At 39.8% G+C, this 144,179-nt stretch overlaps 4 protein-coding genes, 2 long non-coding RNA genes and 1 pseudogene across 9 annotated transcripts; 4 read left to right on the top strand and 3 right to left on the bottom strand.

Moving 5' to 3' along the window:
* Positions 1–3,337: 3,337 nt before the first annotated feature.
* Positions 3,338–8,571, bottom strand: LOC103543208 (mamu class II histocompatibility antigen, DR alpha chain). The gene is made up of 5 exons (XM_008510101.2): positions 7,884–8,571; positions 5,606–5,851; positions 4,885–5,166; positions 4,422–4,587; positions 3,338–3,726 (listed from the first exon to the last, which is right to left on the bottom strand). Exons 1-4 carry the CDS (start codon positions 7,963–7,965, stop codon positions 4,433–4,435), a joined length of 765 nt encoding a protein of 254 aa, XP_008508323.2. The 5' UTR covers positions 7,966–8,571; the 3' UTR covers positions 3,338–3,726; positions 4,422–4,432.
* An 18,897-nt stretch (positions 8,572–27,468) lies between these two features.
* BTNL2 (butyrophilin like 2) lies at positions 27,469–81,670 on the top strand. Of its 4 annotated transcripts, none has more exons than XM_070585820.1 (11): positions 27,469–27,638; positions 58,658–58,874; positions 61,949–62,032; positions 63,684–64,031; positions 65,759–66,040; positions 67,248–67,268; positions 71,118–71,465; positions 72,818–73,099; positions 73,769–73,864; positions 74,456–74,611; positions 78,624–81,453. In XM_070585820.1, exons 3-11 carry the CDS (start codon positions 61,954–61,956, stop codon positions 78,677–78,679), a joined length of 1,668 nt encoding a protein of 555 aa, XP_070441921.1. In that variant the 5' UTR covers positions 27,469–27,638; positions 58,658–58,874; positions 61,949–61,953; the 3' UTR covers positions 78,680–81,453. The 4 variants fall into 4 exon arrangements, with proteins under 4 accessions (XP_070441921.1, XP_070441919.1, XP_070441922.1 ...); XM_070585818.1 differs by lacking the exon at positions 78,624–81,453 and adding an exon at positions 60,764–60,857 and having other exon boundaries at positions 27,556–27,638; positions 74,456–76,231; XM_070585821.1 differs by lacking the exon at positions 27,469–27,638 and adding an exon at positions 52,310–52,887 and having other exon boundaries at positions 58,785–58,874; positions 78,624–81,670.
* On the bottom strand, positions 31,003–33,549 carry LOC139077483 (uncharacterized). Its single transcript, XR_011530048.1, has 2 exons — positions 33,500–33,549; positions 31,003–31,142 (listed from the first exon to the last, which is right to left on the bottom strand). It is a non-coding gene; the product is annotated as an uncharacterized lncRNA (long non-coding RNA).
* On the bottom strand, positions 79,167–89,071 carry LOC103544279 (butyrophilin subfamily 1 member A1-like). The gene is made up of 8 exons (XM_008511120.2): positions 88,730–89,071; positions 83,484–83,765; positions 83,199–83,366; positions 82,801–82,821; positions 82,680–82,706; positions 81,863–81,889; positions 81,629–81,655; positions 79,167–80,153 (listed from the first exon to the last, which is right to left on the bottom strand). Exons 1-8 carry the CDS (start codon positions 89,034–89,036, stop codon positions 79,495–79,497), a joined length of 1,518 nt encoding a protein of 505 aa, XP_008509342.2. The 5' UTR covers positions 89,037–89,071; the 3' UTR covers positions 79,167–79,494.
* Positions 89,072–91,793: 2,722 nt separating this feature from the next.
* On the top strand, positions 91,794–101,615 carry LOC103544280 (butyrophilin-like protein 1). Its single transcript, XM_070584306.1, has 10 exons — positions 91,794–91,931; positions 92,546–92,686; positions 94,724–95,074; positions 95,658–95,939; positions 96,081–96,281; positions 96,865–96,885; positions 96,975–97,001; positions 97,182–97,208; positions 99,533–99,559; positions 100,793–101,615. Exons 2-10 carry the CDS (start codon positions 92,611–92,613, stop codon positions 101,308–101,310), a joined length of 1,530 nt encoding a protein of 509 aa, XP_070440407.1. The 5' UTR covers positions 91,794–91,931; positions 92,546–92,610; the 3' UTR covers positions 101,311–101,615.
* Positions 101,616–129,675: 28,060 nt separating this feature from the next.
* Positions 129,676–130,694, top strand: LOC139077191 (class I histocompatibility antigen, Gogo-C*0203 alpha chain-like; annotated as a pseudogene).
* Positions 130,695–130,786: 92 nt separating this feature from the next.
* LOC139077482 (uncharacterized) lies at positions 130,787–143,883 on the top strand. Its single transcript, XR_011530047.1, has 5 exons — positions 130,787–130,826; positions 133,004–133,024; positions 135,337–135,354; positions 137,931–137,951; positions 143,774–143,883. It is a non-coding gene; the product is annotated as an uncharacterized lncRNA (long non-coding RNA).
* The last annotated feature ends 296 nt before the right edge of the window (positions 143,884–144,179 follow it).

Below are 144,179 nucleotides of genomic sequence, written 5' to 3'. Positions count from 1 at the left end.
AGATGTTAACTCAGGGAGAATCTTCCTCACCAAAAACATAAGCACACTGAGTGATATTCAAAATCACTAGCCGCTAAGGAAATGCAAATCAAGAGCATGATACTACCTATTAAGTTTAATATCTAGTAAAATAGCTAAAACATAAAATACTGACAATGCAAAATGCTAGTGAGAATGCAGACAAACTGGATCTCTCATACTCTGTGAAATGGTACTGAATCTCTGGAAAATAGTTTGGCAGTTTCTTTAAAAAATAAACATACACTTACCACATGATCCAGTAATCATATTTCCGGGCCTTATTGCCAGAGAAATGGAAACTCATGTTCACACAATAATCTTACACAAAAGTTCATGGAAGCTTTATTTGTAATAGTCCCAAACTAGAAAACCAAAATGCCCATCAATAGGTGAATAGTTGAACAAACTGTGGTACCTCCATACCATGGAATCTTACTCAGCAATAAAGAAAAGAACAAACTATTGATATACCCAACAACTTGGATGGATCTCAAGGGCATTATTCTGAGTAAAAAATGCCAATTTCAAAAAGTCACATACCATATGATTCCATATTACCTAACATTCCTGAAATGACAAAACTGTAAAGATGGAGAACAGATTAGTGGTTGTCAGGTGTAGGGTGATGGTGTCTGAAGGGAAATGGTGGTAACCATAAAGGGGAGCATGAAAGAGATCTCTGTAGTAATGGAATGGTTCTGTGCATGATTGTGGTGGTGATTACACAAATCTACAAATATGATCAAACATCGGTATAGAACTATACACACACGTACCAACGTCAGTTTCCTGGTTTTGATATTTTACTACAGTTTCTTAAGATATAAACATTTGGGGAAACTAGGTGAAGGGGTACACAGGATCTCTCTGTACCATCTTTGCAACTTCTTGTGAATCTATGATTACTTCAAAATAAAAATTTTTTAAAAATTGGCTTTCTAGCTATAACGCAGAACCCTCACAACACCAAATGCACAATGATGCAGTTCAATAGGGCTTCTCATTTGTTGCTGGTGGTAATGCAAAATGGTATAGTCACTTTGGAAGACACTCTGGTGGTTTCTTACAAAGCTAAACATACTCTTGCCATATGATCCAGCAATCATGCTCCCAGGTATTTACTCAAATGAGTTTAAAACTTATGTCCACAGAAAAACTTGCATAAGAATGTTTATAGTAGTTTTATTCATAATCGCCAAAATTTGGAAACAAGCAAGATATCCTTCAGGATGAATGGATAAACAAACTGTGATACATCCACACAATGGAGCATTATTCAGTGATAAAAAGAAATAAGCTATTAAGCTATGAAAAGACATAGAGAAAGCATAAAAGAGAAAAATCTTAAAAGCTAAGTGAAAGAATTATCTTAGGCTGAAAAAGCCACTTACTATATGGTTCCAATTATATGATATTCTGTAAAAGGTAAAACTATAAAGACAATAAGAAGATCAGAGGTTGTCAGGGATTCAGGGGGAGGAGCAGAGGGACGAATGAGGGAACACCCAGGGAATTTTTAGGTCAGTGAAATTATTTTGTGAGATACTGTAATGGTGGATACCCATAGAACTGTATGACACAAAGAATGAACCAAAATGTAAGCTATGGACAGTAGTTACTAATAATATATCAGTTGTCTGACATTTTTGAGAGGATAACCAAAAATTTGTTATTGACACCACTCTCAGTCACCATCACGGTTAAGTTGCTCTTATTTAGCTGTGAAACTTATTTATAGGTTATGATGTCGAGTTCATGGAAGGTTTTTGCCGTTCATCTCATGGTTCGTCTTCTTTTTGTTTCTCCAAGTGAGATCATCTAATGTACTGCTTTGGCTGTAAACACGACGCTTGGGAGAACACAGGCCACCAGGAAGACTACAATGATGACTATCAGGAGGATAATACCAAGAGACAAAAATATGCTTCTTAGCCAGGTTCCCCCTGAACCAAACCAGTTTGCAGTTGGCACTAAATAAATCAAAGAATGTACCTGAAGAGGCATCAATCTCTTTGAGTCAAGTGGCTTGTTTGTTAATTTCTTGTATGAAGAGTTAATGCAGTACCAGAAGTATTGATCCAGGCACAGTAGGAGCTATTTCCTATGGCACAGACTCCTCCTTGCTCAGCACAGAGGTAATCTAAAGCAATTCTATTATCTAACACCATCTCATCAGCTCAAAAGAATCCTTTTGCCCAAGAGGCATCTTTTGGGGTAGCACATGCTGCTACCCTTCAAGGTCATGCTGCCTTGGTTTGTGCTTGTTTTGTTTTGCTTCTCTCAGATTTTTTTCATCAGGCTACAGAAATTTTGAAGAAAAATAATGGAATTTATAATTTTTGCAATATTATTATCACTAAGTGTGGAACCTAATTACTTTGCTTGCATTTTTCTTTTAATTCTCATAATAACTCAATGTGCTAAAAATTAGCATCAGTATTTTCATAAGAATCAGGACAAACTGAGTTAAGATACCAGTGAATACATATCTAGTAAATTATAGAGCCAAGATGAAGCCCAGGTCTAATTCATTTCAACAGCATTATTTGCTAGTCTACCACACTGTCATGGATAATTAATCTTTATGGCTTGGGATAGGTTCTGGTAATCATTTTAGAAATAAATATCAAGTCATAGTCTCACAGATAAATGAGCAATAGCTCACCATGCTTCAAACATTCTTTCTTCCCATTTTAATGCCATATCCCACCCACCACCAATGCTTTACTCAGTATTTCCACTCAAGGACGCATCTCCAAAAACAAGAAGGCTCCAAGAATAAGCCAGACTCTTCTCCTGGTAATGAAACAGGCATCCAAGACTATATTAATGAAATAGGTAATGCCAATCCTTAGTGTCCAATCCCATTCCTCATTAAGTCTGGAATGGGTGATGTTGATATATAAATCCTGTAATGTATATGGATCCTGCTCTATTATTCTTCTCCCCGTCTGCTCCCTACCATCTGTCTCACCCATTATCAGATGCTGAACCCTAATGTTTGAGATTCACTCTACTGAAGATCAGGATATCTTGTTGACTTGGAGGCTTAAGAACCCAAACCAGATTCTGAATCCGTTGCTAAGTTGAAATCTCCCAACTAATAAACCCCACTATAGGATATTCCTGATGAGGACTGGACCACAGCAACCGGATTGCTTGCAGATCCTCTGAATGAAACCAAGCCCTAAGTAACATGGATATTTCTGATTAATCACAGAGCTTATAAGATACATTCAACATTGAGATATTTCAGGATGGAGGGATCACATATATTCCCCAGCCCCCATGAAGAACTGGCTCAGACATGAAAAACTCCTCCTAAGACCCATCTAGTAGTTTATTGTATTCAAAACAATCACAGTCACAGTTTGAAGAAACTCCAAGCAATAAGCATACAGAAGATTTCCCCATAGAATGTTCAAAAGGTTCCATAGCAGAGGAAGGATCCTGTGGGGTCTATTCCAGAGGTATTACATGGTGATAATAAAAAGATAGTGGGAAATGGAAGGAAAACAGATACAAGAAGGGGCAACAGACAGAGGAGAGAGCTGCATATGGAGGCATCAACACTCTTCAAGTAGCTAAAGGGCTGGAAGGCTGAAGAATGGTTGTCTTCACTGAAGTGAACAATTAGAGTATTGTCAGGTTATAAGGCTAGTAAAGCAGAAGTTTCTTCATTGATCTTCTCTCTAAGGCCATTACCTGTAGAAGGACACACATGGTTACTAAAGAATTTAAGATGAATATTTTGAGCTCTTTCCTTCGGATTCCTTCCTTTCCTCCCTTAAACCTTTGACTTTGGAAAGGTCTCTTAATATTCATCTGATCTCTGGTAAATATCGCCTTTTCAACATGAACTGATATACCCTACTCTCCAAGTGAGCATGAATGAGCAGACCATGCTTTACCTTCTCTTAGAACTCTGGCACCACTTTTCGGATTGGAGGAGCAAAAACAGGCATTGACCTCCAAGAGATTTCCATTTCATGCAATGAATCTACCCTAACCCAAAAAGAGTCAAGCTCTGGAAATTCTTCTGAACTGATGGTCTGCCTCAGGAAATATAAGCCAGGAAGTGCCCAAATCTTGAAGCTGACTTTCCTAGATCACTGGACTCAGTATTTTAATGTAAAACAATGATCTTAGGTACTGGAGATAATTTCCAAGACTGAAGATGTGGTCTAGGTACACATGTATGGAAAAGGATGGATGAGGGACCTGGAAGCTTTGGAATACTAGAAAATGTTAACGTCTGATTCTGTCCTAGAAAAGATAAATCAAGAGCCATGAATTTTCCTATCTTTTTCCCTTAAAGGCATCACATATCCCTTTCCCCGCTCTGTTTCTTTCCCTTGGATAACTCCATATGTGTCTTCCTTTGACCACATCAAACCCACCTGCAGATGCCTCACAGAGGCCCTCGGCGTTCAACAGCATTGCCTTTGCGCACACCCTTGATGATGAAGATGGTCCCAACAATGATTCCTACCAGACCCACAACCAGGCCCAGGCCACACACCACATTCTCTGTTGTCTCTGAGAGGGGAGTTGGCGCTTCAAACTCTGGGTAAGAAGAAAACAATACAGAAGTAACAAATGTGGTAGGGAATAGCACTTAGGACCAAATGTAGGGTACTTAGATAAAAGAATAGTTATTAGTCAATTAAATAAGAGGGAGACAGAATGATGAAGTAAGAGAATTACAGATTAGAGAGTAGAGGAAGCTGGTTAATGAGAGAAGACAAGGAATAGGAATTGCAGCCATTGTTATGAAACAGGGGACTTAGAGTTCCAAAGGACCAGACATGTGTTTCAAAGGAGGAAACCATAAAAGAAAGGAGATTGAAGATTGGTCCATACCCCAGTGCTTGAGAAGAGGCTCATCCAAACCCCAATGCTCCACCTTGCAGTCATAAACATCCTCAGTTGAGGGCAAGAAGGGGAGATAGTGGAACTTGCGGAAAAGTTGGTCATCCCTGGGCAGGAAGACTGTCTCTGACACTCCCATGGTGACAGGTTTTCCATTTTTAAGCCACGTGACATCGATCACTGGTGGGGAGAACTTGTCGACGAAACAGATGAGAACGTTAGGCTCTCCCAGTTCCACAGGCTTGTTTGGGAGCACAGTCACCTCTGGAGGTACTGGGGGACACAGGACAGAAATTAGCCTTCCCTGCTTAGGCTTGCCCCTTTCCCTCCCACTAAAGCTGAAAAAGCAGTTGAAATTGTGCCCTGAGAATCTATGCCACAGTCTTAGATATGTATCTCTGATACCCTCCCCCATGAACTGGAACCAGTATTGAGATATAGGATATCCAAGGACCTCATTCCTGGCTCTGCCAGCACGGATTCAGGGCAATGACTTTGGGAGTGACTGTGGATGGCAAAGACAGGATGTGAGTACATCAAGAAGGGAACAAACTCATTAAGTTCCTGGGCCTGTAGCATGAGAATCTGGGACTTGCTTATGGCAAAGTTAGGCTCCAGGAGGGAAAGTTAGTCACAATAACATAACACAAGGAGCTGAAGTATCTATCTGAATGCTGTGATTCCCATGCCTAGGAGTGCAGCAGAGAGGTACCATTGGTGTTTGGAGTGTTGTTGGAGCGCTTCATCATGATCTCCAGGTTGGCTTTGTCCACAGCTATATTGGCCAAAGCACCCTGAGCCTCAAAGCTGGTAAAACGTCCAAATTCTTCAAGCCGCCAGACCGTCTCCTTCTTGTCCATATCCACGTGAAAAATCTCATCACCATCAAAGTCAAACATAAACTCTCCTGAGTCGCCAGGCTTCAGATAGAACTCAGCCTGGATGATTACGTGATCCTCTGAAAAGGCAGGAAAGGGAACTAGGATGAGAAGCAGGAGAAGGAGATGAAGAAGAACCCAGGATGTGAGGCACAAACATGTGGGCAGAGGACAGTGGAAACTGATAGTACCAAGTGGAATGGAGGAGTAATGGAGAGTAGGGATGAGTGGGAAGGTGAGGCCTGGGTAAAGGACACCTGTGCTAAACAGAGCTGGGAGGGGAGAGGCAAAGGGGCAGTGTTGGAGAGGGTGGGTTGAAAGGAATGGTGGCTAAAAAAACCAGAGTCTTGTAAAACTGCTTTTAGCTCCATGATACTAGCTGAGAAATGATTCCTTCTTGAGAAATCTAGCAGCAGCTCCTGAAAGAGAAAGGTCTCTCACTCTCTTTGACCAGGCATTGAATACACTTCAGCCAGAACCCCAGGGCATCTCTCAGAGCATTGTAACTCTAAGAAGAGGGAAACTATTTAAAAGACTGGGTTCTGAACTCTAGAATCAAATTAAATATTGAATTCTTACTTGGCTACTCACTTACCTAGTGATTTTGAGTAGATTATTTTACCTAGATTAGTAGATTATAAGCAGTTATCCTATTATAATTCTTCTATGGTTTTGCTTCCATTCTGGATTTGTTTTTAAGATTAAATGAGACAAAGTAAGTAATTTCTTGGTATATCATTAGGCTTATAACAAGTATTTTAGGGTCAGAAATTGCTTTGCATTTAAGGACTAGACCCATGGAAAATATAACTAGGACCTGAGGTCTCCAGAAAATTAAGATTGTGACCTTGCAGTGTGGTAGAGCACCCACTTTCCTGGATCCACACCCCCACCACGGATACCTCTGTGAGAAGGATTGTATTTGGATTTATCTCAGCAAAGTGCCCTTGTATCTTAACACACCTTAAATTGAGACTGTCATCATGGGACATATTCTATTATGGTTGATACTAAGAATAATCTATACTAAGAGAATAATTAACTTGAAAAAAGAAAGCTACAATTGGAGAGCATTCAGTCTCTGTGGTGTATGTAGATGGGAGAAGAATTTTAAAGTCTGACTGTATATTGATAAAGCCAGGGATTTATTTAGCATTTGCAATTATGCACGTGCACACACACACACACACACACACATTCTGGCTGCTCCTTTCCATTCCATGGGAATAGCCTCTGTCTTTCCCGGTATGCATCCCCATATATAGCTCTTTCCAGGCAATAGAAACCTACAGTCACCATCATGGGTCTTGAAGCTGGGTTATTACTTTCTTTATTTCCAGTCTACCTGCCACCCTCTGTAGGGATCACTCTGAGTGAAGAATATTTTTTCACAACAGTTTGCTCTGGAGATTGCAGAATAGCAGACTCTCCACTTTACCCATTTTTCTACTCTCGTGGGGATATCACTTAGTAATAGTAACCAAAGATCATGGTAAGATCCACTGTAGTGGGGACTATCACTGTCCCAAGAGGCAGTAAATTAAGTGCAATTCATATCAGCGTACCCGTCCTTCCCCCTCCCTTGGGTAGATTATTGCTTTTTGGTGACTTTCGTTCCTAGTGATCTTCAATAAAATGTCTGTGCTCAAAATATGCTGACAGGATTCTCACACCAAAAAAATAACTACCATGTCTTCAGCTAAGAATAGGTGCCAAGAACTCCTCATGCTTTTTCTCATTTAATCCTCACAAAATTATGTGAGGTTTTTAATTTTCCTAATTTTCCAGAAAAAAAAAAAATTAAAGCCTGGAGAGGTAGCTTGTTAATGCCTGTCAGAAAATATTTCCCCCTCAAGTCTGACTTATCTCAAAGTCAGTGGTAGTAATCAACATACATCTCAGTTTTGCTCCTCTAAAGTAAATTAGACTTACTTCAATCTGTGGTGAGGAGAAAGCTCTTCGAACTACAATTTATTGTACTTTTAGATTTAGACCCACATAATACCTGTCGCACTTTTCTTCACTCTAAAGATTGTCTTGCAAGTGTCGACAGTTCATTCTCCACTCCTCTCAGACCTTGTTGTCCCTAGTTTTGATTCTCTCAGCACTTACCTTTAACAGCCCGTGATTCCTGAAAGCTCATCAGGACAGCTGTGATGAAAAGTCCCAGCATAGGGACTCCACTTATGGCCATTTTCTTCTTGGGTGCTTTGATGGGGGTCAGCAGAGGTTAAGAATGAGACAGCACAGACAAGAATAAAAGAAAAGAGAGTGTAGGGTGTGATAGCGTCTGACTGACTAGAATTCAAATCAGTTGAGCTTCAGCCAATCAGAAAAATTCTTGGAGATGACACATCTGTTGCTAAGGGAAGGACTCTTGTAAAGGGCTCAGGAAAGGAAACACTTCATTCATTAGATAAAAAAGTAAAGTTTAGTTTCCTTTGCCAATATGACCTCAATAAACTAATTTTTTTAAAAAAAAGTAAAGTTCTTAATCAAATAATCACACAGCCAAATAAAAACAAGAAAAAATCGAGTTGAGAATGTTGGGCAATCACTCCCAGACTCTACCATCCCAATCCAAGCTCTAAAAAGGGGTATACCTGAAACACATTAGTGAGAATAGTATCAGTCCCAACTCCCTAAAGTGAGAGTTAATGACAGACATGCCTCTGTGCTGTGACAGCTGGGGAGTTTATTTAAGGGACAACAAATCATCTAAAGAGAAGGTAAATTGTCAGGCTATGGAGAATGCCTGAGTCTTGGCAGGATTGAGTGACAGAGCTTCACTTAAGAAGCTTCCTTGCTTCAGGTTTCTCTAGTGTCCTAGACTCCCATATGGCCACTCAGCCCAAGAGCTGGGGATCCCCGGCATTGCACTATATTTAGAGAACATCAGAGTAGAAACTCTGGATTTCAACACTCCCAATGCTGGAGAGGGATGGAAAGCTACACCTTGGAACATGGCTAGTGGTTCCTGGAAACAGTGGACTGTAAGGGGGGGTACAGCTTCCTAGTCCCTACCATCTCAAATATGACCAGAGATTGGACACTGTTGGGACTCACCTCATTGGAAGACTCAGGTCAATGAACATGGTGGAGTAAATTGGGCAGAGCTTATTTCACTGGGAACGCTAGAGACAATAACTTGCAGGAGGGTTTTACCTTTACTTCCCTCATGTCATAAGACTATGAAAGTTCTCCTCGTGTCATACAATTTTTGAAGTTCTGATCCGAAGAATTAATTTTGACACTCATTATTGAGAATACTGGGGGGCGGCCCCATGCCCGAGTGGTTAAGTTCACACACTCCACTTTGGCAGCCCAGAATGTCACCAGTTCAGATCCTAGACGCAGACCTAGTGCCACTCATCAAGCCATGCTGAGGCGGCATCGGACATGGCAGGACTAGAAGGACCTACAACTGGAATACACAACTATGTACTGGGGGGCTTTGGGGAGAAAAAAAAAACGGAATACCTAAAGTTGCGACATTCTGACCCTCATGTTTCTGAAAATGCAGTGCAATAGAAAGGAAAATTAAACTACGTAAACACTTCCAAGGAAGAGCCACCTGGCAGTGAGGCAGCCCATCAGATGGTGAGTTCACTACTCAATGTCAGTCATGACACACATACTCAATGTGGATTTTCCACACTGTTATGTTGAGGTCTTAATCTGCCGTGACAAATCCTGAGGGCAAACATCCTGAGGGCTTTGAACATCCTCTGACACTGACTTCTAGGTCACTTGGAGGAGACCCACGGCATGGTTCTGCCCTAAAATTGTTAAGGAACACATTTCCTGGAAGCGGGGGCTTAGACCAGGTGAAAGCTCTATCATATCTGTCTCTGCTAAGAGTCTGATCCTGTGATTCAGGCTTGTCATCTCCTCTTTCCAAGGCAAAACCAAGTATAATTTTCCTATGCCTGCCCTTTGCTGGGTGCCATAATGCCTCATTCTTACGAGGTGCTCAAGAAATATATGGTAAGGTCAGAGGTATTTTACAGAAAAATACTTTACATGTCATAATAGCACCTTCAACCTGAAGTGTTGCTCAGCAACTTATGATATTGTTGTGTCCTGAAGCACTGATTGGTCCTCCTCATGAGATTACTAAATTTGGGAGACTTTAAAAAAGACTTTCAGTTCCCTTTGTCTGTGATAGGAGAGAAGTTCCTATTCGGACGCTGCTCATGGTTCCCTGTTCTCTTCCTAAACTTTAGCTTCCTGTGTGTTTGAGGGGATTTCTGAGGGCACCTGAATGAGGTCTTTTTGGTAACATTAAATGGTGACGAGTCACTGCACTAGTCAGAGTTCAGTGAGCAAATAGAAATCTCTGTAGACACTCTAAACAGAATTGTTCATTAGAATTCTTCCCTATTATAGGGAATTATACCTTAAAACTGTTAGGAAGTCAGTGCAGACCCCTAACTTTAAGAGATCAGGAACCTGTAGGAAATCACTCCTGACATCACAGCTCCTTTAGAGCCGTGAGGGGGTGGAACGTCTTGGGAACACAAGGCTGCTGCCAAGGCTCCTGTCTGTGAAACTCTTGTATCCACTCCACGAGATGGCTTCAGCCTACCTGCCACCTCCCAAATCTCATAACATGAAGTTTCACTACAGAATGTAGGCCACGTTCAGAAACCTGGGGATGGAGAGCCTGGGAAATGTAATATTCTTACTTCTATTCCCTATGGTATGGACAGACCATAGAAGTGGATGGGAATTTTTTAAAAAATTACTAAATGTGAATATATATATAGGTCACTGGTTCTCCCTATAGTATCAAACTTAAACCCAGAGAAAATATAATTTGGGGGTAACAGATTAGGGTTTGGAAATGAGACAGCTTTCACATTGGACCCAGGTCAAGTCTGGGACCTCGCTACTTCGTGTTTGTGTGATTTGAGTTCTGAGAATCTCCAGCCCCTTTTTCAGCTTCTCTTCTACCTTTCCCCCTTCAACACTCAGAGTCTTCATGATATTTCTCCTACTGAGGACTTCCTGCCAGAGTTGCTGAGGGAAGATTGATCTAGGCATTTCCTTCCCAAACCCCCAAGTAGGAAACTTTTCTTGCTCTGTATTATTTCTCCTCCCCATCCTGAGAGGGGGCAGAAGCTAGCTATGCCAAAATAAGTCTCCATCAGAGTGAAAACTGCCAATTGTTGATATCAACAAGTGTACTAAAATGGTGGGTTAAGGGGCCTTCCTATCATGTTCTGTGTGAATGAAAGTTTCTATGGTGTTTGGGCTCATCTCTAATCTGAGACGATGACAGTTTGAGAGTTTGATTAATTCTCTCTTCACCTCCACCTGAAATCTAATGTTTTAAAGACCAGAGTACTCTTCGTGCTGGCCCCCAGTGGTGTGAAATCATCCTTCTTTGTGTGAGTAGTCTTTGCAAATAAGTAAATTCATATCCATCTATTTGTCTATCTATCTATCTACCTATCTATCTATCTGCATTTCCTTACATATAATATATGATATATATATACATGTGTATACATACATATACGTATATATGCACACACTTGTATTTGTGTGTGGGGGGGCAGTTTTGGAAACTTCAAATCCATATCTCAGAATATTTCTCTGCCAGCCAACCACAGGTTCCATTACTATAACTTGAGCATCTATAGTCTGATTGTTCTATGACTCCCAATTTTCTTGTCTGTTCTAAAAGGCACAAGCTGAACTTGCTAATTGAGAGACTGGAAAAGATTAGTTTAAAAAATCATCAAAGAAGCCTAAGAGTGGTTGCCTTCAAGGCAGCCCTTTTATGGCCAATCAACAGTTTGATTGACTCTCTCAGCACCTCCTCCTGTTCTTTAGACATTCTAGCAACTTATTTTCAGAGCCACTTCCAACTCCATCTATCATCTTTGCCACCCCAGAGCCAGCACAATTCCTGGGCATATAGGACACTTCTCATGCAAAGTTGTTTCCATCTTCTCCTTAGAATGAACACTTAAGTATACAGTTGTAACGGCTAGGTTGGATAAGTGCTAAATGAAACTTTTAATTAAACTGAAATTGCTTGGGTCTGCTGTTGTCCCTTTACATATTCTCCTTAGAGGAGCATTCTCTTGCTATTGTATAGGAATTGTAGCAAACTACATGAATTATTTCCTCAATTTTAATTGACAGACCATCTTATAATTCATTTCAGTTTCACAAACATGCCTTAATCCAGCGATTAGATTGTTTGGTACTATAATAATCAAAAGTCCCAATTTGATTTAAGTTAGCTCCTTTCCTATCTTGTGCTGGAAATTTTTGCAGGCAGGAAAGAGCTTGGTTCTCCTTCTTCCTCGTGCTCTAACTGAGGCCGGTTCACGGAGAGGGATGAAGAGGAACAGGCAAGAATTGTCTTAGTGAAAATAAAATGTTTGTTCTCTGTGTCTGGATGATGTTCACAGCACCGCTTTTCTCTTGTGGGAGCTTTAGTAGGCTCTTCAGATTCCTTCACGGTCTGTGTGTGGTGTGTAGGAAACACTGAAACATCCTTTGTGTCTACAACTCTAGGAGTGCAGACTATTCCCAGCACAGCCACCCTTTCCAGGATCTGCCACCAGCTTGTCCTTCTACCCCACCCTCTAGGTTTCCTGGGTGGGGCCAGGGACAGATTCCATTGTCCTCAACCACCCAGCTTCCTGGCAGGTAAAGCAAACTCTTGGGTCCCCTAGAAAACAATTTTGCTAAATGCCAGGCAAGTAAGTTATTCCCTTTCCCACATGCTTTAGGGGTAGAGAATAGAGTTAATAGTAAAGAGGTGATCTATACAAAGGTATAGCGAATATGCTCCCTTCTATACTTTCTGACCATCTTTGGTCAATGGACAGAGAATATTAGAAACATGTTTTTCCCATTTGGAAATCTTCAAAAGAGGTAAGGAATAGCTTACATGTCCATAGCTATATCTGCACTAATGACCCATTAGGTGAAACCAAGGAAGGAACATACACAAACAAACAAATAAACATGCTATATGGAGAAGTGTAAATAGCAGTCAATGTCCGACATTAGTCACGTAGACATAACTGTAATACAATGAAATAAATGAACATGGAATTAGCAACATAAGGTATGTTTTTTAGTCTAGTTTCCTCCAGGGTGATAGAGAAGAGTAGGCATATAAAACAGTTTTTCTTAGATTAAGCATTACACAGGAGTTTCTCTAAGGAATACATCTGAGTTTCTTTCGATCTCTTGTAAGTCTCCTGCTCTTTGTTCCAAGCATAAAATTGGTATTTGAGGCTTCACGCAGTTACGTGCTCTATCAAATTATTCAGCATTACAGCATTAGAGTACTTCGAAGTTATTAAAAGATATTTGCTCTTGGAGCATGTACCACATAGAACTGCTTAGCACTGAAGAGTATTCTTTCAGAGGAAAGCAGCAGGCTTTCTATACGGGCCCTTTTCTTTAGTCAGGAGGGAATTAAGGGGCTGGAGTTTTAAGAACTGACTCTATCCTCACAATAGTGCAGTCATTCCTGCCAGCATTTCTTTGGGCATATGTAGCGTTATTTGGAAATGTTTATCCACTGAGCATGATGTCTGCTCGTTCTGAAGATTGTTTAGAGTGTCTGTATAACAGCCTTCTTCTAAATCTACCCGTTTCTAAAGGGTATAGTTGAGGGTAAGAAGCTGAAAACTTCAAGATGATTGTTTAATCTATGTGGTCAGCAATCACAGCCAAGGAGCTGGGTTTCAAACATGCTAAACATTCATTGTAGAGAACTTAAGAAAACAAGTGCAAAGATGAAAAGTTAAGAAATGTGAAGAATGAATCACTAGGCCTGCTGACTGGCTGGAATAGGATGAGGAAAGTGGTAGAAAATGATCAAAAAAGTACTTAAGTAGTTAAAGTTTTAAGTCTAAATGTCATAAATGAAGGAAGGCAATTTTCACATAAAAATTGAAATCATGAGGAGAAGGTGGCTCTTATTCACACTGAGTGTAGCATGGGCCAAGCACAGAGTGTCAGAAGGAAACTTAATCTCACATATTTTGGATTTCTGAAGTTACTTTGAACTTTTAAACTTTTTTTTTTTTGCAGAGGAAGATTAGCCATGAGCTCACATCTATTGCCAATCTTTCTCTTTTTTTGCTTGAGGAAGATTAGCCCTGAGCTAACGTCTTGCCAGTCTTCCTCTATTTTGTATGTGGGTCACCACCGCAGCATGGCTGATGAGTGGTGTAGGTCCATGCTTGGGATCTGAAGCCACAAACCCAGGCCGCTGAAGCAGAGAGTGCTGAACTTAACTGCTAGGCCACAGGGCTGGCCCCTGAATTTTGAAATTTTTGAGGTGGAAAGGAAGATGAGAAATAGGCCAGAGGATTGTTATTGGTTTTACTGAAATTCCTTTTTTTGATACACACTTTATCTCTCACCAATTAAAAATACTACTAATAATATATAACACTAAATCTTAGCATTTCATTCATCAGATAACAATTGTATTTCAATTTATTCTGAGAAAACTGGGTTATAAAGGACTCTGGTATCTTGGTCAAGGCTAGAAAGTGGGAACAGTGGTATTCTAAATCAAGTCTCTAACTCTGTAGCCAGTAATATGTGGGGTCCAAGAATAAGTCCATTCAAAACACTAAAAGCACTCCCACCACAGATGCCACCTCAGGTGGGGGTGACAGTTGTTTTGTCTTGTACACTGAGTTTGTAGGTGAATATTTCAAAAGTTCTCAGGAAATCTCTCTCCTGTTTTTCTAATGCATTGTAAAAGTGGAACTAGGCTTCCCTCTTGTGGCCAGTAGTATTTCATTCTTCGTAAATGCTTTTGACGTTGAGTATTCAGACGACCTATGAAAGATCAAAGATTTCTTAATTCAAGTGCTTTAACTAAGTTTTTCCTTATATACACACTCAAAAATTCCCGGGTATGTTTGATCTAATTAGGTTGCTTAAATGATTTGCAATTTAAAAACCTTTAAAGTCTTTTTATACTGAGTAGTCACCATGCCTTTTTTGATAAGAACACAAAATATGGAATGTTTCCTTTAAATAATTTCAAAAACGAAATGATGCTTAAAAAAGGAAAAAATTAACTGTAAATCACTTTGATTCTTGTGGATAGATGTTTAACACTCTTTCTACTTCCCCACAACAAATATAATCTTAGGCTAATTTTCTAGTGGCTTTCTGGAAACTTGATACAAAAGAAATGTCAGCTAGATTCCTAAACAAACCTTTGCTTGGTAAATTGTATCTTGTGTGAGAGAAAGATTTGATGAACTATAACAACAAACTCATAGTTTGAGCATCTCTGAATGCAGGGACCCTTATAAGTAGGTGTACCCTTACAAAGAGTCTGGAAGCTCTGCCCACGGAGTTGTTGCTAGAGGTACTGGTTTCAAGGGGGATGATGATTCTAAGTCAGCGTGGAGTCAACCCCCAGAGGTGTAAACTCGTCTTCTTGTACCTAAGCTGTCACTTGAGGGTGGCTGGGCAGGGAGACTAGCATCTGAACTGCATTATGGACTGTTTCAAGAACTTCTCTCACTGATGAGAAACATCTGATGCTGTCCCGTTGGCATGCTTTGATTGCTGTCTGATATCCTTCTAAGTGAATCTGAGAGTGAAGCGTGGCCTATGGTAATCATGTTAGTCTCCATATTTGATTAAGTCTAGGAAGACCCCCTGAGTCTTGATACATGGACAGTTTCCATTTTATTTTTGTACAAATATGTGTGTATGTGACACGGTGTGTGTGTGTGCATGGGAAATATACATATATGCAATTTCCTATGAAATTTTTGAAAAAATCTGTACTTTTTTTGCTTAACAAAATTAATCTCACACCCGTTGTTTTAGTTTAGTTTTCTTTTTCTTACCAAATTTAATTGATATTAAATAAAGATGGTATAATTATCTAAGGATAGTGCACAATATTTTAATGTATGTCAAAAAGATATTAAAAATTTGTGGTGAGAGACTTCTCATTCCAGGACAAGATCGAGTAGATACAATTCTCCCTATTCCTCCTGCTAAGTACAGCTACAGACAAATATAAGACTCTGAACGGTGGAGAGAAGAACGCAGATGGGCTACGGGCCTTGGGACTAAGCAATGACAAAGTGGTGAGTTCCCTGGGTTTTCTTTTTGCCTAGCATATTCAGAAGTGGGTTTTGGAGAAACTGGAAACTGGGAAACACCAATAAGCACAGACAAAAGTATCCTAAGGAAAGCATGCTTTCTCGACCCAAGGGAACAGGAAAGGGCAGCACAGCTACACAGAACAGGTGAGTAATAACCACACTACTCAAGTCAAACACCACAGAAGAATTCTGTGCCGCTACCCCTATGTCAGGCTGCAAAGGCTGAGTGGGGAGACTATGCTACCACTCTTGCCTGGCTGCAATGAGGCACCCCTATACCCTTCAGAGCTGTGTCAGAGGAAGCCTACAGGGGAGCCAGGATTTTTACCACTGTCTATCAGTAATAAGCCACATACATATTGTGCTATTAGTGAAGTCTATATGGAGAGCCTGGACTTTCACCCCACCCAGTTGTAATGAGGCACCCCTCCCCTTCTCTGCCAGGGTATTACCGGAAGAAGAGGCTAAGAGGAATGCTGGGACTTTCACCGCTGCCCAGCTGTAATGAGGCACCCCTACCTTCCTGATGTCAGTGGAGGCCATGTGGGAACAGCGACAAGGTGCCTGTCCTCTCTCAGCCAGAGTTGTGCAAGCAGAGGCCTAGTGGGGAGCCTGAACTTTTTTATACCCCCAGTTTTATTGAGATATGATTGACATACGTCACTGTGTTAGTTTAAGGTGTACACACAATGGTTTAACTTACATATATTGTGAAATGATTACTACAGTAAGTTTAGTTAGCATCCATCATCTCACACAATATGATAATAAGAGCAAGCAAAAGAAAGAAAATAAAATTTTTTCCATGTGCTGAGAACTCTTAGAATTTACTCTTTTAAGAACTTACAAATATATTATACAGAATGTTAGCTATAGTCATCATGCTGTACATTACATCCCTAGTATTTATTGATCTTGTAACTGGAAGTGTTAGTGGCTACAAACATAGTTTCTTTACCTGCCACACCAGAAGGGCCAAATAAAAACTGGAACGCCAGGCTTATGGCAAGGAAAGGATTTTTATTTCAGATGATATCAGCTGGGAGACGAGAGTAAGCTCTCAAATTTGTCTCATTTCATCTCATCTCCCCAAAAGATGGGAGGTGAGGAGTTTTAAAGGTTGCAAGAAATGTTTTTGTTTGTAGGGATGGGGGGCAGTCTATGGCCTCGTGGGTCAGAGCTTTCCCACCAGCCTGCATTCCGCCTTGGGACGCTGTTTGCAGGGAGGTGGAGGAGATGATAAGGAATCCAGGTGGCTGTACTTGACCATGTCTGTCTCCCTGGCAGATAGTGGCTTCTGGACCCAGGGAGTAAGCAGGGAAAGAGTGGTTTGGTTTTAACCCCACATATGCTGGGTTTAATGTAGGGGAACTGATATCAGGGCCGGCATCAGAAATTTGTACATTTTAACCACCTTTCTCCAATTCCTCCCCTCTTCATCCTCTGCCTCACTCAGATAACCACAAATATGATCTTTCCTTCTATGAGTTTGTTTGTTTTAGATTCCACATATAAGTGGCATTGCACTCTATTTGTCTTTCTCTTTCTGACTTAATTCACTCAGCATAAGGCCCTAAAGGTCCATCCATGTTGTTGCAAATGGCAGGATTTCCATAATTTTTATGATTGAGTAATATTTCATTGTATGTACCACAATTTCTTTATCCATTCATCTATTGATGGACACTTCCAATGTTTCCATGTCTTGGTTATTGTAAATAATGCTGCAGTGGACATAGGGGTGCAGACGTCTTTTTGAGTTAGTGTTTTCATTTCCTTGGGATATATACCCAGAAGTGGAATAGCTGGATCAGATGATAGTTCTCTTTTTAATTTCTTGAAGAACCTCCATACTGTCTTCCATAGCAGCTGTACCAGTTTACATTCCCACCAACAGTTCGCCAGAGTCCCTTTTCTCTACATCCTTGCCAGCAGTTTTTATCTCTTGTCTTTTTGATGATAGCCCTTCTAACATGTATGAGGTGATATCTCATCTCATTGTGGTTTTGATTTGCATTTCCCTAATGGCTAGTGACGTTGAACATTTTTTCATTTACCTGTTGGCCATTTGTATATCTTCTTTGAAGAAATGTCTGTTTAGGTCCTTTGCCTACTTCTTAATTGGGTTATTTGGTTTTTTACTGTTGAGTTGTATGAATTCTTTATATATTTTGGATTTTAATCCCTTATCAGATATATGCATCACAAATGTTTTTCCCACTCCATAGGTTGTCTTTTCACTTTGTTGATGGTTTCTTTTGCTGGCAGAAGCTTTTAATTTTGACATAGTCCCACTTGTTTGTTTTTCATTTTGTTTCTTGTGCTTTAGGTGTCATATTCAAAAAAATCATTGCCAAGACTCATGTTGAGGAGCTTTTCTCCTGTTTTCTTCTAGGAGTTTCCTAGTTTCGTGTCTTACATGTAAGTCTTTAATCCATTTTGAGCTAATTTTTGTGAGTGGAGTAAGATAGGGGTCAAATTTCATTCTTTTACATGTGAGCATCCAATTTTCCCAGCACAATTTATTGAAAAGACTACATTTTCTCCATTTAATATTTTTGAGCCTGAATTTCTATACCTACCCTGAGATCACAAAGCACTCTTTCCCCCGTGTGACGTCAATGAAGCCAGGAAGAGAACCTGGAACTTCACACCCATCTGTCAGTAACAAGGTAGGATCCCCCTTCTCCTCCTGGCATGGTATTCAGGGAGTCAGGGCAAAACGATATTTAAATGAGATCTAGAGTCTCTTAGCATAATACCCCAAATGTCTAGTACACAATAAAAGAAATCATTCGTCACATCAAGAATCAGAAAAATCTCAACATTAATGAGAAAATACAACCAAAAGACACCAATGCCAAGATGACATAGGTGTCAGAATTATCTTACAAGGATTTTAAAGCCGTCATCTTAAAAATGTTTGGATGAGAAATTATGCACAAGCTTAAAACAAGTGGAAAAATTATAAAGTTAAACAAGGAATTAGAAGATATCAAGAAGGACTAAAAGGAAATTTTAGAAGTTAATGATCAAAATGAAAATCTCACTGGATGGGTTAAATGAGAATAACAGAGGAAGGAGTCAGTGAACTTAAAGACTGAACAACAGAAATTACCCAATCTGAACAACAGAGAGAAAATGGACTATCATGAATCTGTCAAATTAATACCTGTTAAGGAGAGCACGAGGTGCCCTGCTTGGAGTCTAGTTTAGGGGTTTGGTCTAGCTTAAATGAGACTCAAGATGTTTTGGAGGGAATTAGCACAAGGGGCTGATCATTCGGAACAGCTGCAGGATATTGACATGGGGCTGTAGGTCTGGCCCTGCATGACAACAGATCCAGCGTCATTTTACTTGCAAGTCCTGGGCTGCTATCTTGGAGGTTTGCAACAATATATTTGTCATGTTGGATCTGGTCCACTTGGTTGTGGTGTGGGGCAGGGTCATGGCATACAATAGGGAGGGGCCTATGGATAAGATGTAGAGAGGAGCGGAGGTGGGAATTTTGGGTACGGAGGAGGTGCTGGCGGCGGTGGTGGTGGTAATAACGAGGGGAGTAGGATCTGTTGTGGATGTTTCGGGTAGAAGGCAAAAGCTGCAATCTAGCCTACTGAGCAATGAACACAGCAGTGAGAGGTCCCTGACCGTGGGGTCTGCTATTGTGGTTCAGAATACATTGCTTGGCTTGCCATAAAGGTGAAATGTCTAGTGCTGCAGGCAGACAGCAGGGAACTGACTCAGTTTTGCAAGCATTTTGATAGAGGCAGAGCACTCAGCTATTTCAGAAAAATAGTATTCTATAGGGTACTCAGGGTTGACCAATTGTAGGCCTTTTTGCAACTCGGCCTCAGGGTTGACAATCAACACAGTCATTTCCCTCCTGGTGCGAGGCAATCTGTGGGGAGAAAACCTACTGTCCAGTGAGGTTGGGACACACGGTTTCCTTCATTATTCTCTGGGTTGTGGTATCACTGTCTGAGGCATGGTCATCTTCAATGGTGAGCTCTCAGAGGGTGGTGATGTTGTCTGTGGAACTGGTGTGCTTGGGGGTAGCAGAGGCCAGCCCAGGGGAGAGTGGCCTTCCCAGGTGGAGATCCAAGCAGGGTAGGAGTGGCTGGCTGGTGGTAAATTCTGAGGATATGTGCTAGAGGCCTGGCTCAGGATGGAACTACAAGTATGGGCTCTACTGCTAGTCAAGCGGATCTGAGTGAGCTCTATTGGATCATCGGGGTGCACCTTGCAAATGAGCATGAGATGTCCATGACCAAGCTTTGTGGGGCTCTATCCACAGTGCATTTAGATTCTGGGCACATTGATGCGCTAATTGCAGGGGCATTTTGTGGATGGCTGCTCTATAATCCAGAGATCACCCCATTAAAACTATAATAAGATCATTAGAGCACAAAACTTGACAGCCAGATGCTCTGATTTGGTTACAGTGGGAGGGCCATTCTGCCTGGAATGTGATTTGAGGTGTGGTACAATGAGGGAGTGACTTGTCTAAGCATCACTTCTATTGGTACCAATTAATGTAGAAGGAGATGAACTCTGGGTCAGAATCTATGCCCTGTGGCATACTGGAAGAAAACCTTCCAACAGGGCCTGCCAGCACCTGGCACTCAACCATCCCGTGGTGCAGTTGTGCACCTGGCTGATTTTGTTTCAGCACATCTCCTGAGGCAGGGTTAGGCCCAAGGGGTCTACTAGCAACCCTATTACCCAGGATCTGCTCAATAAGAGTAATAGCCACAACCAAGGAGAGCACTTGCATTTGACTAACTTATAGGGGCTCAGTGTGCAGTTGCTTTGGAGCAAAAAGTTGTTTACCTCTTCATCTAAGGTGCAGTAGGGCCCTGGCATGCATCTGCTGTCAGCAGCTGCTAGATCCTGGAGTTCTTTTTGGATTTCATTTCCTAATGCTACTGGCAACTACTAGGTAAAGGACCTCTTCTCCTCTTTCTGAGGTCCACAGAGTTCCACTAGTGGGTCCCGGAGCTACAATTGATACCGTCTCGACACAAGGTTGACAGCTATAATTGATACCAGCTCAACACTAGGTTGACATAGGGAAAGACATTTTGTAGAAAAGAAACCATTTTGTAATTTTAAATGACCTCTGATTAACCAGCCCAGACAAGCGCTGTAGATTTTGTGGCCCCTGCCAGCTGTTTTAAGATGATAACTTTGTTCTTTTGAGGTCTCTAAGAATGTGATGAACACCCCTCCTCCCCTGGCAGAGAGCCTATGCTGATAGCCATAGAGTGTTGCTCTATTCTCTGATGCATATCCAGTAAAACAGAGGACTGTCAGGAACTGGGACCAGATGTCTGCCCCCACCTAGAGACCAGAAGGAGGCCCCACCCAGAGACCAGCCACCTCTGCCACCTGGAGAGCAGCGCAGTGCATAACTGGCCTGTAGTCTTTGGTCTGTAAGATGGTTCTTTTGGACATGAGTCAGCCATCTTCCCTCTTGCTAGCAAGCTGTAATAAAAAGTCCTTTTTCTCCTAGCACCTTGCCTCTTGACTATTGGCATGTCTTGCGGTAAGCAGAGGACCCCCCCTTGGGCGGGAACATAATTTCAATCTTCTGCAAAATATTTAGCAAATTTAGTTTAATTAACCAGGCTTTATAACCCAAATAGTGAGGCAAAGCCAGTGGTCTTAGCTTTGAAGCTGGTACTGGGCCATTATTTGGGCCAATAAAATCTGTATAATCATGATCTCTAAACAATTTGGTAGAAGTTTGTCCCTTCGGTTTCTCTATTACAAGAGGGTCATATTGCACAATCCTCTCTTGATAGGTTGCCAGCATGTGGAAGATGACAAGATAATCAGAAAACCAAAATGGTAAGGAAAGCATTTCTCTGCTGAGCAAATGTGAATGACATCCTCTCTATTGTCAAAGGAGTGGGGGTTCGCTGTAGATACTTATACGGGAGTCTTTGGATGAGACTGGTAGTTGATGTGGCATGTTTGGAGAGCTGAGGGCTAGCAACTAAGCAGTGTTAGAGCCTGGGGTAAAATTTCTGTCCATTAGGGGATCATTTATTGTTTAAAAGCTTGAGGAGGATGTCTTTGAGTAGGCCGTTGTGGCTTTCTATATGTCCAACTGCTTGGGGCCTGTAAGCTAGGTGGAAATTCTACAAGATTCCACATTCTAGAGCCCATGACTGAACAACTTGGAAGGTGAAAAGAGTACCTTGATCTGAATCTGTGATATTTGGTAGGCCAAATGAATGAATGCATACCTGGTTAAGAAGGAGATTACATAATGGGAAGCAGCATTTCTGGAGAGAGCAGCCAGCAGGAGGCCAGTGACGGTATTGGTCATGGTGGTTGAATACCTACCAGCTCCAGCAAAAGGCAGCAGTGAGCCTGATAAAATCAGTTTGCCATAGTGAGTAAGGTCCATTGCCTTGGGACACTTATGCCCATGTGGGAACCTTCCAGAGTTTTGTTTGGGAGTAAAGGAGGCAACTATCTGCCCCCATTTTGGCAAAGGTGAGGGGGATGCTGTAACTGCCAAAAGGGGTGTTCTACTCCCAAAGACAAGACAACAGTCAAGAGGCAAGATGGTAGCAGAGAAAGGGTCTTTTTATTACAGCTTGCTAGGAAGGGGGAAGATGGTGGACCAGTGTCCTAAAGAACCATCTTAAAACTACAAAATCTTGAAGCAGTTCTACAGGGCAAATGGGCTGAAGTGGGAGGGGCTCGGAATGTTGACCGTCTGGTGTTGTAGTCCTTGAGACTTCAGATCATCCCTTTCTCTCGTCACCAGTGACAGATACCAGCAGAAGAGCTTTTTACCAAAGGTTGTTACATCCTGGGAAAACTGAAAGAACACAATTATTATCTTATCAAAACAGGGAGGTCTACGTATAAACCAAGGCTACAAAAATAGCACAGCATGCTTATTTCTCACAGGCAGGTGTGTACTTATCTAGGCTGCATGCAAACTAAAGCATTGCTGACAAGAAAAAGGGGGAGGTGTCTTGTAAATCAGGGTCATTTATAGTCCTAACATGGTTCCCCTCTATAAGATGGCTTCCCTTTTGCTAACCCATGTTAACCATTGGCTGTATTTATCTTAGCTATTCAGGCAGTGCTGACAATTTCCCCCATATCACTTGCACCCCCTGGAATAATCATATGCTGGTGTAGGGAACAGGACCATCATGTCCAGTCTGGCTACTTACTTGTTGAAGTTGGGTGGCATAAGGAGACCATGGCATGGAAGAGATTTACTCTCTTTTTAAAATGAGCCACGGGAAGTGCCTAAGTGGAACTGTTGCGCTATTGACTTGGAAGCCTGGGTGGTTAAGGTGGATATACTTTTTATTACAATTTTAATGGTTAAATATATTAGTAATCTATCAATATTTGTGTTAGGCCACCTTCTATGATACCCATAAGAACGGATTGAATTCCCACCGGTATCCAGGAGAAAAGGTTAGTAAACCAATAACCTGTTCCTGACAGGAAAGGAGTTTGATGATTTAAGGTCATTTGTATAAGGCAGCTTGTTCTCTTATTTTATTTATTTATTTATTTATTTATTTATTTATTTATTTATTTTTTGAGGAAGATCAGCCCTGAGCTAACATCTGCTACCAATCCTCCTCTTTTTGCTGAGGAAGACTGGCCCTGAGCTAACATCCGTGCCCATCTTCCTCCACTTTATATGTGGGATGCCTGCCACAGCATGGCTTGATGAGCGGTGACCATGTCCACACCCAGGATCCAAACCTGCAGACCCCAGGCCACCAAAGCGGAACGTGCGAACTTAACCACTGTACCACCAGGCTGGTCCCCTCTTATTTTATTAAACCTGGTTTCTATTTGGGAAGAAGTATTGATATAAATGCAGCAGGTGGTGTTAGCTACCATGCATACACCACCTTGTTCTGCAAGGATGTAATCTAGAGCTATTCTGTTATCCAGGACTACTTTAGCTAAAGAGTGAAGACAGGTTTGTAAATTAGCGAGAGAGGTAGCAGTTTCACTAGCTATAATTTCAAGAGTACGAGATAAGTTTCGAAGAACATGTTGGTGGGCTGCAACTCTCCACCAACATAAGAGACTATACCCAAAGAAATAAGCCTCTCCATCAGGAATTCCACTGGGCAAATCTCGGCTGACTCTAGTGAGCAGTTTTAGGAAGCTTGTCCAATGTTTAGTTTCTTCATTAGAACATAAGTTAGAAGATATTGTTAAGGTGCCCAGTAGACATTGTCTTGAGTCTGCTGGATTCCACAGACACTTGTGTGTCCAGGGTATTCCATTATGACTGCATATGAATATATATCCTTCGTGGGACAATACATATGGTCAGTGTCTCTGCTGATAGCCAGTGCAGACTTTTCCACCCAATTGTGACCTGGAAAATTTGAGTCTGTAGGTTCTCTAGGGGTGATTTGTATTACAGACAAGGATGGTTTGGTGTTTGTGAGTTGTGTACCTATGCCAGATTTCATCATAATATCTGGGTTGCCCTTTTGAAATTTTATACAGAAATAAAATCCAGCATCCAGGGAGGTGACATTGCTAACATGGATTGAAAAGTCCAAATTATTTCTTTTAGTGATATCTGCAACAGTTGTGACCCAGGGGAAATGGTGCCCATTAAAATGGAAGAACAGTTCTCAGCCTGTTTCAATTTCTCCAAACCAGATAACAGGGCTCACTGGAGAAGTAGAAGTTAAAGCACAATGTAGGGTAACATTGTTGCCAGAGGTTACATTGAGCACCCTTTTTGGTTGAATTATCTATGGAGCCTTAGTGTCTAATACTTGAGTCCATGGATGAGAGCTCTTGTTTGAAAACAAAGCAAGGAATTTCTTAATTCTTGCTGACAAAATCCATATGCAAGGATTTCAATTGGGGATGTTGCACACATGGGCAACATATTGCTTTCTGGAGAAGACATAACATATGCTATGTTTATGTTGTGTTGTTTTCTCTTTAAGGGTATAGTGAGGCAGAGAAGAGTCCCCTGTCTTTCAGTTGAGAACTGGGCTATTTTAACGTGGTATAGAACTCTTTTGGTTTTGGGCTTTTGGTCCAACCTGGAGGAAACTTGGGAAAAATTATATATGGGGTGGACCAATGGATCCCCATTATCAAAAATGGAAGCAGGCTTGGGATGGCAAATCCAACAGTTAGTGACATTAGTAGAGAATGCAATAGCCTGAGCGATACAGACTAAAAGCATTGTTTTTCCAGGCTATGGTAATGGTAGGAAGAGAAAACAAATATAAAAAGCTAAGCTTTTTTCTTGAATACATATTTTAACTCATTAAGCGGCTCAGCTTACCAAGTATCCCTTTTATTACGAGATATACTTTTCTGTGAGGTTGGAGCCACCTTTATCCGAAAGTGATGTACCCACAGTTTTATTATATCGAGCTTGAGAAATGCGTGTGTGGTCAGCAGTATGTCAACAGGGCCCATCCATCTGGCAGCTAGTAGATTTTCAGGTCCTTATTCCCTCCAGGTCTGCATCAGTACTTGATCAGCAGGAGGGAAGGGATGGAGCGGCACATCAGACGGGTGAGCTGACCTGTTAGAGGCAAACTCATGAATAGAAGTTAGCATAGCACTTAAAGATTTGACATAAGCTGCGAGTGTGTTGTCGTTTAGAGTCTCAGGTGATTCACCTGAAAAAGAAGAAACCTGAAAACGACAGCTATAAAAAATTTCAAAAGGGCTCAATTTAAGTCCACTTCAGGGAGCCACCCTAAGCCACAGGAGGGCAATAGGCAATGCTTTGTCCCTGGCAGAGGACTTTCTTGACAGATTTTAACAATGTTCTTTTTTAGAGTATGATTCATCTTTTCCATTTTTCCGGTGGATTGGAGTCTCCAAGCTGAATATGGGGTTCATTTAATATTTAATATTGTCTTGGAAACCTGCTGAGTGACTTGAGAAACAAAAGCAGGTCCATTGTCACTCTGTAAGGTGTTAGGCAGGCTGAATCTGGGAATGATCTCCTTTAATAGAACCCTGACAACTTCAGCTGCCTTCTCCAACCGGACGGGGAAAGCCTTCACCCACCCAGAAAAGGTATCCACAAATACCAGTAAATATCGGTAATTTCCAGCAGCTCAGGACAGTTGGGTGAAGTCCCTCTGCCAGTCTTCGGTCAGCCATTCCCCTGTGCGTAGGGCTCCTAACTGTGGAGGCCCTGGAGCAGTTTTGGGATTAGTGTTTTGCACAAATCATGCAATTTTTAGTTCCTTGCTGCACAGTCTTTTTTAAATTATGTTCCACAATATATTTTTGAACCCAGTGTAAAGTATTGTCTCTCCACAATGAGTGCTCTCATGTGTCTGATTTAGGAGCAGGTAGAGGAGTGCCTCAGGCACAAGAATTATTCCTTGGTCATTAGTCTTCCAGCCTGTCTGTGGGTCTGAGCTAAACAGCTAAACCCCCAGTCTTTTGCAAGCGCTAAGTCCCTTTCCGAGTAAGTTGGCCGATATTCAGACAAGTTTATCTGAGGAAGCAAAGGTCCAATCACGGCACAGCCTTTTGTTCTCACTGCTTTCTTGGCCGTTTGATCAGCCAGCTGGTTTCCTTTAGCAATAGGGGTTTCACCCTTTTGGTGACCAGGACAGTGTGTTATGGCCACTTGCGAGGGCTCATTAACTGTCTTTAATAACTGTAATATTTCTATAGCACGTTCAACTTCTTTTTTGTCAGAGGCTAGGAATCCCCTTTCTTTCCACATTGCCCCGTGGGCATGGACCACTGAAAATGCATGCCGGGAATCTGTATAAATATTCACCTTTCTTCCCAGAGATAGGTGTAAGGCTCAGTTAGGGCTATGATTTCTGCCTTTCGAGCTGAGCTTCCTGGAGGTAGGGCTTTGGCTTCTAAGGTCTCATGTAAAGTCACAGCTGCATATCTGGCACGTTTCTTAGCTCGATCCATGAAGCTCTTGCTGTCTGTGAACAGCTGCCAGTTCAGGGTCCTCAAATGGTTGATCTTTTAGGTCTCGTAGGCTGGAGTAAACCATTTCTACAACTTGTAAACAGTTATGGTCTGTCGCTTATGAAGTTTCATCGGGGAGTAAGGTGGCCAGACTCAGGGTTGAAGAGACTTGTGTAGGGAAGAGGGAGAATTCCCCCTTACCCCTTTCCCTTAAGGTTCCTATGGCTGGTCAAATAATTAGAAAGGCAGGTTAGCAGGAGAAAATCAAAGTTTAATGACATATGTACATGGGAGAAACTCAGCCAAGTCTGAGCGACCCACCACAATAGCCAAAGTTGCCCCCTTATATATCATCTCAACTAAAGACAAAGGAGGATGCTGGGGTAGTGGTTTGGGACTTCAAAGGGGAGGAGGGCAACTCATATGGAGATGGACAAGCAAACCTTTGTTAGACAACTGTTTACTGGGCCCCCTGTGGAGAGAGACAGGATTTCCATAAGGCAGGCTTGTTGGGGCCTTTCCTGTCACACCACTTTACATCATACTATGGTTATCTCGTGGCATTAGCTCCTTCCTGGATCAGGCCTTCTATCTTAAATTCTTTCAGGCAATTTGGGGGCAGACCAAATGTTCTTCCTGAGTCTTCTGAGCCTGTATTGTCTTCAGCTCGAAATAATCTACATACCAGCGTGGCACATTTTGGGGCGGCCTGCCCTGAACCCCATCACTTGAAATCTGACATTTGGGTTATCTAGCAGGATGACGTGATACCTACTCATTCCGCCTGAGGTGAGCCAGTTACAGCAAGGTGAGGACATGGTGGGGTACACAGACAGTGGTGGGTTGGCCTAGAGTGAATTTCTCAGCCTCTTGTAGGATGTCACAAGTAGCAGCCAGGGCTCTGAGACAGAGAGGCCTGCTTTTACCATTTGTTCTAATTGTTTGGAGAAATAGGCCACAGGTCTCGGAAGGGCCCCTAGCTGTTGGGTTAGCACCCCTAGGCTTATGCTCAGCCTTTCATGCACGTGAAGATTAAATAGTTTTTCTAGGTCTGGCAGACCCAAAGCCAGGGCTGTTACCAGTTTAGTTTTGATGGTGTCAAATGCCAATTGACATTATTTAGTACAGCCCAGAGGTTCTGAGTTTAAGCCTTTTAAGATCTCATATAGAGGTTTTACTTTAAGTCCACAGTTAGGGATCCATATGTGACAGAAGCCGACCATTCCCAGAAACCCTGGCAATTGTAGGCAGGTTTTGGGAGGGCCCAGGCAGGCAACTGCCTTTTTCCAGTCGAGCAATAATTCCCTTTGCCCCTTAGAAATAATTAACCCCAGATAAGTGACTTTTTGTTTGCAGATTTGAGCTTTGTTTTGAGAGACTTTATATTTGCATTTAGCCAGGTGATTTAGAGTTTTGATGGTATTTGTTAAACACGGTCCATAAGAGGGGCTCACTACTAGCAGGTCCTCCACATATTGTAACAGTGGTCCATCCTTTAGTTTTAAATGACTTAAATCCTTAGCCAGGGTTTATCTGAATAAAGTGGGGGAATTTTCAAACCCCTGGGGGAGGACAGTCCAATAATATTGTCGTGTTATTGTCTTAGTGTTCTGGATCATGCCATTCAGAAGCAAACAGCTGTTGGGCTTCCTCAGCCAATGGTACGCAGAAGAATGCATCCTTTAAGTATAAAATTGAAAACCAACCATATTCTCCAAGTATATTCGTCAATACAGTATAGGGACTAGGTACCACAGGGTGTAAGCCCTGAACCATTTCATTGATGGCCCATAGGTCTTGGACAAAGCAGTACTCATTGGAGTTAGGTTTTTCACTGGGAGAACAGGTATATTATATGGAGACTGGCAGGGCCTAGTCAGCCCTGCCTCCAGGAATTTCTTAAAAATGGGTTGTATGCCTCTTTGGGCTTCTTGTTTGAGCAGATACTGTTTTAAATTAGGCTTGACTGTCTTTTCCTTTAATGGTATTTGTATTGGCTGGGTATTCTTTGCTTTACCTGGAGTCCCATTTGCCCATAGATTGGGCCTTACCTCCTCGGAGATTTCAGGCGGTAATAGTTGTGGCTCCCGTTCTGAAATTCCCAGATTCTGTAATCTTAGAGATTGTTCTAGAGGGACTTGTATGTCTAGCTCTCCTGGAGCCAAAGTTACCTGTGAATTTAGTTTTCAAAGAAGAGCTCTGCCCCAAAGTGGGATGTAAAGGAAACTATGCTTTAGAATTCGGTCTCCCGCTTGGCATTCTAAAGGCTCTAAAAACGACCAATCTTAGACTTTGCCAGAAACCCCAGTTACAAGAGTTGACCTGGTTGACTTTTTGGTCAGTTTTGTATTTAAAACAGAATAGGTGGTAGAAGTGTCTACTACAAAATCAATCAGTCTGTTCCCCACTGATATTTTACCTGGGGCAAATATGAATAGGTTGTTTTAGGTTCAAAGGAGCCCCAGGGCGCCTTCAATCTTCATCGGAACAGAGATCCCTTCCACCATCCAGGGGGCTTTTTCCTCAGTTTTCTCACCTGGTGAGGAGGCTTTGTTCCTCAATCTGGTTCTACTAATGGGGCAGCCACATTAAAGGTGTTATTGGGCTCTTCCACATGAAGTCTGGTGGCTTCTTCTCTAGCTTTATCTAATACTGTTACTGCCTACAAACGTAGGTTCTTTACCTGCCACATAAGAGAAGCCAAATAAAAACTGGAATGCCAGGCTTATGGCAAGGAAAGGATTTTTATTTCGGGTGATACCAACTGGGAGATGACGGTGAGCCCTCAAATTTGCCGCATTTCATCTCATCTCCCCAAAAGAGAGGAGACAAGGGATTTTAAAGGTTTGTGAGGAATGTGGCTGCTTGTAGATAGGCAGGGGGGGGTCAGTGGCTTTGCTGGTTAGGGCTCTCCCACCAGCCTGCATTCAGCCTTGGGACATTGCTTGCAAGGAGGAGGAGATGATAAGGAATCCAGGTGGGTAACCTTGGCTGTTTTTCTCCATGGTGGATATTAGATTCTGGAGCCAGGTAGCCAGGGAGTAAGCAGGGAAAGAGTGCTTTGGTTTTAACTTCATATATGATTGGTTTATTGTAGGCAAAATGATATCAGGGTCATCATGAATTCCCCCCCATTTTATGTTCGTTCCTCAATCTTGAGGGATTTCGGGTGATGACTGATCCAGCTACTTCCTGCTGAATCAGGGCATAGGTTGTTCCATCTTGTTGAAGAAGTCTTTTAATAAGGCAGTGAGGTAGGTGGGCTCTCAAAGTTAGGCCTGTATCATGTAAGTAAGTAACCAGGTATTTAATAAGAAGCATAGAGAAACAAAAAGAAAAAATAAGGTTAATGGTTGGAGTAAATTATAAACTAGCTCCTGAGCCCAGGGGGCAGCCAATCAAGATTCCTAGAAGTCAGGGTCAAAGCATCTTCTGTAGTTTGAATGTCTCTGATAGTGTCATCGGGCACTCAGGTATCTTTCTGAGTGGCTTACACAGCGGTAGACATGAATCACTCTTAAGTTTATATCAAGTTGTCCAGCTCCAGTTTGTAAGGCTTCAGGAAAAAGGGAAGATTCAGTTTTTAATGATTTCAAGTGAAACTGATGGAAAAAAATGGAAAACGTTAGTTTGGAGATTTGTTATTTCAGATATTTCAGGAGACTAGAATAATTTAGGATCTAGTTGAGTTTACAGATATAAAACAAAAACCTCAAAGACAATTGACAGACCAAAATCCAATATTTATAAATGTGTACTATAATTTTTATTGAAACATAATTTTTTCTCTCTAAAATCACCCTCATTTTTACCAAAAATAGCCAAATTAAGACCCACTGGTTTACAAAATGTCTAGTTTTAATAAATTTGGCCCAATTATTTACATAAGTACAGTAAGATTAGCAATTGATCATATAGGCTCTTTTAAATATGCTTTGCTGAAACTTTTTATAAGGAATCTCAGATTGAACTTTAAAGGCCTCTTGAGGCCAGGAAAGTCAGACCAAGAACTTGTCATCAGATTCTGCCTGCAATACCTACAGATTTTGGTGAATTCCTCTTTTCATGAGGTCCCAAAAATATTGAGGTTGTTTGTACCCGCCAGAGGGAGTAACATTCTTTAGTCTACCTTACCAGGTTACTGGGAATTCATAATGAAGGTACCAGGCCAATATTTCCAAGTGGCTTTATTTCAGAGAGTTAACCTTTGTTCCTCAAAAGCTGTCTTGTTATGTCCGAGTCTGTATGTTTCTCTCAGATATGACATTCCAGTCAAAGCCTTGGTAATATAACCAGTGTTTCCAATTCTGTGCTGTTATAAGAAGAACAGATTCTTATTGAACTTATGCAAGCAACTATATAGCCATGAAAATAAGAATACTTACTCACTAAGAATTTCCAAATTCTGGAGGGATCAGGTAGAGAGAAAAAGATAAATGTTTCAATTTTGTTTATAAATGTATAATTTTATCAAATTACTGTAAGTCATAGCTGAGAGAAGAAAAGAAAAATTTCCTTAAATCTGAGAAAACAAAACATTTAAAAAATCAGCAGTATTTTAAACAAGAAGTCATAAAAATTATAATCATCTCTGTTAGTTCACTTAGTTTTATGTAACCAACTCTTGCTCTTCTGATGGCAGTTTCATGAGGCCATCAGGTTTTCTGTTACAGCTCTGTAATTTTTTGTCCAGCTCAGTTTTATAATCTGAAAGTTTATCAGAAACCTGCATTCTAGAGTAAGTGCTAGAGTCCTTTTCATGAATTTCTCTGAAGATGAAACATATTTGCAAAAACATCAGAGTAAAACAACTGTCTGTAAGTAATAAAATACTTAAAAATGGCAATTGACAAAGAAACGTGGCTATTTTTGGTGACACATAACATTCCAAAACAACAACCAGAATTATGGCTGACAATCAGGAGAGATCAAAATTTTAGTAACGTTATACAATTTTTAAACATTTATATTAATAACATTTACCCATATAATATTATATGTTCCCCTGAAGCAATGTTTAATTATCTCTTTAACCATGGTGACAGTTAAAGAACTTTAGGGGAATGTAGCAAATTAAATAGCTGTAAGAAAAACCTTAGCATCTGTGATTAAGGACCTGATAAAAACAATATAGGAAATCTATTTTGACAACATATAAAATCCTTATCCTTCTGGTAGACTACTCAAAGAAAAAAACTTTTATAATCTGTTTTACCAAGAGTAGATCAAAAGCTCAGGAAAATTATCTGTTTGTAAGAAAGAGAAGACCTAGTTTTAATTTTGTACTAATTTACTTTTGACATATAGATTTATTTATTTAATTAAATTTATTTTAATTTTAACCAACTTGACCATGTACAAAACTCCTCAGGGTTTTACTTTCATAAACCTTTTGTCACTTAATTTTTATATTTAGAATTTGTCCCAGCTTTCCTTTCTTCCCTTCTAGTACTTTAGGACAAATTTATCTTTTTTTTTTAACCCAACAAAGAAAAATACTTTTATTTTTTATACCTTCTTACTGAAAACATACATTTTCCTTTCCTTGAATACAAAGATTTTTTCCTTATTAATTTTTAGTAGTTTTAATTACATATATCAATTAGAATTTTTAACCCTTAGAAATCTTGATTTCTATGTAAAAACCAAGTAAACATTTACAAACTTTTCTTTACATTAGCATTCTGTGGCTTGACAAATTTACAAATACCTTTTATAACTTTTAGAAACATGTTACTTTATAGTAATAAAACACGTGTGTATATTAATAGACCCAAACACTTTCTAGTTTCTCTGTAATAAGAAGCCAAAGGTAGATAAACTTAGACATGTTCAGCAATAATGTTTGAGTGTTCTACCCTATCTGAAAATGACCCAGATATTCAACAGATGTTGTCATTTAACTTAGCAAAAGTTCTAAGTTCTAAGTTACCAAAAAGATTTTGGGAGTTGTTTTTTTAAGTACACAGACCATAAAACATAATTATTGTACTCAAAAACTTTTACCCATTTTTATCTACTTAAATTATTTGTTCCCAACAATTAGGTTTAGATTACTCACAAAAACTTTGTGTGACATTAAAGCAGTTAGCTATTATCTTAAGTTGTTTTAAGTACATACATCATAACACATAATTATTGTTCAAAAGTTTTTCTAAAAACCTTTATCTTTTTACATCTATTTAGTTTACATGTTCTCAACAATTATATTTATATCATCTATAACAATCTCATGAGACATTAAACAAAATCAGCTATTTTCTAAGTTATTACTCTTGCTGACAAATTTTGTAACAAATATGACATGAGCTCGTTTGACCAGTGAACCCAGGCTGTATGTCTGCATTATATTTAATGCTGATAACTGAGGACTTGCCTGTTTTAAATCAAACCAGCAAACTTAAACAGGCTTTTATTTACCAAAGATCATTTTATCTCATGTTAAATAACTTTGTCTTTTAGAAGTTTCTGTATATTAATCAGAGGTTGTATTCCATTGTGATGGATTTTGAATCCTCTCTTTTAAGCGTGACCCTTAAAGTGGACTTATCTGAAACAGAGGTTCCCCAGAATGGCCATTACAATGTCAAATGGTCTTAAAGGTTTACTTATTTTCACTTGTTTAATTTTAGATAAAAAATTTTGGGGGAGTTTAAGGGTGAATCTCACCGAGAGAAGAGAGAAGAGAGAGAAGCAGCAGATTTGGCTTTGGCCTCTGGAGTGTTTAATTATTTAATTATTTTCTCTTAAAGAGGCAGTAAAGTATTTCAGATTTTATTTAGAAACCTCAAAAGACTAAAATAGGCTTCCTGTTGTTGTAGTTGTCTTTTTCCATTTGCATACCTCAGTTTGGGTAAACTGAAATTGCCCCATTTTGGCCGTTTTAAAGTGAGATCTCTTTTAGCATGTTTAACTAACATCGCCTGAAGGGTGGATGTATATGCTCTTACAATATCAGGCAGGAGAAATATTCCCCAGTGAGACATAATGTTTATCCCCACAAAATAATCTATAATACAATTGGGCAAAAGAGATGTAATCATTTTACATAAGGGCAATTTACATATACCAATTTTTACAAACCTTTATCTTAATTTTTCCAACTTTTATACTTTTAATTGTAATTTATATTAGAATTTCATTAACAAGTTTTGTTATTACAATATTGGGTAGGGAAGCATTCCAAGCTAGACATAAAATTTATTCCAAAGAGAACTTCCAGGCAAAGTTGACATAACCTCTTTATATAATATTAGCTTAAACACTTTAATCTTTATAATCTTATCGGCCTGAGCAGCCTAACTGTTGCCCCAAACAATTGTTGGTAGGTATCTCACTCTGATTTTTGCCTCCTGATCTTTCAAAATTTTTCAAATTGGGCTGACTAGAACAGGTCTCTCTGATGTTCTTTAATGTTGGGGGGCCAATATATATATGCATATTATGTACATACTAAATGTATAGCTAAATATTTTTATCCCATTAGTTTTGTGACTCTTCCCTTTCTTATTTTTCTTTGTTTACTTACTGTTTTCATAAGCATCTGTAAGACCACAAGAAGAAGCCTAGACCCCAAGTTTGATTACATTTTTAAGACTAGTCATGGTACTTTCATTTTAATTTGGTGCTTTTGTAGGTACCAATAAAACAGCTGTTTATGATGAGAGCTCTCCAAAAATTTTCCAACTTAAGAACCCATTGTTTGGCCATTTTCTCTCCAGAGTTTAAAGAATATTGTGGTCAGGCAGTGTTACAAAAGAAAATCATCCCTTTTTAGACATTGGCTTATGACTATAATTAGGCCATCTACTCAGAATTAGCCCCAATGTGCTCTGCTTGAGGATAGACAGCATGTTTCCCATTCCAATACGCAGAGACAGACAGACACACAGATCCAGACACAGAAAAGCCAGACACCAGTGAATCAGTTCCCCAATTTGGGATAGAAAGTCTTACGATTCTTCCCACTTTGAAGGCACACCCACATGGCCCCTCTTGAGAACAGAAAGCACCCCTGATGGCCCCTCCATGAATGGAAAGGACCCCAGATGTTCTCATCATGAATGGAAGGGACCCCAGAGGAGGGGAAGGAAGTTCATGGGTGTCTCTGAGGTGACTCACCCTTTCAGATGGAGTCCGTTGACTCATTAGAATGAAGAACAAAGAAAAAAACACAAATCTAGAGCCTGTTTCCTTTCCATAAGAAAATGTGCCTAGGGTCAGTGGTGCTAGACCAGAAGGAAAGTACTGGGGACAGTCCTCAGGGCAAATCCCCTAGGCAGCTGCTGGACTTCTTCCCAAGAAATCCCAGTTGGCCTGTGGCCACGGAGCCACAGGCATGGGCCTCCTGGCTGGCTCACCAGATTGTTACTGCCTACCAACAAAGGTTCTTTACCTGCCACACAAGAAGGGCCAATTAAAAACTGGAATGCCAGGCTTATGGCAAGGAAAGGATTTTTATTTTGGGTGATACCAACTGGGGGATGAGAATGAGTCCTCAAATTTGTCTCATTTCCCCGAAAGAGGGGAAGCGAGGGGTTTTAAAGGTTTGTGAGGAATGTGTCTGCTTGTAGAGAGGCAGGGGAGTCATTGGCCTTGCTGGTCAGAGCTTTCCTACCAGCCTGCATTCAGCCTTGGGATGTTGCATGCAGGGAGGAAGAGGAGATAATAAGGAATCCAGGTGGGCGACCTTGGCTGTTTGTCACCATGGCAGATATTAGATTCTGGAGCCAGGGAGCCAGAGAGTAAGCAGGGAAAGAGTGGTTTGGTTTTAACCCCATGTATGCTGGGTTTAATGTAGGGGAAATGATATCAAGGCTGGCATCGATACCAACCTCCTTTCATCCCTAGTTAACAGCATGTTTATCAGAATATGACTGTCTGCCTATGACAGATGAAAGGTGGCAAAAATAGAAGAGAACATGTCAGTCATCTGTTGGAGGTCCTCCCAGTCGGGTGGGTTGTTATCTTTCTAGTTAACAGATCAGAGGTGGGGAAGGGATTATGTATCCATGTGAAATCTGCAGGTTGTCCTTCAGCATTAACTCCTTTTGGATATTGCCTTAAGGGAAATTGCCCAACCTGGGTGGTGGTCCCCTGGCCAAATTTTGTCCCCTGTCTGGTCTGGGAGGGTAAAACCCAGCTGGCTGGCCCTGTGTCCTTTTCAGCATTTCCTTCATAAGATGCTGGGGTCTCAGCTCCCATGGCTGAAGTTCCCTCTGGGGGCTGAGGTGCTGGAGGGGCAGTGGCATCTGCTTGTGCTTGTGCTATGGGGGTTTGAATGATTGTCATATCTTCTTTATCCTTTTGAGTTCCCTGTAAAACTGGTCCCTTTTCTCCTTTGGTTCTTTGTATCATAAGGAAATCTTTTCCCTCCCTTTTCTTATCCTGATATAACAGCATAAAAGTCTGGACATGTGGGATCTCATCATTTTTACCAGCTCATTTACAGAATAATTCTAGCTGTAAGATGGTCTAACAATTCCGTGAGCTGTTAATTGGTCACTCAGCTGACCCTAGGGAATATTGTGTCCAGGCGGTGTTGCAATAAAACATCATTTTTTCTTTAGTTATTGGCTCATGCTATAATCAGACCAATTATTCAAAATTTGCCCCAAGGGGCTTTTTTGGGGAACTGATGGTGTGCTTCCCATTGTTATTTCGCAAAGTTGATGCGTCCCACATGTACACAAAGACACAGAAATACAAACAAGCACCAGATAAACCAGACACCAGTGAACTAGTCCCCAGATTTCAGGTACAGTTCTACAACTATTCCCACTCCAAAAGTGTGCCCAGATGGCCCTACTGTAAATGGAAAGACCCCAGATGGAGGGGAAGGGAGTTCTCAGGTGTCCTTGAGGCAACTTACCTTATTCCTGATTGAGCCCATGGACTCACCAAATGTAGCCGTTTCCCTCTGTACCACAGTCAGGGCAAGGAGGAAGCCAGTGTTGGTATGGGAACAGGAAAGGCAAATCTCCGAGACAAAATGGCTTCAGCAGCTGCTAGGGACTTACTCATCAGCCTGCCCTTCCAAGATCCACTAGCTGCGAGTAGGACTTATAGTCCCATCTGGGCCACAAATCTGTAATTGCCAAAAGAGATCTTCTACTTGCTGCAAAGACAAGCCAACAGTCAAGAGACGAGGTGGTAGGAAAGAAAGTTTCTTTTTATTACAGCTTGCTAGCAAAGCAGGGAAGATGGTAGACTAAAGTCCTAAGGAATCATCTTAAAACTGCAAAATCTTGAAGCAGTTATAGAGAGCAAATGGCCTGAAGGGAGGGAGGGGCTCAGAATGTTGACCATCTAGTGTTGTAGTCCTTGAGACTTCAGAGCATCTCTTTCTCTCATCACCAGTGACAGATACCAGCAGAGAGCTTTTTCCCTGAAGGTCTCTACATCCCTGGGGAAACTGAAAGAACACAGTTATTGCCTTATCAGAGTAGGGAGGTCTACGTATAAGCCAAGGCTATGAAAATAGCAGAGCATGTGTATTTCTCACAAGCAGGTGTGTACTTATCGGGGCTATGTGCAAACTAAAGCATTGCTGACAAGGAAAAGCGGGGGATGTCTTGTGGATCAGGGTCATTTATAGTCCTAACATGGTTCCCCTTTATAAGATGACTTCCCTTATATGAACCTATGTTAACCATTGGCTGTATTTATCTTAGCTATTTAATTGGTGCTAACAATGCCACACCTGTGTGCCCAGTGAGTGCTGTCACTCTCCTATGGCCTGATGAAATTTGGGTCCGCTCTGCTAGTGGGTATGGAATCGCTGGAGGAATAGCTGTGTCCTGGACTGTGTCTGGTACTGTGGGAGGCGGTCCGTGGGGCCTTGGAGCAGGCATGTAATTTTGACAAGGAGTCTGCAATGTTGTTGTAATGTGCTTCTGGTATTTGTTGGTGCATGTGCAGAGATATGAGTGACCTATTGGCATGTGTCAATTGGCTTTTTCTTTCTAAATGGAGACACTCCAGATAGGCTTTCCTTGCATCATGAAATTATCCTTTTGTCCATACCAGACTGTGAGCCCATTGGCTACCGTGTAGGAGTCAGGAAAAATGTGTGTCCTTAGAAGTCTCATTTTTATGGCCTGCTTTTCGACCAGCTACACTGCCACCAATTCTGCCAGCTGAGCTGAACCAGGAGAGCTCTCCTGGATTAGGGATGATACACTGCAGCCTTCCTGCAGGCTTCAGTGTTCAACAGTCTGAGGAGTCTGAGGAGGCTTCTTGCCTCTTGACTGCTGTTGGCTTACTCATTGGATTCACCAAAGAGTGAGTGCTTGTGCTCTGGCTGCCACTGTGTCATGTTATGTCTCTCATGTGCTGCCATGACATTCTAACCTAAACTGTAAGAGGACCTTGAAGGCACAGGCCTGTATGCTGCACCTCATTTAGTCTTAGATTGACAGTTTCTGTAATTCCCTAGTTGGCACTTTACCTTGGACGGCTTGGTCCGCTGCGCCAAATCTGGCTTCCCTCATTCAGCACACCTAGATTCTCAGCAAATGACCCCAGGGATGATTAGGACAATTGACTAACTTACAAGGGAAATGTTTCATCTCAAAGGGAGCAAGGAGAGGATTCCTCCAATGAGACTGTGTTGGGGGCAAATCTGACCCAACAGAACCGAAGTCAGCAGTGAGCACTCAGACTCCCTGCTGGAGTCTCTCCTCCCCATAAGAGATTAAGTGATTAAGTCTAGAGGGCATCCTTGATGAAGGACCTAGGCTTTGGTCCCAGTGAGCTATAGGGATCTGCTGGTGATGCGGCTTGGGGAGCTCTTCTCCTTAAAATGTTCTTTCAAAGGCAAATCTTGTTGCTGCCTTGCTACTGTTGCAATTTGTTCCCCAGTTTAATGGGATCCCATCCTTGGAAACTAATGGCTTAATGTTTAATGAAAAAGGAAAAGGGGAATCTTATGGACTGAAGGTTTGTATCCCTCCAAATTCATATATTGAACCCTAACCCCCAATGTGATGGCATTTGGAGGTAGGATGTTTGGGAGGTTTAGGTTTAGATAAGGTTATGAGGGAGGGGCCCTCATGATGGGATTAGTGCCCCTATAAGAAGCAGAACTGACACCAGAGCTACTCTCTCTGACATGTGAGGACACAGTCAGAAAGTGGTCATCTTCAAGTCAGGAAGCTGGATCTCAACAGGAACCGAATCTGCCAGTACCTTGATCTTGGACTTCTCAGCCTCCAGAACCATGAGAAATAAACTTTCATGTCCCTGATAGATCCCAGATAACCGGGTTAGTTTAAAGACATAATGGTCTTCTCAAACAATTCCCTTTCAAATTTCAGACCAACAGACAAATCCCTAAATGAGTCTCTATCTTTCCCTAGGCCTTAACCCATCTTTATAAATTTTCTGTCTTATGTCTATCCCAGGAGGGCTGGAGGTGAGATCAAGAATGCATACTCTCCTGGAACCCATTAACCTTAGATTGCTCTGTCTGCCAGGCAGCTGCTCATCTGATTTAGAACCCATTTAAACCCAAACTCCACCAAAACCCAAAACCTGTCAAGTGTAGCTGCATATCATCCTGGTGACTGTTGATCCTATTATTACTGGTCTGGTTGCTTTCATTGGTTTACAATTCAGAGCCCCATACCCTCCAAATAAGTCATTGTTTCAGCCAAATATAGCAAATGCTAAGATCCACATCAACTTGAGCGCGTACACACTTAAAAAGGATATCCCAAGTCCCACATCTCAAAGACATTACCCTGGCCCAAAAGCTCACTTCTGGAGATGACATCACCTCAGAAAATGTCACCAAGTCAAGACTCACTGCCACGGGAAATCACTTCACCTCAGACACTAAAACCTCTGCCTAGCACTGTCCATGGTCTGCCTCTCTTAAGGCAAAATTGGATGAAGGACAATTTTGATTTTCTTCCTTTGATATTAGAGATTCTATTATGTTTCTGAGCTTGCTGTCTGCTTACACCATGATCCTAGTATATTTCTTGCTCTCTGCCCAAATAGACACCCCCACAGTCCCATGCCTAAAGGGAAATCTGGTAGCGGTTACTACTATCTGTGCCATTCTGAAATGAAGATTATTGCTTTGCCCAAGAGGTGCTTGCCTCGTATCAGTCAACCTCTTGTGCCCCTTGGAGAGAGGACCACCCAATCCTCAGTACATTCTACTACCTGCCCCCAGTTTTCCACCATTATCTCCCACCTTGCATCTCCGACCATGACCACCACAACCACTCCTTCCCCTTGATTACACACAAATACCACTAATCTTCACATAGACTTCTCAGCTCATATCCTCCAACAACATACCTGCCTGACCTGCCACCTTTACCTGAGCATATTTTTTAACACACTTCACAACTTCACCAAATATTGTTAGAGATCCTAGAAAATTTCAAATTTGTTTTCTTGGCTAATTTCATATAAATGGAAAACCTAGCTTTGATCTGGCCTACAAGGACTTCTTATATCTCTTCTTGTGTTCCTCCATTCTACTCTCATAATAATTAATGTTTTCTATGTTTTTTGGGGGCAACTTATGCCCTAATCCACTATCATTACTCCAAAGTTTCCTTAAAACAGTCACCACTATTTTCACAAACCCACATTACTGGGGGCTGCTGCCACTAGCTGCCAGAATTAAAATGCAGTTATTTTCACCTGCCTTCTAATGGCACGTGAATGCCTCTGGTAGCAAGGGACTGTGGAAAAAGTAGTGTCCAGGCTCTCAGCCCCCTGTGATACAGAAGAGAGCACAAAAAAGAGGAAAATGCATTTATTGCCAAAAAACAATGTCTCCAATCCAAAATCTCTTGAATAATTATTCAAAAGTATATTATTCTTTTCTAACACATTCTCTATAAATTTTCTTTATTTGAGCTTTGTCTATGTATCTGATAGATTTTTAAGGGTTTTAATAACTATCATTAATTCTATTTTCAATAGAAATATTAATCCTTTAACGTTGATTACACCAGGTATAACATTATCTGATATAGCAGTTCTTGAATGTTACTAGTCAAATATTAGCCTCTTGGGTTTTCATTTATATAAACCTCAGTAAGCAAAATTAAGAATCTTACTCTTATTTTCCTCTTCAGTGTAGAATGCATTAGGTCACAGCAGGACAATTCTCCCACTGGTAACAACTAGAAAAACAAGGATGAAATTTTAAATTCACGTTGTTTTGAAGGCATCACTTAGCTAAGAAAGCGTATAGGACCAGACGAACTAGAACTCCAAAGAAGAACCACATGTAAGCTGATGCCTGGCCGTCACTTGTCCTCTTGGTGGCATTTGCTGATTGTGAGTGTGGGCTGTGAATTAGTGCTTAGCTCAGGCAGGTGTTTACTGCTGGAGAAGTGAGAAACAAGGAAGGGTTATATGAGATGTAATTAGAAAACTGAAGTGCCTTAAACACTCTGGTTTAGATATTTGTTGAATTCTGATGCTATACTGGAAGGTAAAATAAACAAACAAGATACTAGACTGACAATTTCTGAAAAGCAGTACAAAATCTCTCACTATCCAGTGGTGTTTAGGAAACAAAGATTTACCTTTGGGAGGAGTCCTAAAACAAAACAGTCAAGAAAGAAAACCTTGGGAGGAAGCAAATTGGTGGTGAGTATCTACAGCCACTTATCACCTTAGTATACTTACCAATCTTGAGTGCTTGCTAGTAGCTAAAAACCCATATCTGGCTCTGAGAGTTGCCCCTCCCATGGATTAAGAAAATAGCAGATATTTTGTCACTCCTTGTGGTATTGAAATGCCATCATTTGAGAGGTGATGTTCTCAAACACATTGCAGTTTCCTCTTCAAAATATTTGCTAAATTTAGGAGACGTATGGAGTAGAAGACTAAGGAGCTAAACTGAAAATTTCTGAACTTCAGTCTAAATCTCCTTCAGCTTTTCAGAATTGAGAAGATGAAGACTGTTGGGTTCTTCACTGAAAGTCTTGGAGGATCCTGCTCCAGGAACAGGAACAAACACATGTAGTTTGAGTCACACCAAATCACACCTAGGACTAACACAGCTCCATCACTTACTGAATAGAAGGGGCCAATGGCTCACCTTCTCTGCCTCACAGAGGAAAGAAGAGAAACTCAGAGGGAGAAGAAAACATTATCTGGACTGTCTACAATTCATTTACCAAAAATATCCAGTATACAATAAAAAACTACAATACACGTGAAGAAACATAAGTATTTAGCTGATAATAAAATGAAAATAATAACAGAAAGAGATTCATAGATGATAATCCCTTTTATTGGAATTAGTATAAAAGGACTTTAAAATTATTATGATTAATATGTTCAAATAAAAAGTAAAATTGGGAAAACAGAATAGAAAGCTTCATGAGGCAATTATAATTTTAAAAATCAATAAATTGATACTTTGGAAAACACATCTTGAATAATGACCACAGTAGGAAGATTAGACATAAAGATAGGATTAGTGAACTAGGCAAACAAGACAAAAGTTTCTTTAAAAAGAAGGCTATCCTACGACATGTGACAGCATAGCTGAACCTGGAGGACATTATGCTAAGTGAAATGTCAGTCAAAGAAGAACTAATATTGCACGATTCCACTTATATAAAGAATCTAAAATAGTCAAACTCCTAGAAACAGAGAGTGGGGTGGTGGTTGCCAGGAGCAGGGAATGTGGGGAAATGGGGAGCTGCTGTTCAACGGGTAAAAGGTTCAGTTATGCAAGACGAAGAAGTTCTCGAGATCTGCTGTACAGCGTGGTGCCCATAGTGAACAGCACTGTATTGTACACTTAAACATTGCTTAAGAGAGTAGATCTCATGGCAAGTGTTCTTATCACAAGAATAAGAAAATAAAATTAACTGGAAAAAAATTTGTCCAGAATATACAACTAGTTACCAGCAAGAGGGCTATTTCAATGCAAGTTACTCCACCAATACCAGAGACCAGAACTCTCCTTCCAGACCTTTTGATTAAGACCTGGCTAGGTCTCTGTCCCTTCAAGCAGCAGTGAAAGATTCAGCTCTGAATTTTAGTGCTTGCTGGCTCCACTCTCCAGCCTCCTTCCACAGGTAGCTTCCAGATCTGGCATAGGTAGAAAGGGAAAGACCCACTATGTGCTTGAGACAGACCCAGGCCTCAGGCAGTTCTTTGTTTCCTGAGCATGGACTTCATAGTGGAGACTTCATTCTGTCTTTGGAAATTTGGGCCTGGCTCACAGTCCTGTGCTGCTTCAGAGTCAAGAAATATCCTGTGGGGGAATCTGGCCATGAATTTGAATCCACTAAAATTTCTACCTTCTCACTGAATCCCTGTGTCACTGCCAAAATCCTACTTGTTTCCTCTTTCTCCAGCAGATCCCCTTGACTTGGTCCAAGATATGTCCTCAGCCTGAATGATGAAGCAGGAAATACTCTCTGGGTGGTGGGGGAGCAGCTGAGTGTCAGCTCACCTTGACAGGATTATCCCTTCTCTGGAATTTTATTTCATTTAGTCTATGTTGTTTCCACAGCTCTCCTTTCCCTTTAAAGTATGAATTTTGTGGATTTTTAAAAAAATTCTTTCTGCTTTTTCTAGCTGTTGTAGTGAGAGCATTGGACTAATTTGACTATACCTTAGATGGGAGTTAAAGTTCTGTTATACTTATTTTCTACAACATTTTTTCCTAGCCTTTTTGTCACTTTTTGTCTTCTTATATGCTGTATTTTTAATGGAGGCCATTGCAGAATAAAAATGAGAGATAATTTGAGACTCCAGACAATGTCATATTTCTCCAGAGATATCTAGTTTTGCTTGTGTCAGGCAGTGAGGCTAAGTGCACGAACAGCCCCAAATTACCTGAATCCAATCTAGGATTTTGTTGAGTGGAATTTGGGCTTTAGTCCCTGTGAGGAATTATCTATTTCTAGTTCACTCTTTTCACATTAGACTTTCAATGTTCTTAGGGAAAGTCTGCTTTTATCTTAAGGGCCCTCTCCTTTTTTTTGTGAGCCATGAATTCCAAATTTGTCCCTTTAGCCCCAGGAACATGAAAATAACCAGATGATACATTTTGTGAGAGTCTTTGTGTAATGGGAGTTGAGCCAAATGAACAAAAAAACAAATAGTAAATGCCACATGAAAGCTGATGCAACTAAATATTGGACTAACTCTTGACCACGTTTTCTCTTCATATAACGAATAGCATTGTATTCTTCTCAAACAGGAGCTGGAATCCTGGGAAGCACCTTCTGCTTTGCCTTCACATTTTCTGGTCTTTTGCTGCTTATGAAAGTCATTTGTAGACATGATTGTCTCCCCTTGATCTTGGCCAATAGCTTAGTCCTCGTTCCTGGATGATTATGGATGTAAAGGTGTATTTGACCTCCACGGTGGAGACCTTAGCTGAGACTTTCCCTCCTCACTACCCGCCTAAGTAGTTTCCAGGCTGCCTGTATCAGACCAACAGCTCTAGGCAAGCAGATGAAGAACTCGAACATCCACATACGTTGTGCCCTCATGCCTGATTAGTGGGCTCTTCTATAACTTGGCAATATCAGGGTTTCTACATACATGACTAGTCTAAAGAAGTGAAAAATATCAAGGAGGTACAAAATTTGGGCTATCCATTTGCTTTCTTTGTTCCAAAGATGGAATTGGGCACTTCCTTTATGATTCTGCTTCATATGGCACAGGCCGTAGCTATATGGTGCTTGTGTTAGACGAGCATTGTCAGAAAGTTAAACACATTCAGATTTCCAGCTGTTACCAAAGATCCTCCCCTTTGAACAAAGCTGTAAAGATATTTTAATGCTCCTGAGCCACCCTCCCCCACCCCGCCCCTCCGCTTTTTTGTGTTTTTCTTTGCTTGGTTCCTTCTTTTTACTTTATACAAGTAGGTTTTTTTTACAGCATCATCAGTGGATAGTATCTACCTCTGCTTTTCTCTTTGTTTCCCAACTCTCAGTTCTTTTATGTTGATTAGCTGTGAAACTCACATTTGTCTTCTTTACAAAATATGAGGAGACAAATACCTGAATCTTGAGGTATTTCAGGGGCCATCCCATATGTCTCTTCTCTTGCAGACATGCTCTGTGACAGATCCCTCATTAAAAATTACTCCTGAGGACACCTCAAACTGAAAAATGAAATATGTTAGCCAACCTTTTTGGCTGCAAATGACGGTAAATAAAGAAGTTTCAGAAAAAATTATGTTATCTTTATTAACTCTCACATACAGGCATAAAATGGGTGCGCGCACAGTCTGAATTTCAAGAAAGACTGAAAATACATGTTTAGATGTGGCAGGTACACCCTCTCTATGGCTCCTTCCTCCATAAAGAGCTGAAACTTGTAATGTTGAGGAAAATGGCATGAGCATCTTGTTACTTCAGGAATATAATTGTAGAAAAGAGGGATTTCTTTAAAATGGTCATTTTGTTGAATGAGTGACCCTGAGAGCACTGGGAGGGCAGAAATTATCAGGAAGGAAATTAAGGAAGGAGGTGAATGTGTGCAGAGACACACCCCCCAGTGAGGATCAAACTAAGTCTGGAGCAGAACGTGGAATGACACGTGGGCTAAGCGCAGAGTGGGAACGGCCTGTGAGGAATGCTGTCCTTCAGGGAGGGATGGTGGGTTTCCACCAGCTCACCATGATGTGTCACTGTGGAGAGGCTGCGATGTGACCCAAGGGTGGGGGGTAGCCTGTCCCCAGCCAAGAATGGAAAGAATTGGTATAATTTTATATTGTGTCCAAAAATAGGTACCCTTATAAGAATTTTTTGGAAGTCATTAAACAATGAGAATTATTTTATTTTATTCTCCATTCCCTTTCTCCCTACTTCTGACTCTTTTCACTTTCCTTCCTTTTCTGCCACTCTCCTTCTCTCTCTCCCTCCTTCCCGCTCTCTCTCCTTCCTTACTGCTTCCCTCTCTCCCTTCGTGCCTTCTTTCTTTCATTCTATATATTCTTTTCTATCCCTGCTTAATTTTTTTCGTTAAAGGTCTTGTCTAGATGAGCATTATGAAAGGCAGGGGGCATGTAGATGATGAGCAGAAACCAGTCAGGGAGCAAAAAACTGAGAGAGCTGTGATCATGCATTGGTTCAGTATAAGAAGGAAAAGGGAAGCAACCAGCTTAAATCAGGAAAAACTTTCTATGAAAAGTGAACCTTCCCTCTGCAGGACAGTGACCTCTAAGAAAAGGGCAAAGGGCTCCCAACCCATGGCCTGCTCTTCCTTAAGCCTCCACCTCCCCCGTCACTATCTGTGAATAAATAGCAGAGGGGAAGTAATGTGAAGGACACTACAGGATGATTTTTTTTTTTTTTAAAAACTATACTTAGAACTCAATTATACAAATTAGAGTTCGTCATCATGGAATGGAAACTTTACTTTTTCTTCAGAAAAGGAGAGTTTGCCACTCACTTCCGAGGCAGGGCTCAGGTCCATCAGTGATGACTCTTCTCAGGAGCTCATGCATAGCAGCCTGGGGGTGGCACCAACTGTGGGCACAGACCACTCCCTGGACAGCTGTGGGACTGAGTGGGGTCACACCTGGGGATCTCCACAGGCTCCTCTCCCCGCCATCCTTATCCTGGCCACCAGAGAATTAAAATGGCCCAAGAGTGGATGGTGCTGAGAAGTACTGAGAAGCAAATCTCTTAGAGTAATGGAAGAGAGAGCAGGCTCGAACTCACCTTAGAATCAGAAAGAACACGGAAGGGCAGGAAGGAAGAGACATGCAGTAGGGTGTGGGACAAATGGAAACTTTAGCTAAGTGGAAAAGAAAAATGCTGATCTTGAACAAGTTTTAGGTTCATGGATTGAAGAAGAAATAGAAGAGGCCTCAGAAATTACAATGTTACTCTCATATTCTAGAGTGAAAATACCTGGTTTATTTTAAGGCTGTTCCAGAACCTATTTACTGCCTCAACAAACCATCCATGTCAGTTTCTACATCATCATCTAATCCTATCAGAAGCATTTATTCTTCATTCTTTGTTTCTAGACTGAGGCACTAAGTGACACTTACCAGGCAGTTCTCAGTTCCAGAAACCGATCACTGATCAATATGTGAGGGGAGCTACACTCAGAGTCTAACATAGCGGGACTTGTGGCCTGGAGCCCTGTGGACCCTGGAGCTGTGATGGTCATGTCAGCTGGAAGGACGTGACTCTGGACAGGGAATTAACTTTTGTTTCAGCTGTAAATCCCCATCCTGCCTTCCTCCCGCAACTTTAGCTAACTTGGATGTCTCCCCCTGCAAGCACTAGTAAAGGAAACTCGGTAACATCTGAGGCCAGTGGTGACCTTTAGTGGAGGAGCTGCAAGGGCCACGACATGGAGACCTGAAGAAACCAAGCCTCTGTCTCGGGCTCTAGCTCTCCCTGTGCTCTCTCTGAATGGATCATGACTCTGTCATTGATTGTGAATGACCACTCGTCTCACTCTCTAGATCATCAGTGTTATTAAAGGGCCCCCCAAAGTGTCAGCTTCTACACTGACACACATAAAGGGTTTACTAATGGTTCTTCCTGCTTTTATTGCTCTTCCCTCACTTTCTGATAGTCAGACCACTGTCCAAAACAAGTCTCCTTATCACCACCATTTTGCGATTCACCAAAGTGGCAGAAAGTTAGGCAGGTAGTTCCCTATATGTTCATGATTAAGTCTCATAATAAATGGATTTTTAACTACCCCATAACATTTAATATTTATATTTCTTTTGATTTGTCTCAACCTCCATCACACGGAAACACTAAATAAAACTATCGGTTTTTAAAAACAATATTTGAATGTCCTTAAGATACTATTTCTATTCTTTAGACTCTCTTATGAATTTATTTTTTTTGTAGAAAGTCACTCCTGCTGGGTATCAATGCTGCTTGTGGAATCAAGAAACTCTAACTCTTCTCTTTGCGAATTGCTTCACTTCTACCTGGATGGGTAATTTAGGTTTTCAATATGTGTGGATTTGCAGGAAACTGACTGTCTTGGAAAGCACTCATAGTGCCTGTTCTTCCAGAGCTACCCTGTCTGTGATTGTCCTGATGCTCAAGGCAGGCAGATGTGTCTTGCGGCCTCTTCCCCTAGCACAAAGCTGAGAGTTTCCTTAAAGGGCCCTCTAGACTTTCCTTAGCAAGGCTTGAGCAAAAGGGTCCTCCGTCCCTTACCTGGATTGATGCTTACCTGGGCTCTGCAGCTATCCCTGGGATTCTGGGGAAAGAGGTGGGGGATACAGCGAGCAGGGGTCTCCCGTGGAAAAGCGAGATGAGAGTTACCATCCTTAACCCTTTGGGTAGGTATGGTCCATCACCTGGAGGATCTAGTATTGGGTAGCAGCTTTCATAGCTCGTGGTGTGGGTCCCTGACAGTGACCCCACATGAATGGTGGAGGTACGTTCCATCCATGTCTGCAACACATGGATCATGCACCAGTGCACTGACCATGCATTATTAAACAACCAGGCACCAGACGACACTGTCTCCATGTGTCCCTCTACTTGGTTGGTTTCAATGAGACTTCTGTTACAGTTGGACAGAGTTTCTGTCAGGCTTCTGTGAAACCAGTGTCATATGTGGGAAAATAATTCAACTTATCCAGTTTCAGCGTGGGCCGTTTTGCCATGGACAAGGCAGCAAAGTAACTGATGGTCATGGTCAGCAGCTAGAGACCCACACCTGCTTATGCAGAGCCTTGTAGCTACCACTGGAGACCAGGAGGGAAAGCCAACAGTGATAATCAGGTACTTAAACTGTACAAAGAATCAGGGCTTCGCCTTCATGCTGGCTCCCACCTAGAGAAGCTGTAAGGGTAAGCTTTCAAGCAGGATGGATGTGCAGTGTGAGGTGGTGAGATAAGGAGTGGAGGGGAGGCGATAGGACTGCCAATGGCCCCCATCCCCACCCACCCCAAATCGGGAGTTATAAGGATGGTCCCACCAGAGGTCCAGTACACAATGCAAGAGATACTGCAGAAGAGGTAGGAACCCCAGACACATTTTCTTCTTTTGTCAAGGGTTTGGCACCTTATCGTGAGTTGCCCTGAGAGAGAGGCCTGTTCTTTGGACAGTATTCAATTTCTGGAGGCATCTCTCACCCTTGAAAATCTGAGAAGGAAGGCGGCACTACCCACAATCTCAGTAGGCCTCAAAGGGAATGGCTCTGGCAAGTTGGAGCAATATTGGTTCAAATTCAAGGTTCATAAATCTATAAAAGAGTTGACTCTAAGATTGGCTCCGACACACTAGGTGCACGTCAGGGTTGGAGGGGGCTGCAGTACTCTCCTGACAAAGTTTTCCGCCGTACCTCTTCCCTATTTAGTTTTATTGCTCCGCAGTCTGACCACAGTGAAAGTTGCCCAAGGGGCATGCAGGGCTATTCGTTACACAATTATATGTAATAGGAAAAGACTGGAAACGGTCCAGATGTCCGTTACAAGTGACCGGCCAAACAAATACAGCCACGCAATGCAGTGCAGTGCAGCCGTTAAAAGTAACAACGAAGGAAGAAAAGAGAAGCAGAGAGGCCCCAGAGTAAAGGAGTTTTGGCCTGAGCTTTACAGCTCCTGCTAAGTGGAGCAGCAGAAGCTTCCACTGCAGGACGAAGCTGGAACTGGTCCTAGAGAAAAACAACGTGACTGAACACTGGAACAAAACATATAACTTACCATAGAGAGCTGCCTTATCTCACCAACCATTCCTGGAACTTCCCCACTGTCATCCTTTGCTTATTTACATGTTTCTTCATGATGAAACCCTCGGAATTATTTTTCATCCCTGATTTATCTGGACCACAGAAAAATCTGGCCATCACAGCAGTCATAAATAATATTCTCCCCATGTGGACATGCCCCTCCTTGGTGTGATCTTTCCTGTTTCTATACCTTCTGATTATGCTGACTACATCATGTACCAGGAATTAACTTCAAATAAACGGATTTTATTTGGACAAGAAGTGAGAATTGTGGGGCTGCTGACTTCTTCTAGGGGCGGCCACTTCTATAATTATCAGAAAGTGACTGGTTACTGTATGAGTGCAGCTCTAATGGCCTACATAACAGGCAAGGGGAGAAAGCCAATTCAGAAATATGCGCCACTCAGAAAATCTAGGTGAAAGCCATTTCAACAGCTCTATAAAAATTATTCATGTTTGTAAATTTAGCTATAATTTATATGGAAATATGTAAAGTTATTCATCCATTCAATTGTTGATGGGTACTTGTTGTTTTTGATGTTTTGCTACCATGAATAAAGTTGTTATGAATTTGCAACAGTCCCTCTAGATGTACATTCAAGAGTAGGATGTTACTATGTAATGTTGACTTGTTTTGCAAAATGATTTGGCCAATTTATATTTCCCTCAGCAGTATATTGGTAGAAGCATTGTTCCATATCCTTGCCCATAACCGATATGTTTTGACATGTTTTATTGTTTTTCCAGTGTGGTCTTGACTTGCATTCCTCTGATTAGTAATGAGGAGGTTAAACAATCTGTCATGTATATGTGTCACTTTATATATCCTTGCTGCAGAATGTTTCTTTTTGCCTTTACCACTATTTTTTCCCTCAGATAAATATATTTCTTTACTAATTGATTTGTGTATATTCCTTTACTAATTGACTTGTAGGAGGTCTTTATATGATCTAGATACTAATCCTTTTTATGGTTTAATATGTTGCAACGATCTTTGCTCAATGTACTAAAAAGTTTTCCCTCTGTAGTGGGTGGTTCCAATCAGCATACAAACATGCCACAGTATTTCCCTCCCCTAATTCCAACTCTACTAGTAAATAGTCTTTTACTCCTAATTTGCTGGGAAATACTTTAAAATATTGGCTGCCTTTCTTATTTCCATTCCATCCCATTCTTCCTTGATCCTACGCAAATCAGGCTACAGTCTACATTTGTAGCTGAAATCCTTCTTGTCATTGTCATAAGTTAGTTCAATGTTGCCAAATCCAATGGTCATTTCTAAGGCATCCTCTTACTTATCATATTAGAATTATTTTTACATACTTAATCACTACTGCATAATTGACGTATTTTCTTGATTTGTCCCTAAATATCACTCTCTTGGGATTCTTGTCACACCGGAATGATTGTCACTTCTCAATCTCCTATGCCAAGTTGTCAAGTCCCCCTCATCTTCCCAACCTCTAAATGATTGGGGACTCAGGGCTCATCTCTCATTTGTTTCCTGTCTTCCTTTTCTAGAAGCTCTCATTCATGCCCATAACTAAGTACAATTTTTTGTTGAAATCTGTCTGACCTATAGCACTGGCCCTGACATGTTGCCTGTAGCGCTATAATCTGACTTGACACCAGATTTTGAATATTCTTTATGTTCTTCTTTTTCAAGATAGTTTTGGTTATTCTAGATCCTTCGCATTTTCAGATACATTTTAGAATTGCCTATTTCTGAAAAGAAATCCCAGTGGGAATATTGACCAAAATTGTGTCAAGGAGAATTGGTATTCAACAATATTAATTCTTTCAAAACCAAACACATTACATCTCTACATATTTTTGTCATTTCATTAGTTTCTCTTATCAGCACTTTGTAGTTTTTACCATAGAGACATCACACATATTTTGGTTAAATTCGTCTCTAAGTATTTAATGTTTTTATTGCAATTGTAATGGAATTACTTTTTACTTTTATATATACTATTCTGCTGCTAGTATATAGAAGTACAACTGTTTTATTGTATATTGCCATCATTAAATTCACACATTCTAGACGTTTTAATAGCTTTCTTAAGGTTTTCTATGTAAGCATATAAAATGCTTTCCAGGCTACAATGTTCACTTTGTGACAAAAGAAGTCTGAAATTGTGTGAAATCTGCTTGGCTCATATTAATTTTTTAAATAATATTATTTTGAGATATAAGGTCTGTTTAATTAAACAATTTAATGACTATTTTTAAAAACTGCCTTTCATATCTAATTTTCTGTTAAATTACAACCAGACAGTTAGTTAAATGTCTTATACGTGATCATGGAACTACACATGAACAATTGTTTCCATATTCCAGTTTAAATCATTATCAGTGGCCAGGATATCCTTTAGGGTGTGGGTTTCCTTTCTCTCTGCCAGCATCTGAAATACTCTTTGTTCTCATACGTGTCCACAAGTACATATTTCTCTGATATTGGAAAAGCCTTGCCCCTAATAGAAAGCGCTCCACCTCCTGCTGGCTCGAGCCCCCATGCCTCAGGACACTCAGTGAAGGATGAGATATCCCTTTCGTTCCACCCCATGCACCTCCCCCTCCTTGAAGATTTTCTTGACTCCCTCATTAGTCAATGAATTATTATATTTTTAGTGCCTCTATTCTCGCCTCTTAAAACTGTAAATGCCCTTGAGATCTGGATTTCTAATTTTTTTGTCGTTGCTTCCTTAAGAGTTCCTGGTAACAAAACAGGATAACAATGAATTAAGGTAATGCTGCAACCTCTCTCTCAATAAAATTTCCTTTTCCTTTCACCCGCTCCTCAGTCTTTATGTCTATGTCTCTCTCTCCCACCCTCGTCTCCATCTCCAGAGAGGTTCAGTCACGGACTTCTAGGGCCCCCCATGAGAATGAAGCATATTCAGCAGCGGCAATTTTCTTCTCGCTGCCCCAATTCCGCGGGCTTTAAACTGAGTTTACCACAAAAACTAAAAGCACAATTTAAGAAAAGAAGAGATTGGAAGTTAAGATCTGGCACGTTTTAGGACACAACTCTCAGTCCTTTCTCATTACACTGAAGTCACTGGTGCCTCCGGGAAACTCCCGTGCACGTTCTTGGACAAACCTGCCATCTACTGGTCACTCGAGGAACTGCAATAGCCCTCTTGGGAACGGCGTCAAGAGGACCGAGTATATGAACCAAGTATAGCAGAATATTTTGGTGCGAATGCAGGAGGCTTGATAGGTGGTGTGCTTTTCTTTAAGATTTTCTCTCAACATTCGGAAGGTTCTCCTATTTCCAGTGTGAGACATGCATGGCTATCTCTGTGAGTGCGTTCTCTGGGATCCTGAGAGGACTGTGAAGGTTTTAACACACATTCTGTGGTCCTCCTAATTCCCAGGTGAGGCATCTGTATTCGTGTGAATTTTACCAATGTTTAAATCTCTTCCCAGGAACTTCACTCCTACAGGCTGAAACCTGTAGCGGAATATATAATTTTATTTTCAAAATATATCAAAAAATGTATATATAATTTTATTTTCAAAAAATCGTGGATGATAATTAGTAATTGTTTTTAGATTTTTGTAACTTTTGCATAAAAGTAAATTTAAAAGTACATTTTAGAAAATTAAAAAATTTGAGAGGAACTGGTTTGTCAGACACGTTTTGGATGTGACAGCACAAAGAGCTCTTCAGCTCAGACTGTAGGCTGTCAGAACCAGGATCACACCAGTCCCCCATCCGAATGTTTGGGTATTGCAAGTACTGCTATTCAGAAATTCTACTGCCTTTTTCCTTTGGACTGATTTCTGGTGGAAAATCTATAATATGAGGCGATTTTGCTAAGAAAGCTGGGTCTGGATGAGGGTCCGGGGCAGTAACAGTTACCCTATTCTTGTGGCATGTACTTGAGAAATCATGGTCTTCTTCATTCTCTGCTCAACGTCTTCTCAGTCCATAGGATCTCACTTTGTGGCTGATTCTTTATCTTCCTTGGCCAGATGGCAATACTGTACTTCCCTTTGATTTGAAGAAATATCGTCATTGTCCTAAGCCCTGGAAATCTCAGGAGGGGAAGCCCAACTTCATGTCCATTGGCTTTTGTCATCTACTGGCTGTGGGAGTCACGAATGTGGATCGCACGACTGCAGCATTTGGAGGAAGAAACTGAGTGAATCAGGTCTTGAAAAGGCCTCGAAGGCCGGAGGGTGAGCCTGTCTCTGCTGCCCTCTGGTGACCGTGTATGTGCATGACTCTCCCTGCCTTTGTGTCTCCCTTGTGCCTTCTCTGGGATCCTTGTTCTTCCCGTCTGCTCAGTGCTACAGCATTTGTCTCTCTTACACTAACATGTCTCTACAGAAAATGGACATTCATAATTCATAGCATAACTCAGGACACAGTTCTTATTTCAAAACTGGTAGACTCTTGATAACATGTATGTAAGGGCTTTTTGAGAGGCACAAAAATTTACTATTTATTTATTTACTTATTTTTTAATCAGATGTTTCTCATTTGTTTATTATTTTATTGAAGCATACTAGACATACAATATAATATTAGTTTCAGGTGTACAACATAGAAGTTCAACTTTTATGTACATTACAAAATGATCACTAGGACAAGTGTAGTCACCATACAAAGTTATTACAATATTGTTGACTATATTCCCTATGCTGTACATTACATCCTTGTGACTTATTTATTTTATAACTGGAAGTTTGTACCTCTTAGTCTCCTTCACTTATTTGCCCATCTCCTCACTCCCTGCCCCTCTGGTGACCACCAGTTTATTCTTTGTATCCATGAGTTTGAGTCTCTTTTGTCTTTTAGACTCCACATGTAAGTGAGATCATATTGTTTTTCTTTCTCTGACATTTTACTTAGCATAATATCCTCTAGGTCCATTCATTTTGCCACAGATGACAAGATTTTATTCTTTTTATGGCTGAGTAATATTCCATTATGTGTGTGTGTGGTGCGTGCGTGTGTATACCACACCTTCTTTATCCATTCATCTATCAATGGACACTTAGGTTGCTTCCATATCTTGGCTACTGTGAATAATGCTACAAAGAACATAGGAGTACATTTATCTTTTCCAATTAATGTTTTTGTTTTCTTTGAATAAATACCCAGAAGTGGAATTGCTGGGTCATGTGGTAGTTCTACTTTTAATTCTTTAAGGAACCTCCATACTGTTTTCCATAGTAGGTGCACCAATTTACATTCCCACTGACAGTGTAGGAGGGTTCCCTTTTCTCCACATCCTCCCCAATATTTGTTATTTGTTGTCTTTTTGACAATACCCATTCTGACATGTGAGAGGTGATATCTCATTTTGGTTTTGATTTGCATTTCCCTGATGGTTAGTGACATTCAACCTCTTCATATGTCTGTTGGCCATCTGTATGTCTTCTTTGAAAAAATGTCTATTCAGGTCCTCTGCCCTTTTTTTAATTGAATTGTTTGTTTTTCTGATATTGAGTTGTGTGAGTTCTTCATATATTTTGGATATTAACCCCTTATCGGACATATCATTTGCAAATATATTCTCCCATTCAGCAGGCTGTCTTTGCATTTTGTTGATGCAAAAGCTTTTTAGTTTGATGTAGTTCCATTTGTTTATCTTTGCTTTTGTTACCTTTACCTGAGGAGACAGATCCAAAAAGAATATTGCTAAGACTGACGTCAGAGAGCTTACTGCCTATGTTTTCTTCTAGGAGTTTTGTACTCTCGGGCCTTTCATTTAATTCTTTAATCCATTTTGAGTTGATTTTTATGTATGGTGTAGGATAGGGGTCCAGTTTCATTCTTTTGCATGTAGCTGTCCAGTTTTCTCAATACCATTTATTGAAGAGCCTGTTTTTCTCCCATTGTACATTCTTGCCTCTTTTGTCATGGATTAATTCACCATATAAGCATGGGTTTATTTATGGGATCTCTATTCCATTCAACTATGTGTCTGTTTTGTGCCAGTCTCATACAGTTTTGACGACTATAGCTTTGTAGTATAGTTTGAAATCAGGGAGCATGTACCTCCAGTTTCTTCTTTCTCAAGATTGCTTTTGCTATTCAGGGTCTTTTGTGGTATCATGCAAATTTTAGGATTATTTGTTTTAGTTCTGTGAAAAATATCATTGGTATTTTGCTAGGTATTGCACTGAATCTGTAGATTGCTTTGGGTAGCGTGGACATTTTAACAATATTAATTCTTCCAATTCATGAGCACAGTATATCTTTCCATTTATTTGTGTTATCTTCAATTTCTTTCATCAATGTCCTATAGTTTTCAGAGTACAGATCTTTCATTTCCTTGGTTAAATTTATTCCCAGGTATTTTATTCTTTTTGATGCAATTGTAAATGGGATTATTTTCTTAATTTCTCTTTCTGATTGTTCATTATTAGTATATAGAAACACAACAGATTTCTTTATATTGATTTTGTATCCTGCAACTATACTTAATTCATTTATTAGTTCTAATACTTTTTTGGTGGAGTCTTTAGGCTTTTCTATATATAGGATCATGTCATCTGCAAATACTGACAGTTTTACTTCTTCCTTTCCAATTTGAATGCCTTTTATTTATTTTTCCTGTATGATTGTTGTGGTTAGGACTTCCAATACTATGGTGAATAAAAGTGAGAGTGGGCATCCTTGTCTTGTTCGTGATCCTAGAGAAAATGCTTTCAGCTTTTTACCATTGAGTATGATGTTGGCTGTGGGTTTGACATATTTGGCTTTTATTATTTTGAGGTAAGTTCCCTCTATACCTAGTTTGTTGAGAGTTTTTATCATAAATGGATATTGAATTTTTTTCAAATACTTTTCTGTTTTTAGATCTGAAGTGAGTCTCTTTTAGGCAGTAAGTTCTTTTTTCCTTTAAGACCTTTGAATATATCATGTCATCCCTTATGGCCTGTAAAGTTTTTGCTGAAAAACCAGCTGATATTCTTATGGAGTTCCCTTGTATGTAACTAGTTATTTTTCTCTTGCTGCTTTTCAGATTCTCTTTTTATCTTTGACTTTTGACATTTTAGTTATCATGTGTCTTGGTGTAGGTCTCTTTGGGTTCATCTTATTTGAAACTCTCTGGAGATGCACAAAGATTTAAACAGAATGTCTTTAAGTGGCCAATGCCTGCCCATAAACAAAATGCAAACATGGGTGCTAAGACTCCTGAAAGAATTCCAACACCATATATCATCAAGATGATACAGAATATGCACAATAGGTAGAATATTTTCATTCCACAAATGTGGGTGTGAAAAAATAAATTTCTGTATTTTCCTATTACTGATCCTAATTTTTATGTCAAGCGCTATACTGTTTTATAGCAAGGAGTTAATCTAGCAATTTCCAGATAAACTCAGTGGCTTTCACAACAATTAATAATTTAAAAACTGCCCTCTGCCGAGGGTTATTTGTAAGCTCTAAGGTAGGAGATGGTTCAGGGTTGGTGTGGAATGTTTCCTTCATATTTTCAACATTGACTCTTACTATACGTCATGGTCACATCGTGCCCTCCAGTTGTCACTGTTCTTCCCATACAGGTGATGATGACCGTTATGGCCATAACACCACTATCCTTTTGCTCTATCATTCTGTGCCAGCATTTTAGGCAGCAACTTTCATTCCAATATTTGAGCCTTCCAATGCCTACCTCTTCTTGCCTTGGGTAATTTTCCCTTTGTTGCTGCTTTTCAGCGGCATTATGAGAAAGGCAAGTCTGTAGGCACTGCTGTCATTCCAGGACAAGAGGTACAGGGGAGCACTGTCCCTTCTACTCTAATTGAGAGAGAGAAACAGACTAAAGAGACTCTCACCTATGTTTCATTATATTCCTCTCCTTTTCAAACTCCTCATCCTTCACAGTGGCAAGGGTCTTTATCTACACTGGAGATTAGAAGGAAAAAATCTTTACTTTAAGAATAGCAACCTCAGAGGCCGGCCCTGTGGCCAAGTGGTTGGGTTCGCACACTCCACTTCGGTGGCCCAGCGTTTCACCAGTTTGGATCCTGGGTGCAGACATGGCACCGCTCATCAGGCCATGTCAAGGTGGCGTCCCACATAACACAGCCAGAGGGACCTACAACTAGAATATACAACTGTGTACTGGGGGGCTTTGAGGAGAAGAAGGAGGAGGAGGAGGAGGAGGAGGTGAAGGAGGGAGAGGAGGGGGAGAAGAAGGAAGAAGAAGAAGAAGAAAAGAAGATTGGCATAGATGTTAGCTTAGGAGCCAATCTTAAAAAAAAAAAAAAAGAATAACAGCCTCAAGTTAGGTGACCCAAATATGGGCTGATCATAACAGGGGAGGGGAGAAATTTCATGGAAAAAAACCAGCTTAAATCTTATCACATCATAATGTCACATATGCTTACATTACTACATTCAAATGAACATCTAAAGTTAAATTTAAAATTATTCTGGAGAACTCTTCATATCCTTGAGAATACATCTGCAGAACCCCGGGGTTACTTGCACTCTGATTCAAGAAAAACTGACTTAAGGGGAATTTAAAGGAAAATCTAGCCTAAACAAAAGCACACACACAAAATGTGCCTATAACTCCTGTCACCATAATTTTTGGGCCCAAACATTGTGTTGAGAAGCTTATTAGATTTCTTATTAAACATCTGAGAGTAATTAAGCTCTTTATTACCCAGCCAAAGGAGATAAAAAGCCAAAGTAAAAAGCAATAAACTAGCATGCAAAGGACCTTGGCCTGGTGCTGTGATGCTGCATAAGTTAATTCTTTTCTCTGGCCTCTGTTTCCTCATCAGTGATGAGGGATAGAGTATTTGATATTTAATCTTGCTTCTAGCTCTAAGCCCTGTGAGTACTGTATTTTGGTAGAGACTTGGCATTAGGTGGGAAATCCTTGACATCTGGCGAGGCAGAGGGAGTGATGAGGACAGACTGCCAGCACTAGATGCTGTGTGAGGACCTAAGTGGAGGTGGTGCAGATAGGGTGTCACCTGGGGACAGCATGAGTGCCCTGACTTTCTGGGGAAGGATGAGAAGTGCTAATGTCACAGTTTTGTCTGCAGGTTTAAGGAACTCATAACTAAACTCATAACTCATAACTAAACCCAGTCAAAGTCCACTTGTTGTCTGAGTTTCACTTTTCAGAGGTGAACATGCTGTTCTGATTGGAATCTCACTTTCAGAGCGGGCCTCGGGGATTTGGCTCTCCCTTCAGCTTGAGTGGGATCTTCACCGAAAGCCTAGGGGCACCAAGAGCTGTCTCTACCCAGTCTGGCTGTCCCACAGTTCTCTCTCCTGTCGGCACTGCAGGGCTCTGACCTGTCCTGGGACACCTGCTGCGTGGATGAAGCATACACCTGAGGCCAAGTGAGGAGAGGACCCAGCAGGCCCTGGTTTCACGTGAGTGGTTTGCAGAGTCCTTGGTGGAAGATGGCCAGGGGAAGTTGGGGGAGTCTACTGAGCTGAGGAAGCCGGGCATATAGACAGTCAGTGCCCTGCAGGGAAACTTGCCACTTGTAGTAATACCTCCCTTTGTATTTATACTCACACCCTACTTTATATTTTTCAATCTGATATCATAGCTCACGAGATCCTCACAATATTACTGTGAAGCAGGCTGGGTGAGGAGGGGCACTCGGTTAAAACTCAGAAGACCAGGATCACATTATCCATTTGTCACACATGATGTTGTGCTTGTGTCTCAGTCTCGGTTTCCTTGTCTGTCACATGGTGATAATACAGCTGGAAAAATGTTAGGAATGATTGTCTCCATCAGGGAGGAGAGAAAGGAAAGATTCAAAAAGTAAAGTGAGATTCTCAAGGTCACTGAAATAAACACAAAGTCACCTGTCTCCTAGAAATCTTATTCCACTTTGTTTTCTTTCTATAAAAAATGTGTTGTTTTAACATATGATAAACTATATGTATTTTTAAAATTTATATAGGTATATAAGCTTCAAACTTCATGAAATGGATAAATTTATTCTCATCAGTTAGTTACTGTGGTCTCTTGGCATTTTGAGAATTTAACATTTGAGGGTTTTTTTTGTTGAAAAGAAAAACCTCTAACGACCCACAACATGTGGTAATTTCTAATTTTCTTTGGTGTGAATTTTAACAGTGCATGCGTAGACCTTGGAATTCAGAGTTGTTATTCATTTAATGCCTAAATACAAACCACCACTTATCATCACATCTTAACACTTGTACTTTATCCAGAAAATTAAATGAAGCACCAGTTTTAGAGAATTTGGTGATACATATACATATTAAATCAAATCTCTTGACACTATCAAAGTTTACCATATTTAATATCAATGGCAGTTTCAGAAGACTCCTGTCCTACATTTAAATGGTAAAATAGAGATGTAAAAAATCTCATAAATAAAATGAATTGATTTAAAGTTTACAACTTAAGTCCAGTTATTTATTTACAAAAATGTGCCTAAGATTTTCAGCACGCTAACAGCAGATGGTCTGTGGCGATGTTTTTCCTCGGCACTATTGACCTTTTGGGCTGGATAATTCTTTGCTGTAGGGGGCTCTCCTGTGCATTGTAGGATGCTTAGCAGCACCCCTAGCTACTACCCATTAGATGTCCCCTGCCTCCAGTTGTGACAACCAAAAACATCTGCAGACACTGCCCGATGTCCTCCAAGTATGAAACCGCCCCCTACCCCCGTCAGAACCCTGGGCTAAGGCAGTTATTCTCATCATTTATACTGGCTCACAAGTCTCTCTCTGGGCACCAATGAAGGCTAAGATGCGTTCTCACAACTTCCTTCAAAGCTTCATTGATTTGGGCAACTTTTTTACTAGAGTGCATTTGTAGGTTTCCTCTCTGCTTTAAAATAAAAAACCTAAAGGAACACAAATCTATAAGCTGGTTTGTATGAAGTGTGGTCCTTCTTGGTCCACACGACTGAGCTTGGCTGATGGTACTTGGCATGGGCTCTGTGGGCTCTCTGTGCTCTTCCCTGGTGGAACAAAATATTTCTGCTTTTCATAAGAAGAGTCAAGGAGGCGTCGGCCATTTCCTCAGTCTGAGGGAAGTGACTGATAGGTTTCAAGAGGCAAGCTACTGACGGTCTGTGCTGTCCTCTAGTGCTCAGCCCCATTTTCAAATAAGTATTTTAGCACCCTTTCAGATCTAGGTATTGTGACTGGGCTTATATCAGCTTCCTGAGAGCTATTTTAAATGAAAGTATGCGTCATTTTAGAATGAAAATAGGATAGTAATAGAGTAAAAATAATCTCCTGAACCACTTGACTCATGATTTCCATTTCAGATGACTTGATTTTCCCCCTGCCTCATAGAATCTTACTGGCATTAGTTTCTGGGGAGAGAGAAGCAGTAACCAACTTACCATTGCTCCTGAGCTGGTAAGTCTACTTGTCATGAAGCAAGTTGTTCTTTCAATAAAGATACTTGTCACATCAGATAGAATAAGTCTTAGAGGTCTTTCACTCTTAATTTTTCATTTTCCAAAACTAAAGCTGGCATTCCATTTTTGTCCTGGTAGTTTTAAAACTTTTTAGCTGGGAGGAAGTATTTTTATAATGCAGGTAAAATGGGCATGTAGGGCTTGCCCATCTCTGACAGTCGTGCTATTTCCTTTATTCATTCCTATGTGTCTTCAAGATGATTCTAAAAGGCCATTTAGAGTCATTTCCTTGGCCAACTCCTTCTGTAGTACCATTTCCACCACTTTTTCCTTCACTTTCCAAGGCATCTCCTTGCCGCTGGGTTCTCCTGAGATACTAATGATAGCCACCTGGCTGCAGTGTGGGAATGTAGAGCCTTTCCTCTCATTCCTCTACACCTGGGAAACTGTAGTGATGAAGGACTTTGCAGGAGGGACTGGGAGGAGGATGAGGAAAAATATCAGAAGCCTGCTTTATAATTTCTGCAGGTTCAAGATGGATGGACCAAAGGAGGTGTTTTAAAATTCTAAGTACTATTGTCCCTTTAGCCCAGGAAGGCTTTTCATTTTTTTTTTTTTTAAGATTTTATTTTTTCCTTTTTCTCCCCAAAGCCTCCCGGTACATAGTTGTATATTCTTCGTTGTGGGTCCTTCTAGTTGTGGCATGTGAGACGCTGCCTCAGCGTGGTCTGATGAGCAGTGCCATGTCCGCGCCCAGGATTCGAACCAACGAAACACTGGGCCGCCTGCAGCGGAGCGCATGAACTTAACCATTCGGCCACGGGGCCAGCCCCAGGAAGGCTTTTCATTTTAATCAGAAATCTTCCTTCAGGCCTAAAAAATAGCTTAAAGTACAACACATTAGGAAGGGGTTGGAAATAATCAATAACTGCAGAGAAATGGAGCCAAGTACATTTCATTGTTTGATTGTGGAGTGGTTGATGTTGATTCTTCGTTATGATTACATGACCATTGGAAACCATGGGGTATGCTTGCTGTATTGCAGCCTCATTTAGGTACAAGTCATAGTTTCTCTTGTGATTGCGTCAGGGAAGATGGTGGATCTCCCAGGATACCGTCTGTCTGGTGCTGTTGCCTCCTTCATCTTTGTACTGTTCACCATGAAGCTGTCAGGTAGGATGGCCTTCTTCCCTTTACTATATACCCGAATGTCCCAGAGATCCAGTCTGGATGCAGAGTTCTAAATCAAAAGGGCTAGTTCAATATTAAGAGTGAGAGTCCAGGGTACAAAGCATTTGTGTTCCAAAAAGAGCTCCTCCACTTCCAGCTGTGTTACCTTTGGGAAGTTATTTGAGTACCTTCCGCCTTAGTTTCCTCATCTTTATGAGAAGAATAATGACATACCTACATCTCACAGGCTAGCACAGGCTTTAGGATTAGACTAGGCTGCACTTAAATCACTACCTGGAACACATTAAGTTATTCATTCACTCTCCTGCTTCTGTGCAGGACAGAACACTGGGGGCTAGAAAAGTGACTACTTCTTACCATAAATTGAACAGCATAAAAATACTTAGAAACAAGAAACTAGAAATGGACTTGGAAATCTCATAGCTGAATGTTGTCAGTCAAAGCATTCTACCTTGATAAAGGATTATGAAAATTCAATGTCAGAGGGAAATATCTGAGCCCCAAGGAAAATGCTGGGTGGTGAAGTAGGAAAAACACTGGACAGGGCACCTAAAGGCACAGGCTCCAGAGTGAGTGCTGCCAGAAGCTGTGTGATGTGGCAAGGCTGCCCTCCCTTCTCTGTGCTGCACTTTCCCAACCTGTAAAAGAAGTCAACCAGATGGTATGACTTCAGTTCTAGCTTCACAATCAGACGCCGTCAATGGAGAATGCAAGCAGATCTCTACTTAAGTTTTATAGTGACCTTTTGAACAGCATCTATTTGACATTGAGCAGCAAATAAACAAGATGAGGCTCCTTCTTAGGAGGACTGAATCTGCACAGAGGAAGTGCAAATGGCCCTGACGCATTTTACGATGAAAAGAAACATAATATACATGACAAATGAAATTGTTAAACATAATAACAGATAGAATTATTAAACGTTGCTTCAATTTGCAGGTAACAACAAAGAGGTCAAACATGACTCAAAATTTGATTGGACGGCTCAAACCATTGTCCTTAATCTATCACAAAATGTCCTTGCAAAACCTGCATCATACATATAGCCCCAGTAACTGGAGTCTTCCCTGTTCCAGACCCGAAACAAAAAAGCACAGTTCCTTACCTAGGACGAGAGCAATCCTGAAAAGCTAAAAGATCTAATGAGTGAATATATTATCTAAATTTTAGGAAAAGTGGTTACAATGTCAGTCACTAACAATATAAAGTGAAATCACTAACTATAAAATAAATTACTAACTAATAAACTTCCCAATTAAAAAGAATGAATTTACACATTAACTTATTTGAGAATAAAAACAACCCAGAGATGGTGGTTTTAGTGTCTTAAAGACGAAGAAATTGAGGTTACAAATCTCAAGTCTCAGTGAAAATAATGGTTTTGTCCCCCAAATTATGCAGCTGGTGACAGATTCAGCACTGACTCTCAAATTTTTGAACTGCATGTTATTTTTAGTACACAGAATTGTCACTGTAACAGCCAAATGTGCAAATCCTGCTGGATTTCTCTAAAACATTGAAAATAAAGCCCTCCCTCCAGGTGCCTCTATTTTGATAGATTGGACCTCCCAAGCAAGTGTGTTAATCTTCTGATTGACATTTACTCGTTCCTCTTTTTCACTCTGTTTTGTAGATGACTTTAGAGTGAGTGGTCCTGCCCATCCTATCCTGGCCAGGGTTGGGGAAGATGCCCTACTAACCTGTCAGCTCCTCCCCAAGAGGACGGCAGTGCACATGGAGGTGAGGTGGTACCGCTCAGAGCCCGGCACACCTGTGTTTGCATACCGGGATGGAGCTGAGGTGACCGAGCTGCAGATGGAGGAGTACCGAGGCCGGATAGAATGGATAGAGGACAACATTGCTGAGGGAAGTGTGGCTCTGAAGATGGACAACATCCAGCCGTCTGATAGTGGGCAATACTGGTGCCATTTCCACGAGGGGAACTATTATGGAGAAGCAAGCTTGCTGCTCAAAGTAGCAGGTGAATATCTGGGAAAAGACATAGGGTCTTAGGGGGAGAAGTATGTAAATTTGTGTGGTAAGTTTTTGCCAGTTGAAGAATTTCCTTCTAATCATCAAAGCAATTCCTAATGCCCAGTCCTCTATCCTGATTCATTTGAAGACAAGCAGTTCTGAAGTCTTCAAAGCAGCTCACTTATAAACAATTCTCCCAAATCTAACTTACACGGTTTTGACTATTCTTGATAATTATTTGCAATCCATGACATGTGGTCATTAGCAATTTTGCTGATGCACAAATTTGTGCCACATAGCTGGCATGCAGGCGCAAGTCAATTGCTGAGTGAGTGAGTCTAGCTGACTGCCCAGCATCTGTATTTCAATGGAATTGGTTGTTCTCTACCCAACCTCAAACATGCAGTAACTGAGATGTGAAAACTGTTTCTTTGTAATGCCTCTAGTTAGAAAGCTAGCGATCAGTCTGAAGAGGTAAGAACATTGTGCACTTGTGGACATTATCAAATACTAGTGTTCAATGAATTGGAGACTCATGGATGATTTGGACATGCCCGCTAAGAATGGCATGGTTCTACGTGATGCTTTTGTATTAGCAAAGCAGGAAAGAGTTGAGAAAAAGGGGATGACTAAAGAAAGGGTCTGTCTTAAGAAAAAACAAATATCTGAAAAGTAAACTATCATATGGTTCCCTGGGAGGAATAACTCTTCAGCACCCTAAAGAGAAAATCAGGCAAATCTGTTAACCTTATCAGGGAAATAATTCTCTGTAGATGTTAATAGCTCTGGCTGATGCTGCTTCCTTCTTTACTGTTTCCTAACACCTTTCTCTTAATGTTCATGACTATGATTATTATTATTATTATCATTATTATGTTCAAGGTGATTCAAGATGGATGAAAGAACCCATGTATTTCTGAGATGTGGAGTGGGGAGGGCACATACTAAGACATTTCACTGTCAGGGACATTTCAAAATAAGCCACACATTTTCTAAGGCTCTAGGTGAAGGGAGTGGGTCACTTTCCCCCAGGAAGTGATAGAGACAGAATTCCCATCTAGGGAAATATAGACACCATTGAGTTTGAGAGTTGTGTTGACTGGAGAAATAATTTCATGATTATATAAAACTAGGATTTCTCAAAAAACATTTTCCCATTGAATGGAATATTTAGATAAAAGAACTCTTCACAGACCTTCCTATTTCACACACTCCACTTTATCTACTTGCATCCCAAGATCACAACTACCAACAAAAGGAATGGGAGGAATAGTCCCCATGGAGATGATTTCTGACTTTATATTAAATATTCCGTTTAAATTAGAGTCAGAATATAAAACAGAGAGCCTTACACAGATAATATTAACTTGAAAAAGGCAGAGTTTGTAGCATGGGGGAGTCCATGAATAAACTACAACACATCTTTGTTTGCAGTACTAAAGAAATAAGCAAATTGTCATTTTGTCCCCCTTCTCTTATTCTTCTGTCTGGATCTAACGAAAAATGCTAAAGATGCTAAAATATAAACATCTAGACTGGGGAACAAATAAAGTGTATGTGAACTACAGTTTGAATAGGAAGATGACTTTAGACCACTCTCTGCTCCTCAGACCCCTGAAGTCTTGCCCTGTCCCTATGCGCAATGTCGATGGGGTCTCAGTCTCTATTATGTGTGCCTCCAAGGGCTCCAGGGCTCTGGGCTATGGCTCCTTCCTAACCCTAACCCTAACCCAGGTCTGGGGTCTGCCCCTAACATCCACATGGAGGGACCTGTGGAAACTGAAGTCCAGCTTGTGTGCACTGCAAAAGGCTGGTTCCCTGAGCCCCAGGTTTATTGGAAAGACATCACGGGAGAGGAGTTGCTGACTGTCTCCGAGCATCACATCCAAGATGAAGATGGCCTGTTCTATGTGGAAGCCACTCTTGTCATTAGGAATGCCTCTCTAGAGACCGTGTCCTGCTTCATCCACAACCACATCCTCAATGAGGAGAAGGGGTCAGCCATCTCCATCCCAGGTCAGTGCTCTGCCTCTAGGACCAAGATGCTCAGGTTAACAGGAAAGATTTCAGGGACTGTGCTACAGCACGTAATATTTTTTTACTGAGAAAAATCTCTAATGTTTAGTAATATGTATTAAAAGCTATAAAACATTTATGACAGGAAATATATATACTATATTTTGATTGAATAGCTGTTAATGGTTTTTCAGTTATTTTCAAGTTCTGCCTTTTCTTCTTTCTGCATTGATTTTCTTTACTCACAAGTATGCATCACGTTGTGAAGAAAATAAAACCATATTCTTTCCACTGAAATTTTTTCCTATGCTCTATTGTGCCAATTACTTCTAGGAACCTATCATATGAAGATAATCAGAGATGGAGACAACTATTTATATAACAGCATCTTTCTTATAATTTCTTTTATAAATAGCAACAAAAACAAGGGTCAATAAAACAGTACAACAGTGGAGTATTGTGTCTTATGTTACTATAAATTATAACATGGATGAAAATGATTTTTTAAAATAATTTTAATGGTTAAAAAAGTCCTCATGATGCGCTATTCAATGGTAAAGAGTCTATCTATCTATCTATCTATTAATGTCTATCTATCTATCTATCTACAAATAGACTTTTCCAGTCATATAAACATTATTGGCTTTGGATACCTTATAACTGCACTAAGACTTTTGAGACACTCTCTATATTTAGATATAAGGAGATAAGGATATAGTTATTCATATAAATGGATATAGGAAAAAATTAAAAGTAAATGTTATATGTTAATGTTAAAAGGAGTCAAACTATGTATACGTATATGTATATCACAATTGCAAAACATATATATATGTATTTTGTCTCTAAGTTTGGAATTATAGGTGATAATCATTTATGTCCATATATTTTTATACTTTCTATGCATTTATAAAAAATATATTATTTTTATAAGGTAGTTAAATATCTATATGTTAAATATCAGCAGAAACAAACAGAATCATGGGATGGTAGAACCAAGGGCGTTTTTGTTGTGCAGAGAAAAGGAAAAGCAGCTGGACCACCAGGTGACGCATGTGAAAGACTTAATGTTTTTCTGTATTTAATTTCTTTTTTATGAATCAAGCTTTCCAATGAAATACAGGACTTGCTTTTATTCTTTTGAAATATTTTCTCTCCTTTCCCTTAAACCAAATTCCTTACTATGTTACTCTTGTTCTTTTTCCAGATAAACTCCAGACTGAGCTCGGTAAGTAGGATATGGCAACATGCGCCAGTGTAGATGAGCCTCTGCCCTCCCCAGAGGGAGGCGGTGCTCCATGAACAAAGCGGGTGGGAGCTACCAAGACATCTCATGATCCAGATGAGAAACTGAGGTATGGGTTTACCAAGTCTCACGTTCAGTTAGTAGCAGAGGGACCAGCAAAGCGCAGGCCTCCACAGCCTCCTTCTGGCACTTTTGCACTGCATAACCTGCCGCTCTCAGTGTTCCACTGGGTCTCAAATGGACACCTATAAGGGGCATAGACATAATCCACCATATTGGGCAGGAGAAAAGGGAGCTGCCTTTGGAGTGGAGGGGATGGTACAGGACAGCTGACTGGGTTCTGGAGGCCCCAGTGTGAGTTTCTAGTGTGAATGAGGGCAGTGTCATCGTAACTGGAGGTCACCACCCACCCCCTCCGCCCTCTGGCCCTGCTACGCTTTCTGTGCCTGCTTCTCACCCCTGTAGGCCCTAATCTCATCTCTGGTGGGACAAATCTTTACTCTGCCAGATGCAGCCTGGGATCTTGTGCCTGGGTGGATAATTTTCTTTCCTTTTTTTTTTTTTAACAGTTAGAGTGAAGGTATTATTTTACTGTACCTAAGATAAGTGGCTTAAAAAATAACCAACTGATGTTTGATCCTCTTTCGGTTTCTCCTTTACCGTCTTCCTCCTCTCTGTGACCTCTTCTTCCAGCCCATGACAACTGGCCTGCTCCCTGCCCACATACATATGAACTTGTATCACTCATTTCCTCCTTCCATCAATACCCTGCTCTCCTTCAAGTCGCCTGTTACAGGAATGTGTGTGGGTGTATGTGTGTGTGTGTGCGTGTGGGTGAGTTTAAGCACACTTTTCAGCCCATACAGGAGTTTTTAAGGAAAGTCATGGTGACAAACACACCCCAATCTCTGCCAGAGTCTAGTGTGATACTTTCGGCCCCGTTGGGCCATAAAGATAAACGGAAGGTCCTCAGGAAGGTCAAAGGTAACTCCAATCTGAGGAGAGCTGCACACCTGTGAGCCTTGCCTTGCAAGTCAGATCCCCTCCTGCCTGGGCGGCATCTACTCATGATTGCACAGAAACTTTAACCAGCAGAGCTTTTTAGTTACAGATCAGAAAGTCTAGCCAGTGTTTGGGGCAGGTTGACACATGTCTCTGTCCCTCAGGAAGATTTTAGGTAAACAGTTACTCCTCTGAGTTGTCTCAACCAATATGGCACACACAATGGAGACCCAGTACACAAAATGCAATCTGATGTGTTATTCCTTAGTTGTGCTGACCTTCTGGAACCACTAGAAAACAACATAAAAAGAGGAGCTTCTCTTGACTCCCTGTCAGGTGAGGGGAGGTGGGCTGTGCTCTCAGGAGCTTTGAGGGTGCACAGTTGATTGAGGAGGCCAAGGCCTTCACAGCCGCCTCTGTATTAGCCTCATGAATTAGTGCTCGGAGGGAAGGACCCACCGCAAAGGGCCGGCCAGCAAATCAACTCCCTATAGCAGTCCTGAGACGGAAATCCCGGTTCCCACTCTGGCAAATAAGGTTACTGGTTTATAAAAATAATGATGAATTGTTTTGAAATATTAATTATATTCCAGGCACTATTCTAAGTGCTTTACAGGAATTGCTTCATCTTTTTCTTATGATAATTACAAAAACTAACATATTTATCCTCATTTTACAGTTGGGAAACAATCTTAGAGACATATGTGGTTTGCCAAAAACCACTAGGGAAATTGTGATGTTTGCCTTCTAATCTATGTCTACCTGATTTAAGAATGCAAGTTCCTAATCACTTGTGATTTTAGTAAGTCATTGGTCTCCATCTTTCTCATCTTTAACGTGAACATGTTGACTTTAATTTCTAATGTAGTGTCAGGTTCTAGAAGTCTAGATATGATATATGATATGATACAATATGATATAGCATATTTGGGGAATGAGATAGCCCACTTAATTGAATATGCTGATTGAGGGAGGGTTACACAGAACGATGATGAGATTATCGTTTTCAAGGAATGAGTAGGTTTTAAGGAATGAGTGTATAATTCAGTGCCCTTCACACTCTAGAGAGAATTTAATTTTTCAGTGGATATTCAGAAGGCGTTTAAGTAACTCAAATGTTAAACAAAACAGTAAATGTGAGCACAAATTATGTGGAAGGTTGTATACAAAACTGCATAGTAAAAGGAGATAATGCAGTTACTCTCTAAGAGCTCATATGTCAGTAGAACATTAATTATTAACAAATAGGGCTGCATGATTTTTTCTAGTACTTTAAACCTTATTTTTACATGAATTCCAGAAAAACAGGAGTTTCGTATATTATAATGCACCTAATTAATTAAATCTCCATACTTAAATTTTGCTTTCTTTAGTCTCCATTAAAATCAGTTTTGGCTCTTAATTAACTTGTGGCTGGCAGGGTAATCCAGTTTGAGATTTGATAAGGACCATAGGTCCTAGACAGGGGAAAAAAATTTCAAATGGGTAATAGAGATGAGGAAACAGTCTGTTTCATTAAGTAATTTACTTTAGGACACATGAATGGAGAAATAGCAGGAAACTAAACTCTTGTTCTTTTTTTCTGACTCCTACTTTTGTCTTCAGATTTTAAGTGATACATATGGAATGAAGATAATATTGTTTTAGGTAAAATTGAAGGACAAAGCAAAATAAAATGCTGGAATAACTGGGAGTCAAATTTTAGCTGCACGAAAGGGAATAATCTGAAAGTTACAGTTGTGTTGACAGCGAGTTTCCTCCCTAGAGAAGTACCCGGCAGGTTTGGGTAAATACGTAATGAGGGCATTTTGCCTTTGGTAGTTGACTGCCATCCATATGATATACAAATTTATGCCTGGATTTCTTTTATAAATGATCACCATGTATGTGAAAGCATTCCTACCATTTGATAGAAAAGGATGACTCTCAATTTAGAATAGAGCAAAGTTGGCACACGGCCAGGGTGTGATCAGAGTGGAAATTGTAAAACAGCTTGGATCCAGGAAAACCCTCAGAAAAAGCGCCATTCTTGACAGTGGGAGGATTAAACTCCTAATGTGATTCATCATTGTTTTCTGTTTTGTATTTTGCCAACCTCCCCAATTCTTGATCTTTTAATGTTTCTCAAAATCATGTGAGGACATGGAATCTGGTAGTGTGTGGGGAAGTGAAATATAGTGGCTGGACCTGACTTATAAGGTATTATAAAGACAAACTAGGGGAAAGCTTCCTCACATTTCATTACTAAAAATTCACCTGAGATTCCTTTTCATCTCTTCCGCGTTATCAATGCAGAGGGCGGCGTTTGCTCCAATGCCTTCAAGTCTCAGTCTACATGCCTCCATTCACACTGCGTGGTCATCCGAGAGCTTTGTATAGATTATTTTGTTTAACTCGAGAACAACTTTATGATTTTGATAATGATATACTTGTTTTATAATTTAAGAAACTGAGGCATACACAGATTAAGAAGTAGTTTAAGGTCATGCAGATTTGAAGTGATAAAGTGCTAATTTTATTTTGGGAGTTTTAATTGTAAAATTGTTTTATTGGGCTGTAATCTGAATAAAATGATAGGTGGGGGCAGATGTGGGTTACATTAGTGATTTTTTTTCCGACTGACATACAGCATGGGATGGTTCTGCCTTGAAACAGGACAACCTCTATCTTGATTACACTAAACCTCTCCCTCTCTGAAGGATGATCTTGCACCTCACAGCTCTCCTGGGATGCCCCTGGGTTCTAAACTCCACTTAACATGTTATTGCTGATGACTCTAGTTGCTCCATTGTGAGTCTTTTGTTGTGCTTTGTCCGTTCTATTTTACAGCTTCCTTAAAAGTGATTGGACCTTCCCAGCCCATCCTTGTTAGAGTGGGAGAGGACATCCAATTAACCTGCTCCCTGTCCCCCAAGGCTAACGCACAGAGCATGGAGGTGAGGTGGGTCCGATCCCACCGTTATCCTGCTGTCTATGTGTATATGGATGGGGACTATGTGGATGGAGAGCAGATGGCAGAATACAGAGGGAGGACAGCATTGGTGAGTGATGCCATCCACGAGGGGAGGCTGACCCTGCAGATACACAATGCCAGAACTTCAGATGATGGACAGTATCGGTGCCTTTTTGAAAAAGATGGTGTCTACCAGGAGGCCAGTTTGGATCTGAAGATAGTAGGTATGGATTCTAGATGATGTTTTGTATTCAACATCTGTTCCTACTGCTTTAAGATGCCAGTTCCTGGAAAATTTCTCTGGTAACTGTAATTTTCTTAATGCCCATTCACTCATAAAATTTACGTTGACTCCTCCAATGTGAAGGAACTGTGGTAGAATCTTGAAGGATTCAAGTGGACCAGATTTAATTCCTTGGGTATAGAATTTGTATCTTTTCCAGGATCTCCAAAAGTGACCATACATTAAGTGAAATCTGAGAATTTTACTCCATAACTTTACACAAGACTCATTATTTCACGTTATGTTATTAAAATTCTGGGAAATGTACAGTTACTAGGAAGTGTAATGATTCGAAGACTAAACTAAATCCGACATATAAACAAAAATCATAACTATTGACAACATTAACAGGATGGAGGAGGAAAGACAAAATTGCCCACTGCATCATAATTTCCCGCTGTCAGTATTTGTGAATTTGAATTCAGTTTTCCAGGTTAGCAAATGCCATTGAGGACAGAGGCCCAAATCTTGGGTAATATATTTGTTTCTCTCACTGATTTTGTGTCTAAATCAATAAGCATATTTAGGAAATATCCACAGAAACACATTTTGAGAAGTTAAATGGACTGCATCATTGTCTGCCATTGAACATATATATTTATAAATTTTGATCTTTAAAAATATTCTCTTACTTATTTTCTTTTATCCTGGCCATGTGATCCATGTCCTGGTCAAAATAAGACGTAGGAGGAAAAAGATTGGATTTGAAATTTACTGTATTCCTTAGTCTGTCCCAGGATGATTTTAGGAATACAAAAAAATAATAATAAAAATAAGTAAACAAAACAAACTTCCAGTTATAAAATAAATAGTCCCGGGGGTGTAATGTACAGCTTGATAACTATAGTTAATAATACCGTATTGCATATTTGAAAGTTGCTAAGAGAATAGATCTTAAAAGGTTTCATCACAAGAAAAAAACTTTTTAACTGTGTGGTGATGGATGTTGATTAGACTTATTGTGGTCATCATTTTGCAGTATATATATATATGTTACATATGTATATATATACACACACATATGTCAAATCATTATGTTGTATACTTGAAACTAATGTAATGTGATATGTCAATTGTATCTCAAGGAAAAATAAGAAGAAAAGAAAAATAAACAAACGAAAACCCCCAAGAAACTGCCCCGGCTAGTTTCATCCCTCAGTGGAGTGTGATTCCCCCATCAGCTTTGCTCTCTTCCCCAAGCCTCTGAATCCTGCTCTTCCCCTCAGTGAAGTCACTCACCATATAACTACCTGCAGAGACTCTCAGTTTCATTCCTTGATCGCTATCCCCCAGGTCTGGGTTCTTCCCCACTGATCACCATGGAGGGACTGAAGGACGGGGAAACACAGCTGATGTGCACTTCAGAAGGGTGGTTCCCACAGCCCCACGTGCGGTGGAGGGACATGGAAGGAAAGACAATACCATCATTTTCAGAGGTCCTGACTCAAGGCAGCCATGGGCTGTTCCGTGTGGAAACATTTCTGTTGGTCACAAACAGTTCTCTTGTGAATGTGACCTGCTCCATCAGCAACCCCATTCTTGGCGAGGAGAAAATAGCAACTTTTTCTGTCTCAGGTTGGTGATTCCATGTATTCCTCTCAGCTTTGGGAAATAAATATGAAGACCAACCTAGATTTACTCATTTTACTGCTCTTCTATTTTTTATTTTTTCTTTCCAATGAAGGCTTCTGCTACCTCTGGTAAAACTGGTCTTCAGAGATATCTAGGGATCCAACTGCTCTGAGTTTCTCCTTGACATCTCCAACTAAAGCCCTAAGGTTACATTGTTACATATTTATATACTAAACTCTAAGAATTGACTCTGTTGTCACTCTGTCTACAAATTCTTTCACTTTGGTTTTTTTCCCTCATGATGGATTTTCTTCTGAATTAGAAACTAATTTTCATTAACACCATCTTCATAGCTGTGGACTGGGTAATTTTATCCTTTTGCCACCCTTGTTATCCCAGTGATTGTGGTGATATAATTGGAAAAGAGAGGGGAAGAAATGTGCGTGTGCATGTATGCGTGTGAGTATTTCTGAGACGGGCAAACAGTAAAGGGAGCATAAACTTCTAGTCTCTCCTCAGCTTCTGCAGAACAGGGAGGAGAAAACCAACTTCCTCCCCAGGAGGCCCAGTTCTAACCGTCATCTCCAGTGCAGGAGCCGCTCAGATGAAATGGACAATCTTGAAATTTTTCCAGCTTCATGATTTAATGAGATTCTGGGGTTTCCATTTTAGAGTTCAAGATGACGTTCTCATGGAAGATGCTGCTTCTTTTGGGACTGCTTCTTGCTGGAGCTGCAGGCCTGATCAGGAGGAAGAGCTGTAAAAAAGGTAAGTCAGGTAACCAGGAACAGTGTGGAACACACTTTGCAGTGGGAAGCTGACTGTGCATGTTCCTTAGCCTGTCTTTTCAGCAATCTCATACGGGAGGCATTCAGTGAATGTTCAATAATTAATGAAACACGACAGCCCACGACTTACATTCATGTAATTGAGGTCAATGCTGAATGAGATCAGAGTTTGCAGTGATAATAGAAACAAAAGGATTAAAAGACAGTAATTTGATCCCCTAGTGCACATTCTCAAGTTACCTAGTTAGAGGAGGGGAAGAAAAAAGTTAGTGGCATAGCCATGCTTGCTTTGAAGATTGAGAGCTGAAACTTAACTGCAATTCTACTGGCATGAACATTTCACTAAGATCTTTGAAAATATGGTAACTTGCTTATTGGCTTTTCCTGCTGTACCAATGAAGGACTTCTCACATATTGATAGAGATGCTGTTTTGTGTGTGCTAGAAAGTTCTTCCACTTTAAGTTTCTTATGTCACTGTAACTTGCCTGTTTGGATGTTAATAGTATGAAATTAATATTTTTAATACCCCTCATATTGATTGTTATCAGAATGAATTTTTTTTCTCTACAGTTAATGTGACACTGGATCCAAATATAGGTCACCCGGAACTGATCCTTTCTGAGGGAAACAAACATGTGACCCATGGACACTCACACAGCCAGACGTCCCACAGAGATTTGATGGCTTCCTCAACATCCCGGGCCAGGAAAGGCTCATGTCAGGGAGGTGGTACTGAGAGGTGGAGGTTGGGGACAGGACGGGATGGGTCCCAGGTGTTGCCAAAGACAATATTGTGAGGGAGTCATCTCTGTGTCACCTGAGAACGGGTTCAGGAAATTGGTTGCTATGGAAATGAGTCCTAGGCCATTACCTTCTCTCTCTGAAGATGGCCCTAGGTCAGGTCAGAATCTCCCTTGACTATGCCTCTGGATACCTCTTCTTTTATAACATGACTAACAGGTGCCCTACCAACATTTTCCCTCAAATTTTCCTCTCTGAAACTGGACATTCCTTCTTCATTCTTTGGTTTCCTAGTGTAGACTCTCCTGACATCTTTCCTGCACCCAGGCAGGCCTCTGCAATACCTCCAAGGAAAACATAAACCTTGGATTCTGGAAACCAGGATTATATTCCACGTCCCAGATCTTTTTTCCTTTCACCAGCTACTTGAAGGGAACTCATGCACTCATCCAGGTACCAAGTCAAGAGTGCTTTAACCTCACTCTGGCTTCAAATCTGACATGGAGACTGATTCCTTCAGAGACCTATCCTATCCCAAGCTCTCTGATATCCTGCTGATCACAGTATGATATCTGATGGCCAAAGACGTCTGGAAAATCCAATGGGAAATGTAGTTTAGCCTAGAAGAGGAAATGCAAGGAATGATCAAGTATTTGATCAGTTTCTTTAAGAAGATGACCATTAGTTATCCAAGTGGGGCTGAGAAAATGAAAATTATAGTTAAAAAAGAGTAAGAGAGAATGCGTCTTAATATAAGAAGAAAAATATGATCACTAAGATATAATCTTGAAATTCATATGCGATGTTGTGGAACCTCTGCTCCAGACTTTTTCAGAAAGTTAGTAGAGGACATGGGGTGGGGGAAATTTTTAGAAATTCTAGTTCAAGAGAAAAATTAATTATGTATCATGGATATGAAAATTTCAATTTTATTTTTACAAAATAAAGCATACAATTTAAAATTAGTAATTATAAAATGAATAAACATAAGCAATAAATGCAACAGAGTAAAAATATTTTAAAGTGATAATTAATTAAAGATAAGCTACATGTGGAATAAAGAATATGAAAAAATAAAGTTGTGGAAAAAGTCTTAAAATCTTCTGTAGTGAGAATGAGGTACACCTGGATATGACGCTCTGCTGTGCTCTAGGATGGCAGACCCCACAGAGTTATTGCCGTCCTTTGAAAACCATTCATCTATGGTTTCTGGAGTTTCTCTTTTGGGTCATAATGCGTTTTCTCCATTTTTAAAGTCATAAATTTGTGTTTGAAAATATATATTATTCTTCCACAAGTATTTACACATTTATTTTATTTAGGTTTTAATTTTTTTCAATTGTGGTAAAATACACATAACAAAATTCATCACTTCAGTCATTTTAAAGTGTACAATTTAGTGGTATTTATATCTTCACAATATTGCACAACCGTCATCCTTATCCAATTCTAGGGTATTGTCATTGTTCCAAAAGGAAATTCCATAGCCGTTAAGCAGTCACTATCCATTTTTCCCTCTCTCCAACCCTGGCTAGCACTAATCTACTTTCTGTGAATTTGCCTATTCTGGATATTTCAAATAAATCGAATCATGAAATACATGAATTTTTTGTGTTCGGCTTCTTTTACTCAACATAATGTTTTCAAAGTTCATTCGTGTTGTAGCATGTACCAGTTCTATATTCCTTTTTTTTATTTAATTAAAAGACTTTATGTTTTAAGAGCTGTGTTAGGTTTACAGAAAAATTGAATGGAAAATCCAGAGCCTTTCCATATCCTTCCTCTCTCTTTTCATAGTTTTCTCTGTTATTAACCTCTTGCACTGGTGTGGTACATTTGTTCCAACTGATAAGCCAAAATATTGACACATTATTTTCAACCGCATCCAGAGTTTAAAATAGGGTTCACGTTCTGTGTTGTATAGTCTATGGGATTTGACAAATGGTTTACACAATTTTGATACATTGATATACACTTATATGCCCTTTTATTTATTTATTTTTTTGAGGAAGATTACCCTGAGCTAACATCTGTCGCCAATCCTCCTCTATTTTTTGTTGAGGAAGACTGGTCCTGAGCTAATATGCATGCCCATCTTCCTCTACTTTATATGTGGGACCCCTGTCATATCACGGCTTGATAAGTGGTGCGTAGGTCCACACCTGGGATCTGAACTGGCGTACCCCGGGCCGCCAAAGCAGAATGTGTGAACTTCACCGCTGCACCACTGGACAGGCCCCTATACCCTTTTATTTTTGAAGACAAATGTATTAGTAAATATGCTAGCTTTGCCTTAAAATATGTTTGATGTTACTCTATTTTGATTTAATTTGATCAAAAATGTTTTATTTAATAATGTCTGAAGGTTAACTATCCTTTTTCTTTCATTTTTTCTTTTTGAATCTTCCTTCCTAATCAATCGAACTCTTTGCTTGTTAGTCTTGTGTGCTTGTGTGGGCCCGAAATATAAATACACAGCCTTTCCCTAGCAAAGTCTCATGAAAATGTGTTTTTTATCAGTCATATTCTTTCACTATATATATTAAGAAACATTTTTCTCTAGCTTCCCAAATTGGGGATTAATTTACTTTCTCAGTTCCAATTCCACTTAGAAAAATTATAGGGGAGGAGAATGATTGGTGGTTTGAGTAAGATGCCCCAATTGCTAAACAGTCACTGTGGCTAATACATGAGTAATTGGGTTGGCCCCTCAAGGATCCAGTTCCCTCTCACAGCTGATGCATAGACAGCCGATTGTAGTCATGTAAAGCATGGTACAGCAGCTCTCAGATGTATGAGTGGATGGATCTCACATTCAAGGAATGGCACTAGAGAGACTAAATTTCGTAATCCCCCTCAGGACTTTTTCCTCATTTGTCAGTAGACTATAAGTTCCATTAGAGCAGTGACATCTTTCTTTTTTGTGTATCCTCACAATCTAGAGAAGTGGCATATATTAGTTGATCAATAAACATTTGAGGAATGCACGAATAGATCCATAAATAGGATATTTATTGAATGCCTTATCTGTAGAGTGCAGTGTGCTAGGCCTTAGAGATAAAATGCTTAATGAGACAATTCCTGCCCTAAGGTATTTCTTTATTCTAGAGACGTCTCTTTGTTTTTTGAATGTTTTATCATACATTTATGATCTCTATTCAACTTTACTCAAAATGAGATTGCCAGAGTAGTCCAGAAATAAAGAATTAATTAACAGAGTCAGAATATGAATTCAAGGTCATTGCTTTGCCTCAAACTATGGGCTACTTGGAGAGCCTTCACCGCTTGTTGATTTACCCATAGCTAGAGATGAGGACATGATGGAAGATGTTATCCCTGACATGTCTACAGCTCTGATTCCAATAGACCATCCACCCTCACGTTTTCTTTCCTTGCCCAACTCTAGCCTATGCTCCCCAATCCCCAAGTTTGGAAGGGCAAAAACTCATTAAAATGAGTAGAGAAGGACAGGCAGAAGAATCCTGTTGTAGAACAAAATATGACTTTAGTTCCTGCAGAAGAGACACTAAAAACTCATTTGGCAACCTCATGCCAAATATCCTGATTATATAACAAACGTAAAATATCCAAAACTGAATCCATTTTCCTTTCTGTTCTATATTATAGTCCCAATCCCATTTGTTCTTTTTTGTTGTTACCCTCATGAATAGCGTTCTCATGTCCAGAAATCTGTCCTCATCCATCATGTCCATTTGATTATATCTATTAATATTTTTCCAATGTTCATTTACCTCTCTCCTGCCTTTATTATTTTCTTGCTTGTTATATAATCCCTCCCTCCCTTGACTCCCCTGAAGTTAATATTCTTGGCTCTGGATTTATTCTTCCTGGGTTCAAATACTGGTTTTGCCACTTGATGTGCCAGGGAAATTTTGCTAAGGAGATAAATCTTCCAAGAGAGGTTGTTAAAGGGACTTGTAGTTTAAAGATTTGTTAATGTTGCAGAAAAATCTAAGTGGATCTTTTCTGTTGCCAGGAAAAGAAGGCTTATTTAACAGGAGAAGCTCATATTTTATATCCTTGAAGACATAAGCTTGGTGATAAACAGCTGGAGAAGGTTGAGTGGCATGAAAGGCAAAGGAAATCCTCAACAGTGGGAAGAACATGATCAGAAAGAAGAAAAAAAGTCAGCATTAGCAGTGGCTCTTTCTTCATGAAGGCTGCATATGTTTCTTCATTCCTATTTGATGACTTCTTTTCTGAAAACATAAACTGCAACGTCAATTCTTTTTTCTAAAGGAAAGGGCTCTTCCCTCCCAGAAAGCTTGGGCTCCTGTTCAAGTGGTTTAAAGTTATATATCAGTCCTCCCCACCCCTTGGCAAAGTCCAAGTTTATAAGCCGATGGACACTAGAGCCTGAAGAAAGGACAATCTGAGATATTACATTTAAAAGGACTTGAACAGGTTTCTGTGTCTCCAACAGTAGTAACATGTATTGAGAATTCTCTCAACTGAGACCCTTCCCTTCAAACACCACCCCCTCCTCCATATTTGATAACAAAAATAGTAAGAAGAGACATTTTCTTTTTAAATGTAGCTGTAAAAATATTTACTTCAACGCACACTGAGCACCAGAACAGAAGGGAGGCCATGAGTTTGTTTGGAGTTTTCTTATGACAAATTTTTGCTGCTCAAAAAGACGCTGTATTTCCCCAAAAGTGACACTAGAGGAAATGCCCCTGGATATTTTTCAGTTGTCCCATTTCTCTTTCTGCCTCTCTCTCTTTGAAAGGGGCTAAAATCATACCGAGTGAAAATGACCTACTCTCCACACAAGGACAGCTTTCTTGGAGAACATACCCATAAGAAGCTCGAGTGGAGGCAGCAGAGGTGTGACACTTCACTTCTTACGGAGGTAATAGAGAATTAGCTTCTTGGGAGACATCCATATCACAACTCCTTAAATGAGTTAGAGAGGTCTTTGGAGAAGAATCTGGACAATTTTCTGTGCGATCTGAAGCTAGGCAGATGGTTATAGACGTGCCAGGACCCTGAAGGCTAAAATAAGGATGGAGGATCCCACAGAAGGTAACTTCAGTAAAAGAATAGATGTGCGACCCATCAACCATATTGTAAAAGGACACATCCCCAGCTTCCCAGTCCAGGAAAACTCCTATCCTGTGGGAGTGCTGCATCAGTGACAGAGTCTGTGGCCGGGAGGTGAGAGTCCTGATTTCTCCATCCTTGTATATCATCACCCAGAAATTCTTCTCTGGACTTTCTACAAACCACCCCTCTCTCTTCACTGTATCTGAGCAAACACCCAGAGCCCATCTAGTCCCAGGTCCAACTTCTGTCCCTGTTTTCACTTCTACCTCCCAGTAATGTCTCCCTGTGGTAAAGGAATTCTGGCCCAGAACACTGAAGATGGTTTCAGATTCCCCTTGCCCTTGGTATGTTGGGGCATCACAGTTCTGAGGTACATTCTCTATTGAAGAAACATGTTTTCCACTCTTGGATAAGATGAGGTTGGGATGAGCTGTGTCTGGATCCAGAGTAACAGCCACTGCAGATGTGGGGGAAAAAAAATTAAAGATCATTCCACCATGGAGACTGGTTGACCTTAGAGAAGATGCAAATACTGAGAAAGGATAATGGAAGGAAACAAGAGGGAGAGAAATGGAAGAGTAGATAAAAAAAATTATGTTCTATCCTGTGTCCATTCATAGGAGACACATGATGTGTAAATCATAGAAGGCCAGAGTTGGACAGGACCTTGGGTAACCATTTGTTCCAGACAGGCTGAGACCATCTGGTCCAGATGACTGTCCCCCTGGAAAATCTCCAGGGTCAGGTATTTCAGGATGTGGTCTCTCCATTCTTCTTCAAATGTCTGTTACTTTAATGCTTGCTCTTAGTAATTAAGCCCTGTCATATTTCAAATCAAAGTGTACCTACTTTCATTTAAGCTTCTTTGGTATCGTTTTTTTTGTGGGCTTATGTAATAACTAAGTTATCTACTTCTCATACACTCTTACCATATTTCTAATGGTTGAAATCCCAAGCTCTAGTCAGAAAGATCTGAATTTTGATAATCACTCTGTCCTTAATGGCTGTGATCTTGGTGAAGATGTTTTTGCTTCTCTCAGCCTCAATTTACCCTCACGATGATGCATGTAATTATGATACCTCAGCATAGGATTATTGTGAGGAGTAAACGACATAATGTGTAGAGAACTTAGTACTGTGTCTTGTCCATGATGATCACTTGGTAAGTTTTAGCTTCCAATAGTTACAGTAACACTAATACCAGTAGTGATAGTAGCAACAGTACTAATACTGGTGGTAATTTATCCGCTTCTTGTCAAAGCAGACAAATTGAATAATTAAAGTTTTTCTCATAAGAATTTGTATGTGGGACATTAGGATATGTTTTAATTTTCGGAGGATTAAACTAACTAGAAAATGTTTGTGGATGCAGGGACATTCAAAGTAAAGTAGTCTGCACTAGAATTTGGTAATCAACTCACAATTCTGGAAAGACTCTTAAGATGGTCAGGAGCTGTTTTCCACTTGCACTAAGATGCACCAAGCTCTTCTCTGTCTCAGGCTGGTTACGTGATAGACTTCCTTTTGACTGAATTACTCTTTCAGTGTTATTCACAATAATGAATTGACCATAACACTTAAGTCTCAGACTAAATATCAATCCATCAGGGAAATTCCTTTAATCCATTGTTTTTTTCTCATGGAAATCTCTTATTCCTTCATAACATGTATCACAGTTTGTACATGTACTTTCCCATGAAGTCAAGATCAGATCTGCTTTGTTTATTTGCCACTGAATAAAGGGTTGCATAAATTTCTGCTGAAGGAATGAATGAATGGTATCTGAACAGTAAGAAGTCTGTTAACATTTCAGCAGGAGATTGAGACTGAAGTGAAAGCTACAAGCAGGCATTATTGGGAATTTATACAAATACAAGAGTTTCTTACTTGTATAGAAGAGATTATGTGGGACAAAATCATAAGGTTACTCACCTTCTTCAAACTGTTCCTTTCTCCAGTCTAAAAAGAAAAAAATCATATGGGAAATTATGCCAAGACCATGTCTTCTGAACTAGTAGGATGCTTATTCCTTACTGTCTGTATTTTTTTGGACCCCCACCTTCAAAATAAAGTTTCCAGAAGATGGTACATCTCTGAAAAAAGCCCTGGAAATACCTCATGAAATCCAGGGGTGGCTGTAGCCCCAAGACAACCTCTGTTACTCACCAGCATATAACTTCGCTTTCCTCCAGTCTGAAATAAAACAGAGGAATTAGATTCTCCCGTCCACAGGACCTTCACTTCGGAGCATGAAATGGCAGCAACAACATACAATATGAAGGTTTTTGATAGTGCTATGTTGCTGTATTCATCACTTCATGACTATTCTGAGGTATTTGACATTTTTTACATCTCCTGTGTTATTTTCCACATTCCACTAACACTTCTGTGATAAAACGTGAGGGTCTTGTTCTTTTGGGAGAAGGAGAAGATAGGCTCAAATTGTGAGAGTGTATTCTAGGGCCTAAAATTTCATGTGATATTTTGACATCTTTGAGCCTCACAGGGCTCCAAACACCTAACTAAATTCCCCTGCTCTCACCAGATATGTCCTCCACCCAGGAGGAAAATCTCCCCACTCAGCTAATTTCCTGATCAGCCAAGCCAGCTGAACCCTACCTGGTCTTCAACCTAATGGGCTTCACCTCCCTGTCAGCCTGCAAAATTATTCAAACAATTCAATCACATACTTCCGCAGACAACAGCCAGCCTCCCACAGCCCTTGCTGCTTTACTCTGTTCCCAAGTGCAACCCCCATGTGGCCCTGCATGGCTTGTGGTGTCCTCCAACCCCAGGATATGAATATATGTGATTAATAAACTGCTGTAAATTGCATATGTCCAGTTTGGGCTGTTGTGCATCTGACCATCTCATTCTATTTAGGGTGGGTGATGTCTCCCTCACCAACAAGGTAAAGAGGAGGCGATCAGAACACAGGGGCAGATGAGAGAGTTGACCCAACTGTAACATCAATATAACTCACCTTGCTGATATAATTCCTTCCTTCTGACTGAAAAAGAATAACAGCCTGTTAGATGCCAAGTACACAGCATGGAATAAGGACTCTATTTCCCCTATTAGAGTAAAGACAATGGAGAACTTACCAAGCTCTTTCTCAAGTGATTCTAAAAAGGAAAGAAAATAACAAAACAGACTTTACAGAAAAAAAATCCAAGGTTTATTTTCTAGAGTATGTTACTAAGCCCAGATCCTGAATGCTACTTCCGTATACCTACATAAAGAAATTTACCTTAATTGAGAATTACTATGGCCATTTTTTCTAACTCCATGCTTATACTAGTGAGTTTTCTCTCTCAGTTGAACTCTCTATTATAATATTTTTGTCATGGAGATCCTCGGCTCTATGTCCTGTTGAAGGTCTTGGGGCTCTAATTCAGTACACGTAAGTCTCTGTGTTCCAACAGATGCCACCCATATGCACAGCCATGCTAAAAAAAACCTGTAAATTCACAGATCCCACCAAGTCTGATTCACAGTTTACCTTTGGCTTTACTTTCTTTCTCTTTTTCCTCCATGGCTTCCCGTACTCTCTTCTTTTCCTGCTGTTCTTTCCAGGCCAAAAACATAACAGCACCCACAAAAATACCAAGGATGAGGAAAGTCACAGCAAATGCTACCTTCCAAGGAGAGGTCCTAGGGAAGAAGGGTTCTGACACAGGACCCCCCAAAATTTATCAAAAACATACATCAGGCAAGTCTATACCATCCCAGGTCGCAAATATCCCCTCTTTCCTTTTTTCCTGTCCCCAAAATGAGCAACACTGACCTGGGATGGAAATAGTTGCCTCTTGCTCTTGTCCAAAGAAGGGGTTCTTCATGGAGCAGAACACTTCTCTCTTTGAGCTGTCTCTCACAATGAGGGATGCCTCTATCTGAAACAACCCATCGTCGTCTTGGGTCTCATCCTCAGAGAGAGATGGTAACTTCTCTCCTTTTGCATCTTTCCATTGTACCTCAGGCTGGGGAAACCATCCCTTGCCTGTGCATGTCAGCCTTATTCCTTCATCTTCTGGACCCACCATGAAAATATGGGGAGCAGAACCCAAACCTGGAGAGGAAAGTAATTCATCTGAGACCTGAACACTTTTTATCCAGAATTTCCTAATGTTACATAGTAACACCAGTGGGGAGATGGACGAAGCACCATACTTCTCGGTGAAAGGAGGGGGTTTCTTTTCTTCTCCCATAAGATAAACAGATGTCTGTGGTTCAAAAATCACAAGAGATTTTAAGCTGACACTAAGACTTATATTACTGCCTGTTCATAACTACTTTACCCAAGCATATCAGCAATTTGTCATAAAGGATAATAGGAAAGGAGCAAAGTAAAATTTGTCAATGTTGAATTTTTTCAGGAAAAAAATCAATATATCTATATCTATATCACGTATCTGTCTATTCCATTTATTGGAGTCTCAAGGAAGACTATCTTTCTAGGCTTAAATTGAGACTTTGTGTAGTCACTTCCTTAAACAATCTCTGTAATTTTTTCCAAATTTTCTTTCTTACTCTGAGTAGAGATCATCTAAAAGATGAAGGTAGCAAGATGAAGTGAGTCCATAAAAGAGTAAAGGTGTTTTTTTATCTTTGCGCTCTCACCCCTTCTTTTTTCTTCCACCACCTCTCCTCTTCTTCAGCTCTGCGTAGCCTGGGTCTACTAGTAGATTCATGTAACCAGTACCCATATCAAAACATAACATTACCAGAATGCTAGAAGAATCCATTGCCTCCTTGAGAATAATGGCTATCCTGACTTCTAAGACTATATGTTATTTTGTCTTTTTTAAACTTGACACCACAAAGAATGAATCTTCTTATGTCTGGCTCAGTGCTATTCCAGTTCCTCAGATGTAGAAAATATATTAGGAACCTCACCTAATCATCTTTTTTTTTTTTTGGATAAAAATTATAATACAGCTAATAGTTTTTACTGCCAAGTCCTGACCTGCCTGGGAGGACACACTCTGGAAAACAGAAAGCAGTCTGAAAGACAATCCATCTTCTCAGAATTGCCTGAGGGAGCTGTCAACTCTCTAGAATAAAGGAAATGAATATAAGTGAGTGAAATTGGTCCTGAGCAAAATGAAGCAGAGCAAAGCCTAGGAAGCAAGAACTAATAGACCAAATAGACCTCGCACCTCCTGGAAGAATATAACCATTGAAGTTCCAAGTTGAAATAAGCAGACAAAAGCTATACTTATGTCAAGAAAGAAAAAAAAGAAGGGATGCCCATTCCTCAGCATAGAAGCAGCTGTACTAGGCAAAGGTTAACTGAATGGAAGATAAGTGTGGATAGATAATCAACCAACTGCTCCTAAAGGTTGGACTTATCTTTACACCCATAAGTCAATGAACTGATATGGAAAAGGAACTGAAAAATGCAATGACTCCAAGGAGGTTATTTCTGGGACTATGAAAATCTTTGACCTCTTACTGAAAGTAAGTGGGATCAAAGCAACATGGCTCAGGAGAGTTTGTCTTAAAGGAAAGAGCACTTTCCTTTAAGACATAGCAGGTTTGGCTTCTTCCCATTAAAGCTACACATAAAGAAGATGGATAAATGAGCCTATATATATATTGTCAGATAGCGTTAAGTTAGAAATATTAGTTTAAAATAGGCTTAACATATTCAAAGAAGAAGAAGAAAAAATTTTAAAAACCAACACATTTGTCTAGGTAGAGAGTACAAAGCTTTAAAAATGGAAACACCCTGACGTTGTCAAAGAAATGGACAGACAAATCATTATAACCATGTAGAGAATTTAGAATATACCTTGGTATCTATGAGAAGGTTATGGGAAAAAATGCATTTGTAAATTGATGGAGATTTTCTACATTATTCTCTAATGGCACAGAGATAAGTGAATATACATTAAGAAAGAATATTTTGAGCATTCCATGAAACTTTATACCCAAAACACATTTCTGTAAAGATCTAAATGTAGAAAGCAAAGCAATAAAAAAAAGATAGAAACAAACTACAACTACACGCAATTAACTTCATAGAAAAACCTCACAAACATAATCGTCAGCCCAAAAAAACGCCAGACATGAAAGCATCCATGTACCTGAAATTCAAAGATAGGCAAAATTAATCCATGAGGTTAGAGATGAGAATGGTGATTGTCCTTGGGGAAATTGTGACTGGAAGGGGAAAATCAGATTTTCCTGGATTCTAATTAAGCTCTGTTTAATGATTAGGGTGCTAGTTTTTCAGGTGCATTCGCTTTATGAAAATTCATTGAGAGAGACATTTAAAGTCAGTACTAAATTCTCTATGTATGTTACACTTTAATATATCTTACAGAAAAGGTATTAGGAGAAAGGAAAATAAAATATTTTTGTAATATTAGTATAGATGGACACATCTAAGAGCACCATAAAACTAAGAACACATGAAAGATAATGTTGACAATTCTGACTACAAAATACTTTTAAAGGTCTATAAAGGAAAGATATCATAAAAATTATAAGTCAAACACAAACTAGGAAAAAAGTGTTTTCAAAATTTGAGTAGAAGAGCAACCACGAATCTATAGAAAATTTTCAAAAAAAGATCTCTCTTAAAAAAATCCGGTTAATTAAGGGATATTAACAGGAAATTGAAGGGAGAAAAAATGCAAACAGGTAAGAAATACATAAAAAGGTATCCAATTTATTTGTTATGAGAGTAATACAAATTTGTTATGAGATATTTTTACCTTTCATACTGATAAAAATGAAGCAAAAGAAATATAATATTCAGTGTCATCAAAAGTGTAAATAAATATTTATTCTCATGTAGCACTGTTAGGAGTATAAACTGGAACAATTATTGGACTATCCATAATTTAAAGAAATTTCATGATTATCTTGAAACTGGAATTGTTAAATTATAGGATATAAACTTAATCATTTGAGAAACTTATCTTGTGAGAAACAACTTATATCACTGCATAGAGATCTATGTGCAAATATGTATATTTCATTATTTTTGCCATGATATAAAGTTGAAAACTGTCAATGCTCATTAGAAAGTAAATATTCACATAAATTACAGAATTTCTATATAATGAAAACATTTACAATCATAAAAGAATACAATATTTTGTAATTTGTCTGCTATATATTGTTAAGGAGGAAGAGGCAAGTTATAGGAAAAAGATATTGTGAAATATTTTAAGTAAAAATATCAGTGTATGTATATGGAGCAGAAAATTACTTGACATTTTAATGTGTTGTTAATTCTGCTTAGATAACTGTTACTTGAGTTTTCCTCTAAGGTTTTCCCTCTCCTGATTCCATTGATAGTATTTCAGTTTCAGGAATATCTATTTGGCATAAAGCAGGAACTGCATGAGGAAGATCCTTCTTCCTATATTGTTGAATGCATAAGTTAGTTAAAGAAGTTGTGTAATATGGGCGGGAAAAAGAATGTTGATGAGCTAGCATCCTTAAGGGGAATAGAAAGAAGCTCCAATAGAGTGGAGGGGAGGTTTCTCGAAACCTAAGGAAGAGACAGAAATCTTCAGGTGCCTCTTGAAGAATCGCATCAAGTCTTTAATAATATTCTCGACTTAATCTTCCTGGAATCAGTTTGGAGAGATGTAGCAAAGCCTGGGAAGATAAGCACTAACCAGTGAGGCACCAAGACTGGAGGGGATTTACCGAATCCCAAGCACTACGGGTTGCATGAGACTCCAAGGACCTTTTGCCAATTAGTACTCTAGGGATTGAGCAGGAGCAGGAAGCTCCAATAAGAACCAAGACATAACTTCACACTAGGCTTATGGGCTGGGGGCTCAAAGATAGATTTAATTTTGTTTTTAAATAAGTTAACATGAACATTTTTGAAGATTAGTTTATGAATAAAGATTAAAATTTGCTACAGAAATATATTAGAAATATTGTGATTATATAATATACTATTAAGATTTAATTATATATAAATGTATTACATAAAGAAAGAGAGGGGCCAGCTCCATGACCGAGCGGTTAAGTTCACGCGCTCTGCTGCAGCGCCCCAGGGTTTGGATCCTGGGCTCAGACATGGCACCGCTCGTCAGGCTACGTTGAGGCGGCGTCCCACATCCCACAACTAGAAGGTCCTGCAACTAAGATATACAACTATGTACAGGGGGTTTGGGAAGATAAAAGCAGAAAAAAAAAAAAAAGATTGGCAACAGTTGTTAGCTCAGGCGCCAATCTTTAAAAAAAAAGAGAGATAACTGAAAGAGCATAGAACAATCTGGTATTAATTGCTACTTTGGAAGAGAAAAAGGAATATTGAAGGGAGAGGGGGGTTATCAGTTTATATTTTATACCTTTCTGAATTGTTTGAGTTGGATACAATGCACTATGAAATTACTGTAAATAAAAATGAAAGAGCACCAATGATGACAACACTCACAGTGGTCAATTCAGTGTTCTGTGGACTAACCCTCAGTCAGTTCCAGCCTTTCACACTGATCCCTCTCTTCAGGGCCTTTTTATTCCCCCAAAACCCACTCAGTTAATTGTTTTCTCTACTTCTGCTTCACTTAGTTACTGAATGTCGGTTATTTTCTGACCTCAAGCCTCTGACGACAAATTTTTTTTATTACAATACCAATCAACTCTGTCAAACGCTCACAGTCACTTCCTCCAAACAGTGCTTTCAACTCAACCACTAACACTGTCAGTTGAGCCTCTGTCTGTCAGTGTAGTCAACTGGGATTACGGTCTCTGAGAGCAACAGTACATTTTAGTAATCATGGTGGCTTCCTTCAAAATGTGTGAGGAGAGACATAAGAAGGAAATAAATTATTTTTCTGGTAGATATTTATGAAAGTTTTTTAATTTTAAAGTAGAGCACAATAAACGTATAAATAGATTAAGAGGATTTGGGGTTAAATCCAGTGTCTGAAATGTTGACCAGCTCCAAGGATACTTGCCTTTTTTGTCTCTGTCCTGTTCACCATCCTCCCCCTAAAATCAAATAGGGAACATTTACATTTCTCTTAGAGTGGTCTATCTTCTTAGGTAATTACTTACCTATCACCTTTAGCTCCAAAATGGCTTCTTCATAATCACTGCCTTTTTTAAAAAAACACTTGTACATTCCATTGTCTGAGATCCGGAGGCTGTGGATTCTCACAGCTACTCTTCCCTCAGCGATGTAATCTTTCACCAATTCTGCTCTCCCTTTGAAATCTACTAGCTGTTCTCCCGTCTGCTCCATTCCATCCTGATACACATACACAGCCTCTGAGAACTGGGAGCGGAACCACCGCAGCTCCATGTTTTCCACGCTCATGGCTGGGGACACACGACAGGGCAACACTGTGTCTGCACCCAGCATGGCCACAATGGGCTCTGAGGGGCCAATCACTAAGAATGAATCTGGAATAGAGCCACAAGTGAAAAGGGTATCAGAATGACCTGCCTGGGAATTTTAGAACACAGCATTATTACTGCCAACCAGAGCCCCATAGACATTCTCTCATTTATACAGCAATGATTTGCAGCACACATTCAGGATGAAGATGTGGTAGTGAACAGAACAAAGAGGGTTTCTTCCCTTTCAGAGCTTACAATCAACAATGTAATCTCATATTAAATAAATGATTTTTTAATTGCAGTGGTGATAAATTCTCTGAAGGAGGAGGGAAGAGTGCTGAGAAATCATTAAATTGGAGTTATTAATCAGGTCTTGGACATCATAAAATGCACTTCTCATGAAGCTGAGACCTGAATGAATTAGAAGGCATTAGTGAAGCAATTCTACCTGGTACTTCTCTCTAAAATAATAACATTGATTTATTTGTCCTCATGTATGGCTAAATAAGTCATTATATCAAAGGAAGGATTTAGAATTAACCCACGAATACATGAGAAGTGATGGAGTGATTTAATCCTTCTACTCAGAGAACAAGAGAATCCAGATATACATAATATAAAATATTCTCACCTGAGCCCCACATGGACACCTGGAGAAGCAGGATAGAGAAGAGGTCACTTGGCAGAGAGAAGTGCAGAGAACCCACCATCTTTCCCACAGCAGAGAACAGTATGACACACAGATGGGGGTCCTGAAAATATCTGGAGTAAAGATAAAAATGGAACCCATAAGGTAAAGGGGTCATGGCTAAGGTGGTTCACAGTCCTTCTAAGAAACGGCCTCCTGAAGCTCTCAAACAACTGTAGTGTCTCTCAGGGAACATCAGGGAAGCCTTTGACACTCACAAAAAAAGACCTTTTGTTTCCTTTTTCTAAGGAAGCAGTCTTCATCTCAACAGCCATGTTCTGCAGTGATAGATCTGTCCACAGTCTCTCTAAACTCTTCTCTTATTCAAGAACATTTTATCCAATTGACAGAGAGACAGAGAGAAGGCAATGAGCAGCCACAGAGAGAGATCACTTTAACATGAACATTACTCCAACCTCAACCAACTTTCTCCCTATACATTCCCATATGATGAAGGCAGAGATATAACTTGACCTGTCCTCCATCCCTGGGATCCTTGGCCAGATTCTCTCACTTCCCTTCCTCTTGCCCATCACCCACAAAATGAAGCACTCACATCGTTTACAGAGATGAAGGCATCCTGGAACTTCTCATCCTCACTGCTGCAGGCACCAGGAATACTCTCTGCCCTTTCTCGCAGTTACCGTCGCTCTCGGCTGTCCACAGGTCTCTCTTGTGAGACTTGCTCCAAGATGTCAAGGGTATATCAGACATTAGAAAACTTGGGGCCCCAGAGGAAGTTTTGGGTGGTCTTTTAAAGGGTTTTGGAAAACAGAAAGAAAGATGGCCCCTCCACAGGAGTGTGTCAGCAGCGTGCTTCCCTTTGGCCACACTGACATACTCAAACCTGAAAGTAAAATGAGATAAGGAGCAAGAACTTTGACTTGGCATGGGTAATAAATCTATCTAATAATTACGTACTTACAAGTTAAAGAGAGAATCAAAAACAAGTGGCTTCTTTTTTTCAGAGAAGTATATTATCCAGGTTCATAGCATAGATATTTGAACTTGACTGCCTGAGTTAAAAGCCTGGGAAGGCTATTTACAAGCGCATGATTTTGAGCAAGTTACACAACCTCTCTGTGCCTCAGTACCCTCATCTGACATTGAGTTTAATAATAGTACCTACCCTAAGTTTGGCTTGGGGATTACATGAATTTGTATGTGTAAACCACTTAGAAGAGTGTCAGTAACATATAAATTCTGTGTTAGCAGTTTTCATTTTAACGTCTTGCTCAAGTCATCTCAATATATCTGCCATTCGGATGACAAAGTTTCATCTGCCAGTTAGGCCTTTCATTCCATTAGACAGAGAATTGAAAAGACATTCTCTGTATATCAAAGTATATCTCAATAAATGTAGTTTCTTAGAAAGCCAAATGCACCTTACTGTCTCTAGAGAATATTTATTTAAGATCTTGGTGCCCCTTTGGCCATATTGTTAGTGCCTCTCATACTATTACTTATGCAATTGTTATTTGTGTCCCTGATTATCTGTAACCCTTATGTGACATGAAGAAATATAAATTAAACTTACAAACATGAATTAAACTTGGAAAGAATGTGAAATGTAAAGAAAATTCCTTCTGATCACATTCTATGTCTGGCACTGTACAATTGTGTTATTATTTCTATTCTACTATTGGGAACCCTAAGATTCTTGGAAATACAGCTCTAAGGTCCTTAGAGCACAGACCCCTCCATCGTTGACCTCTCTTTTTCCCCTGCACAGCTCTGCCCATGGCTTCCAATGTCAATTATGGCATGGTAGGAGGACATGTGCTTCTCCTGGTTTTCTTCTCTAAATCAGTTAACCTTGTGAGTTGAACATTGGGATGACCAGAAGACCTGAATATCATACAGGACGATGACTCCCTCTCCCTCAAGAATGTGATTTCAGCCCTTTGCAGATGAGAGGAGAGAGTTACACTGAGCATTTTAAACAAAAGCAACTTTAGAGTTCCTATCATTCTATAACTCAACCCAGTCCAAAGTCCCTTGGGATGATCTTTATTACTTCCACTTCTAAAGTAACTAGAAGAGCTGGAGGCAGGCTGCGACTTTCTTGTTAGACACGTTCCAAGAGGGATATTCAAATGCCAGTACCTCTTGGCAGCCCTGTTTGTCCCTCTTATGAATAGTGTTTTTCCGTTCCAGAGATGGGTGAGAAACCTGCTGCTCCCAGCCCCTGCGACCACACACTCGGATGGTGACCACAAGAACAACCAGGTGCAAACTCTCGCCGGAGCTGGGCCTTGTCGGTGCACTGAGGAGTCCAGGAGCTTCCGGGAACCCCCTTGGCTCAATCCAGATCGTGAGAGGGGAATGTGTGGTGATGTGCAGTTGTGTCTGTGGGAGATGTGGGTTCTGAGAAACGAAGGGCTTGAGCTCTGGGTTACGTGGTGAGAAAACTCCTTTCCCTTTTGAAAGTTAAGCCACAAGTATATTTGTGGTCAAAATAAATAAACAAATGATTGAATTAATTCCAATAGATTGGCTGAGAGGAGTGGACAAATTTTGTCTAACTTTATTCCTCACTATTGAACTCAGGGTTTTCAATTTCAAGAGAGTTCTGTTGGGAGGGTAAATACACAAATAAGCAAGAGAGTGCATAGGACACAAGTGAACAGTTTACAGTTTTCTACACCTGCTGGGGACACTGGTTTTCAGAAAGAAGAGAGGGAAGGAAAACCCATTGGGGTAGATAGGAGTTGGTGGGTATTTGTCTTAAGGTCTATGAGGGAAAACAGCCAAAAATCTGCATATAAAAGTAAATGTTCAAACAGGAGATTGTTTCCTAAGAAGTTTCACTCTGCTGGCTTTCTCACCAACTTCCTCTACAGAGCACCTCATTGTCACAGGGAACAGTTCATATTTCCAGCGTGCTCCACTTTCTTCTCTGAAGAATATGGTGTGTTTTCCTGGCTATTCTCCGGCTGGCTTCCTCCTCCTTCTCCTTCAGGCGTCCAGATGGTGCTCAGCAGGTCAGTGTTCTGCCTCATGCTTTTTATTTATTGGCGTGTTTCAGTGGCTCTTCTCATATAATGAAAAAACTTGGTCATCCATCACTCACAACTCTGCCCCCTCTCAGAGACAGTTACATCCTAAGGAGTCTGTGGCTGTGTCTGTTGCTAACAGGAGGGTTGAAGTGTCCAGCCAAGAATGGGAGTGTTCTCCTTCATATCAATGCCCTTTCCTCCTTTGAGCAGACCTCATAAAACTCATAGCTGTAATATTTATCTAAACATTTATTGAGTATGGGTGATTTTAGCCTGTTTGATTTTGATGTAACTGTTGGTTAAAATATACTTTGTAATGTTCACACTGCCAAGAAAACCCAAGTCTGAGTACAAGGAATTTGGACTCAAGATCCCTAAGCTCTATATGGTTATGTTCTTGGACAAATCATTTATTCTTTCTGGAACATGAATCCTTCTTTCATAAAATAAAAGGAGCCCTCAGGATGAAGTTTTTAGACTCTAAGTTTGGAGAGACACCAGCTATGAGATAACAATAATGACATTTTTGTTATCATCCCTTTAATTTGAGGACAGTTAGGCAGTGAGTATCAAAGTGTTTAATTCTCAAACATGTTGAATCTTCAGTTCTACAAGAATCTATCCTAAAGGCAAGCTCTCCCATCTGTATAATCAGGTAGAGCTGACTACATATACTAAAATGGTTGGATGTTCTCTATTGCAGAAATTGGTATATAATGATCCCATTTATGTGAAACATAATGATATTTTCCACTATACTGTGGTTATAAGCAATGTCAATACCTTTTCTTAAATTAAATGGCTTATATAACAGGTATGGCCAACAGCCCAGAATCAGTTAACTAAGGGCACACATCCATTGAGTTATACTAGTACCCTGGGTTTTACACAGGCATGGAAAAGAAAGAGGGACCACAGCCTCAGTGCAGCCTAATGGCCAATGTGATACTCCTTGCCCAGAACTGCCTGATCCACACTCCCTGGGACAGACTGGCCATGGGCTCCTTCTTCTAAGCTCATATACCCTTGACATTTGTGCTCCCTCCTCCTGGGTATCCACATAGCCATGGCTTGGGGAACTCTTCCCACTCCACAGTCGCTGCATTTGCAGGCCCTAAGTCCTCACTTTTCACAGGATCCACAATATTCTGGGCATCTGATAAGCAGTTTTGCCCAGGGAGTACCTGTCACTTTTTGGCTAATGGGATCTCTACAGTAAAATAACTTTCAAGCAAATGGCTGTAAGTGACTTTGTGAAAGAGCATATTTTAGAATTCAGACTAAGTTCCCATTTTGGTCCGCAGCATCCTCCTTCCCTCCCTTGGGGACTCCAGCTGTCCTCTCTGGCAGGCACTGCTCTGCCTCTTAACATCTGGAACCACTGGTCTCCAAGTCTTGCACCCCTCTCGGGAAAATATTTTTTATGAAAAAAGTTCTCTATGATTCTAAGCTTTCACAGTTATTTGAAAAACCAAAAAGGCCTACTTCACCTTATAAATTCTGCTTTTCATCTTGGTATAAAACACTATTAATCCTCCCCCCACCCCACCCCAACACACAGTAACCTAAATCTCAAGGTCAGAAACATCTACTTACCCCTAGGAGCAGAGTGCCGAGAGACAATGGGATGAATGAGGAGAGAAGAACCTTCCAATACTCCCCTTCTTGCCACAACAAAAAAAAATATATATTTGCTTAATAAGTTACTTTGCCATATTTAATTCTCAATAAATCTCTTTTCCATAGGTTTTACATAATTCATATATAAACACTGTTTTTAAGTGTGTAGAAAAAAAATATGTCTTCTCAAATGCAAACTGTCAACAATTGCTACTTCTGGGGACTACAGTTGAAGAAGTAGATTTTTATATATAAATAAAATTTAAATGTCTATTAATTTTTTGGAAAATAATACAAATAAGAAAGGAATATGTTTAGGTCCCTAAATAAAGAGATGCAGATGGGTCTTCCATCTCATGTTCCCTCACTCATTCCCCCAGTCTGTCTCTGATTTTCACGCAGTGTCCGAGTTTTCTGTGAAGGGACCAGATGAGCCCATCAATGTCTTGCTAGGGGCAGATGCCACTCTGCCCTGCCAGCTGTCCCCTGAGCAGAGTGCAGCCCACATGCACATCCGGTGGTACCGAGACCAGCTCTCCCCTGCTGTGCTTGTGTACCAGAATGGACAGGAACGAGGCGGGCAGCAGATGCTGGAGTACCGCGGAAGAACGGAGTTGGTGGGGGACTCCATCCACAAGGGGTCTGTGGCGCTTCTGATCCAACACGTCCGTGCCTCTGACAATGGCCAATACCAGTGTCGTTTTGAGGATGGTCACATCTCCCAAGAGGCCATTGTGGAGCTGCATGTTATAGGTATGTTAATTTGACACAGAGTGTATATGTCATGCTGTAAGGCAAAGAGAACGGTGAGGACATCTGGATTCCTAACCTAGTATTTCTTGTGACCCCTCCATCTGTTGCTATGCTACTTTACCTTGCAGAATGACAATTTCTTCAACTGTACAGTGAGGATAAGACTCTATACTCTATTTGCTTTTAAACACCAGTATTTCTGAAGGTGTTTTGGCAACCTAAAAATTCTGAATTAACTATTATTAATTCAGATAGGTACTGACACTCCCAAACATTAGTTTTTACCCAATCAGGAGAGAAAGACAACTAACAGAATTAAACTCCTTTTATTTTTAACTTTGTGCATTTTTTTCCTCTCTTTGGAATGACTCCAATGCTCTCCTAGTCCTAGAAGAATGCAAAGGCATTAAGCTGATTTCAAAACTGTTTCATAGGTTAGCCTAACACTGGCTGTGAGTGGTTTCTTGACCTCTGAGCTTCAGTTTACTCATCAGTCTAGTGAAGGGTATAGTTTGGCCTTCAGATTCAGGAAGTCCTAAGCCCCGAAGACCACAGGCCTCAGGCACGTGGCTTTTCTCCTCAGGTTTGGGCTCTGCCCCTCACGTTCAATTGATGGGGCCTGAGGATGGTGGGATCCGAGTGCTGTGCTCCTCAGGTGGCTGGTTCCCAAAACCCAGAGTGCAGTGGAGCAACATGGCGGGAGTGAAGCTACCAACCCTCTCTGAGTCTCAAACCCAAGATGGAGATGGGCTCTTCTATGTGGAAGCATCTCTTGTGGTCACAGACAGCTCCCTGGGAAACGTGACCTGCTCCATCCAGAATCCCTTCTCTGACCAAGAAAAAGTGTCAGCCATCTTCCTTCCAGGTCAGTGAGGCATAAACCCCAAGGCAGAGTTGGGAGTGTGGTAAAGGCAGAAAGGAGGGAAGAAGGGCTGGAGGGAGCCTTGGAGAGAGGGCAGGGCTTCCTCTAGGCTGGTCCTTACTGTGTTTCCCCTTCCCCTGTTAGAGCCTTTCTTCCCCAGGACATCTCCATGGAAGGCAGCCCTGGCTGGGACACTCCCTGTGTTGGGGCTCCTCCTCATCGGGATCAGCTACACTGGCTGGAGAGAACATCAAGCCAAAGAGAGAGAAGTAAAGAAAACAAAGAAAGAATCTCATGAAAGAGATCAGATGAGGAATGAAAAGGAAATGGCACTTACTGCCAAAGGTAAATCGGGGCAGCAGGGCAAGTCAGAGGTTCATGCAAAAGCTGGGGATACAGGTAGTATAAGGCAGATGCGGAAATGAAAGGTTGCGAAAGGACCCCAAGGAAAACAGAGGGTATCAAGAATTCCACTGAACTGAGAGTCTTGTGGAAAGGAGAAAACCATATGGGAAGCTAGGAGATCTGTGGGCAGAGGTCATGAGTCCTCCAAAGTGGGGCTCCTCAAACCACACCAGGCCCTTTCATGCCTCTGTGCTCTGACCTGTGCTGCTGTTTCTCCTTGTGGAATTGTCTTCCTAATCTTCTCTTCCTATTTGTCCTTCAAGAATAAGCTTCCGAAACACCTAAAAAAATCTTAGCTCCCATGAAGAATCGGCACTCCTTCCTCAGTGATCCCACGATACTTCCTATGAGCTTTTCTTAATCCTTGTCATTTTAGATTTGACATACATTTTTGTCAATATTTCATGCCTACCTGACTATAAGACCCCTAAGGGAAGGCCAAACTGAATTCATTTAGCTCCTCCCCGAACTCAGGAGCAGCTAAAACCCAAGTTGATGAATTTTACATCTCTTCCTTTTTCAGCGAACCTCGAGGCAGAGCTTGGTAAGTCTTGCTTCTTCTCATGCTGTGTTTAGAGTTTGTTTCCCTGTCACACGTGCTCTGGGTCTCTCACTGAGTGTTGTTTCTTGCAGAAGGGCGAAAGGCATTATACAATGAAGGTAAGAGACTCTGGGTTTCCCTCGCCACCTGATGTCCTGATGCCCAACACTTCCTCAGCTTCCTTCTCTTAGAGGGAATGACTCAAAGATTTAGTGGTGATCAGTGGAAGAAAAATAAGGGGAAGGAAAATGAACACAAGGCCCCAGATTAATGTTTCACCTGGATTTGTTCTGTTTTAGATTGGAAGAAGGCCCTGCTGTATCCTGGTAAGTAACTCTCTGGACTTAGATCCTGCCATCTGCCTCTGGTATTCTGAGTATAATCAGCAGAGACATAAACACACATATCCATTTGCAAACTGTGAAAATTTATTTGGTATCAATCTGTAGTATTTTGTATTTGGAGGCTCAAATAATCAATTGTTTTCCAGAGCTAAGGATAAAGGAGAAATAACTGCTAACTGGTAAATTCCACAACATGCCTAGGGTAGGACTCAACATGAATTGTGAGCCCATCCACTATGTAGAAGGAAGGAATAGAATTCAGAGTGATTTTGATGAGATTTGGGAAAAATAAAGAATACCCTATATCACATCAGCATTTCTATACTGTAAATAAAGTTTTAAAAAATTATATCACATTTTTAGTTTTTTGGTGAAGAAGATTGGCCCTGAGATAACATCTGTTGCCAATCTTCCTCTTTTTTTAATCCCCAAAGCTCCCCAGTACATAGTTGTATATCCTAGTTGTAGTTTCTTCTAGTTCTGCTGTGTGGGACACCACCTCAACATGGCTGGATGAGGGGTGCTAGGTCCTAGGCCAGAATCTGAACTGGCAAACCCCAGGCAGCTGAAGTGGAGCGTGTGAACTTAACCACTCCACCACGGGACTGGCCCCAGCAAATAAAGTTTAAAAGAGCACATAATGTACTATATTTTATATTTGGAAAAAAAATGTTATTTGTGATTTTACTTATCTTACCTATTCAAAATAAAGACAATAAGGTCAATATACAGTAACAAAGATTTATGTTTGAAAAAGTTTGAAAAACAATCTTTCAAAATATTTTAATATCATTTCTAAAAATATATTTATCTAGTGATAGAGGGAATTGGCTATTTTTATACCTTTTAATATCTGTGCCTTTGTATTGTGTGGGTTTACAAGTGTGTGTGTGCATGTGTAATATAGAGTTGGATCTCAAAAACATACCAGGTCATTTCTTAAACATATACTTGTGCAATGTTAACATGCCCGATGGTAGCATAAGCCATTATCTCTGAGCATGTGGAACTTAAAGTCCACCGGGAGAAGTAAGCTAGGAACCAGGCAAATAGACACAGCCTGATAAGTGCTTTGATAAAAGGAGGTCAGAGGAACCCCTCCCAAGGGTTAAAGTTGGTTAAGTAGTTTCTATTAAGAGTTTTCTTTCTTTTTTTTTTTCAAAGATTTTATTTTTTCCTTTTTCTCCCCAAAGCCCCCCAGTACATAGTTGTATATTCTTGGTTGTGGGTCCTTCTAGTTGTCGCATGTGGGACGCTGCCTCAGCGTGGCTTGATGAGCAGTGCCATGTCCGCGCCCAGGACACGAACCAACGAAACACTGGGCCGCTTGCAGCGGAGCACGCCAACTTAACCACTCGGCCACGGGGCCAGCCCCTATTAAGAGTTTTCTTCATGAGCTGCTTAAAAATGTTCCCATGATTCTAGAAGAGAGCGCAAAGTACTAAGGGTGAGGACATATGAGTTTTAGGCCCAACTCCGCAAATTATAGCTGAGGAATCAGGTCATTTTCTCTTTCTTCACCTTAGTCTCCTTATCTCTAAAATGAAAAGATTGGAATAGATTATCTGAGATGTCCTTCTTGATTCATATATTCATAGATTCTATACATCAGAGTGCTACACTTCTTACAGAAGGGCAGTTCAGTGAGAGATCATAGTGCTGCTTCTGTCAAGAATTACAGATATGTCCTTATCTGCCTATTGCCCCAAGACTCTATGAGAATATCCAATCTTTAAATAAAATCACAAGCCCTATCAGAAGAGAAGTGGCAGCAGGAAGAAGCACATTCAGTTCTATTCCTCATGAGGAATCTGTCTCAGGAGAAAGATATTTAAAAAATCTGATTAAAGGGATAAAAATAACGAGTCAGTTCAAAGGCCTTAGTCACAAGCTTAAGCTTTACTCTGAAGAGGTCATAGGCTGGAAAAACCCCAAAATAAAATAAAATGAAACGACATTCAAAGCTCTCATCCTCGGTGAGGAGAGTCATAAAGGTCTTAAGAGAACAGGCACCTAAAACACTAGACCTCATTCCAGGTGTTCTCCAAACCTGGTTCAGGCTGCAGAAGCTTATTGCCCCAGCATCAGGCTGAATTAGGGGATAATTCCTAAACTGGGATTGAGCACAGAAGTCATACCACATGTGTTATAGTCCCTGGACACTACCAGAGTTTGAGGGGCTTAGAGGAGAAAGTGAGGAGAGTTGAGAGGAGAAAGTGATGAGCCCAGGAAGGAAGCATTTTGCCTCTTTTTCATTCCCTGGATATGCTGCCCCCTTGGTCTCAATTTGTATTGCTCTTTTTCAGACTGGAGAAAGGAACAGTTCCAGCCTGGTGAGTGGTTCTTTATCTCTTGGCTTCCTCCAATCTGCCCTCTGATGTCCCATTTTTTCTTCCTAACATCATCTCTTGGCTTCCTCCAATCTGCCCTCTGATGTCCCATTTTTTCTTCCTAACATCATCTCCTAGTTAAAAAGATAGAGGCACCATTATTCTACTAAAGAGAAGGAAGAACATGAAGATCATTAAATGTTAGCCTGAACTGAAATTGCTGCTGGGATTAGCTACTCTGGTTGTGTTCTCACCTTTATATATTGGCCCAGCTTTTTTGTCTGTGGAGTCTACTTGGTTCTGAAACAGGAATTCACATAGTCCCTCAGCTGAGGAGACCTCCAGCTAGTCAAAAATGCTCAAAGTGGCAAGAGTAACTCAGCTTCTCTCTTTTTTTTTTAAAGATTTTATTTTTCATTTTTCTCCCAAAAGCCCCCCAGTACAGAGTTGTACATTTTTAGTTGTGGGTCCTTCCAGCTGTGGCATGTGGGACGCCGCCTCAGCATGGCCTAGAAAAGTGGTACCATGTCTGTGCCCAGGATTCGAACCAGCGAAACCCTGGGCAGCCAAAGCGGAGCTCTCAAACTTAATCACTCTGCCACAGGGCCGGCCCCCAGTCAGCTTCTCTTTTTTTTTTTTTTTTTTTTTAAAGATTTTATTTTTCCTTTTTCTCCCCAAAGCTCCCCAGTACATAGTTGTATATTCTTCGTTGTGGGTCCTTCTAGTTGTGGCATGTGGGACGCTGCCTCAGCGTGGTTTGATGAGCAGTGCCATGTCCGCGCCCAGGATTCGAACCAACGAAACACTGGGCCGCCTGCAGCGGAGCGCGCGAACTTAACCACTCGGCCACGGGGCCAGCCCCTCAGCTTCTCTTTTTAAAGAGCTCAGCTCACATGGAGGCTGTTGCTAACTGAGGAACATAGGTCTAATTTGTAGAGAATGTGGAAAGAACACTGTTCTCAAGTAAATACTGCAAGTCCTCTGCTCACTCCAGCACTCTCCCAGGAAACTGATAGTAGCATAGCCAAGATCAGATGAGATCAGTAGCCTGGAACCCATGGTGAGAGCACATGTAACACCCCAGCTCCACCTCCCCCAACCAACACACATTCAGAGGAGAGGTGTTCTTTCACCAGTGGATCCACATTTGCCCTGTTTTGTTAAGGTTTCCCCTGTACAACAGCTTTCTGAAATACACAATGTTGGCCATTTCCTTTCCTTTTTTTCCCCTTACAGCCCCTGTGACTCTAAGTCATGAAATCTTTCACCAGAACAATTCTGACCCAGAGAGAAAAGAGAACTTCAGGGAGGGAACACAGGATCTATCTCTCAGTAATAAGCAAGAAGACTGCAACCTTATCACACTTACTCAGGAAGGCTTCAGTTTCTGGAGACATTTTTGGGAGGTGGACATTGAAGACATTGATGAGTGGACTCTAGGCATTTATGAGGAGCCAATAGAGAATAACAAATATCTACAAAAGAAGAAATACAGAGTCTTAGAGAAGAAGGGATGTGAATACAGGGCTCTCACCTATTGTCTACAAGATATTTCTCTAGAAAAGTCTCTCCCGATAGAAAAGTGTCCGCGAAAGATTGTGATTTTCCTGGATTATGAGGATGGTGATATTTCTTTCTACAACATGACTGATGGTACCCACATTTTCTCCTTTACCCAAGCAAGCTTCTCTGGGTCTGTCCATCCTTACTTCAAACTTAAATCCATGGAAATGTCTTCATCTGCACAATATTAAGTAACTTAGAGGAAGAACCTATGCTATGAAGACAGTCGCCCATTCTTCGTAAACCCTGGGGCTTCAGTCCTGATGGGGAGCCTCAAGCCCACTGATTATGAGGCCTCTTGGTCTAAGTCTCCATGAGTCTCCATAACCATAGTTTCTGACCACATCAGGCACTGTTTCTTAAACATTCTGCAGAGAAGAATCTTTTTTTCTTGTTATTGTTATGAATGATGTTTCTTGCTTTATATCTACTATATCACAGACTGATGATTTTCTTCAATGAATTACTGGAAAAATGAAGTGAATAAAAAACAAAGCCATACAATTACAAGTGCTAGTTATTTTATGATTATGTTCAATATGCCTAAAATAATTCTGTCAGTTTGCTCTAAAAGTTTTTTAACACTCTATGTCTGTATTTGTTTCATAAATAACTGGTAAGAAAAAGTTTGTAGATAGGTACTGGTCTGTGGACCACACTTTGAGTAGCACAGCTAAAGCCATATTCAAATGAATAAAACTTAAATAAACCTCCTCACATTTCTCAACAGTAGCACAGAATAAAACTGACATTGATTAGAGTACTGGAATTGTCTTGTCCCAGTAGCAGGGAATAACTAGTGCTAGACTATAAAAACTGATCCAGGGGCCGGCCCTGTGGCTGAGTGGTTAAGTTCGCATGCTCTGCTTTGGTGGCCCAGGGTTTCTCCAGTTCGGATCCTGGGCACAGACATGGCACAGCTCATCAGGCCATTTTGAGGCAGCATCCCACGTGCCACAGCTAGAAGGACCCACAACTAAAATATACAACTATGTACTGGGGGAATTTTGGGAGAATTATGTACTGGGGGAATTTTGAAAAAAAAAGATAGGCAACAGTTGTTAGCTCAGGTGCCAATCTTAAAAAAAAAAAAAACCGATCCAGTATTAAAGAACAAATCTTAAAAGCAAAACTCAAAAGGATCAAATTGCTTACAAATATATCAACTTCATCCCAAACCAAAGCTCAAGAGAGTAAAATTCACAATGTCTGACATCCAATCAAAAATTACAAGGCCCCAGGGCCAGCCCAGTGGCATAGACATTAAGTTTGGCATGCTCTACTTTGGTGTCCTTGGTTTGCAGGCTCAGATCCCAGGCTCAGACCTATACCACTCATCAAGTCATACTGTGGCAGCAACCCACATACAAAATACAAGAGGATGGGCACAGATGTTAGCTCAGGGCCAATCTTCCTCACCAAAAAAAAAAAAAAAAAAAATTATGAGGCACATAAGAAAGCAGGAAAATATAACTCATAATAAAAAGAAAATCAATAAATTGAAATTGACACGGAACTGATTTAGATGTTAGAATTAACAGACAAGGACATTAAAACAGAAGTTATAACTATCTTCCAGATGTTCAAAAAGTTCACTAGAGATGTACATTTAAAAGAAAGACTCAGATTGAACCTCTGGAGATGGAAATGATATATGAGATGAAAATTATAGGGGATAAGATTGACAGCAGGTTAGCCATTGCAGAAATAAATTATTAGTGAACTTGAGGACATAGAAATGGAAACCATTCAAAATGAAACACATGGTGGAAAAAAGTACTGAAAAAATGAAGAGTATCAGTGAGTTGTGGGAAAACTTTAAAGGGCCTAATACAAAAGTAATTGAAGTCCTTGAAGAGAGGAGAAGGGTAAACAGAAAAAAGATTTCAGAAAATAAGAGTGAAAAATATATTCTAAATTTGATCATTATAAATTCCAAATCCAAAAGGCTATCTTAGTCTGTTTGGGCTGCTCTAACAAAAATACCATAGACTCAGCAGCTTATAAACAACAGAAGTTTATTTCTCACAGTTCTGCAGGCTGAGAAATCCAAAATCAAGGTGCCTTCAGATTTGGTGTTTGATGAGAGCCAGCTTCCTGGTCCATAGGTAACTGTCTTTCTGCTATGTCCTTACATGGCTGAAGGGGCGATGGAACTCTTTGGGGTCTCTTTTATAAGGGCACTAACACCATTTATGAGGGCTCCACCCTCATGACTTAAGCACCTCCGAAAGGCCCTATCTCCAAATATCATCATTTTGGGAATTAGGTTGCAAATAATGAATTTTAAGGGTACACAAACATTCAGTATATAGCAAAGTTCGATGAACTCAAAGCACAAATATGAAGACGATACCATGGCACATAAAAGTCAAATTTCTCAAAAACAAAGATTTAAAGAAGCCAGAATAAAAACAGACACAGAAGAATAAAGATAAGAGTGACAGTCTATTTCTCATCATAAACAATGCAAGAGAGAAAACAGTGGAGGAATATCTTAAAGTACTGGAAAAAATACATTGCCAGAATAGAATTTAATACCCAGTGAAAATATTTTTCAAAAACAAAGTGAAATAAAGACGTTTGCATTTATAGACAAGCAGTGGGGAAAAAAAAGAACATCATCAGTAGCAGACCTACACTATAAAAAATGCTAAAAGCAGTCCCTTTAGGCAGAAGGAAAATGGTGACCAATGAAAATTTGGATCTATACAAAGGCATGAAGAGCACTGGAAATAGTATCTGCGTGGGTAATTATAGAATGGTTTCTTCTTATTGTTTAAAAATTTTAAAAGATAAAAGACTCCTTAAACAAAAATAATAACAATGAAGTATGGACTTTATAACAGAGGAAAGATTTAAATGTATAACAACAACAGCACAAAGGTAGGAGGGAAGACATGAAAATACATTGCTGTAAGTCCTATAGTAGATATAAAGTAGTATAATATCACTTGAAGTTAGAATGTTATAAGATAAATGTGAATGCTATAAACCACAAACAATCATTAAAATAACAAAAAGAATTATAGCTATTAAGCCAAGAAAGGACATAAAATGGCTCTTAAAAAATAATCAAAACAAAAGCAGAAAAGGAAGAAAAAGGTAACAAAGTACAGACAGGACAAACAGAAAATAAATAGATGATAGACTTGAATCATATCAATAATGACATTAAATGCAAAAGTAGAAAGCACATTCTTTTCAAGTTTACACAGAATATTTATCAAGATAGACCACATTCTGAGCCACAAAAATATATCTCAATAAATTTTAAAAGATTCACATTGTAGAAAATATCTTCTCTGTTCACAGTGAAATTAAATTAGAAACCAACTCAAGAAGATATCTGGAAAAATCCCCACATATTTGGAGACTAAATAACATACTTCTAAATAAACCTTGGGTCAAAGAAGAAATAAAAAAGGAAGTAAAGTGCATTTTAAACTGCATGAAGATAAAAACAGCAGATTAAAGTTTGTGGCATGCTTCTCAAGCAATATTTTAGGGGAAATGTATAGCACTAAATGTCTATATTATAAAATAAAAAAGGCCTTAAATCAATAACCTTAGCTTCTACCTTAAGAAACTAGAAGAAGAAGACCAAATTAAACCAAAGAAAGCATAACCAAAAGAGAAATAATAAAGTTGAACAGTCGAAATAATTAAAACAAAAGACAGAAAAACAATGGAGAAAAGTCAAAGAAACCTAAAGCTAGTCCTTTGGGAAGCTCAATAGATTTGATAAATCTCTAGCTAGATTGATCAAGAAAAAAGAGAAAAGACACAAATCACCATATAATCGATAGAAAGGAGACATCTCTACATATTCTACAGATATTAAAACAATAATAAAGGGACATTATGAAAAACTTTATGCCAATAAATTTGACAATGAAGATGAATAAATTACTTCAAAGACAAACTCCCAAAGTGTATTCAAGAAGAATTAGATAACCTGAATAGCCCTGTATCTATTAAGGAAATTAAATTTGCAGTTAAAGGCCTCCCTACAATGAAAACTCTAGGCCTGGATGACTTCATTGGTGAATTCTACAAAACATTTAAGTATAATATAATACAAAGTCTGCACAAACTTTTCTAGATAATTGAACATGGTGGAATTTTTCCCAGTTCATTCTATGAAGACATAATTACCCTGACACCAAATCTAGACAAAGACATCACAAGGAGAGGAATTACAGACCAACATCCCTCATGAATATAGTTTCAAAATATCTAACATAATATTAGCAAATCAAATCCAAGACTATATCAACAGGAGAAATCAGCATGATCAAGTAGTGTTTATGCCAAGAATGCGAATCAATAAAACGTTAATCAATGTAATTCACCCTATTAGCAAACTTAAAAGAATAAATAGATGGTAGAAAAAGCATTTGACAAAATCCACATCCATTTCTAATAAAAAGCTCAGCAAACAAGAGACCTGCCTTACCCTGATAATGGACAATTATGAAAAATCTATAGAACTACTATACTTAATCATGAAAGGCTGAAGATTTTTTTCCGTAAGATGAAGAATAAGTATGTTTGCTCTACTAAGCTTCAACATTAAGCTAGAGGTTCTAGCCAGTGCAATAAGGTAGTAAATATAGTAAATGGGCAAACAGATGGGAAAGAAAAAAATAAAACTGTCCTTATTTTCAGATGATATCATCCTCTAGTTAAAAATGTCTATGGACTCTACAGAAAAGCTACTGGAACTAGCAAGTGAGTTTTAAAAGACTGCAGAATACAAGATCAATGTGAAAACAGCAATGGAATTTCTAGCATCAATCAGAAAGAGAAACAAAAAGCAATACCATTTGTAATAGCATTGTACATACTCGTACACTAAAAACTACAAAACTTTGCTGAGAGAAGTTAAATATTAAGTTGCTGATTCTCCCCAAGTTTATCTACAGGTTCAATACAATCCCAATAAAAAACCCTACAGGCTTTAAAAAAAATAAATTAGCATGTATATTCTGAAATTCACATAGAAATGTAAAGGATCTAGAATAGCTAAAACAACATTGCAAAAGAAGAAAAAATTGGAGGACTAACATAACCTGATTATAAAGCTACAGTAATCAAGACAGTAATGTATGAGTATAATGATAAACAGTTCTATGATACAGAACAGAAAGTCTAGAAATACACTCACATGGAAAACTGATTGTCCAAAAAGATGAAAAGACAATCAGCGTGGAAAGGATCATCTTTTCAACAAATTGTTCTGTAACTATTTGTTATCCATATACAAAAGGTAAAAGAATGGATCCATACCTCAACTATAAAAATAATTAACTAAATGGATCATAAACCTAATTATAAAACCTAAAACTATAAAACCTCTAGAAGCAAATAGGTAAAAATATTTATGACATTGTGTTAGGTAAAATTTTCTTAAATAAAACACTTAAAGCTTATTCCATAAAATTTTTAAAAATTGATGATTTGGATTAAGGTGCTAGATGACTAGATTACCCCAACCCCCCTCCCCCCATATCCTTATTTCCATCCTGAAAGAAATCTGGAATATACTGTCCAGAGAGGATAAACTGATCATTTTGGTGAGGGAGAAAACAGACAACAGGTTAGGTAGAAACAGATAATAGGGCAATAAAATGTGAATATGTTCAAGAATTCCATAATCCAGACTTGTAACTTCCATGTAACAATTTGGAAGCCCCTTTTCTGCGGAATCTGATTTTCCTAAGAGGAAACACCTAAAGATACTGACATCCGACAAAAGATTTATCAAAATCACCCTATATTGAAGTTCAATGTCAACAAGATCCACGTATGTACTCAGACTTAGCACAATCCCCCTGCTCTTAATCAGGGTCAAAAATTCAAAGACTAACAGGTATTGGAGTAAAATTTCCAACATGGAATATAGAGACATAAATGGATAGAAAAACTTGAATGAAACAGAGACTATTCATGGAATAGAAAGTTTTAAAAGAAATTATTATTAATATTTCCAGAGTGATCCAAAAGACATTGCATCCACTAAGCAAGAACAAGGTACTATAAAAATAGGTCAATCATGTAAGCGAGAAGTTTTAGAAATGGCAATAGATATGAATGATCCCAGAGAAGATGTAGAAGATAAAGCTGAGCTTCTCCCAGATATTAGAGAATAAAAAAAACAAAAACAGAAAATAAGAGGAAAAGATAAGAAAACTGTATAATCAGTGGCTCAGTCCTGAGGTTCTAACATGTGAATAATGTGTGGAAGAAAGAAAGAACCGACAATGTGGAAGAGAAAACATCATAAATGAAATAATTAGACAAAATTTTCCAGTGCAGAAAAATGTAAATATCCAGTGTAAAATAGCACACCAAATTATTGCACGACTGAAATTACATTCATATGAAGACACATCATTGAGGATTTAGACCTTACAACAGAATCACTAGAGATAAAATAGTAGTGAAGGAAAATAATTTTTTATCCAAGCTTCTATAGCCAGCCAAATAATAAATCAAGCATTAGAGTAGAATAAAAATATTTTCAGGCCTGCCAAATGCCTATCTTGATGTTTACATTGTTTTATGAACTATCTTGCTCACTGATTTCTCCAGAAAGTGTTTTTGTAAACTGTCAGAGAGCATTTTACTGGGCTATGGCCAAGAAATTCTGTTTGTTTTATTCTATTGTTAGAGCTTTCATTTAACAGTTACAATATTGTCCTTTCTTTCCAAAATTAGTCTTAAGCCCGCTAGTTGGTTTTTCAAACTAAATTTACACTGTTTAAAGATAGCTAGGGTGAACAACTCATTCTAGTTTGCCTGGGATTTTCTCAGTTTCATCATTGAAGGTCCCACATCTGGGAAACTCATCAGTCCTGGGAAAACTGGAATGATTGGTGACCCTAGGAACAAGTGATACAGCTATAAAAAAAATTAACACACAAGTGAAAATAGTGGGTACTTTGGGAAAAGGAGGGGATGCACTCAGAGAGCGACACAGTGGAGGCTTCTCAAGTGACTTTAGTCTTAATTTAGGTGATTTATTATTATTTAAAAAATATGTAAGGGCCAGCCCTGTGCCCAAGTGGTTAAGTTTGCAGGCTCTGCTTCAGTGGCCAAGGGGTTGCCAGTTTGGTTCCTGTGTGTGGACCTAAGCACCGCTCATCAAGCCATACTGTGGTGGCATCCAACATAGAAGAATTAGAACTACCTACAACTAGGATATACAACTATGCACTGGGACTTTGGGGAGGAAAAAATATAGATAGATAGATAGACTTCCAGTTCCATCACAAACATATAAAGAGCTTGGAAATCAACATTACCACCCTTCCAACAATAAAAGATGAACAAACCAAAATCAGTGACATTTCTTGGACCCATTGGAGAAATGAGGTCTTAGAGACAACCACCACCTTGACATCTGGAGAGACATGTGCATCCAGAGAAACACAGCATCTGAGATCTGCTTACCTGGAGGAGAAGTCGCTAGAGCCATAAACTGGTAGGAACATTTAAGTTGCAATATGGATGAATTTCTGGAGTGTGGGCTAACTTGTGAGTAATAAACTCCTGGCAGTGTCAGTCTTATTGGATCCCCCACACTTTTGTGGACCTTCCATCTATTAACTTCACCTGGTTCTCATGATGAGTATTGGAGAAAGATCCCCTCATATTCCTGGAGAGAAGAGGGGAGGAGTAATCTTTCAAACACATCCAGATCCTACTTCATACCAAAGACCTACTCTCCAGTGGAAGGGACTTCATCAGAGCAAATTCTGAAACCTTATCCAAGCTAGTAGAAGGGATTCCTCCCACTACAGTCCCCTCCATCTTTCCTATCTCACCTAAGGGTGAGGGGAGTGAAACACAGTCAACAGGAGAGAGAGTTTCAGGAAAATACTTTGGGAACACTGCAGCCAGGGAAAGGAGAAGGGAGCAGGGGGAAAAACACATTTTAAGGCCACAACCTTGAGATACAGGCCCACGAAGAGACTTAATGAGAAAATTGCAGAATTCTCTACCATCCCCAGGTGCTACGACATATCAGCAAATTTCCAGTGTAGTAACAGTGGATTACATCTGAAAGAGCTTCATGACAGACTCACTGTGAAGAACCATATATAAGGAAGCCCCAAAGACAAGAGGGGAGACAAATATAAGGACAGTAGAGGAAGTTAAGGCCTCTAGTGCCTATGCTACAGCAAACATTAAATTCAGCCCAACTCCTATCAGATGAACATAAATCCTCCAGCTAAAGGCCTAAGTGCTTTAGTTCCTATTACCTGATCCAACATGTCCGACTTTCAGGAAAATATTACAAGGCACACCAAAAGACAAGAAAAAGTGCAGTCTGAAGAGACAAAGTCAGAATCATAATGAGACCCAGACAAGATACAGATGTTATAATTATTAGAGAGGAAATTTAAAATAACTATGATTAATATGGTAAGGACTTCAGTGGAGAAAAGTAGACAACATGCAAGACCAGATGGGTAATGTAAGTAGAGATAAAGAAATTCTAAGAACAAACCCAATGCAAATTCTAGAAATCAAAAAGCACAGTAACAGAAATAAACAATGCCTTTTTACAGACTTGTTGGTCAACTCAAAATGGATGGAAAGAATCAGTGAACCTGAAGTTCAGTGAATAGAAACTTCCCAAACTGAAATGCAAGGGAAAAAAGATGACAAAAACAGATTAGAACATACAATAACTTGGGAAAATATCTAAAGATGTCACAAACTTACAATTGGAACACCAGAAGGAGAAGTAAGAGAGGAAGCATAAGAAATATTTGAAGTAATAATGGCTGAGAACTTCCCAAACTACTTGACAGACACTGAAGCACAGACTCAGGAAGCTCAGAGAACTCCAAAAAAGATAAACACTAAAAATACCACACCTAATTATATCATATTCAAACTGCAAGAAGATAGTGGATTGGAATCTTTCAGTGGTATGGGGGAAATTGTATAGTTCACAAAGTGTACTAAGTGAAAGAAACCAGGTGCAAGAGGTCACATACAGTATGATGCCATTTATGTGAAATATCTGGAATAGGTCAATCCATACAGACAGGAAGCAGATTGGTGGTTGCCAGGAGATGAGGAGAGGGGAGTCATAAAGAGTGACTGCTTCATGGGTGTGGAGTCTCCTTTGGGAGAGATGAAAATATTTTGGAACTAGAAAGAAGTGATGGTTGCACAACATGTGAATGTACTAAATGCCATTGAATTGTACACTTTAAAATAGTTAATTATATGTTATATGGATTTAACCTTAATAAAAAATAATGTGAAGGAGAAGAAAAGACTTTCACAGAGACATAAACCAAAGAAATCCATTGCTAGTTTACTGTCCTGCAATAAACGTGAAAAGAAGTTCTTCAGGCAGAAAAAAAGTGATACAGATCAAAAAGTAGATCTTTATAAGGAAAGAAAGGTTAGAGAAAAAAACAACTGAAATTAGAATTAAACTTTCTTTTATTCTCATTATTAACTGATATAAAAGACATCTCTTCAAAACAATAATAACAACAGTGTATTTGATGATTATAGTATATGGATGAATAAAATGAAAGACAGTGATATCACAAGGTACAGGAGAGAGAATTGAGGAATACTATATTATAAGGTATCTGCATTATACATGGAGTGGTATAGTATTATTTGAAGGTTAGCTTAGACTATTTAAAAATCCATATTGTAAACTCCAGGTAAAACACCAAAAATTTTAAAAAGATGTGTAAATGATATGCTAAAGGAGGTAATAAAATGGAATCACATGAAAAGTTCTATTAAAACCAGAAAAGGAGGAGGAGAGGGAAAAAAAGAACAAATTCAATGAATAGAAAACAGTTACAAAGATAGTAGATATTAATATGACTATTAAAAAAATCACTCTAAACGTGAATGGTCTAAACACACCAATCAAAAGACATAGATTGTCAGCATGGGTAAAAAAACAAGACCCAACTATACGTTGTCAATAAGAAACTCACTTTATGTTATAAAGATTCAAATAGTTAGAAATAAAGGGATGGAAAAAAAATATACCATACTAACATTAATTGAAAAAAAGTTGAAGTATTTGCATTAATTTCAGATGAAGGGTAACACATAATGACAAAGGAGTTAATTCCCCAGGAAGATGTAACAATCTTAAACATGCATGTAACTAACAACAGAGTATCAGAATACATGAAACTAAACATCTATAAAAGGATAAATAGAAAAATCAACTATTACAATTGGAAATTTAAACAACCCTTGTAATAGTCTTATATTGCTGCTGTTAACAAATTACCTAAACTTAGTGGCTAACACCACACAAATGATCATTTTACAGTTCTGTAGGTCTGAAGTCTGACAGGTTTCACTGGGTTGAAATCAAGGTGTTTGCAGGGCTGCACTCCTTTCTGGAAGCTCTAGAGTAGAATCTGTTTTCTTGGCTTTTCCAGCTTCTAAAGGCTGCACATATTTGGCTCATGGGCTCCTTCCTTCATCTTCAAACTAGAAATGGCAGGTTGAGTCTATCTCACATCTCTGATACCTTAATCCCTATTTGCTATGTAATATAACATATTTTACAGGTTTTGAGGATTAGGATGTAGACATATTTGGAGAACCATTATTCTACCTATCATCTTCCTCTATTGGTAATTGATAGATCAGGATTAACATCAGGTGATCAAAATTAAAATCAACAGTGATAAGTCGTGTTGATTGTACAAGCATACCTCAGAGATATTCCCGGTTCAATTTTAGACCACTGCAATGAAGCAAACATCACAATAGAGTCATATGTTTTTTTATTTATGTTTACACTATACTGTAGTCTTTTAAGTGTCCAAATACAATCATGTCTAAAAATGTATATACTTTAATTTTAAAATATTGTATTGATAAAAATTGCTAACCTTCATCTGAGCCTTCAGCAAGTCATATAATCTTTTTGCTAGTGGGGGGTCTTGCCTCAATGTTGATAGCTGCTGACTGATCAGAGTGGTGGTTGCTGAAGGTGGGGGTGGCTGTGACAATTTCTTAAAATAAGACAACAATGAAGTTTGCACACGTATTGACTCTTCCTTTCACCAACAATTTCTCTGTAGCATGTGATGCTGTTTGATAGCATTTTCCCACAGAACTTCTTTCAAAATTGGAGTCAATTCTCTCAAACTCTGCCACTCCTTCACCAACTAAGTTTATGTAATATTCTGAGTACTTTGTTGTCATTCCAACACTCTTTACAGCATCTTCACCTGAATTAGATTTTACCTGAAGAAACTACTTTCTTTGCTCATCTATAAGAAGCAACTCCTCATCTGTTAAAGTACTATCATGAGATTGAAGCAATTCAGTCACATCTTCAGGACCCACTTCTAATTCTAGTTCTCTTGCTATTTTTACCACATCTGAAATTACTTCTTCCACTTGAACCCCTCAACATCATCCATGAGGTTTGGAATCGACTTCTTCCAAAGTCCTGTTAATGTTGATATTTTGACCTCTTCCTGTGAATCAAGAATATTTTTAATAGCATCTAGAATGATGAATCCTTTCAAGAAGATTTTCAATTTACTTTGCTAAGATACAGCAGAGGAATCACTACCTATGACAGCTATAACATTATGAAATACATTTCTTAAATAATAAGACTTGAAAGTTGAAATTACTCCTTGATCCATGGGCTGAAGAATGGACGTTGTGTTAGCAGACAAGAAAACAACAATTATCTCACTGTACATCTCCATCAGAGCTCCTGGATGACCAGGTGCATTGTCAATGAGCAGTAATATTAAAAAATTTTTTTTTCTGAGCAATAGATATCAACAGTGGGCTTAAAATATTCAGTAAACCATATCATAAACAGATGTGCTGTCATTCAGACTTTGTTATTCCACTTATAGAGCACAGGCAGTATAGATAAACAGCATAATTCTTAAAGGCCCTAGGATTTTTGGAATAGTAAATGAGCATTTGTCTCAGCTTAGTCACCAGCTGCATTTGCCCATAGCAAGAGAGTCAGCCTGTTCTTTGAGGCTTCGAAGACAGGTATTGACTTTTCCTCTCCAGCTCTGGAGAGGAAGTTATGGAAAAAAACTATAAATAAATAGGACTTCCAGCTGTGGAAGTCCTAGATGGCATCTTCTTCCAGTATAAGGCTATTTCATCTACACTGAAAACTGTTGTTGAGTGTAGCCATCCTAATTAATTATCCCAGCTAGATCTTCTGGATAATTTGCTGCAGCTTCTACATCAGCACTTGCTGCTTCATGTTTCACTTTTATGTTATGGAGGCTTCTTTCCTTAAACCTTATGAACCAACTTCTGATAGCTTCAAACTTTTCTTCTGCAACTTCCTTACCTCTCGCAGTCTTCATAGAATTGAAGAGAGTTAAGGCCTTGCTCTGCATTAGGCTTTGACTTAAAGGAATGTTGTGGCTGGTTTGATCTTCTATCTAGACCACTAAAACTTTCTCCATAGCAGCAACGAGACTCTTTTGCTTTCTGATCATTCATGTATTCACTGGAGTAGCACTTCTCATTTCCTTCAGAACTTTTTCTTTGCATTCACAACTTGGTTAACTGATGCAAGCGGCCTAGCTTTTGGCCTATCTTGGATTTCAACATTCCTTCCTCACTAAGCTTAATAATTTCCAGCTTTTGACTTAAAGTGAGAAATGGGCAACTCTTCCTTTCACTTGAACACTTAAAGACCGTAGTAGGGTCATTAATTTGCCTAATTTCAATATTCTTGTGTCTCAGCAAATAGGGAAACCTGAGGAGAGGGAGAGAGATTAGAACAGCTGATCAGTCGAGCAGTCAGAATACACACATTTACAGATTAAGTTCATCCTCTTATCCATGTGGGGTTTGTGCTGCCCCCAAACAATTACAATAGTAACATCAAAGATCACTGCTCATAGACAACCATAACAAATATAATAATAAGGAAAAAGTTTGAAATAGTGCAAGAATTACCAAAATGTGATGCATAGACACGAAGTGAGAAAATGCTATTGGAAAAATGGCACAGATAAACTTGCTTGACGCAGGGTTTCCACAAACTTTCAATTTGTAAAAAATGCAATGTCTGCAAGGCACAATAAAACAAAGCACAATGAAACAAGGTATGCCTGTACAGAACTGGCACCAATAAAGCCGACAGTTGTAGTAACCTTCACAATGGGTCCCTGATCTGTGGAGTAAGGGCTCTCTTTGTGCTGAAGACCCATGGAAACCTCGGAAACCGGCCTCATCCTGGTCGAGTCAGAAATGATACCGTGTCCCAGGGGCAGGTACTGTGGAGGGGTTAGCATTACCATTAGAGACCTGATGGATGCAGGGGCCATGGTGGTGTTGTCTATTATCTCCATTTAATTCGGCAATCTGTCCCTGCAGAAACCTGACAGGGTCTAAAGAATGCATGAGCTACTTCAGACTTAACCAAGTAGTGGTCCTGATGCAGCTGCTGTGCTGGATGTGATGCCACTGCCAGAGCAGGTTAGTAAGGCCTCAGGCACAGGGTGTGTGGCTTTAGATGTGGTGAGTGCATTCGGTTTTATTCTGTTAGAAAAGTGGAGGTGGAATGATTAGCATGTACATAGAAGGAACAACAATATTTATTTATAGTTTTCTTCAGGGCTCTTTTAACTCTCCTGCCTTCTATAAGATAGTCTTAAGAGATCTGAACCTCCTGGACATCCTATAGAATATCATATTAATTCATTTCATTGACAATATCATGTTGATCGGGATGGCTGAGTATGCTGGAGGCGTTGGCCAAACACATGCACTCCAGAGGGTGGAAGATAAACCTGACAAAGACTCTGGGAGTGGACACCTCAGTTCAGTTCTAGAGGTCTGGTGGCTAGGGACATTCAGGACATCCCATCCAAAGTAAAAGACAAACTGTGCATTTTGCATCCCTCACTACACAGAAGCCTTTTGGGGTTCTGACAACACATGCCACACCTCAGTATATTGTTTGGCCCATACTCTGGGTGACATGGAATGATGCCAGCTTTGAGTGGAGCTTAGACATGAAAGGACACTGCAGCAGATCCAAGAAGTAGTGCAATCAGCCACCATCCATCAGACCTGATGGTGTTGGAGGTGTCAGTGGTGGGAAAAGATGAAGTGTGGAGCTAAAGGCAAATAGCACTGGGTGAATCTCATCCCGGCCCCTGGGATTCTGGAGTAAGGCCACGGCATCCATAGCAGAGAAATATACCCCCATTTAGGCGCAACTTTAGGTGTGTTACTGGGCCCTGATAAGACAAAATGCTTGACCATGGGACACCAAGCACCCATGTGATTAAAATTGACATATGCACTGGGTTCTGTATAACCCACTAAGTTATCGATTGGATGGGTCCACAGCAGTCCATTATAAGATGGAAATGGTTCATCAACAGTTAAGCCTGAATCACCTGTTCACACTTAAACCAAATCATCCACTCCTGAAGAGTTATTGAACAACCAAGAAGACAAACTGATGTTAGGAAAAGTCCATCACTGGTCAACCCAGGACTGACAGGATGGACACACGAACGGAGTGATCAAAATGGCAGAGGTGAAGCAATATGGGTCCAGCAGCATTGACTCCCAGTTACCAAGGCTGTCCCAGCTACTTTCACCTCTGAATGTCCAACTTATCAGCATTAGACAAACACTGGGCCCTGATATAGCACTATTTCTTTAGTGACAAACTAGCCACCAAGTGATAAGCTGACTGCTTTGAGATCCTTCCATCCTGGGAGGGCCAGAGGTTCCTCCTCACAGGGATAGACACCTATTCCATGTGTGACTTTCACTTTCCTGTCCTCAGAACTTCAGCCAGCACCACTATGGGGGCTAGTGAAATGTTGGATCCACAGGCTTGGAATTGCTCTTAGCACAGTATACAACAGAGGGACCTACTTCACAGTAAAGAGGTGCAGGATGGGCCTTGACTAGGGAATCCACTGGTCATATCATAATATGCACCATCCAGGGGCTGCTGGCCACACAGAATGCTGAGTAGGCCTTCTGAATACACAACAGAAACTCCAGCTTTGAGGAAATTCCCTGAAGGGATGGGGTTACATCATGCAGAATGCAGTGTATTTATTGAATCAGAGACCTCTATATGGTATCCTCAGTAGGAAGAGTACATGGGTCCAGAAATCAAGGGCTGGAAGCAGGTGCCACCCCACAGACCATGACTTAGATTCATCCACTGGGAGATTTTCCACTTCCTGTCTTCACAACCCTGGGCTCTGCAGTTTAGGAGGTCTTGGTTCCCAAAATGGGGGCACTCATACAAGAAGACATGACAAGGGTCCATTGAACTACACATTACCGTTGCCTACAGAGAAGTTTGGACTCCATGTGCCTAGAGACCAGCAGGTGAAGAGAGGAGTCCCCTCTTCTTGAGGCAGAAGTACTCAACCCTGATCTGCAGGAGGGGGTAGGGTTGTGTCACATGTGGGGGCAGGAGGAATACCTGTGGACTTGGATGATAGACTTGTGCACCTCCTGGTTCTCCCTTGCTCCCTGAAACTGTGACTAGACATGTGCAGCTACCTAGCCTGAGAAGGCTTTGAGTCCCAAGGGCCTAGACCCTTCAGGTAGGAAGATTTGGGTCACATCCCCCAGATAAGCCACAAGGACCCCTACTCTTGTGCTCTGAAATCCATGGCAACATTTGTGCAGTGACCCTACTTTCAAAGGGCTGTTTCCAGAATGACTAGTCACGGCAGGGACACTAAGGCAGGCAATTCCTGGAAGATGTGGGGATCTTCTGATGGCTGAATGTGGCTTGAAGACTCCCTATGTCCTTACTCAACTTCACTTAGATTGCCTGGTAGTCCAAGTTACATCCAACAAACCTTTTTTCCTACTGACCATCACTTGGGATCAGACACGCATCTCAGTCTGCTGTCCTCCCCAGCATTTTCTGGTTCCTTCTTCATCTTCTCTGATGGGTGTCTCCTCTAATAAAATACTGATTAATTTAATCCCATCTTGGTGTCTGCTTCTTTGAGGACTTGGACTAACAGAATCATTTTCATCCATATACCGAAAACCTATTGCTTATTCCACCTTGTAAAATTCTCTTCAGCCAACTTTTCCCACTAGCATCTGCTCCATTTTGCTTGTCTTCCTGTTACCTCTTTGAGGTAATAGATGTTTATTATTTTAAGCCACTAAATTTTGGGGTAGTTTGTAGCACAGCAATAGATAACTAATAAAGCTCTCTTAAGTTTCTATTAGTCTATCTCTCCTGTATTTCCTTGCACTTTGAAAATGTTCTCTCTCCTCGCTGTTTCCAGTTCTTCTCCTGTTCTCTCTTTTGTCCTTTCCTTCCTTCCTTTGCTCCCTCTCTCCCTCCCTCCCTCCCCTCTTTTTCCTTTTTATCATGGAAGAAGCCAAACATAAAATGACACTATGTGGTTAGGCTAACAGGAAGCATTATCTGGACCTGTATGCTAAAAGTATAATGCCAACGTATATGGAGTAAAAGTAAATAAAGATGTTAATAGAATCTGAAAAAACTACCTGGGCAATTCTTCAGCCAAGGCAGTGGCTTTCAACTCTTAATTCCTCCCCTTCAGCTGAGCTTTCTATTTTCAGAACAATCACATCAGCAACATGAGCTCTTACATATTCCTGGTAAAAATTTAAATTGATTCAAGCACTTTGGAAATCAAATGAGCATTATCTGGTATGGTAAAGTACACACCCCATATAATCCAGCAATCCTACTCCTGATCATACACTCTGGAGAATTTCCTTCCTATGTGCCCCAGGAGAGAAGTACACTAATATTTATGGCAAAAATTGGAATAACCACATATGCACCAATAGGAAAATAGCAAAATTGTGGTATAATCATAAAATATAAGACTTCAGCAGTAAAAATGAATAAACAACAGCCTCACACATGAGGGATAACTCTCCTGCATAAAGCTGAGTCACAGAAGAATCCATGCAGTACGAGTTCACTCTACAGGAAGTTCAAAAACAGGCAAAACTTAAATAGTATTTGATTTAGGGATATAAACACATTGTAAAATCTTTAGGGAAACTCAAGGGAATAGTAAACACAAGACCAGGATAGAGGTTACATCTGGGGAATGGGATTGGGGAGGCAGCCACAGAGGCTTTGTGGGTTCTGCTTCATACAACAGCAGTGGGTGCCCAGATATTTACTTGGTCATAATTCCTTAAACTGGTACTTTTTTTAAAATGATGCTTCTTTTCTTAAAATTTTTAAAAATGTTTTATAATGTTTTTATTGTGATCTAAATAGTTAATAGCATTGTGAAATTTCAGAGGTACATTAATATTTGTCAAACACCACATAAATGTGTCCCTGTACCCCTTGTTCCCACCCTCCTCTCCCTTCCCCCCAAAATTACTAAATTGTTCTCTTTGTCCATAAGTTTGTTTATATTCCACATATGAGTGAAATCACATGGTGTTTGTCTTTGTCTGGCTTATTTCACTTAACATGATGCTCTCAAGGTCTATCCATGTTGTTGTTAATGGTATGATTATGTCTTTTTCTATAGCTGAGTAGTATTCCATTGTATATATACACCACATCTTCTTTATCCAATCATCAGTCATTGGGCACTTGGGTTGCTTCCATGTCTTGGCTATTGCGAATAATGCTACAGTGAACATAGGGGTGCATAAGTCTCTTTGTATTATTGCTTTCAAGTTCTTTGGATAAATACCCAGTAGTGGGATAGCTGAGTCATATGGTAATTCTATTTTTAATTTTTTGAGAGATCTCCATACTGTTTGCCAAAGTGGCTGCACCAGTTTGAATTCCCACCAACAGTGGATGAGGGTTCCCTTTTCTCCAGAACCTCTCCAACATTTATTATTTTTTATCTTGGTGTTTATAGTCATTCTAACGGGCATAAGATGATATCTAACTGTAGTTTTGATTTGCATCTCCCTGATGATTAGCGATGTTGAGCATCTTTTCATGTACCTGTTGGCCATCTGTATGTCTTCTTTGGAAAAATGTCTGTTCATATACTTTGCCCACTTTTTGACTGGGTGATTTTTTTTATAGTTCGGTTGTGTTAGCTCTTTATAGATTATGGAGATTAACCCCTTATCGGATACATGATTTGCAAATATTTTCTTAAAATTGGTTGGTTGTTTTTTCATTTTTTTCTTGGTTTCTTTTGCTTTCCAGAAGCTCTTTAGTCTGATGAAGTCCCAGTTGCTTATTTTTTCTTTTGTTTCCCTTGTCTGAGTGGACATCATATTTGTAAAGATCCTTTCAAGGCTGATGTCAAAGAGTGTACTGCCTATATTTCCTCCCAGAAGTTTTACGGTTTCAGACCTTACCTTCAAGTCTTTGATCCGTTTTGAGTCTATTTTTGTGTATGGAGAAAGATAACGATCTACTTTCATTCTTTTGCATGTGGCTGTCCAGTTTTCCCAGCACCATTTATTGGGGAGGCTTTTCCTTTCTCCATTGTACGTTCTTGGCTCCTTTGTCCAAGATTGGCTGTCTGTAGATGTGTGGTTTTATTTCTGGGCTTTCAATTCTCTTCCATTGAACTGTGTGCCTGTTTTTGTACCCGTACCATGCTGTTTTGATTACTATAGCTTTGTAATATGTTTTGAAGTCAGGGATTGAGATGACACCAGCTTCGTTCTTGTTTCTCAGGATTTCTTTGGCTATTTGGGGTCTTTTCTTGGCTTGTATGGATTTTAAGATTCTTTGTTCTATTTCTGTGAAGAATGTCATTGGGGTTCTGATTGGGATTGCACTGAATCTGTAGATTGCTTTAGGTAGTATGGCCATTTTAACTATGTTTATTCTTTCAATCCATGTACACGGAATATCTTTCCATTTTTTTTATGTCATTATCAATTTCTTTCAGTAATGTCTTATGGTTTTCCTTGTATAGGTCTTTCATCTCCTCAGTTTAATTTATTCCTAGATATTTTATTCTTTTTGTTGCAATTGTAAATGGGGTTGCATTCTTGAGTTCTTGTTCTGTTAGTTCATTATTAGAGTATAGAAATGCCACTGATTTTTGTACGTTGACTTTGTATCCTGCAACTTTGCTGTAGTTGTTGATTATTTCTAATAGTTTTCCAATGGATTATTTAGGGTTTTCTATATATAAAATCACGTCGTTTGCAGAGTGAGAGTTTCACTTTTTCAGTGCCTATTTGGATTCCTTTTATTTCTTTTTCGTGCCTAATTGCTCTGGCCAAAATCTTTAGTACTATGTTGAATAAGAGTGGTGAGAGGGGCCAGCCCAGTGGCAGTGGTTAAGTTAGCACTTTCTGCTTTGGTGGCCCAGGGTTCATCAGTTCACATACCGGGTGCAGACCTATGTACTGCTTGTCAAGCCATGCTGTGGTAGGCATCCCACATATAAAGTAGAGGAAGATGGGCACAGGTGTTAGCTCAGGGCCAGTCTTCCTCAGCAAAAAAGAGGACAATTGGCAGCAGATGTTAAGTCAGGGCTAATCTTCCTCAAAAAAGAAAAAAAGAGTAGTGAGAGTGGGTACCCTTGTCTTGTTTCTATTCTCAGTGGGATGGCTTTCAGTTTCTCCCCATTGAATATGATGTTGGCAATGGGTTTGTCACATATGGCCTTTATTATGTTGAGGTATTTTTCACCTATATACATTTTATTGAGAGTTAATATCATGAACAGATTTGGGTCTTGTCAAATGCTTTCTCTCCGTCTATGGAGATGATCATGTGGTTTTGCTCCTCCTTTTGTTAATATGGTGTAACACATTGACTGATTTGTGGATGTTGAACCATCCCTGTGTCCCTGGTATGAATCTCACTTGATCATGGTGTATGATCTTTTTAATGTGTTGCTGTATTCTGTTTGCTAAGGTTTTGTTGAGGATTTTTGCCTCTATGTTCATCAGTGATATTGGCCTGTAATTTTCTTTCTTTGTGTTGTCCTTGTCTGGGTTTTGGATCAGGGTGATGTTGGCTTCATAGAATGTGTTAAGAATACTTCTGTCTTCCTCAATTTTGGGGAATAGTTTGAGAAGAATTGGTAATAAATTCTCTTTGAATGTTTGGTAGAATTCTCCCAAGAAGCTGTCTCATCCTGGACTTTTATTTTTGGGGAGGGTTTTGATTACAGTTTCAATCTCTTTACTTGTGACTGGTCTATTCAGATTCTCTATTTCTTCTTGATTCAGTTTTGGGAGGTTGTAAGGGTCTAAGAATTTGTCCACTTCTTCTAGATTGTCCAGGTTTTGGCATACAGTTTTTCATAATATTCTCTTATAATCTTTTGTATTTCTGTGGTATCAATTGTAATTTCTCCTCTTTCATTTCTAATTTTATTTGAGCCTTCTCCTTTTCTTAGTGAGTCTGGATAATTTTTTTTATCCTCTCAAAGAACCAGCTTCTTGTTTCATTGATCTTTTCTACAGTCCTTTTTTTGTTTCCATTTCATTTATTTCTGCTATAATTTTTATTATTTCCCTCCTTCTGCTGAGTTTAGGCTTTGTTTGTTCTTCTTTTTCTAATAATGTTTGGTGTAGTTTAACATTGTTTATTTGAACATTTTCTTGTTTGTTTATGTAGGCCTGTATTGCTATAAATTTCCCTCTTAAGACCACTTGTATTGCATGCCATAAGAGTTGGTATGGTGTGTTTTTGTTCTAGTTTGTCCCCAAATAGTTTTTAATTATCCCTTTATTTCTTCAATGATCCATTGGTTGTTCACTAGCATGTGGTTTAGTCTCCAAATTTTTGTTCATTTTGTAGCTTTTTTCTTGTGGTTGATTTCTAGTCTCAAGGCATTATGGTTGGAAAAGGTAGTAGATATGATTTCAATCTTCTTAAATTTATTGAGGTTTGCCTTGTTTCCCAATATATGGTCTAGCCTTAAGAACATTCCAGGAGTGCCTGAGAAGAATGTATATTCTGCTGTTTTTGGGTGGAACGTGCTCTATATAGCTATTAAGTTAATCTTTTCTAGTTTTTTGTTTAAATCCACCATCTCCTTGTTGTATTTTTGTCTGGATGATCTATCCATTGATGCAAGTCAGGTGTTGAAGTCCCCTACTATTACTGTGTTGTTGTTGATATCTCCTTTTAGGTTTGGTAATAGTTGCTTTATTTACTTTGGTGCTCCTCTGTTGGGTGCATGCATGTTTATAGATGTTATGTGTTCTTGGTGGAGAGTCCCTTTTATCATTATATACTGCTTCTCTATGTCTCTCTTCAGTAGTTTTACCTTGAAGTCTACTTTGTCTGATATAAATATGGCAACCCCTGCTTTCTTTTGTTTGCCATTAGTTTGGAGTATTGTCTTCCATCCCTTCACTCTGAGCCTATGTTTTTCTCTAGGGCTGAGACGTGTTTCCTGGAGGCACTATATTGTTGGGTCTTGTTCTGTAATCCATCCTGCCACTCTGTCTTTTGATTGGAGAATTCAATACATTTACATTTAGAGTGGTTTTTGATATATGAGGGCTTAATATTGCCATCTTATTGCATGTTTCCCAGTTCTTCTGCATTTCCTTTGTTTCTCGCCCCATGTATTTCAGACTACCCATTTGGTTAGGTAGTTTTCTCTGTTGGTTTTCTTTGTTTTCTCCTTTATTGTAAATATCTCTGTTCTAATTATTTGTTTAGTGGTTACCCTTAGGTTTATGTAAAAAATCTCATAGTTGAGACAGTTCATTTTCTGATAGCCTCTTATTTCCTTAGACTATACTGATTCCATCTCTTTCCTTTTCCCCTTATAAGTTATTTTTGTCCTATCTCTTTCCATCCTGTGTTGTCAGTTTGTGCTTAAAATGATGAACTCATTTTTGTTTTTGTGTTTTCCTTTTCTTTATCCTTGATGTTAAAGTTAAGTGTTTACTAACCTGATCTGAAAGAAAGCTGCCATTTTCTCAATATTGTATACCTATTCACCTCCTTGCTCAGTGCTTTGTAGCCCCTTTCTTATTTTTTTTTTTTCAGGTATGAGGGCCTTCTTGAGGATTTCTTGTATGGGGGGAGTCTTGTGGCAATGAACTCCCTTAGTTTTTGTTTACCTGGGAAAGGTTTTATTTTCTCCTGCCATATTTGAAGGATACTTTTGCTGGATAGAGTATTCTTGGCTGAAATTTGTTGTCTTTCAGGATTTTGAATCTATCATTCCACCCTCTCCTAGTCTGTAAGGTTTCTGCCGAGAAATCTGCTGAAAGCCAGGTAGGGGTTCCTTTCTAAGTTATTTTCTTCTGTCTTGCTGCCCTTAGTATAATTTCTTTGTCTCTGACTTTTGCCAGCTTCACTACTGTAAGCCTTTGAGCAGGTCTTTTTACATTGACAAAGTTATGAGATCTGGAGGCCTCCTTAACATGGATTTCCAGCTCCCTCCCCAGGTTTGGGAAGTTCTCATCTATTATCTCTTTGAACAAGCTTTCTGTTCCATGATCCTCTCCCCGCTCTTGAATACCTATAACCCTTATGTTGCATTTCCTGATTGAGTCAGATATTCCTCTGAGAACTTCTTGATTTCTTTTTAATCTTTTCTCTCTTCTCCTCCCTCTGAAGCATTTCTATAGCACTATCCTCTAACTGACTGATTTTCTCCTCCATATTGTCAGCTTCGTTGCTTAGGGAATCCAGATTTTTCTTTATTTTGTCCATTGAAGTTTTCATCTCCAACAATCTTGATTGGTTGTTCTTCATGGTTTCAATCTCCTTAGTGAAGAAGCTCCTGAATTTGGTTAAACTGGCAGTTTTTAAATTGCAGCTTATGAACCATTCTTGGTTAACTTTTTTAAAAAACAAAAGAGAAAAGAAAATATGAAAGTTCATTGCAAGGATCCTCAGGAGAACTACCACACTAGAGCAAAGCCACAACCAATGTTATAAGCCATGTGAGGCAGAGAGCCGGGATGCCATAAAAAAATATACTGGTTAGAAATAGGTTATTTGATCTTTTGCTCACTGGCATCTCTAAGATTTTCTAGTATACAATGTGTAATCTGATGTGCAAGGTAATTCTATCTTGAGAAGGATTTGATGTATTACTTACATTTAACCTCACATACAACTGAATTAACCTGTTTTACAGAAGTGGAAAAGCACATTGTTGATCAATATAGGCTAAACTGCACAACCTTATAAAGGGATAACCAACCAGTGATAGAATAGAAAGTGTGAATGGAAAATACAGTAGAGCTGCTTTAAAAATCTTCAGAGACACATATAACAGTGCTTTTTGGAATCACGTTGGTGATTCTCATTCCAAAACATAGTGAAAGATGTTAAACTTATTACAGGATGCCAACTGAATAGCCAGTTTTTGGAAAACTTTGTTTCTAGATTGGAGTTAACTATTTCTGCCTCCTGCATCCCACCAAAATTGCTGTCATGATGCTAATCTAGCTACACAGACTGAGGTATGAGAATCACATTTTTCTAACTGAAAAGCAATTTCACTACACAAATGTATTTGAAGATGATGTTGAACAAGAAAACTGGCATCTTAGCCAATATCTTTTATGTTCTTAAACTAAATTTGAAACATCTATGGAAAAACAAAGATAGTTATTATTTTAAAGGCATTTTTATGGCACTCAGGTCTTAGAACTGTATGATCTGGCTGCTATATACTCTCAATTTTGTTGCAACTTATTGTAGGGAACATTATTATTAAAGACATTTGCAAGAAAAACTTACAAATATTATTTTACCTCCTGTCTCTGTCTCAAACTTTTAATCATTACTTTCCAAAAGAGAAGTGAAAAGCATTAAAGAAAAATAATCAGATAAAACAAGCATTCATTTACAAAATCCTGAACTAATATTTAATTTTGGTTTTAACATGTATATAAATACTTTGATACTCTTCCCTTCTAGAGGTAGAGGTTAATTCCCTCCTCTTGAGTGTGGGCTGTACTTAATGACTCACTGCTAACTGACAGAGTAAGGCTGATGGAATGGTGTGTGACTCTGGGTCCAGGACATAAAACACACTGCAGCTTCCATCTTGGGTGTTCCCTCTCTTGGATCACTTGCTTTGGGAGAAGCTAACTACCTAGTCATTAGCCATATTATGGAAAAATCCACACGGCGAGGTACTCAGGCCTCCAGGGACCATCCAAGAAGGAACTGAGCCCTCTTCCAACAGCCATATGCGTGAGCCATGTCTCCTCTGAATCCTTCTATCCCAGTCAAGCCATCAGAATGATGCAGCCCTGGGTGACAGCTTGACTGCAATCTTGCGAGACACCATGAGCCAGAAGGACTCAGGTAAACCTCTCCTGGATTCTTGCCCCTGGGAAACTCTGGGAGACAATACACATTTGTTGTTTAGAGCTGCTAAGTTTTGGGCAATTTGTTATGCTGCGGCACATAACTAACGCAGTGCCAAAAGAGAGAGCGAATTATTGCACTTTAATTTTCATTTGCTCTAAGTGAATTATAAAATGTCAAAATATCATTTGGTTTTAAGATTTAAGGAGAACTTCCATGGCTAATAGGATTTATTTTATTATGACTCACAACAATCTATTTACTTGAACTTTAATTTCCAATTGTGACTCAATTAAACACAAAAAGAAGACCCAGGCCATGCTAGGCTGATTCTATGATGGTCCACAACAACCACCTGCTAGCTATTCACCTTTCTCCCAGTGATTCAATCAAACACTAATATAGATGCTGCTGTGAAGGGATTTTGCAGATGGATCTAAGGTCTCAAATCAGTTGACTTTAAGACACGGGGATTATCCTGGGTTGGACTGTCTTAATCAAGTAAGCCCTGATGAGGGGTTCTTCCTGAGGAAAGATATTCAAAGAGTGAGAGGGATTCAATGTGAGGGATTTTCTCCATTGCAGGCTTTGAAAATGGAGGAACCACATGGCAAAGAATGCTGATGGCCACTAGGTATTGAGACCAGCCCTCCCCCAGCTCCTTACTGACAGTTGTGAAGGAAACAGGGAGCTCAGTCCCACAACTGGAAAAAATTGAATTCTGTTAACAGTCTGTATATAAGCTTGGAGGAGGATACTGAGCTCAAGATGAGAACATAGTTTTGTGAAACCCTGAACAGAGAACCCATCTGCACTATGTCGGGATTTCTTTCTTTTTTCTTTATTTATTGAAGTAACACTGGCTTATAACATTATGTAAATTTCAGGTGTACATCATTATATTTCAGCTTCTGTATAGACCACACTGTGTTCATCACCAAAAGTCTGGGTGCCATCCATCACAGCACACGTGTCCCTTTACCTCTTTGGCGCTCCCCCTCCCTCTTCCCTTCTTTTAACCCTGAAACTATAAAACTCCCAAAAGAAAACATAGGCAATATGCTCTTTGACATTGGTCTTAGCAGTATCTTTTTAAATATCTCTTCAGGCAAGGGAAACAAAAGAAAAAATAAACAAATGGGACTACATCAAACTAAAAAGCTTCTGCACAGCAAAGGAAACCATCAATAAAACAAAAAGACAACCCACCAACTGAGAGAAAAATATTTGCAAATCATCTAACTGATAAGGAATTAATATCCAAAATATATAAAGAACTCATACAACTGAACAACAAAAAACAAACCACCTGATCAAAAAAATGGACAGAGGATATGAACAGACATTTTTCCAAAGAAGATATACAAATGATCAACAGGCACATGAAAAGATGTTCAACATCACTAATTATTAGGGAAATGCAAAGCAAATCTACAATGAGATATCACCTTACACCTGTCATAATGGCTATTAGAATGACAAGAAATAAGAAGTGTTGGAGAGGATGTGGAGAAAAAGGAACCTTCATACACTGCTAGTCAGAATGAAAACTGATGCAGCCACTATGGAAAACAGTATGGAGATTTCTCAAAAAAATTAAAAATAGAAATACCATGTGCCTAGATATCTGACTAAGGAACTGTAAACAAATAAACAGGTGTTGTTTCGAGCCACTAAGTCATGCTAATTTGTTATTCAGTAACAGAAACTAATACACAGGCTCACTGTGCAACAGATAGGCACATAGCATTTTTTCCATGGGAATGAATTTATGAATTAGTATGAATGTAATAAAATCTTTCCTAACTTTTTTTTGTATTTTTCATTTTTATTTTACATAATGCAGTTAAATTTTTTAAAATCATATTTCATTCATTCATTCAACAACTAATTTAATGCCTACTACGTACCAGGAGTGGCTTTATATATTGAGGATACAACTTTAACCTAAACAGCTCAAAGCCCATGTGCTCATGTGCCTTACATTTTAGAGGCTTCCCAAGAGTGAGATGGAGACATTGGAGCATTTTAAGTGAAGAAATGACACATCCTGACTCACATTAACGAAATCACTGACCACAGTGAGTAGAATAATTTATGAACTGCAGCGCTGGTGCCATAATTCAGGAGTGAGAGGGTGGTGGAGACTAAGGGGAGACGAGGGCCTGAGGGGTGAGAGGGACAGAGAGAAGGGCTGGAGGAGCAGGGGTGGGGAAAAGAAACAGGTAAAGAATTCTAAAGCAGTGGAATTCTCAGATCTAAACATACATACTGTTTTATTGATCTTTAATAAATATATCTACAGACCTAGTAGAGTATTCTTGGTATTTAATACATTCTTTGGAGCTGCCTAAAAACTAATTGCCTCCTTTTGTTAATCGGTTTAAAAACATGTGTCCTGATAAAATATGCACATTACTTAGATGTGAGTAACTGATAAAAATAGGCAATGAAGGAGCACCGGTGAAGGGCACTTTGACTGAGTTGAGCACTTTCATGTTTGAGGTGATTAATACACAGTAACAAACTGTGCTTCCATGTGCTCCTTTGTACTGAGGATAAGTCAGGGACTCAGACACACTCAGGGCTATGGAATGAAGATCATTTGAAAATGCAACAAACCTGAGTCACAGATATACTGTCTGGGAAAGTAAAACAGGGGCTTTGTGAGTCTGATTGCAGTGCTGTGCAGATATGTTTCTGTACGAAGGGGTCAAAATCACTTCTTTTACAGATTAGATTCCTGATGTTCGGAGGGATTTCAAGATTGTGTTACCCATTGGGGTTAACAAAAAGGAACCTGGTCTCCATGAGAACCTCTATCTGGTGTTTTCAGGCACAACTTCTCCGGGCTTACAGAGAAAACTCCTGTCCCTCCACCTCCATTCCCAGGGCGAGCTCACTCTCTGGCATCAAGTTCTCTGGGGCTGAGTATTTTTCTGCAAGAGTCCAGGAGTAGAGTTAAGAAGTAGGAGCACAGCTCAAGTAGGGGGAAGCCAGGAAGAGAAGAGGAGGAACAGGGGCTGAGCCCAGCCTGAGGATTTCTCCCTGGTTTCCTCAGACAGCCCCTGAGCCAGGACTCAGGGAGACGGTGTGACAAAGAGCTCTTGTTGAGAAAGGAGAGGGGTCAGAGAAAAGTCCCAGGTCCTGGAGTGTGGCTCTCAGGGTGTGGGGCCCGAGGGCAGTGTCTGGGGCGGGGAAGCTCAGTGTTGGGGAGTTCCCGTCTCCCAGAGTTTCACTTCTCCCTCTCACAACCTGTGTCAGGTCTTAGTGCCTGAATTCTCCTGAAGATGCCCCAGTTCTCAATCCCATTGCGCGTCCGGTTTCTAGAGAAATCAATCAGCGCCACCGCGGTTGCCGGTAATAAAGTCTCCACTGACCCGCCAGGACTCAGATTCTCCTTAGACCATGAGGATGCAGGTCACGATGCCTCGACCCCTCCTCCTGCTGCTGCTCTCGGGGTCATGGTCCGGATCCAGACCTGGGCGGATGAGTGCAGCATCGGGAGGAAACCACCTCTGCGGCGGGCGGAGCGAGTGGACTGCGCGGTCTGGGAGCAGGACCCCCAAGGAAGGCGAGGCTCCGCGAACACCCGCGCAGACCACCCACCTCTGCCCGGGCCCATCCAGATCCCTCCCTTCTCCTGACGCCCTCTCTCCCCACACCTAAATCCCGGCCCTTCTCGGTTGGCCGGCCCTTTTCCATCTTACGAACTCCTCGCCTCCTCCCCGTTTTCGGCACCGGGACCCGCGCCGGGAGGAGGATCGGCCGGGTCTCAGCCCCTCCCCGCCCCCAGGCTCCCACTCCATGAGTTATTTCTACACCGCCGTGTCCCGGCCCGGCCGCGGGGAGCCCCGCTTCATCGCCGTCGGCTACGTGGACTACACCCAGTTCGTGCGGTTCGACAGCGACTCCGCGAGTCCGAGGGTGGAGCCGTGGGCACCGTGGGTGGAGCGGGAGGGGCCTGAGTATTGGGAGCGACAGACGCGGAAGGTCAAGGGCCAGGCACAGATTTTCTGAGTGAGTCTGAACACCCTGCGCGGCTACTACAACCAGAGCGAGGCTGGTGAGCGAAGCGGGCCCGGGTCCAGGTCGCGACCCCCATCCCCACGGACGGGCCGGGGTCTCCCCGAGTCCAAGAGTCACCCCGAATGTGCGGGACCTGCCGGGCCCCTCCACTAGAGTAGAGACAACGGGGACTTTCACTGGGTTTCATGTTAGGTTTAGGTTTAATCACTGCCTAGTGGTCAGGGAGGGCGCAGGGCTGACCTTGGGGGCAGGGTTAGGGTCTCACACCCTCCCCTGGATGTATAGCTGCGACTTGGGCTGGACGGACGCCTCCTCCGCGGGTACAGTCAGTTCGCCTACGACGGCGCCGATTACATCGCCCTGAACGAGGACCTGCGCTCCTGGACCGCGGCGGACACGGCGGCTCAGATCACCCGGCGCAAGTGGGAGGCGGCCGGTGTGGCGGAGCAGCACAGGAACTACCTGGAGGGCACGTGCGTGTTGTGTCTCCGCAGATACCTGGAGAACCGGAAGGAGACGCTCCCTCGCACAGGTACGCGGGACCGCGGGGCTTGTTCGATCTCGCATCAGGCTGAGGGTCTGCTACAAGGAGAGGAGGCAAATGAGATGACACCAGAACACCCCTGTCCTGTGGGTAGGGAGACTGAGTCTGCCTGGGTTTTCAGATCTGGTACCAGAGAGCAACACATCCTAAGTGCCCACCATTCTCTCTGGACAATTAAGAGATTCAGTCTCTCTTGGAGATGGAGAGGAAAGCCATCCCTGAAAAAACTGATGAGCAGTTCCATTTGACTCTGGCAGTGGCTGTGGAAACCATGGGGGACTTTCTCTCTCAGGCCTTGTTCTCTGCCCCACACACAATGTGTTTGAAGTCTGACTCCAGTTCAAACTTCTTACTTTACCACTCAGAACCCCCCAAGACACATATGACCCACCACCCCATCTCAGACCTGGAGGTCCCCCTAAGGTGCTGAGCCCTGGGCTTATACCCAGGGGAGATCACCCTGACCTGGCAGGCTGATAGGGAGGACCTGACCCAGGACACAGAGCTTGTGGAGACCAGACCTGCAGGGGACGGGACCTTCCAGAAGTGGGCAGCTGTGGTGGTGCCTTCTGGAGAGGAGCAGAGATACACGTGCCATGTGCAGCACGAGGGCCTGCCTGAGCCCGTCACCCTGAGATGGGGTAAGGAGGGAGGCGTGGGCTCAGAGCCTCTTCTCAGGGAAATCAGGAGCTCTTCTGGAGACCTTCAGCAGGGTCAGGGCTGAAGCCTGGGGACCAGGGACTCACCTTCCCTTCTCTTCCCAGAACGGCTTCTTCAGGCCGCCAACCCCATCATGGGCATCACTGCTAATCAGATTTTCCCTCAAATTGTGACTGCTGTGCTAGCTGTGATGATTGGATCTATGATCTGGAAGAGGAGCTCAGGTAGGGTGGGCAGCGTGTCATGGGATCTTGTTCTTTTATCCATACAGCCATTCTATGTCTTTTGATTGGAGAATTTAATCAATTTCTGTTTAACATAATTATTGATAGGTAAAAACTTAACTGTTGTCATTTTGTTAATTGTTTTTCAGTTGTTTTGTAGAACATTGTTCCTTGTTTCTTATCATGCTGTCTTTTTTTCGTGTTTTGATATCTTTTTTTATCAGTATGCTTTTACTTCTTTATCATTTTTGTGTAATTGCCACAGGTTTTCCCCTTGTGGTTACCATGAGATTTATATAAAATATCTTAAAACTATGACACCCTATTTTAAACTGACAACTTAACTTCAATAGAATTCCTAAGCTTTACACTTCTGCTTCTTCTTGACCTCAGATTTTACATTATTGTTATTGCAAGTTACATATATTTTACATTGTGTAAGTAATAACAGATTCTTGTAATTATGATTATTTTTACTGTTTATATTTTAACTTTTAAACTAAAGTTGTAAATGAATTATGCACCACCATTACCGTGTTACAGAGTCTAACTTTGACTGTACATTTGACATTACCAGTGAGTTTTACACTACCTTTTATATTATTGTACTAGGGTATTCCTAAAATATATTTTCGTTAAACACTAACGTAATCATTAAAGTTTTAATATCCTTCTTTTCCTAGTGATATTTTTCAATTACGTTTTTGTTTTCAGAGGGAAGGAATTTAGGGATATATCTCTTTAATGCATGGAGTAGGCTTCATATGACTACGGTACAGACAGAGTTATGGACAGATGGGTGTTTTACTGTATACTTCCTCATCACTTTTTAAATACCTGTCTCATGTATGCCTGCTTATTTGCATTTTATTCTGAAAAGGAGAGAAGGCCCAATGAAGGACAAAATCTTGATAGTGTTTACCCCAGATGATTTACCACTCTACTTCCTGTCATTGTATCATTTCCTATCTTAATTTCTTTTGTGCTAAGAGATGGGAGAATATAAAACAATATGGTCTCTGACTGATGAGATGTCCTTGGAACCTTGTGGTTCCAGTTCTCAGAAATATGGGTCAGTTTGAACCACAGAGTAGACTATGAAAGGGTTTCAAGTTTTTGTCCGCCTCCTTCCTGACATCGTGCTCTCATTTTTAATGAACTGGTTATTTCTCCCTTTTATTTTTCAGATAAGAGCGAACAGGAAAAAGACAAATCCAATTAATGTATTTCACTGTGTACCTAGTCACGGTTTCATCTGTTTCTTGTACTTTTGTTTTCAATTCTGTATGATCATATTCCTCAACTCCAACATATACATATTTTTTGTGATTTTGCGTTATCTTTCCAACTGAAGTCTGCCATCCTCATTTATTACTCAATTTCGCCCATTATTACCTGTTTTATTTCTCTTGTCAAGGCAATCAATGTAGAAGATCATTTCTGTGGCACGAATTTTTATTAATAATATACCTGTGGAGTTTTGGTATTTTTAAAGTTTCTGATGTCTAAGTTTTCTGCAAGGATCAGGTCATTTGATTTAGAATAGCTTTTCCTGCCACTAAATACTTCATTTCCCTTCCTTTCATGCAATTTAGTTAATATAATTGTCATTTAGGCTTGTGTTAAAATAAAACTCAGATAAAACAAGGTTATGTACTAATAGATTGAGGGGAATGTTGTAAATAGAAGCACCCAGGAAACTAACTCTGCATTTTCTCTTCAAGCAGTGGTTCAGTAATCTGAAAATCAATGTTTGTGGCTACCTTATACAACATAGTTACCACAATAATGAGAATTGACTATTAATATTTAGTAGCAGTCAAGAGCCTACCAAAACTAAGAAAATGTGTAGTAAAAACTTGAATAATGTCAAAAGGGATCAAGAATATTTTTTATGAGGTAACCACCAGAATTAATGTTTCTAAAATGTTTTGTGTTGCACTAAATTCATTCCAGTTCCCCTGTTTTCATTTTTGATAAAATATTCTCTGGAGAAAAGTGAGCTTTCAGCCACCACTGTTGATGCATGTTTGTGAGTGAGTAAGTGTGTGTGTGTGTGTGTCCTTTTCTACATCCTGATAGGTTTGATTTTACATTTAAAATTTTGAATACATTTGAATTTTCTTCACGTTTGTTTCCCATGACATTTACATTAATCTTTCCATTTTATTTTTCAGAACGGCTTCAGAAAATATTTGGTAAGATATCTGTGACAATTCTTTACTCTTAAAACTATTTAAGTGACTGCTTTGTTGGTTTTTAGTGCTCCCTGCTGTTTTACCTACGTGACATTCATTAGCTCGCCCTTCTCCTAGATGGCTACACTTCCCTCCTCCAGATTTTTGTTTATGAACGTCTTCCATATTATGTTCTCTCCATGTCTGTTTTTCTATCTTTCATCCATTCTCATTCCTTCTTTTTTCATTCCATACTGGTCCATCCCTGTAAACATGGGCTTCTTCCATCTTCTGGAGACTTGCCACAGTTGTATGTTGAAGAGATGAAGGGAATTAGGCTGCTAGGCATATGGTTTCCATTCTACATATATTTTCTGGGAAATGACTATTAATTTAGGACCTCTGTTGTGTATTTGAAGTAGGAGGGCACATTAAGATGCAATCAATTTTAGCTCAAACCTTAAGAAATGAGAGAACAGTCCTACCTTGCTGAATGAGGTTTCTCCCTCCATTGTCCTTTTAAAGTCTGTAAATTCTGTTGTCTCTTATATGGTCAAGTGTCAACTTCTGGCTCACTTTCCACTGCCCTTGAATGTCTTAACCAAGTGCTCTCAGGTATATAAATATTTTACATAATTTTTCCTATTTTTTCTTTCTAACTATAGTAAATATCATTTTACTTTTTCACTTTTATTGACACAATTATTTATTCTGAAAACTGCAGTTCCTTTTAAATGTCTATAGAGGAACTTTATGTATTAAGGAAAGTTCACTGATAATATATTTCTCAATTCAGAACATTTTAATCTATTGTTCTAGGATATTTCCAACAGTTTTTCATGAAACATTAATAGAATGATTAAATGTTCGACATTATCCTTTTCTAATGAGATGTTTCAATGATTTTTTTTCCGAGGGGATGGAGTTTAGGAATATACCTGCTAGAGATACAGTTTGGGGACAGTTGGATGCTTTTACTGTTGGCTTCCTCATCTCTCTTAAGCACCTGTCTTGTGTATTGGTGTGTATTTGCACTATATTTTGGAAAGGAAGAAGGCTCGATGCAAGGCCTATGATGGGTATTGTTTATCCCAAAGGTGGTCATGTCAGCCTCTGCTCATGGTTTCACCTCCTATTTGATTACTTTTGCAGCAAGGGCTGTATGGAAGTAGAACAACATTGCCTGTGATTGGTGAGATGGCTTTTGGAATCTTCTGGTTCCATTTCTCAGAAATATTGGTCAGTTTGAACTGTAGAGAAAAGTAGGGAAGTGATTCAAATTTTTATGTTCTTTGCTCACTGACATGTGCCTTCATTTTGAATGAACTGGTTGTTTTTTCCTTTTGTTTCATCTGTAAGTGTGAACAGGAGAAAACAAAAGTCCCATTCACGTATTTCACTGTGTGCCTAGTCATGGTTTCATCTTTTTCCTCTTTGTCTTCACCTATTGGTGATCATCATTCTCAACTCTAATATACGTACTTGTTTGCCTTATCTTTCTAAAAGAGCTTGCTGTTTTCTTTTTTAATTCATTTTCCCCTATTATTACTGGTGTGAATTTTCCTGTCATTTCAGTAATTGTCGACAGATCCTTTTTGTCAAGTATAATTTTATTAATCACATACCTCTGATGTTTTGGCATTTTCAAAGTGGCTAATGTGTAGGTTTTGTCTTAGATAACTCAAGTCATTTGATTTAGAACCCCCTTCACTGCCATTTAGTACTGTATTTCCCTTTACTTCGTGTGATTTAGTTAAGATAAGCCTCATTCAGGCAAGAGTTAGAATAGAAACTCTCATAAAACAAGGTTATGTATTAATAGATTGAGGGAAGTGTACTAAATCAAGGCACCCAAGACTAACCCTGTATTTTCTCTGCAAGCAGTGGTTCACTATTCTGTAAATCAGTGTTTGTGACTACTTTATACAACATAGTTACCACAATAATGAGAATTGACTATTTTATTTAGTAGCAGTCAAGAGATTACCAAAACTAACAAAATGAATAATAAAAACTTTAATAATGTCAAAGGGATCAAGAATATTTTTTATGAGGTAACCACCACAGCTAATATTTCTGAAATGTTTTGTATTGCCGTAAATTCATTCTGTTTCCCCTATTTTCATTGTTTGTAAAGTATTCTCTGGACAAAAGTGGCCTTTCAGCCACTGTTGATGCATATTTGTGAGTGAGTGAGTATGTGTTTCTGTGTGTATGTGTGTCCGTTTCTCCATCCTGATGGTTTTATTTTACATTTAAAATTTTTAAATTTGAATTTTCTTCACATTGGTTTCACATGATACTTACATTAATCTTCCCATTTTATTTTTCAGAACTTCATGAAAAAATTGGTAAGTTTCATCTGACAACCCTTTACTCCCATAACCATTTAAGTGGCTGCTGTCTTGGTCTTTAGTGTTCCCTGCCATTTTACCTACATGACATCCATTTCCTCACCTTCTCCTAGATATCTTCACTTCCCTCTCCTGAATTTTTGTTTATGAACTTCTTCCTTATTACATTCTCTCCATTTCTGTTTTTCTACCTTTCATCCATTCCCATTCCTTTTTGTTTTCATTCCATACTGGTCCGTTGCTGTAAACATGGGCTTCTTCCATCTTCCAGAGTCTTGCCATAGTTGTATGTTGAAGAGATGAGGGGAATTAGGCTGCTAGGCATATGGTTTCCATTCTACATATATTTTCTGGAAATGACTATTAATTTGGGACCTCTATTGTGTATTTGAAGTAGGATTGCACATTAAGATGCTATCAATTTAGCCCAAACCTTAAGAAATGAGAGAACAGTCCTACCTTACTGAATGAGGTTTCTCCCTCCGTTGTCCTTTGAAAGACTGTAAATTCTGTTGTCTCTTATCCGTCAGTTGAGAGCTCGTGGCCTACTTTCCACTGTCCTTGAACTTATTACCCAAGTGCTGCCTGGTATCCAAATATTTTACATAATTTTTCCTGCTTTTTTCCTTTCTAACCTTAGTAAATATTGTTATATTTTTGTAATTTATTGACATACTTAATAATTCTGAAAACTGCAATTCCTTTTAAATGTTTATAGAAGAACTTTATGTATTATGGAAAGTTCATTGATAATATATTTCTCAATTCAGAATATTTTAAGCTATTGTTCTAGATATTTCCAAAAATTTTTTCATAAAATATTAATGTAATGATTTAAAGTTGAACGTCATCCTTTTGTAATGATGTTTTTCTCTTTTTTTTTTTGGTGAGGAAGATTGCCCCTGAGCTAACATGTATTGCCAATCATCCTCTTTTTGGTTCAGGAAGATTGTCACTGAGCAAACATCCATGCCAATCTTCTTCTGTTTTGTATGTTAGATGCTGTCACAGCATGGCCTGATGAGCAGTGTGTAGGTCTGTGCCTGGGATCTGAACCTGATAACCCCAGGCCGCAGAAGTGGAGCATATGAAGTTAACCACCATGCCACCAGGCCAGCCCCTCTAATGACCTTTTTCAATGATTTTTTTTTCAGAGGGAATAGATTTCAGGAATATACTTGCTAGAGATACAGTTGGGGGACAGATAGATGCTTTTACTGTTTGCACCCTCATCTCTCTTAAGCATCTGTATTGTGTATTGGTGTGTGTTTGCACTATATTTTGAAAAGGAAAAAGGCTCAATGCAAGACCAATGATGGATATTGTTTATCCCAAAAGAAGTCATATCAACATACTCTCATGGTTTCATTTCATATTTAGTACTTTTGCACCAGGGGCTGTATAGAGGTAGAACAACATTACCTGTGGTTGGTGAGGATGCTTTTGGAATCTTCTGGTTCCAGTCCTGAGAAATATTGCTCAGTTTGAACCATAGAGAAAACTAGGGAAGTGTTTCAAATTCTTATCTTCTTTGCTCACTGACATGTGCCTTCATTTTGAATGAATTGGTCATTTTATCATTTTGTTTCATCTGTAAGTGTGAACAGGAAAAAAGGCAAGTCCCATTCACATATTTCACTGTGTTCCTAGTCATAGTTTCATCTGTTTCTTCCCTGTCTTCAACTATTAATGATCATCATTCTCAACTCCAGTATACGTACATGTTCGCATGATTTGTCTCATTACCTTATCTTTCTAACAGACCGTGCTGTTTTCTTTTTCAATTCACTTTCTCCTATTATTCCTGCTGTGAATTTTCCTGTCATTTCAATAATTGTCAACAGATCCTTTTTGTCAAGTATAATTTTATTAATCATATACCTCTGATGTTGTGGCGTTCTCAAAGTGGCTAATCTGTCCATTTTATGTAAGATAACTCAAGTCGTTGGATTTAGAACCCCCTTCACTTCCAGTTAATACTTTATTTCCCTTCATTTCATGTGATTTAGTTAAGATAAGCTTCATTCAGCCTCAAGTTAAAATAGAAACTCACACAAAACTAGGTTTTATGTTAATGGGGGTCATGAAAATGTTGGGAATAGAGGGTCCAAGGAACCTAACCTAGATTTCCTCCTGGAATAGTGGTTCAGTATATTCTAAACCAGTGTTTTTGGTCACTATATACAACATAGCCACTGCAATAACCTGAATTGACTATATATATGTAACTGCAGTCAAGGAATTTATTAAAGTTAGCAAACTGCATAACAAATATGTAGATAATTTCAAAAAGAATCAAGAATAATTTTTTAAGCAAACCACCAGAATTAATATTTCTGAAGTTTCTTCTTAGACCTTTTACCCCTTTTAATTTATGAAGTATTTTCTCTGGACATAAAGAGACCCTTTAGTGACTGTTGGTGCATTTATATATGCTTCCCTGTGTGTGTGTGTGTGAGCTTATCTGTATTCTGATACATTTAAATTTACGTGTGTATTTTTCAATAAATTTGAATTTAATTTGAGTTTGTATTACCTAATATTTACATTGATCTTTCCATTTTATTTTTCAGAAGAACTTCAGAAAAATTTTGGTAAATTATCTCTGACAATTCTTTATTCCCATACCTCTTTAAAATGACTGCTCTCTTGATATGGTTCACATTCCCTGCCTTTTTACCTGTGTACCTTCCATTGGCCCATCCTTCTTTTGGGTGTCTACTATCCCCTGTCCAACTTTTTTGCTTACGGACCTCTCCTATGTTAAGGTTTTCCATCTCTGTCCCTTCCTTCCATTCTTTCCCCATTCCTTCTTTTCTTTTTTTCATCCCATATTTGTCCTTCCCTGTAAACATTGGCCTCTTCTGTCTTCCAGAGACTTGCCATAGTTTCATTAGGAATTTTGTGAGATGAAGAGGAGTAGGCTAATAGGCGTATGATTTCCACTCTCTATATATTGTGTTGAAAAAGTCCATTAATTTAGAACCTCCGTCACATATTACAAGTTCAAGGGGCCATTATATGCAATTGATATTTTCCAAACCTTAAGGGATGGGAAAATATTCCAAATTTGATGAGTGAAATTTCTCCCTCCATTGTCCTGTGAAAGACTGTAATTTTTGATAGCATTAGTGTGAGCTTGAGTCTCACTCTTTTGTTGCCCGTCATTATATTACCCAAGTGTTCCCAGGTACACAAATATTTTACATAATTTTTCTAGGCTTTTTGTTTCTACCTAGCTATAGCAAATGTTCTTTGTTCTTCCACATTCTTATACATACAATTATTAATTCTGCAAACTTTAATACCTTTTAAATGCTCGCAGAAGGATGTTCTATCTTAAGGAAAGTTCGTATATAATATAACTTCAATTCAGAATTTTTTATGTGAATGACATGAGAAGCTATTGTCCTAGGATGATTCCCAAAGAATTTTTCTAAAGCACTAATTCAATCATTAAACGTTTAACAACCTCCTTTTCTAATGGCACGTTTCAATTATATTTTTGCTTACAGATGGAATGGAATTCGGAAATATGTGTCTTTAATGTATGTAGCAGGCCTCATACAGCTACTGCTATAGATAGAGTTTTTGACTATCTGATGGGTATTTTACATAACAGGGGTACTTTTCCTGTAGATTTTTTCATCACATTTTAACTACCTATCTTGTGTATGTGTGTGTGCTGGTATTTTAGTCTGAAAAAGGTAGAAGGCTCAATGAACGAAGAATGTGTGATATTATTTATCCCAGAGTAAATCCTATTCTACCTCCTGTCATGCTTTCATTTCCTATCTTAATTCCTTTTGCACAAAGGAATGGAGGGAATTAAAATTACATTGCTTTTCTTTGCTTAAATGGTCTTTGGGAGCTTTTGGTTCCAATTCTTAGAAATAAGAATCGGTTTTAACAAAGGAGTAAACAATGGAAGGGTTTCAAAATATTGTCCTCCTCTTGACATTGTGCCTTCGTTTTTAATGAATTGGTCTTTCTTCTTCCTTTTTTTTTTTCAGATGAGTGTCAACAGGAAAAAGGCAAGTCTACTTACTGTATTTCATGTTGGACATGATCTTTGTCTATCTGTTTATTTTACCTTTGTCTTCAACTCTTAACGATTATCTTCCTCAACTCCAACATATATGTACTTTTACATAACTTTTTCTCATTATCTAATTTCTATTCCTACAGATTTGCCATAGTTTCATTATGAAGTGGGTGAGCATTAGGTTGATAGACACGTGGTTTCTATTCTATGTATACATTCCTTGAAAATTTCCAAACTTCGGAATTCTTTCATGTATTCTAAGTTTGAGGGCCTACTGGTGTGAAATTGATTCTTCCCGAAACCTTTAAAGATAAGAGAAGATGTCAAACATGCTGAGTGAAGTTTCTCCCTACACTGTCCTTTCAAAGACTGTGTGAACTCAGAGGTCATTCATTGGTCAAGAGTCACTCTTCTACTACCATGGGATATATTACCCAAGAGTTTCTGGGTATACAATTATTCTACATAACATTTTCTGGCTTTATAAAATTTTCGATCATAATGATTGTTCTTTATTCTTGTCCATATTTATTGACACACTATCAAATCAACAAACTACCATTCCTTTTAAATATTTCTAGAAGGATTTTTATCTTAAGGAAAGGTCAAATATAAATGTATCTCTTAGTTCTGAGTTTTTTATGTGAATGATTCATAAGACTGTTGTCCTGAGATGTTTCTGAAAGATTTCTTCATAAAACACTAATATAATCATTAGAACTTTCATGACCTCCTTTTCTAATGACACTTTGAATTCTATTTTTGTTTTCAGAGGGAACTGAATTTAGGAATACATCTCTTTAATGTATATAGCAGTTTTCATATGTTAAAAGATAACAGAGGCACATGAAGATTTCCAACAGTTTATCTGAGCACACATCAATTTGAATTGGGCAATACCAAACTGAAAGTTAGCTGGAATGCTCCACCAGCAGGAACTAGAGGCAAGGTTTTTATAAAGAAGATGAGGAAGCAACGCAAAGAAATGAGAGTAATCATATTCTCATTTCAGTCTATGTAGACAGATCTTTTCTGTCAAGTGTTTTATTAATAATATCCTTTGGAAGTTATGGTATTTTTAAAGTGACTGTCGTATTAGTTTTCGCTAAGATAGGCTCAGGTCATTTGATCAGAATCCACTCACCTGCCTTTTAATACTTAACTTTCCTCTCTTTATTTTACTTAGTACAGAAATAATGAGATTATTCTCACAGGAATGGATATGAGATAACTATATCTTCATCTTTTGAATTTGGAAAATTGGGTTAGAAGGCATCTAAATTCAGGAAAGTTATCATTTGAGAGACATGGATGAGTATTAATAGATGGTTAAGTCTAGAGAATAAGGAAAGATGGAAAAGGGACCGAGCAGTGGAATTGACACCATCAAAGAGGTTTCTTCAAAGAATGTAGGTCAAGTACATATGTAGTTTTATGTACATACTACATAAAATCTTGAGGCTATAAAGTGCAAGAATCCCCAAGATACTGGCGTTTTACAAACTGTGAGATCTAGAAATGATCTTATCCCTTGAAATTTACAACTAAGTTTTGTCAGGGACTTCAAGAAAGCCTAGAGGGGAGACTTTGGAAGATGGCAGTGTTGGAGGATCCTGAACTCACCTCCTCACATGGACACAACAAATCTACCACTGCCTGTAGAACAGTTTCCTCTGAGAGAGATCTGTAAACTGGATAATAAGCTCTGTAACTACAGACAACACAGACAGGTGGAAGAGGCAGTGATACAGCTGCATTGATGGAAAAACCACAACATTCCTATGGCGCATCACAGGCAGTAATGATCTCAAAAGTACAGATCTTCTCCAGAGGAGTGGGGGATCTTAGCTCCACATTAGGCATCCCAGCCCTTAGATTCAGCACAACAGAGATGAGATCTCATAATACTTGGCTTTGCTGGCTTTGAAAACTATTGGAGAATATGCACAGGAAAACTAAAAATCTTCAGAGAAATAAAAATCTGCTTGTAAATGGCCTATGCACAGATTCACCCAACCTAGAAACCAGCACAGAAACACCAGATAAAAATGTGTGTGGTCCATTATAAGAGAGACTCATTCACCAAGTTTGAAGCATATATTAGAGAGGCAGGAAGATCTGCTCCCACCCTACCCCCAAGACTGAGACATTGGCAACAGCTATTACTGTGACCTAGTTGAGTCATGCTGACACAGAGGCTGCCAGTTACCACTGGATTTCTTCCTCTAGCCTGTTACTTCAGGCATCTGCTATGCCCAGTGTAGCACCTGAGGCAATCCCATACAGCCAGGGAACAGGATGCCTGCCCCAGGGAGAGGTTCTGCACACCGGAAAGCCCCAAACTGTTGGACCTATGTCTGCAGGGCATGTGGGACCTGGGTAGCAGGACAAGTGGGTCCATGTCAGCAGGGTGCATGTGGGCCAGTGGAGGTGGGCAATGGAGCATGTTGAAGTAGACTTGTGCCACTGGCCATCACAAGCAGCCACACATTGGATCTTCCCTGCACTCCAGTGCTTGAAATATTTGTGCCCTGCCATGTGTGGGTTGGCTCCACCCATTTTCACTCTTTATGCACCTGTGTATTACAAGGCAGCATAGCCAAAGCTGGCTAGAGGCCTCCCCCACTCAAAAGAGAGCCACCAACAGCCACACACCACAGGGAACTGCACCAGAGATCTGTAGCAATTGTGAGCCCTTGAGCCTAGCAACCAGCTACTTTGGGGACCTGACTTATTTAATAGCCAAACAGCAGCAGTTGTGTGCTATTAGACCTTGCAGACAGATGTTCCAGAGGCTAGTCCCACCCAATAAAGTAAACGTAGCAGCCAAATGTGCCTGAGCCTCACAACCAACCAACTTGGGGACCAGCCTGGCCTACTGGTGTGCCCACAGCAATAGCAACCCAGCCATAACAGAAAGGCATGCTCAGCCCACACAGCAGACACTCCTGGAGCATTTGGCTTGAGTGACAAGAGGGGAGCACATTGTTGGACCCCATAAGTCGTCTCCTACATAAGGCCATGTTTCCAAGATCAGGAGATGTAGCTGATCTACCTAATACATAGATATAAGTGCTGAGAATTAGGCAAAATGAGACAAAGAAATATGTTCTCAATAAGGGAGGAGGGCAAATCCTCAGAAAAAGAACTAAATGAAATGGAGATAAACAATCTGCCTGATGAGGAATATAAACTAATAGTCATAAGGATGTTTACTGATCCTGGGAGAAGAATAGGTGAATACAGTGAGAGCTTCAAAAAATAATTGGAAAATATAAAAAAGAACCAATCAGAACTGAAGTCTACAATAATGGAAATTAAAAATTCACTAGAGGGAATCAACAACAGGCTAGATGACACAGAAGAATGGATCAGCAATCTGGATGAAAGAGTAGAGGCAATCACCCCAGCTGAACAGAAAAAAGAACTTAAAAGAATGAGGACAGTCTAAGAACCCTCTGGGACAACATCAAGAGTACTAACATCTGCTATTACAGCATTATTGACAATAACCAAGATATGGAAACAAGCTAAGTCCTCATCAACAGATGAATGGATAAAGAAGATGTGACATAAATATATATATATGAGATATATATATATATATAGATATATATATATATATATATGACTACTATTAAAAATGAGGAATAAGGAAATCCTGCCGTTTGCTATAACTTGGTTGGACCTCGAGAGCATTATGTATGACAAGTGAAATAAGTCAGGTAGAGAAAAACAAATACTGTATGATATCATTTGTATGTGGAATCTAAAAAGGACAAATCAGAGAAACACAAAGTAGAATTGTGGTTCCCAGGGGTTGAAGGGTGGGAGAAATGGGGAAATATTGCTCAAAGGGTACAAACTCCCAGTAATAATATGAACAAATTTGGGTATTTAATGTATAGCTCATAACACTGTATCATATACTTGAATGTTGCTAAGAGAGTCCATCTTAAAAGTTCTCACCATGAAAAATAAAATTATAACTATATGATGGGGTGGAAGTGGTAGCTAATACTTCTGTGGTAATCATTTTGCAATTTATAAATGTATCATATCAACATAATGTACACCTTAAACTTACACAATACTATGTGGCAATTATATCTCAATAAAGCTGGAAAGAAAAACGAAAGAAAAAACAAGAAATCTCCTCTTATTAAATGACTAGTCACAGAGGCTACATTTATGATTTTGGAAAACTCACAAAGGATAAAATCAAGTCCTTTTTTTTTGAAGTTTAAAACATGGTGCCAAATACAGTAATTAAAAATACTGGACCTAAGACATTACTAGCCTTGCTGGACCTAAAATAATTTATTTCTCTCTCTCTCTCTCTCTTTTTGTTTTTTGTTTTTATTTTTATAGAAATGCCTCCATGAGCTCACAGATAGACACACAAGGAATGTGTAAAATGTTCAGCAGCCTATATTTCACAGTACAAAACACCCACTTGGCCAAGACCAGTCCAACAACGGGGAAGGAGGCAAGGAAAGCCCAACCTTTAAAACATGATAGAGATGAAAATGTAATGCTTATTAATAAACCTGAGATTATGAGAACATTTTCCTAAAGACTACAAGTTGAGATAAAATAAAACTGCATACATGAATATACTGAGCTTTGCAGAATATTTAAAGTCAGAAACAATGAAAATAGCAGGAAAGATTTATGAAAATCAGGTAAGAGTGAAAACTTTGACCAGAAAATTCCTCCAGCATTGATTCATTAACTTACATACTAGAACGACATGTAAAGCTCACCATCCTCTAAC

This window comes from Equus przewalskii, chromosome 19 (assembly GCF_037783145.1).
Source record: "Equus przewalskii isolate Varuska chromosome 19, EquPr2, whole genome shotgun sequence".
In the NCBI taxonomy this organism is placed as follows: domain Eukaryota; kingdom Metazoa; phylum Chordata; class Mammalia; order Perissodactyla; family Equidae; genus Equus; species Equus przewalskii.
Note: the sequence above shows the minus strand (reverse complement) of the source record. Positions and strands in the feature narration are given on the sequence as shown.

Bases quoted from the DNA above. Each gene is read 5' to 3' on its own strand.
- LOC103543208 (XM_008510101.2), bottom strand. From the start codon at position 7,965: ATGGCCATAAGTGGAGTCCCTATGCTGGGACTTTTCATCACAGCTGTC. The intron at 5,852-7,883 runs GTAAGTGCTGAG...CTGCCTTTTCAG, and splicing joins GGAATCACGGGCTGTTAAAG to AGGATCACGTAATCATCCAG. The intron at 5,167-5,605 runs GTACCTCTCTGC...TGTGTCCCCCAG, and splicing joins CAACACTCCAAACACCAATG to TACCTCCAGAGGTGACTGTG.
- LOC103544280 (XM_070584306.1), top strand. From the start codon at position 92,611: ATGGTGTGTTTTCCTGGCTATTCTCCGGCTGGCTTCCTCCTCCTTCTC. The intron at 95,940-96,080 runs GTCAGTGAGGCA...TTCCCCTGTTAG, and splicing joins GTCAGCCATCTTCCTTCCAG to AGCCTTTCTTCCCCAGGACA. The intron at 99,560-100,792 runs GTGAGTGGTTCT...TTCCCCTTACAG, and splicing joins AAAGGAACAGTTCCAGCCTG to CCCCTGTGACTCTAAGTCAT.
- LOC103544279 (XM_008511120.2), bottom strand. From the start codon at position 89,036: ATGCTGGGTGCAGACACAGTGTTGCCCTGTCGTGTGTCCCCAGCCATG. The intron at 83,766-88,729 runs GTAAGTAATTAC...TTTCCTCTCCAG, and splicing joins TTTGGAGCTAAAGGTGATAG to GTTTGGGTTCTGCTCCCCAT. The intron at 81,656-81,862 runs GTGAGTAACAGA...TTTTCTTTTTAG, and splicing joins GAAAGCGAAGTTATATGCTG to ACTGGAGAAAGGAACAGTTT.
- BTNL2 (XM_070585818.1), top strand. From the start codon at position 61,954: ATGGTGGATCTCCCAGGATACCGTCTGTCTGGTGCTGTTGCCTCCTTC. The intron at 64,032-65,758 runs GTGAATATCTGG...ACCCTAACCCAG, and splicing joins CTTGCTGCTCAAAGTAGCAG to GTCTGGGGTCTGCCCCTAAC. The intron at 66,041-67,247 runs GTCAGTGCTCTG...TTCTTTTTCCAG, and splicing joins GTCAGCCATCTCCATCCCAG to ATAAACTCCAGACTGAGCTC.